Source organism: Telmatherina bonti, assembly GCF_933228915.1.
Source record: "Telmatherina bonti genome assembly, chromosome: 21".
Taxonomy (NCBI): domain Eukaryota; kingdom Metazoa; phylum Chordata; class Actinopteri; order Atheriniformes; family Telmatherinidae; genus Telmatherina; species Telmatherina bonti.
In genome coordinates, this window is record NC_136630.1 from 10,805,965 (window position 1) to 10,950,143 (window position 144,179).

Below are 144,179 nucleotides of genomic sequence, written 5' to 3' on the forward strand. Positions count from 1 at the left end.
TGTTGTTAGTTTTACAAAATGGCATAAATACTGATGTCATAAGATGCTCTTTTATCCCAGTTTTTGACTAAGTCATTATTATTATTATTATTTTTTAAGTTGATAAATATGAAAATTTGGCTAAACATGTTGTGAAATCTGTTATGGATGTCTGATCTGTCAACCCAGATGTATTTGGGACTATACTCTGGGTTGTGTATGGCTCTTATGACTCAGATATGGCACAGCTTTATGGGTTTTACAGCCGATGTGGCCCAGAAGACATTAACCAGCTTTAAGGTGAGTTAAAGGTTGTCAAGGTGTGGTCCTAAAGCCCAAAGCATATCTCTATTCAGACCTTGTGTATTATGTGGCAGAGTTTTGACTGCTACATCACCCTGAATCAGTGTTGTCATGCAAAACAAATGAAAGTCAAAGAAAACTGCATTTCATGTTGAGGTTTAGGTAAAATCTTTTTTTTTCTTCTTTTTTTCTTGTATCTGGGAAACGAAGTGAACTACAATCGACAGTTATCTCACTCACCTTATTGCTATGACGACTGTATGAGGTGATTTTACTGATCTTGCTATTGAGTATTTGTGCCAAACTGTCCAATAAAGCAAGAGCAGAAGTGACATAGGTTGCCTGCAGAAACCAAGGTGTGTGTATGCGTGTGTAAGAGAGAGAGAGAGAGAGAAAGAGAGCAAGAGAGAGAGAGATAGACGGACAAATGGGGAGAGTGGCATAAGGTTTTTGCAGAGCTCAACACAATCAAATCGGCGTGTGTGTGTGTGTGTGTGTGTGTTTTCCATCCCGTTCACACTGCCGCACCCTGTCTTTTCTGCGCGTACAACCTCCCACCTACATCATCACGCACGTTTCTTGCACGGGCGCGCAGAAGATAACGGTTCACCTCGCGGACAGGTTGGACTCAGAGATGGGAGAGGAGAGGCGCTTGTTCCGGCTATGACACCGACACACCGGGCGGGAAGGATGGCTCTCACCAGCCGGGGAATGTTGCACTTGCTCGGCATCGCCTGCCTCTGGCTACCGCTGCTGGCGGAGGTAAGAACTCTGTCCTGTCTCATAAGAAGAATGATAAGCTGATTTTTCCCCCCTTTCTTCTTTTTCAAATTGGCCTGATTTTTCTTGCTTTTTTCCCCCCAGGTCTCGTGACAGTCACGCTTTAATGACCTGCCCCACATTTTGGGATACTAAAACCAAACCCTAATTAGGTCGATATTTACTCTTATAATAAGATTTATAATCATATAGCTGCAAGAATTTAAATCTGTATGTGTCTTAGTTTAAGGTCTGGCTCATGCAAGGTGCTTTCAAGCCTCACAATAAACCCAGAGCTGATTAATCCAGGAGGCATCTCTCCAACAAAGCAGGTGCAGGTCGGGGCGTCACCGGACCCCAATCCGCATCTGAAACCAGTTAATGATGCCATGTTCGCGGCACATTTGCCAATTAAGCAGAGCCTTTATTGATTTACGCGCACAGACACATGCACACGCATAGTCTCGACCCGCCAACTACATCTCCCTCCTCCTCCCTTTACCCTCTAGCTGGATATCATGAGAGGAGCCCCTCGGTGGCTCCTGTGCGCGCGCGGAGTTGTGGGGATGAACCCTGCACGCACGGTTGAAGCTTGCCACAGCGATTTGGTCAAACTTAGACAGGTTGAAACAGCAAACCAGGGGAGCAGGTGGTGTTGTCAGGTGTAGGTCAGAGCATGCTGAGTGACCCCTGAAAGTCATGTTTAGTAATTTAGTGCAACATCTGGTGCGCAAAGCGGTCAGTTCATGAAACAATAATCAATGTAGCCTATTTACTCATTTACATTTAATCTTCTGTGCTTAAGTTGCAACAGAAAGAGTGCGTTGTGTTAATATGTGAGAAGCCATTAGGGTCTGCTGGAAGGAATTAGACCCTTAAAGCAGTCGTGCGTGCAGAAATGCACACTGCTGATGACTTTTCAGCCTCAATAAGTCTTTTAGTCACTCCAGTCTTCTTATTCTGCAGCACTTTCTTTTGTGGCCATTGTCATCCTAAAAAAACTAGCAATGTCCACATGTAAACGAGCCTGTTAAATTAAATCATCAATTTTCTGAAATCTGCAAACTTTTACTTTTGTTTCTGGTCTCCAAGCGGCAGAAGGCAGAAAGCAATGAACAATAGCAAAATGAATGGTGTTTGCCTTCAAATTGCATGATGGGATGCAGAAGCGTAGCACAAAAAGTGAGGAAATGTATTCTTTGTTGACATAAAAGAGATTTTTGGCACTGGAGGCACCTTTAGCTGTGTTTTTTTAGGGTCCGAACTATACAAAGTATAGCCGGAGCCTATTGTTGTTTAAATGTTTATTCTATATTATTCTAAGCACAACACGCTGAATTTTTTAAATTTTTTTTATTTTTTATTCTTCACATGGACGTCCTTTGCTGTAAAGGTGACTGATCAGACTTTCAAATGATGTTTTATACAGCACCAGTTGTATTAAAGGAAAGTAATCAACCAAACACACATTTCTTTACTTTTCAGGAGCTCAGAGACAGTTTTCTCTGAACTTAAATAGCCAACATGCACACTGAAGGCAGACATCCAGTCTTATGCATAAACTGTATTTTATCTTAATCCATTTTATATAACTAGAAGTTAATTTCAGGATGATCTTTGAATGCAGGTAAAAAATGTTTTTGTCAGCTTTTACAGCTGGAATCCTTATTTAATATTATCTTTGACCATCATACAGTTGTTTTTTATATGCAGTTTCTTCTTATAAAATGTGACATAGTAGTTGTTTTAGGGGTTATTTAACCGAGTTAGAGCTGTAAACGTTGTGGCACGAAGTGTAAGAACGAGGCTCTTGTTTTGCAGACACGACCGCATTTCACCCACATGTTTCTGTTTCTGCTTCACTCTACTTGAACAGCTCATGAATGGTTCTAATGAACAAGATAATGTGGTCAGGAACAAAATGTATTTATACATTTTCAATATGAATTCTGTGACTGGTGGAATTGAAAGCTTTTACTAGTGAAGCCTCCTGCAGGTGTTGTAGGCTCATTAAAGGTCATAATATGAACAAAGTTGAGCAATTAGGCCCGTAAGAATGGCTTGCTCTGGCTTTTTATTGCACTTTGTGCTGAACTGAAACTGACAGCTTGGATATGACACTCTGAACGCAATGAAAAGAAAATCAATGTTGCTGCTGTATTAACGATGATGGCATGTCTTTCAGTATTGATGCAGATAGTGATGATTTCCATTCATTCTAACAGAATCAGCAAAAATCCTTGGTCTGCTTGTGCCGTTTCAGAGAGCAATTTTTAAAGTCTGATGTTCTATTGGAAGCAGCAAACCTCCCCAAAACGCAGTCTGTGTGGCATATGTACATGCAGGGATGAAGTGCAAAGAAGGATTTTAAACCTCCCATATCATGGAAAACAGTCATATGTCCCCATAGTCTGTAATGTCTGTATGAGGCCAAAAAATGATGTCATTCTGTCACCTCTCCCAGTTGTTTGCTTCACATTTTTTGCTTAATGTGTGCTTTAATGGGTGAGTTTAACATATTTCCCTTTGTAACCTCACAAAGGGAAACTCATACTCCACCCAGTAATGGCTACTCCACTGCCCTCCAACTAGCCCATATAAAAAAAAACCCTCGATCGGTCACCAGTGAAAGCCGCATCGTCTTCCTGAGATGGGCGCGGAGTTGATGTGGACCGGCAGTCATGAACATTTAAAACAGGGATCCTCAGTCCTGGTCCTCGAGGGCCTCACTAGTTTTATAATTAAGTAACCCAGCTGGAAAACGTCTGTCTCAGACTTAGACAAGCTCTGCACATGTCTGCTAAATACACGTTGATTTGAATCACGTGTGTTGCAGCTGGGAAAAACCTGCAGCTTATCAGGCCTCAGGGACCAGGATTGAGGATCACTGATTTAAAGGTTCAGACACAGAAACCTGAACTCAGTAAAGGCACTTTAGGAATGGCTGAAATTAAGGACGAAGGCTAAACTAGCGGTAATACTATTTTAAAACAATGTTGCTAGAGCTCTGACATCCAGATGAAATTGTTGAAAAAATATATATTATGGGACCTTTAAGGCATTGGCTACTTTCAAGTCTGTAGGTGCAACATAAATGCAGCCTGACAAAAAAATGTAACTTTAAAGCCCCTCAAAAAAAAGGTATCTATAAAAGAGCGATCTCAAGGTGTGTCAATGTAAATGGTCACAAACACACAGTTGTTGCTTATAAGTTGTACAGACCAGTCTGGAGGATTTATAATTAAGTTGGAGCTACGGGTATTCATGCACCTGCACTGACCATATGGGGAGTAATGCTTCACCATCTGGGGACTGGAGCTTCAGCTATTTGGAAGTTTTCATATACTATTGTGACTTTTAATAGACTAAAAAGCAATTTGACAAACTTTTTCTTTATCTTATTGATTGTATCTAAACTTTACATTCACACAGCCTTTGGCTACAAAAACTGCCACTTTAAAATGTGCTGCAATTTTAATGGAAGACAGTACTGGACCATTGGCAAGGCTGTGATGGTACACAAAATTAAAATAATCACCAGGAGGTCCACTACAAACTGGCTATGACTCACAAACGTGATGGAAAACTGTAGCTTTGCCATACTGTTCATTTGCATTTGCTAATTCATGCTGTTTGTTTCAAACACAACAGGTAATCAATCACACAATGATCAACACTAAACGATCAGAGAATACTCATCATGATAATTATTTACACTAGTTCCAGGATGTTTTTCTCTCAGATGTTTATACATGGGATTCGTGCTGCAGTTTAGGCCATTTCTAGTTTTGTAAAAGATGTAGAGGATTTTCTCCAAACTTCTTCTTATCAACATTTATTTACTTGCAAATGGTTGCTGTTATGATTGTGCGTGGATGTCAATGATGCATCAACATTTCTCGTACAAGATGTTTTGGCACTAAAAACATCCAAAAATATGTTGAAGAGCAATGACAAAATAAAGAAAATAGATCAAACATGTCCTCCAAGTGGACACCATTATTAAGAATAGAGATGATTACAAGAAAATGCAGAAAAATTCATGGAGGTGCAAAGAAGTGATGAAAAGGAGTTACACCTTTTTAATGAGTTAATTATAAAACAAAACAAACATTAGATTAATCTTTTGGTTTGAGCCTTGCTGCTCTGATGAAACAGTCCCCCCACAAAAAGGCTGGTTCACAATCAAGTCTGATAAATGTGAAGCACAGTTTCTGTGTGACAAGGATTCAATAACTGCATGATTAGTTTTTTGTGCTTATATTGAACTTTTTCCACTTCAAAACCAACAGAAGCAAAAAAAAAAAAACAAAAAACAAAAAACGGCATTTCCCATCTACACAATAAAAAATGGCTTGCACTGGAGCCAAAACAAATGGTGCATATCAATGGGAAAATTCAATCTGCAGCAGAACTGAAAATACAAATATGCCAGAACCATCCCAAACCCTCAACCATTCCTGATGACAGGATAAGATCCTAATCGGTCTCAATGTGAGCAACAATAGAAAAGAAGAAAGGCAACGTCAGCCGTTTCATTAAGCCGGGCTTCTACTCCGAGGATTTTTCTATAATTATTGTATATTACAACAAGCAGAGTGAAGGGAATTACTGCACCACAGAGTTTCACAGTTTAAACACTAAATTGCTTCATTAGGGGAGGGAAGTTTCTCCCTCTTATTGACACAGGTAATCTCCGTAACCAAATATTTAAACGATAATCCTGACTCATAAAAGTGAGCGATAATAAGCACTGGAGAAGCCCTGCAGATTCTCCAGATTCTCTGCTCAAAACAGACTTTAGATTCACCTGAAACCATGAATTTCCTCAGCTCTAATGGTCTTGCTTTATTTCTGGGTACAGTATCTCCTTCCCTGTGGCATGTGTGTGTTTGTGTGTGTGTGTGTGTAGCTATGCAGTGGACGCAGCTGTGAGAGCGTCTCAGCAGATTACCACTGTAATCAAACCGTGTGATTGACATGAATGAAGATATCAGCACCCATGTTCATGAGTGCAGGTCACCTGTTCCTGCTCTAACATCATTAGACTGTGCGGCTCCCCTGGGAGGTTGTGTACATGTCAGTGTTGTACTGTATGCGTGTATATCTGTGTGTTTGTGTAGTGGGTTGCTGGGTTGAGTCATCTCTCCTCCATGACACGAAGCATTAAATTTGTGAGAGCAGTATGAGTTGAAACGTGCCTATTTCATCAAAATTTGATGGCAGTTACACAACGCTTTTAAGAAAAGCAGAGTAGAAAAGGGAAACAATATCTGAAGATCGCACAAGGAGACCAGGCTTAAGTAGCAGGTCAATGTCACAGCGCTCCGTTCTATGTAATAATGGTGTCACAGAAAAAACGTATGAACAAAAATAAAGGAATAAATGTGGAATTCTAAAGAAAAATGACAAAACATGAAAGGTAAGTCTTTAAAAATGACCACAAGCAATGCCAAGTTTAAAGATGTCTAAATGTCAGATGGCCATAACACTCCCCGTTACAACGAAGAAGCGTTAAAATGACCTTACAGATGGTGGATGGGGGGCTGGTGCAACAAGCCACCAGAATAATTCTAGATCCTTAACACACTGATTTGTAAATTAATAAAAATTAATTTAAAAAAAAACAACAAAAAAACAAAAACCAAAGCAATGCCACATTACCTACAGACATGTACAGAGACATTTACCATTGTATTTAATTTTATTTTATTTGATTAAGTTTATTTATTTTATATATTCAAATATTTGTAAAATAAAATATTGTCATATTTATTTAATAGACATATTCTCTAAAAATGAACATGTATCATTTTCTTGTCCTTCTTATCACTGAGGTGAACTTAGTAAACTTAGTAAATATGTATATATGAAATTTTGTACTCTATATTATGAGTGAGTGAGTGATATGAATACTAGAAAACAGCTTTTAAATGGGTGTACACTGTAGTGGAAATGATGCATCAAAGGGTTAAATTAAAGTAGATTAATGTTTTCTCTGTTTCATTTTAACAATTTAAAGTATGTTTATGCACTAAATCTAAAGTATTTGTCTGGAAAAGATAATTATTTAGCTTTAAATACTCGCTTCTACAACAATGATCCTAAAGTAGGAGGCTGCTTCCTGCAGCACGGTATGACGCTGAATGGTTCTGACAATGTGTTGATTCATGTTGGTTTGTGTCATTGAGACTGTGATCAGTGATTGCATGAGGCAGAATTAGACATGTGGAGGTTAAATTAGATCTCCCGTGCTTTGAAGTATGACACCATGTCCAGAAATATGTTTCTTGTAACACTTACTTGGTATTTCTCCTCATGAGCCATGTGTAGATGGTTTATCGATAGACATTCTCGAAGCTGTGTTTTTTATACCACACACAATAGGAGATTGTTTTTGCTAAATCTGTTCTCACTAATAGATATACTCTAAAATATGGGAGGAATTCCTGAACTTGCTGAAAGGGAACAGTTAGGTTTTTTCAACATAACTCATGTTTGACTGTGAGGGTGTGTTCAGCAAACTTTGTCTTTCTCAAACACGTTTTATCGGTTGGGTCAGCTCTGAGAAATTCAACCTCCTCGTTACATCTTTAAACGGGTTAAACAGGACTATGATGTGCGACAAAACTGCATCAGTCTGAGTTAAAAGCAAATGAAGATTAGTCTGTGATAAAGTGAATTAATTTAAGAAGTATCATGTAGCTACTTTTTCATTTGGTCATAAAAAACTGGCTGAACTAACAAATTCTTGTGCTGTTATTTGAGTTTGACAAGTGTGCTGCTACATTTCCAGTCAAGCAGCTCTTGTTTGTGAAAATGCCCCTTTACTCTCCTCCAGTTTGACGTGACAAGTAGGCAGGAAATGGAATTTTAAAGAACAGACTTTGTATGCATGTGAGGCTGATTTAAGACATCTGTATTTCAGTTTTTTATGGATTCTTACTGAATTTTAAGTAAGCTTCATTAAAGCATTCCCACTATGTGCAAATATAAAAAGTATTTTATGTATTTCCTCATTTCTATATTTACAACCGACACACATCTTTCCTGAATTCACAACACCTCTTCCTTAGTGTGTAAGGGAGAGGTGTGCAAACCACCAACAGCTACACCAATGGCAGATTACAGGGTGGCGTTTGTACTGTGAAAGCTACTGAACATGATGCGACATGGTTTGCATGGTTTTGTTGGAGCTTTTTAAAACGATTCCAAATTTACAGAAACTTTTGAAACCAAATTGTACCATTTCCATGTGTACATGGCCTTATTAGAAATGCCTCTGTATATTTATAACGGTTCACAAAAAATGTGACTGTCATGGTTCTGGGTTTTGGTTTGCGTCTTTGTAGACTATCTATCTATCTATCTATCTATCTATCTATCTATCTATCTATCTATCTATCTATTTATACAACTTGATTTCAGTTACTTGTTGCTGAATCGTCCGTTGTGTTTCCACGTTTTCTGCATTTTGTTTTATTATTGTTGATTAAACCTTGGATTCCTGCATGCACACCGCTTTCCTGCAGTTGGGTCTGCATTCTCCACATCTTAACACTCTACTGACTGTAACTGTGAAACACAATCAAAGTTCTCATACTAGTCACATGTTATAGTTTTTTGACATAAAAATTCAGCTTCCACAGTGAAATTTCTACCTTTTGCATTTTGGACGTGTAGCTATTACATATTCTGATGTGACACTGATAATGGAAATGATTACTGAAGCATGAAGAAACAGCTCTGTGTAAAGAGAAGCTCCATCTACATGAACCTCTGGAATTTTCATACAAATACAACATTATGAGTTGTTTTCTAATGGACAGTTGTCACGTTATTTACTAAATGTAACTCAAAATGAATAAACGGTTGTACATGTCAGCCTACAACGCTGTGCGTAAGTGTGCCATCTGACCCCTATTCCTCCCTCCTTTATGACAATTTTATTTTTAATTTATGACCATTTCTTTGATGTAGAACTCATATGAGTCATACTTCTCTCCTGCTGATTCTACATGTGGATACAGGATGCATGTTGCTGCATCTCCCACACTGTCTGTAAATGTGACAAACGTGCACACCAGGTTAACACAGTTTATGGTTAAGAATCAGTGAACATACTGGAACCTGAAGCTGCACTTTTACTTTTAGGGCCTTGGTGCTTTCTTTTGTGTCTTACTAATACCAGCAGTCAAACTTAACTTTTTTTTCTTTTTAATCTAAGGACAAGATTCTGTTTGATGTTTGTTGTAACATTTTAATACCCCACTGTTTTCCACCAGGGGCTTTGCCTGTTTGGTCTTCAGAATTGTTGAAACAGGTGGCTGGGGGTCCTGCACTGCAGCCGTATGGCTGTAGTGTGGACCGCAGCTTGCCATGATCTTGGCTGCTCCTGTAGTGATGCCATCCATGGCAGAGGCTGGGCTTGTTCCTGATGTGAATGGATCCCCAATATATTGTTTCCTCACAGCGATTTCAAGACAGATGTTTGTTTCTATTTAAAATTTCATGTCTATATTCAGTTAAGAGACAGTGACTAAGGATAGGAATTCATGTCTGTTCAGAACAGAAATGGTGGAGTGGTGGGGGGTGCTTTCATGGCATGTGTAAAGGATATTACTATGTAATACTTTGGTGTGTGAAGGCTTTGTTATTTTTTTTGTAATTGTTATTATTTTATAAAGCAGTGTGTTTTGCTGGTTGCATGAAAAGTGCTTTATAAATAAAGTTTAATGTGATTTAATACAAATAAGCATTAGAAAGCTTGTTTTATTGGGATTTATCTGTTTTATCCAAGTAAAACCGTAGTTAAATAGTCAAATTCAGGTCATCTATTTTACTTTTTGCATCTTTTCTCTTCTGTCTGAAGGTGGTGGCTGAGGACAGCTACTTAAATGAAGTGCAGAATTCAGGTAGGAGGGATGTTTCGTTTACTTTTTTCCTTCATCCATCCATGCATCCTTTCCTCCTACACCAAATCTCCCTTCTGGTCTTTTTGTTTCCCCTCAGTTTAACCCACATACTGACTCAAACACTCATAAATCCCCTCTCCTTCTGCCTGTTCTTATCCTCTCACTTCAACTCTCAATCCTCCTCTCCCCTCCTGTTTTCTCAATCTGCACCCTTCTGCTTTTCATTTCCCTCCTCATTTTTTCTCTCCTTCCTATACATCCCTGAGATGAGTGGAGGCCATGATGATGGTGATGATGATGGGGGTGGGGTGAGAAACTCCTCCCACTCTGGTTCGCTCCCAGCATTGAAATATCCCCGCTTCAACACCCGCACATGCGTTGACAAATGAATGAAAATTTAGGTGCAATGCCGTAAAAAACACACCATCCATCAATGGCACCAGCTCGTCTTATCATGTGAAAATCAACTCAAAGCTTTTCAGCACATCTGAGACCCTGAAAACATGGAAATAGAGTAAATAAAAATGTCCTTGTTTACCAAAAAAAACCATACGAAAAAAACCCCCCAACTATGCCTAATCAGGTTAAATTACGAAAATAATATTCAGCCTTCTCTTATTATTATCATAATGTGTTTTGTGAAGAATATACTGTTACAACCTCCCTACCCCCCAAACCCCATCATACAGCCATCCTGTGAGTGTAAACCGTGTCAAATACTCATTGTGGCTGGGAAATGGATTATAGGAGCAGGGAGGCTGAGCGTTCCCATGGCGATGGGCAGAGTGTGGTTGTCGTGGCAATGAGGAGGGTGTGAGCGCTGCGGGTGTTGAGATGAATTAAAAAGCCTGAGTGAGACATACAGGCTGAGAGAGGAAGTAAAATGCAGTAGTAGTGGGGAGAAAAAGGGAATCTGGAGATGAGACATGCATAGTGGTGATGAAATAGAAAGAGAAATGGAAAGAAAGAAGGTACACAGTGATAATGCTGCTCTTTGGATTATGTAATACTTGTTTTTACTTTAATAAAAAAAATAATCAAGATGAATATAAAAGTATTATTACATTACAGAACAATATACTTGCACAGCCATTTAATATTTTAGTTACAATCAAACATCAACACATTATACACAGAATAAATATTCTACATGGTTTAGATGATATAAATAAAGCATTATTGTCTAGAATTACATAAATATTAACATGCCTTTATGTTTGTTTCATATATCAGAACAACTGATCAAATAAAACTTCGAAAGGAACAATTTCCTGTTCTTCTTACATCAAAGAATCATGTTTTGCAAAAATAAATGGCTTTCTTCTGTTCTCTGCATAATCCGAGTAGATCTACTGAGTCCAGCTCTGATTTGTTTCTTCTCTTATCCCACTGACATGTCAAGATGACTTGTGTGAAAAATGAGTTCCTGCAGCTACAAGCCACAAACCGACATCCCAGAAACCCTTCAGCTTGACATTTCATCGCTTTGTTTTAGCTACCTGCCGGTCAGAGTCCTGAAATGACCATCCTGCCATTATAAAACAGCAATAGCATGAAGCTGAAGCAAGTACAGAAAATAGTTTATAATAGTTAATCAATCATTTAATACAAAAAATGTGATGCAGATCAAACACAGATGGAAACAATTCCTGGCTTCACTCTCTCAGATGAGAGAATTTGCATTTGTTACCTCATTAACAAAGATATTAGTAATAAATACAACCTTGTTGTATAAACTGAATAATTTGACACAACTTTATCACTTATTTAGCTTGAGTTTAGCTAGTTAATATTTAACGCTTTGTTAACACGACCATTTACGCTCTCTTAATGATGAATAATGAATGGAGGCGACAATGTTTGCAAACACTGGTATCATTCCGTCATTTTTCTGTGAAAGTCTCAGGGTTTATGTTAGACACCTTATTTAAATTCAGAGGGATATTGTAGTGCGAAGCAAAGGTTTGGAGTCACCCCTCATTTCTTCATTTATACTCAGGAAAATAGGAAGTAAATGCAGAAAAGGCAACGCAGTTGTTGCAGTTCTAACAAGCTTTAACACAGTCAGAGCCCGATGACTTTTCTTGATGTTGCAGTTTCATCTGTTCCTGGTGTCAAAGATAAATTTCATTTGCTACTAGTCTGAAATAAATGTTTAATGAATCTACATGCCCATCTTAGCTTTGTAATTGTGCCGGTGGAGGGGGCACTGAGTAAAATATATATTCATTTGTCATGTTGCGCCCACGAGACGTCTCGTATCGACGGGTTAAGAATGGCTTCTTGGCAGCCACCCTTACGTGGAGACCATTTCTCACAAAGCTTCAGTGAACAATATACAGATCAGCTGAAGGTCTAAATTGGTGTTGCCTACTCTGGTCTTGAGAGCATCAGTCCTACAAGTGTTTCCCTGCGGAAACACACCTGACACACTCCAGACTTAATTAGCAGACTTAGACAAACATTTCACATCAAACTCTGCACACGTCTGGTAGTTACATAATGATTTGAGTCAGGTGTGTTGCTGCAGGGAAACACCCAACACTTAGTCACTACTGGCTAGTTAGATGCATCTTTTTAGTCCTCCGTATGGTCTTCACTGGATTTCTTTTTTTCCCACTTATTTATGTAGAATACCACTCTCAGATGCTAATCAGCTATAGATTGTTTTTAGGTCCATCGCTTCTTTTGTCCCATATTCTCAACTGCATGTAGGCAACACAGCACACTATGCAGACAAATGCCCAAAATTTCCACTAACAAGTCTTTATACTTTTTAAGTTAAAATGCTATTTACTTTCTAAAATTTTTCATAGATGCAACTAAAAAAATGAGAAAAAAATTATATGTTTTTGTGAATGAACGCTAGTAACAAAGTACCTAGTAACTGGTGTAAAACTAGTTCTATATAATGGGTGTGAAGTAGCTTATCCCTTGTGTTAGGTGCCTTTTGTCCATCCATCCATCCATCCATCTGCTTAACTGCTTAGTTCATTTAAGAGTTGCATAGAAGCTGGAGCCTATCCCAGCAATCACTGGGCGAGAGGCAGGGTACACCCTGGACAGGTTGCCACTTGTGTCTTTTGTACTTTAGTGATTCATAAATCAGTTTTGAAACACATTCCTCTGGAAAAGGTCAGATACAAGGACTGGAGATCAAATGAGTTAAAAAAAATAATGTCTAAAAAACTTTGGACAGGTCTGCAAAACTTTTGCTTAAGACTGTTTTAACTGATTAAAGGAAAGTTTGACTCCCGAAAACAAAATACGAAGAAATGAGGGGTGCCTCGAGACTTTGTCACAGTATTATGTTGACTTTTAGTTGTCGATGCTTGTAAACAGTATTTCAAATGACATTTCTTCAATTTAACTACTGAGCAAAGGTACTTCTGAAGTATAGAAAGTTGAGTATCGACACTTGAAATGGAGAAATTTTTTGTTCAAGACAAACAATAACAAAAAATCTATTTTATGTTTTGTGCAAAGTGCCTTTTGTTTTGATGACACTTGAACTTTTTCTTTGATTTTCCCAAGTCAGAAACATAGTCTCCAGTAGCCACCGAATGCAGCAGCCGAATTTTTAGGAAGTCAGACAGAAAACCCCTCTGTTGTCACGGTGGTGGTGGAGGTGAGCATCCAAATGCAGAAACGGGAGCTATAGATGCAGGGAAGGAGGCGTTTTTAATCCCCAAAAACAAAAACTGATGGTATGCAGTAAGAGTGGGAAAATTGAATTGAAAAATTGAATATCGTGATTTTTTGCTTCACAATTTTAAAATAGATATTTTTTTTTTGTTAAATAATAGATTTTTTTTTTCAAATAAATAAAAATAATTTGCTATAGAATTTATGTCATTTTAATGTTTTTATTGATCTTTTTACTTGTCTTCTTGGGCATTATAGCAGCAAAATGATGGTCCGGCTACTGTGTTGTTTTTTTTCCAAATTGAAATCAAGAAAAATGAGGTGGAAAAAAAAAAAGTTTTGTACATTTTTTTTGTTTTTAATCTTCAAAAATCAACAATATTGAAGAATTGTGAGAATCGCGATTCAAACCGAATTGGCACCCAAAAAAATAGTAATCGATTAAAATTGGGACAAATGCATATCGTCACAGCCCTGGTACGCAGACACAGGAGGACAGGACTAAACACAGGCACACACAAACAATGGACCAGCAACTGGGAACAGAAACCAAAGAGTATAAATACTGAAACAGAACAAGACACTGGTGAAATGGATAAAACTAATGAGATGAGGTGAATCTAATGAACAGGAACAAAGGCTAAACCAGAAACAAGACACAAGTAAACTAAACAGAGAAGACTGCAACAGAAACAGAAAATGAGAACTAGGATACCAAACACACATCATGACTTCTGTAGATTATAAAAATAAAACATGGTCCATTGATTGTGTCACAGGAGTATGTTATAAAACATAAACACATCCACACCTCCACACAACCCTTTAGGGAAGCTGCTCCATCAACAGAGTTTATGTAAAAGTCCAAGAGACCACATGCATGTGTGTTTGTGCTTTTTTAATGTTATTTTTACGGAAAGCTGTGCTTTTTAAGTTCCCATAGCCGCATTCTGTCATTGGCTGGTGGGTACACATTTTCTGGCCAAATGCTGGAAGTAAAAAGCAGCAAAATGAGAAAAGAGAACGACCATCAGAGGGTTTAACAGACAGGCGTTACTTCAGTGTGAGACCAGATGCTCAATAAATTCTTTCCAACTTTTCCATCAGAATATTTGAATCATCTGCTCACTCTGTACGACAAGCAGGAACAATTATCATTGGATCCAAGTTTGAACCATATTCATTATCACAGGGATTGAAGTACGGATAGAGCTCCTCAGTGAAGAAACACTCAGTAAAGCAGTAAATCTGTACGGCACTGACCACATCCCAGAAAGAAATCTTGCCTTCATCATAATCCACAAACACCCCAACTTTCTCTACTTTCCCCACATGCACAGGTACGTCTGGAGAACAGAAGGTTTCAAACTTGTCCTCCAGGAACCAGATAGCCCAAAGCCCACAATGAGAAGTCCGCACAATCGCCCCCCTCCTCTGGAGGGACGCCGTGGCCACGCCCAGACACCACTCTGTCTTTTCACCCACATAAACCTCAAAGTAAAACTTGCGGAACGAGAAGCCTCTCTGTCCCACAACGGCGAGATGTTCGGTGAACGTGTTGGGTTTCAGGATCTGGTTGTTCACCCACAATCCGGCTCCCATGTTGTATTTCACTTGTTTCCCGTTGGCAGATAAACTGAGCAGGGGGTGAGCTGTGTCGGGATCAAGCACGATATTCACCTCAAACTGCTGCATGTATCTGAGCGCAGTATCGTTTGACACCTCCGTGCTGTCGGAGAACTTATTTATCTCCGTGTTTATTTCATTCAGTAACATGTGCAGCTGAGAAAATGATCTTGTCAAAGATTTCCGCATCTGTTGTATCTCCAGGTTGGTAAAACTGAACGTGGACAGGTCCATTGTGTGTGGCAAGAGACGTGGGTTTGGGTAACTCTGGAGAAAGTGAAGCTGGTTTTTCATCCCCTTTAGCTCATTTATCTTTGCAGCAGCCACCTGCAGATCAGAAATCTCTCGCTTTATGTTGCTGATGTGCCTCTCTGCTTGTTCCTCTGAGGTTTTTTGCTTCTCTTTAGCCACCTTGATGAGCATCTCCCGACTCTTCTTGAGCTCAAACTCCAGTGCTATTAAGTCTTGAATGCTGTTTTCTATCTCTTCTTCTGCTTCTTTTGTGCTTTCAGTCACAGACTGACTCATGCTTTGCACTATCTGGAACCTTTCCTGGATCATTCGCTGCACCTTGCCCTCATCTTTCCCTAGCTGGTCCTTCAGTGTGTCGTACGCCTGCTGCACAGGAACCACATCATGTGTTATGTTGTGTGATCTGATGCAGACTGTGCACAGCACAGACTTGTCGTCTCTGCAGAAGAGCTCCAGGAACCTGTTATGCTTTTTGCAGACCCTGTCTTTTAAGCTTGCCCTCGGTTCAACCAGAGTGTGTCTCTTCAGTCCAAATGCTTGGCAGTGATGCTCTAGATGAACATCGCAGAATGAACCCAGACACTCCAAGCAGGATTTGACGGCCTCTGTGATACCGTCAGTGCAGATGTCACATAAAACCCCACTGCCAGAGCAGGTCGGCTGTTGATTTGTACTATTGATGTCAACATTTGTCACATGAAGTAAACTGAAGTGTGATGCCAGCTCTGAAATGAAAGTATTGACCTTAAGATCAGGTCTAATATGAAAACATTCCTTACAGATGGGACACTGGGTGACTCTTTCAATGTCCCAGTAGTAAGAGATGCAGGACATGCAGAAATTGTGTCCACATGGAGTGGAAACTGGTCGCTTGAACACTTCCAGACAAATGGGGCAAAGAAGCTGCTCCTCGGATACCAGGCTGCTGCTGGACGCCATTTCTAAAGACAAACAAACAAAAAGAAATTACATCTAGAGCTAGTATTTGAAAAAATGAAACCATAAAGTTGATTTATTTGTTGCTCTGGAGCTTTATGAGAATCACTCTGGTTCAGACATTTAAAACTAAATGGTCTAAACATCAAGGGCTGGGCTATATATGAAAAGAAAATCCATATATTTCTTATGGATCCTTTGCAATTATGTGAACAAAGGCTGCATCACTTTTGCACATGAGCACTGTAGTTGGTTGTAGAGCATGCATAAAAGCATAGCTTACTCTAACTTGAATGCATATTTTATTTTCCTAAAACAACCCACTGCTGTGAAGCTTCATATTATAATAAAGGAAAATATAAAGTGTCAGTTCATCTCCATTCACATTTGCCAAAGATCAAATGGCTTAAAATAATGGGTGACTGGCATTATGTGAGACAGAAGCTGCTCAGAAAGAAAGACACACAGTCATGGGACTTCCATTTCCTACAACCTCCCTGAAGCAGATAATACTGTGGTGGAGGACCATGATGCTCCAGAGCTGCGTTAGTTCAGGAGCTCCTCAGGCTGAAGCAATGCCAGCATAAAAAAACAAAGTGGTTTCTGTCTGATAAGTTCAGGGGGCGAAAAGCTTTATTTTCAACTTCTCAACGCTGTAAAAGAGATTTATCAGGATCTATATGTGACGTGTTGCCACTCTTCCGGCTCTGATCTAAAATAATTTTTAAAAATAAATAAATGCGTTACGTGAAAAAAATGTTCTCAGAAACTGTAAAATTGCAACATTCAAAAAATGGTGAAAACAATCCAAAACTTCACTAAAAAATAAACAATTATTTGCTGATGCATTTTTTCACTATATTGATTCACCGATATTTTCTTTTTATTCTTTGCCAAAATAATTCACAAGTGAAGAGGCATCTCTTGTCCGGAACCATCTTAAAGTCACCTCACAGGCTGGACACTCCTGCATCAATCCACAATGTACTTTACATGAGGATAGATTTCTCTTCATTTTCAGCTTGCTAGCAAACTGCTGAAGATTTTCTGACAATTTTCACAGGTGTTTGCAGCTTTTGTAAACACGCGTCACTATAAATAAAGCTCCAGATCCAGCTGAGGATAAACAACCCAAAGAGCTTGTTGCTGCCATGACTTCCTCTTTTTGATCTGGTGTTTAGATAATGCTGCAGTTTTGATTTCTTATCTACATTTTTGTGTGTGTATATTTACATGTATGTGTGTGTGTCTGTTTATATAAGTGTGTGAACTTTTAAAGATATGGCCTACAAATCAGCCAATATCTGATCAATTCTATTGGGTTTTGATCAGCTATATTTATCCCTTTGCCAAATTTAGCCAGGTTTTTATGTCACTCATAGGAAAAAACATGATCTCATTCCCTACTCCTTTAACCAACGTAACTCAAGATATAAAAAAAAAGAAAAAGAAACAAAAGATTTTTTGCCTGTGATCAGCTGTTGCTAGAAATCTTGCTCGACCAGATTCCTCCTTGTTCTCTCATTGATCTAGAAAATGTCCCGTTCATAACGGGACATTTACACTTGAAGATCCATAATGGTAAATCCTGTAATCCTTCTAATTCCTTGAACATTTATTTTCCAAACTTCAACATTTCCACCGTGATCTCCTTTTCTTTGCTTTTCACAGCTCTTTGCAAGCCAGAAATATGATGAGAACATAACTACATTAAACTACCAGTATCATTTTACTAAAGGCTTACATAAAACTGCTTATGATTACAGTTAATGATTTTCTAATGGGGCCATTTCCTTTACATTTTCACACAGTTTTTTTTTCCTTCCAAAGACTGGTTTTAGTCAGTTTTTAATTTGCAGTTTAATAGTTTATACATTTTGTTCCTTTAAATATGTCAAATTATAAATTAAATTCTTGAAAAGAAATATTAATAATTAATATATTAATAATATTAATATGTCTACAATTAGCCACAAAACCCATGGTTTAAATGTAACTAAATATATTTGGCTTTTTAAGTATTTTCATGTATATCAGTTTAAAGTTAAATGATATATTTTACCAATTCCCTTTTATTTACTTTTGTATAATTTAAGAATTTTATATGGCCTTTAAATAAACCCCTAATAAATAAACCCCTAATATTTATGGGTTTTTTTTTTCATAAAGAACCATTATTTTATTAAAAAAAAAAAAAAATAGCTGCATGTGTAACAGTAAAACACATGACAAACAAATCATTTAAGTAGCTCTCGATGCAGTCATGCATCAGTATTAAGCAATACTTTGGCAAATGGTTGCCAGATCATGTGGACAAAGATCCACCATTGTCACACACTTTGTTACCACCAACTGCTAACAGGAAACACACAAACCTGGCATCTTACACAAACCTCCCGAGTTAATGTTTACATGTTTGACTGCAGGAGGGTGAAAAAGAAAGCCAGAAGATTAGGATACTTATACAAACACCCTCAAGTTTGGCTTTAGTTTCATGCAGCCAAAAACTCTGATGTTGTTTTTCCCTTTTGTCCACATTTCCTTAAACGCTAAAGTTCAAAGTTCCTTCTTGAAAAAAAAAAAAAATGCTGTAGAAGCAGGAATTCTTTTGTCTCAGTAACAATTTGTCTGCTTCAGATGACATATCAGTTCACCAACAGGATCGTGCAGTTGCATTGTGAGAGCAATAAAACAATGTACTTATCCCAGTGCAACTAGCAGCCTCTCTAATCAGAGCAAGTTTAAACCACAGCTCCAGACAACCTGGACTTCTTTTGGTTATGATTCACTGGGTGAGTTTTACTCAGTTATTCCTACTTACGTGCTTCTGTGGGTTGAGGTGGAGAGCAGAGAAAAATGAGGACAGACGTTTAGCCGTTTCCCAGGAAGGCAATTTACTTTCAGTATGCTCCTGTGTCATGACTCTTAAAGACACAGTCACCCGTTTTGTGCATAGTCAGGAGCTTACTCATGCTCGGATTCCACATAGTGAAAGCTGCTCTTAGATTCGGTATGAACAAAGTCTCAGAGTGCTCTTTATTATTTATACTTTGATGATAGAGTGCTGTTTTAGATCAGGAATTTCCTCACACACTCTTGTGGGTTAACTGCTGTCTTATCTCTTATCTTCCTCTAAACCAGACCCAGTGTGTCTGCATTTGTGGCTCTGTGTTGGTCACACTGAAGCAAAATCTTTCAATATGTATGTGTGTGTGAGAGAGTGTGAGCTCAGCACAAGGTTTTGCAGTGAGTAGATAATGTTTCCGGATAGCCGAGCTGTGTGTGTTGCAGAGATAAGGCTGTTGCTCTGTTGCTAAAACACCTCCACCATTAATCATAGGCTTGTAGCAGCTTGCCCTCGAAAAGCACCAGAAGCTCCAGAGTGGAAGAAGTTATGTAGTAAAACACCACGAAAAGAAGAAAATACGTCTGAGCGATGGGGGATTCTTCAGACCTTATAATTTCATAAGAAATAAAAAAAATGAAGGCAGATTAAAGGGAAAATATAATAAAATCTAGACGTCACCTCTCATTTCTTCATATACTAACAGGAACATGAGAAATTGGTGCAGCAATTTCTTCAAAATGAGAAAATATAAATGAAAATACAGTATATAAAGAGAGCTCATACAGTTCTACCATTTTTAAAATTTAATGTTAAGTATGATCTAGTACAGTCTGAGCCGCCTTAGACAGCCTTTGCCACTCCTTTAGGTAATCTTCAGGAATAGCAGTATGGGCTTCTAGACAGGTCATTTCTAAGCTTTTCTTAGAAATGACCTGTCTTTATCAACTTTGTTGTTGATAAAGATGATCCCTGACTTTGTCAGTAATGTTGAGGTCTGTATTGAGCAGAAAGAACAATATTGAGATCCTGTTTTTTCTATATTTTTACTGTGAATGCCCATTGGATGTCAAAGTTTTCCAAAGTTTGGCAACTGTGCAGAAATAACAGTTCAATATTAATTTTTCTTTGGGTGGAGCTTCCCAGCTCATTCTTTTGCTGGTTTGGCAGAGTTTCACAACAGTCATGTACACATAGCTCTGTGCTACTTATGAAGTACTAAGTCTTACATAAATTCATAGTGGAACTTTACTTTTATTGAAGCTGCTTCCATTCACAAAGTGTCAAGTTAGATGATTGCTACCAGCTTCAAACAGCAACGTCTGTTTGTTACTATCTAAAACTGCATAGTTAGTATCCATAGTTAGTGAAGTAACCTTGTCAACTCATTACTTCTATTTTGTCATTTTGCCACTTTATCCATTCAAATATCAAACTAGTAGCCTCATTCAGGAGCTTTGTGTGGCTTTTTTCACTTTTAAACCTTTTCAGTCATTCAGGTTTTTCTCAATTTTTCCAATTCCGTCTTGTGATTGGAGAGATTCAGAGGCTTCTGGCTGGTGCTCTTGATCAATTGCATCCAGCTGTGTGCTCCACAGACTGCAAGTTGTAGTCTAAAAGGAGGCTAAATGTAACATTTTACTGTTCCAAATTCCAACAATTTTACTGTTATAATGTTATTATTCAATTAAATCGCAATAATTTGCTAAAAAAAAATTATTCTGAATATGTTTGTGAAAACAAACAGAAAGGGGCAGAATTCTTTTCCTGCCTTTAACTTACTGTGAACATTAAAGGGTTAAAAACAGTTTTTGACTACATTAAATCTGATTTGTCAGTGTTGTGCCACGTGGTCCTCTCTGCCAACGTCTGTGTTGAAGTGTGCAAATCCTCATGCAAAAGCATTCAAACCATCTGATGTAACATCTAATGAGCTGTTAACTAAAAAGTTTCACTCCAACTTTGTAGGTTACATGTTAAAGATAGACATACTGAAGCTGCTGATGTTGCACACTTAGGTGTTACATGCCCAGCAGGTAAATTTAGGCATAGAAGAGGGGTGTGTTTACGCCTAGAACAGAGGTGGGTTTATGCATTTAGCTCTCTGGGATGGCAAAATTCCTGTGGCAAATAAAAAAAAACCCCACATTTGTGAGACTTCAGCCTTGTGGACAGTTTTGTTGCGAACAAAGCGCCCAGATGGAAAAACTTGACAGTCTTCAAAAGAAAAGCTTTCGGGGATGTTAACAACACCAACACACACGTTTTAACTTGAAAAAGCGCAATTTCCAGGTGATGACCCATTTAAAAGTGCTTTTTGCTTAGTAGGCTTATCTGCAGATACAAGACTGGACCATCCCTTTGAGTTAGATGTCTTCTCCCACTTTAATGATAAACTGGTGAGTGTTTAAATGGCCTGTCAACAGAAAACCACATTTTTCTCAAAATAGACATGATCAGGTGAAGGACAAAATGAACATGAGTAAATAAGCAGCTAATGTCTTAAAAAAGGAAACAGCAACAAACAAAACTGCAGAAATGTTGCTCTAAACCACTTTAACACATCGGAAGAAACAAAACAAACATGAAGATGTGAGGACTGGCTGAAGATTTCTGGACAGTACTGTAGGTGCAATAAAAGACTGGAAGTGCTTATAAAGATTGGAGTAAAAGAAGAATGAAAAAAATAGAATCCCTTGAGAGCCCCAAAGGTTTAAATACAGATACAGAGCTACTCAGGCAGAGTACCACTGCATCTTTATGTCATTCATCCTTATAGTAAAAATCTATAAAAATGCACTGAGACTCGGTACCTTCCTTCTTCTCAGCTAAAGTTTTCAGTCTGACAGTGTTTGGCTTGTTTGGTTCTTTCCATTAAAGCACATATTGGCTTTTTAATAAGCTGCAGCGCATAACCTGCTTTACATTTCGTGGCCTAATTTGTCTACACTTTGATGTCAGCAGTTTCTCTCAGTCTTTCTAAGCTTTAGTCTGTTTTTCTCCTTGTTGGACTACCACGGGTTTACCAGTTAGATGTCATGCTCAGCGCCAGCATCAGTGAGGACGACTGCATCATTTGGGATCCTGCTGCGTTACTGGACAGTTTATGAGAGCCCTCCATGTTGGCTTTTATGTTGAGATGAATTGCAGACATGGGGATAATGTGATTTCAAGGCTTGTTCCACTCCTCTTTCTTCTCCTCCCAAACTGTCCTTCTTATCCTCACTGTCCTCTCTGACCCAAATCCTTCTCACTTCATCCAAAACATCTTATTCTCTCATCTTCATCACCACTTACTCCCCCCCCCCCCTTCTCTCTTCTTCCTCTATGTGCAGTGCCTCTGTCCTGCTCTGAGGGCTTCACAGAGCTGGGATACTACAACGGCACCGTGTCTCAGACAGACTCTGGCGCCCCCTGTCTGAAGTGGACTGAGTTTCCAGACTATGTCATGCAGTATCCGGGCCGTGGACTGGGGGACCACAGCTTCTGCAGGAACCCAGACCGTGAATCCAACCCATGGTGCTTCTTCAGACAAAACTCAGGCGCCATCGGCTGGGCGTACTGCGACTGTCATCAGGGTACGTTCGCACATGTCCGCAGAACTGGATGACTTACAGCGCTCGTAACACAGACGTTTAACAAAACTGAATTTTCAGGTGCGACTCGTCTGGTTGGCAGTTCCTCCACTGGGAGCGGGCGGGTTGAGGTTTACCTGAATGGCCAGTGGGGGGCAGTGTGTAACTCTCACTGGACAGACAGAGATGCCAGCGTGATCTGCAGGCAGCTGGGTTTGGGGTAAGAGAGGAACAAACGTATGACTTCTGCTAGAGATCCACTCTGCTTGGTGATTTATTTTTCATCGTTTGTTCCAGCGATATCGGCACCGCTCTGCAGCAGTCCCAGTTTGGCTCTGGCTCCGGCCTCTTCCACTATGAGCGTCTGGGTTGCCGCGGTGATGAGGACACCTTGAGCAAGTGCCGGAGCAGGACGTTCGTCACAGGTGACTGCAGCCATGGCAACGAGGCAGCAGTGGTGTGCGCGGCACCAGAAGGTAAGTGTAACATCCCCATCATCATGGCAACCAGACCTGATTACTTCCATCATACAGCTTTATTTATTTTGTATCTATCCAAATCAGTTCTTTCATTTATGACATGATGCTTTCCCACTTTGTTGAGTTACAGTCAGGCATATAGAGGACATCTAACTGCATGTATCTGTCCCCTCTCAGGCAGCGGTCCTCCCCTGCGATTGGTTGGAGGTGAGGAAGACTTTGAAGGTCGCGTGGAGGTTTTTCATGCAGGACGGTGGGGCTCCGTCTGCGATGACCAGTGGGACGACAGAGATGCTGACGTGGTGTGCCGACAGCTGGGTTTTGGGTACGTTCACAGCTTCTTCGGCGATGATATTTTCATCTGAAGGGGACTCAAACTTCACAATAAGGATTTTTTAATGGGAAAAGACGCTGGCATTATTTCACCGACCATTTTTTGCTCCACTTGTGTTGCTTCCTGGATTTAATTGGGTTAAAACGATCATGACAGTTTGTGCAGTCTCGTTCAGAAACAGTTTTCTTTTGAAACTACTTCAGGAGGAAAAAATGCCCCACATGTTTTCTTTGAAATGAAAGAGCACAACTTGTGGCAACAGTCATGCTCGCTGCTGCAACTTTAACAGTTTTTAGAGGGCACTGTGGTGAGATATTATTAAGGAATTTGATTTTTTATGTTGCCACAAAATACTTGCTAGTTAAAGTAATATCATCAGCTTTAACCATCAGTTGTTGGAAGTGATGAACTACAGAGCGAGCCCAGCTGCTCTTCTATGTCTATTTCACTGGAATATTAAGGTTAATACAACACCGACGGTGCTGAAAGGCTAAATATGGAGAGACCTGACAGGACTGGAACTGGAACAATGTAGTTTTATTGATTATCTCTAGAGCTTTCAGTCTAATTCAGAGTAAATTTAGTCATTTATAAGATGCCTTTGATGATGATCTGGAGATGTTCAGTGTCACAGCTAACCAGGACAGCACAGCGTAGTTGTTTTTGCTGAGGACGCATCCAGAGTAAACACCTGTATTTGTGTCGATCAGGTTTAAATCTGTGCAGGTGTTACCCCCTCACACTCCTTATGGAAACATCTCAGACAGCTCAGAGTGTCAAACCGTGATAAAGCTGGAACTGTGAAGTCAACAAACTCTTCCTCATGCTCAACACAAGGTTTCATTTCATCTGAATCATCAGGAGACGCCTCACCATCTGTGTTTGTGGTTGTAAATGATACATGACCTGACAGTGATGTGCAGGTTTTCCACACAGATCCACATCCATGACTGTCATGTTTGAACTTTTGGATACAAAATGAAGCTAAAATGATTTGTTTTTCCCTTACATTGTTTAGTTTTTGTTGTTTTATCTGCAGAGAGTTATGCTGTTTTTCAAGCATTGACACGGTTCATGTTGGCAGATTATTGTAACCTCCCAGTGGACCTGCATCAACAGCAGTGGAGGAAGCGCTCACATTTTTATGTAACAAAAACACTGTGGAAAAATTCTTTTGCAAGTCATTTGCAATGCTTTCATTTAGACAGAAGCATGCAAATGAAATGAGAAAAAATACTTTTGTCACTAAAAGGTATTTGGTATTCATGAGCACTTTGCAGATGTGTCTTCCTGGTAACTGATGTATTATTCATTGTAATTTGATTGGACTAAGAACTTGTTCTTTTACATGTCTTTCCTGCTTAAATGAAGATTAAAAGTAAAGCTAAAAATTTAATTTATGAGTTACATTTCAATGTAAAAACAGGGATTTATAACTGTAGCTTCTCAAATACACAACAAATACCTCTGATTATTTGAGACAATCCTCCCAGAGGCTGTGCAAGTTATGACGAGTAAAGCAAAATGTCCATTACGATGAAAGCTGCATTGTAAAAAGAATGTATTTTAGTTCAAACTATAGTAATTATCTAACTCATGATGCTGAATGAATGTTTTTGACCATTTTCAGACGACTAGTTTTATCACCATTTAATCAACTTATAGACACAAATTTACCTGTTTTTTCAATATTTAATATTTAAACAAAAATCACATTTAATTTGTTATTTATGTGTTTTAATGTAACTGAAGCTGTGCATGTTTGTTTGTGTTGGTTCCATGATGGACGATGTACACTCACTCTTCAGCGATTCTGAAATATCCCATCCATTCATTTTCTTAACCGCTTGTTCCAGTCAATGGGGAGTGTCATGGGGAAGCTGGAGACTATCCCAGAGCCTATCACTGGGCGAGAAGCAGGGTACACTCTGGACGGGTCGTCAGTCCTTCACAGGGTGAAAGAGTTTTTTACTTAGTATTCCATAGAAACCCTTTTGCCTGTAATGGCCGCCTCAAGGCTTTTTGGAAAAGATCCTACAAGCCCAGTCCACCTTCTGTCTAGACCAGTGGGGTCCAGGTCTGGTCCTCGAGGGGCTACAATCCTGCAGGTTTTCCATATATCTCTGCTTCAAAACACCCGACTCAGATGAATCTGTCATCGTGCAGAACTTCACTGGCTGGTGGATCCGTTTAACGTAAGCCAGGTGAGTTGGAACGGGGATACATCAGAAACCTGCAGGACAGCGACCCTCCAGGACAGACTTGGAACACCCATAGTCTGGACCTTTCTGAAAGTCCTCTTCTCAGTCCTTCAAAGTCAAGGTCATGGTCTAGATCAAGGGTGGGCAACTCCGGTCCTCGAGGGCCGCGGTCCCACAAATGTTTGGAGTTTCCCTGCTGCAACACAGCTGACTCACATCAGACTTACTGAGCAGACTGCTGCAGAGCTTGACTTCCAACTGCACTCGTCTGCTAATTACCCACTGATTTGGAGCAGCTGAGCTGCAGCAGGGTAACTCTCAACATCTCGAGGACCTGAGTTGCCCACCCTTGGTCTAGATTCTATGTCAGTCACTACACGAACTTCTGTAGTTTCAATTTATTTTATTCAGTCTTTTTTTTTTTTTTAACAAAACAACCCTTTAAATCATCCATATTTTGCTGCATCCATCTTATAAGGACCAGTTTCCCCATCTCTGCCAACGAGAAACACCCCCAGAATATGATGTTGCCTTCTCTGCATTTGACGATGGGGTGGTATTAATGAAGTGCTGATGAAAAATGTCTCCAGATGGTTTCATTTTTGTTTCATTAGCCTGAGTAATTAAGCTCAATTCTTTTCTTTTCTTTCACTTCCAGCTTGTCCAGTGTCATTTTGCAAAGAATGAGGTCTTTCTGAGAACTGTAGTACTTTTTAATAAAATAAAGAACAGACAAGCATGCATGCAGAGACCATCGTGTACCATTTTAGATGCATAAAATTAAAGTCTTATGGTGAATATAAACCTTACAATAGATGCAAGATTAATCTTTGATAATAAATCCTCTGAATATTTTTAAAAACAAAATGTTCTAGTCGGATTTTCCCAAATTATTTTTTTTTATTTTGACATGTGTGGTGAGAAACATTCACCAAAAGATCTGGTTAATGACAGTCGCTCGTTCATCTTTAACACCCTCTTATTCCTGTGAACACAAGTCCTCGTCCTGAGATTTGCCCTACTTTGGATTTTCTCCTCCTCCTTCCCTTCCAGCTTTGTCCCTTGCTCAAAGTGTCGCCACAACGAAACAAAAGTTCCTTCCTAACAATCTGGTCCGTATCCACACTTTTTCACTGGCACGTTTTACCGCGGATGCCATTCCTGATGCAACCCCTGCATTTATCCAGGCTCAGGATCAACCCTCAGAAAGCACCAAACTTTGGATTTTCTCATAGTTTTCTTCCCAGATGGTTGAAGAGCATGAACAAATTCAAGATCAAAATGATCTTTTTACAAAATATGTGTGTGTGTGCGTGTGTGTGTTGCAGGGGTGTAGCGAAGGCCTGGTCATGGGCTCATTTCGGTCAGGGTTCCGGTCCCATCCTGCTGGATGCTGTGAAGTGCACCGGAAACGAGCTGTTCCTGGATCAGTGTCCCCACGGTGAATGGGAGCAACACAACTGTGACCACATGGAGGACGCTGGGGTCTCCTGCAGTCCTTATACAGGTACGGCCCACACAAACACCCATACGCACACACACACACACACACACTCCTCTGTGCACACTGCTAAGGTTAAAGCTCCTATTTATATCTACCGTACATCAATAAATCATTACCGCATGACGCAGCAGCATCCTGTTTGAGACAAGCAGGAGCTGGATTTATGGGGGCTGAAAGGAAACAAATAAATTCCTGGAACTGAGATCAATAATTGATCTGAAAATTATACTTTCAAATTAGAGACAGTTGGAGCAGTGATGGAAACTGTGAAACTGTTTCAGATGGTGTGGTGCGTCTGGTTGGCGGAGACAGTCCCTGGGAGGGCAGAGTGGAGGTGCTTCACAACGGAGACTGGGGCACGGTGTGTGACGACCACTGGACCCAGCAGCATGCAGAAGTGGTCTGCAGACAGCTGGGCTACAGGTAGGAATACTAAAGTATCCTGCATCTGCTCAGGACCACGGGAGAGTGAGTGATGAGGGGAGGAAGATGAGCTGGGGAGAACGAGGGATATTAATCCTCACACTCCTAAATCTGAAAAAGCAATTACTGGAGTTTTATTACCAAGAGATTAATAAACAAGTGATAAATAACATCAGTCCAATATCTTTATTTAGTCCAAAACAGTCCTCAGGCAATAATCCAGAAAACACTCAAGGTCAAGAGAAACAAGAGAAAAACCCGGTGAAACTTTCAACAAATCAGGTCAGAAACACAACTGTAAGGATTTGCAAAAGGTTTTAGCTTCTTTTGTCTTCATTTTTATTTCTTTTATTTATTTAATCTTTTTTTTTTTTACTTTGTACTTTCCCTCATAATGCTTTAATATTTAATGTAAAGCCTTTTTAATGGTCTTGCTTATGAAATGTGCTACGCATGTAAACTTGCCTTGTGTTGCCTTGGAAACAGGGAAAACTGTCATGATTCGTCACTGGAGAGATAGAGGGATACTGCTAAAGTAAAGCAAGACAGGTGGAAGAAAAAAAAGAACTGAACAGGATCTAGAGGCCATCAATGGCAGCTTGGAAAACACAAGTGTCAGTGAAAGTCTTAGGCCACATGTAGCCATGGTTTGTGTAAAACCAAGTACCCCCCTCCCTCAAAAAAACACAAGTCCACACTGTAGCATCCCCGATCGATAAGATGGTCTCTCAAACTGATGGTTCGCAACCTTTGAGCAGCCATGTATGTAAACACACTGTAAGAGCTACAAAAAAGTAAATAAAATACAATTAGCAACCTTATTTGTATGTTTTTACCTTATTTGTTACAACTTATGAATTTCTTTCCTTAAATCCACTTTAACAATCTCTGTTCTGAGTGCTGTTCCCATTTATATTTATTAAACATTTTAACATCGTTTTAATCTGTTTTATAACAGAAAATTACCCACATGTTGCAACCGTGTCCTTTATGCACACAACCTCATCTTTTAACACACCTAACTACATGAGCACATTGTAAAATACATGTAGAGGGCATCCATGCCATTTCTGAGGCTAAACACTGGTTGCACATGTGACATTAGGCATTTTTTGTGACAAACAGTGACAAAACCTACGTATGTTCGGCTACGTATGTCCACATGCAGATGCACAAACGTAGTATTGGTGAATCTTCACTTTGGTCAGAGGTTTCTGAAAACCTGTTGTAAATCTGCGCTTTTGTGCATATAAGGGACCCCCAACCCTGGGCCTCGAGGACCGGTGTCCTGCAGTTTTGCAAGTGTTCCTGCTCTAACACACCAGACACAGACTCTGCACATGTCTGCTAAATGCACATTGATTTGAATCAGGTGTGTTGAAGCAGGGATACTTGGAAAACCTGCAGGACACCGGTCATCGAGGACCAGGGTTGGGGATCCCTGAAAAATATCTTCATTTTGTGAGATACCGTGTTACGTGTGGTCAAGGTCTGAGGTCGTGACAAACACAACCTCCTATCAGCTATAAAGACACCATAAAACAGTAAACACTACTGTCTGGGTTATAAAATAGTAGTTACATGCCTACTTTTTAAAAGGTATGAAGCTATCACTTGTAAATTTACCTAATTTTTATGGCTTGAAAAGCTTTAAATGGCTGTGTTTTCTTTTGCAAACTAACATATTTACTGTTGTTTGAAGATAAAAGTATGTCCTTTATATGTTATGAGGTCTAAAATGAAAAAATCTGGTCTGTACCAGGTCTTCAGACCACGGTACCTTTGTCACAACAGCATGTGTAACATTACTCCACGTCATTTAACAAACAAAATAATCGATGATGTGGCCCACTCTCTTCACGGTACTGTTTAAGTTATTTAGTGTATCAGTTACTTTTCTATGTAGACAATAAACTCCTCTTTCTTTACCTTCAGGGGTCACGCTGAGGTCGTGCCGGATGGGACGTTTGGCGAGGGGGTCGGTCTGATTCTATTGGACGACGTCCAGTGTGAAGGATCTGAGACGTCGCTGCTGGACTGCCAACATGGCATCTGGGGACGGACCGACTGCTCCCACAGCGAGGATGTCGGTGTTCGCTGCAGAGGAGGACCCAGCGAGGAGACCAATGAGGTGCCGGTTATTGCACCTTCAACAGGTGAGACAAAATCATGATGAGCAGATTGAAATGAGGATAAATTAACCTTTGTTTTCTTTCTTCTCTTTTACCTGAGATAAAAACAGCTTTAGTGCTTTGCTTAGGAAATATTACTAAAACCTTTAGATCTTCGTCGGTCGCAGCCTTGCTGGATAAAAATAAACATCTGATCTAGACAACAGTGATACACAAGAGAAAATGTTGGGAAATATGTGCATCTAATTTTGGGCTGCACATTTGTTTGCTCATATATTTCTTCATGACATATTTTTTCTAAGTGGGAGCGCTAGAGTCTGACTGTTTCAATGTGAAATGTTGACTGCACTGAAAATGAAGCGTTGTTTACTGTCTGGCCACTCCAGGGGTCCTGCTTCTCCTGTCAACATGTTCAGACTATCAGAATGAGAATAGAGGCTGCATAAAGACAGGGCAGATGACATTTAACATTGTCAGAGGACACATAACCTACTCTGTCACTGGAGACGAGGCTGTGCGGATGTTCAGACATGAATATGAATGAGTTTTCTTCCTGCCAGGTCCCCTGGTGCGTCTCGTGGGTGGCAGCAGCAGGAAGGAAGGTCGAGTTGAGGTGTATCTCCATGGCGACTGGGGGAGCATTTGCGACTCGGGTTGGAACGACCTGAATGCAGCCGTGGTGTGCAGACAGCTTGGACACAGGTTCATGTTTGCATTTGTCTGCATAACAATTTAAACTGGAAAAAAAAGTGCAGAAATGTTTTTATTTTTCATTCTGTTTCTCCTCATTAGTGGTGCAGCGGTAGCAGCTGGAGGGTTCGGACAAGGGAAAGGACCCATCCACCTGGACCAGGTGAGGTGCACGGGAAAGGAGGAGTTCCTGGGAGAGTGTCCCTCCCTGGGTCAGAGCCTTCAGGGCTGCAGGCGCATGGAGGACGCAGGTGTGAGGTGCGACGTCACGCCGCAGGAATCAGCGGCTAAGGCCAAGCCTCAGGAGCTGAGCTGCGGGTTGAGAAAGCTGGTGGAGGAGGAAGACAAGATGAGGGACCAAGGAGAGGGAACCACGCTCAGGTAGGAGGAAGCAGACTGAAACACCAAAGACTCAAAATAGTAGATGGTGTGATTATTTAATATTTGAATAAAACCTGAGGCTAGATATGAAATTGAAATTCTGACAAAGATGATGATAAACCCTCTAAACTCAAGTCTGCAATGTTTCTCAGGACTTCATGGCCATGGCAGGTGTCAGTGTGGCTTCAGTCCCAAGACAAAGCCGGCGGCCCCCTCTGCAGCGGCACGTTGATCAGCCCCTGCTGGGCCCTGACGTCTGCGTTCTGCCTCAGCAGGTACAAACCAGAGCTACACTCTAAATCCCTTCCTGTGCGCAGGACGGACCACTCCACACGACACGGACGCGTTTTCCTTACCGTCAGCTCCTTCTGTCTTCCTGCTGCAGGTTTGGCAGTGACCCGTCCCAGTATGCGGTGCGCGTTGGGGCGTCGGAGCAGGTGCTCACCCCGGAGCGGGTGGTTGTTCACAGGAAGTTCAAGGGGCAGAGTGGAGGCCACGATGTTGCTTTGCTGAAGCTGCCAAGCACCAAAGGTCACTGCCTGACTTTTGACCCCGACACTAACGCCGCATGTCTCCCTGCTGCCGACACCACAACAGAGAAGACTCCATCTTCATGTGTTGTTATGGTTACTACAGGCTGGACAGGACCAGGTTTGTGTGTCTTCCTGCTGTTTTAATGATAGTTTGTGTTGTGTGAAGACTTTAAAGGGGGTAGCAAGCTGCCAACAGTAAAGTTCACAATAAAGCAACAGCTGGTTGACCACAGCGCTTCACAACAGCATCAGACAGGCAGATAGAAAGTTTGCAATGACAAAAAAGAAAAAAAAACCACAACCAATTTGTTCCAAAATACATACATTCAGAGGCATACAATTTGTTTAAAACCATAATATACTCTGGACCAAATCTAGGAGTTATAATCCAAAGAAAAGAAATGAGTTTTAAGTGTGATTTAAACTGGATTACAGAGAAGACCTCACAGATCAGGATAAACTGTTTCACTGTTTAGGAGCTGCAACAGAAAACCACTGATTAGCTGATTTCAGGGTGTTAGGTTGTAGCATTACTACTAGGTATTGTTTAGTCTTACATATTGAATGTGTTTACAGTTTTTAATAATGTGTAAGTTGATAAAAGACAAGAATTAATATGAATTTTATAATATTAGCATTTAACTTCAATATAAAAACTAAAGGAAGGCAACAGCAAACACCATCAGTGTGAATCTTTTGGATTTGCTCATGTTTTTGGTAAAATTATGCATTTCTAGTTCTCTTAATTATGTATTTATATTAATTATGTTGTTTAAACAGCAAAGAAAACCCCCAAATCTTAAAAAATGTTGCATATCTTTAAGAATCAGCAGGAAAAACCCATCCAGCAGTTCTCCTCGCTGTGACTCTGGTGCCATCATGTGGCCGACGGTGAAAGCTTCCTATAAAATGTTTGACCAGCTGCTTCAATAGTTTTCATCTCTCAAAATAGATTTTTATCACTGTAATAGTTTTAAATAGCAGCAAAGATTGGACCAAAAGCTTGGTCTCTGTGTTGAATGTTGAAAAACTCGCAAAACATCGGTTTGTGCCGCCTCATTTAGCAGCTGGTGTACCAGAAGATTTCTGATATAAAGAAGATATTTTGTACAATATTAAGAGGGATTCTTTACGGCAGCCCATTTTTATTACAATAATTCACTTCAGTCTTCAAGTGGAACATTATAAGGGTCTCTATAAGGGTTTCTTTTGAGATTTTACTACTTAGTAACATTTTGAGCTTGTTATTATGGAATAAAAAAAAGCAGTACAGTACAACCAGAAGGCTCAGACCACATGCTAAACTGAGAGAAAAATACTGAACTGTCAATTTTTTTTCTCAAATATTTACATTTCTCTTGTCTGTATTTGGGCTATGGACATATTGAGCATCTAAAAAAAAAACAACATATTTCAGTCCCAGTCTTGATGTAAGACACATGTTGAACTGGTCCAAACTGTTAAAACACCTTCAGCAGAATGTAGCAGCTGCTGGTTAAATAACACCACTGAGAACTTGTATCTAACTTCCTGCAACACAAATCGTCTCCTTTAAACGTCTGCACTACAGTGTGTAGCTCCACCTGTCTTTTCTCTCCTGGTTTGTCCACCAAGCATGGTATGAATTACATAAAATGTAGTGTAAAAAATTTTATTATTCCAGCTTTAATTGATAAACAAGTTTCAATGAAAGAGTCATTGTATGGTCTCTCTAGCTAAGAGATTCTTTATTCACTTCATTTTGATAAATTGGAATTATATGAACACAGTTATTATGAACGGGACTAATAATCAGGTTTCACGGATTACAATTAGATTGGTGCGAATCTTTAGAAGTGCCTTTAGATGAGTTTGGATTGGTGCTGAACAAGTAAAGCTGGTTTGATTATTTTCATTTGAGATATTTTAACTTATAAAAACCTAAAAAGCCTGTTCTTATATGGCAAGTATGTATACAGAGTTATGATTCCATTCAGTAATGAATCAGCAATCTGAAACTACTTTGAGGCTATTAACAGGTTTACTAATGTAAACTCAGATGTCCATGTTAGAGGTAAACACTTTAAAGCGGTGGTAGAGCATCATTTTCTCATTTATGTCTTTCATTAACTGTAAAAAATAATATTAAAATGAAGAGTTATTAGGAAAAAGGAGGTACAGTCTATGCAGCTTAAGTTTGCAGGAGACACAAAGGGAGGAAGCTGGATAGTTGTAGAGTGATGCAACATTATCCTGGGAAAAACCGGAATTCCACATTTTTAGTCACAAAGGATTCTGGGATTCAACATTCTGGGATTGTGACTATTAAATCTTATTGATTTGTGATCTGAAGTGTTAGATTATCAGCTACACAACTGATCTTTTCTAGATTTCTGACATGTCACCTTTTAATTTCTCCCAGACTCTGTCATTGCTTCCTGGGTCCCCGTGATGTCGTCATGGCAATGTAAGAAACGCTATGGCAACAGCTTCTCCACTCATGGCACCCTATGTGCTGGGAGTCCTCCAGACACTAGCCTTCTCCACGGCGACAGTTGCCAGGGCAACTCCGGAGGCGGGCTGGTGTGTCAGGAAGAGACTGGCCGATGGGTCCTTACAGGGGTTGTTGCCGGGGGTTACGACTGCGCTGACCCTTCCTCTCCCGCTCTGTACACGAGAGTCAGCCGCTTCAAGAGCTGGATTGACGAGGTCATCGACACACAAGGGCGTCCAGCGGAGGCGCACACACACGTGAAAACACAAAACAATCCGACGCACACACAAGAGGAGCACGCAAACACCGAAGGCAACGACGAGCACGTCCACGTGCAAAGCAAGCTCACACACATTCACAATGACATCAGTGAGATTAAACAGAAACACACACACACTCATTCACACACCAAAAGCACACACACCTTCTACACAGAAGATGCCAACGCAAACAAACAAACCGAGGTCTGATTGAAGCCGCGCCATTGGTTACCGCCTGTGCCATGTGACCACCTGAGTAAGGAAGAAGGATGACAAACGCTCCCAGCTTTACGTCTCATTCAGATCTGAGCTCGGTGTGTGTTTGGTAGCTAATGATGAGTCCAGCAGTGTGTGACAGAGAGATGACGATGCTTTATTGTACACGTGTGGCGTAACGGAGGCTGATGGGAAGTTTAGGATAAAGGACGAGCCTGGCAGATTTATCAGCATGCTGATTGGGACCTTTTACTGATACTAAACAGCCCCCCAAAAAAATAAAAAAGTAAAAAAAAAAAAGAAGAAAGCAAATAAGCACAGCATGCATTTAAAGGACAAAAGTATTTGCATTAAATATCTGAGGGACATTTTGAAGAAGGTCACCTAAAAATCTATGCTAATTCCAACTATTTATGTGTCCTTTGTGTGAGTTATAAGAAAACTGCAAAAAAAAAAACAAAAAACAAACAACTAACCTACAGAACATCTAGTATTCGGCTGGCTGTGTATCATCTGCCCCCTCAACATGACTGAAGTAGATAAAATCCTGCAGCAGATAAGAGTCGTCCTACTTTTTTTTTTAACAATTCATGTAGTTTCTTTTTACAAACAGGGCTGTTGTCTTCTAACTTTTCTGGTAAAAGGATCTATAAGTCAGCTTCTTTATACAGGACCACACCACTCAATTTGCTTGTCACACAGACCACAAAAATTAGGAATAAATCCAAACATAAATAGAAATCCACCAGATATATATAAAAAAGGGCACTTAAATGAATAGCAAGTGTCAAACTTCTGCTCCTAATGAGTGGATATCCCAGTTTTCCAGTGAAATCTGCAGCCACTTCCAGCAGTCCATGACAGATGAGAGTTAAATCTACAATCCTCACATCATTTAAATTGCATCACCGCACGAGAACAACAGAAAGAAGACCTGCGGCTCGTGTAATGGAAGCTGATGCAAAAACACCAGCTGGAGCGCAGTGTGATGTCTGCTTTCATAGACTCTTTAAATGTTCTCTGCTTTTCAAGTCACAATGCAAAAACATTGGTTTGGTCCTTTAAAGTTGTGCAGGATAATTTCCTCCTCCTGAAGCCATTGGATGCTGACTATCAGGTCATGAATATCTTTTTGTACTACTCTGGATAGATACAGTAGATAGTTGCTCAGATAGATGCTTAGATAGCTGCGACACCTCAGTTTAGATCGTACGTGTTTTAGATAACTGACCCGGTGGAGTTTAATTTCATCTGTTCTGTTGTTGTCTGAGCAAAGATGGGACAAAACCAGAAGATGGCGACATTGCTCTATTTTCACAGGGCGCATTGTCAAGCGACAGGCCCTTGTTGCTTCCTTTTTATACCGTTGCTGTAAGTGTATGGACTTGTGCTCGTTGTGCGGTGAACCATTGTGTTGTGAAGCATCTTGTAACCTGTTACTGCCTGTTGTGCTGATCCTGTACATAAAGCCAAGTCCGTCCTTCCTCAGGCTCAATGTTCGACCATGTGAACCCCCCTGGTTAAGATGTTGCAATCTTCTTTATCAGAGGATTTTCACTCAGTTGTTTTATTCTGTTCAAGTAATCACAGATGTGATACAGAAGTCATATCTATATTCCCTAAAAAATAAATAGATAATGCATCATATAACTTTTCTGATCAAATGGAGGGAAAAAAAACATTAAATCATTCAATTATGAGGAAGAATGATAGGATAAGGAACTAAAATGAATCTCTGTATGATTTGTTGCATTTTGCTTTAATATCAGCTCTAATGGTTTCTAAACTTCTCATATATTAGTCAGCAGGGCAGATTCTTTCTTACATCTAGCATTCATTTTCTAAACTCTTCTCCAAAGTGCATTAAAATCCTGAAAAAAAAAAAAACATCAGCATCTTCAGACCTCCTTTCTATGGTCTAAGTGAGATAAATAAAAGAAAAAGTACACACAAACCTGTGCAGTTGCTGTTAAAGTAAAGTTATCTTCCCTTGTCAACTTGACATCAACATCCTTCTGACAGTATTTATGAAGATCCAGCAGTCATGTTTATGTTTTACTGAATCTGCACCAATTAAAAGTTTTATCAGCATCTTATAGATTTTTTTTTTTTAAAATTCTGTATCACTTTCTTAATATAAATTTCTCCCAGTCATCCACACCCTCTGACTGCTGCACTGCAGTCGTTTCTTCTCTTATTGATGCTTTGGTTTGGTTTCATTTCCATCAGCTGGTTTCTAACAGTCCATACCTGACCTGTATGTTTCCCCGTGACAACTCTCCCATTTTATGCAGATTCTAGACCAAGCTGATTGGAAACATCCAACTTTTTTTTTTTTTTTTTTTTGTCACGCTCGTCTTTAATTACCTTCTTGTCGGAGTGTCGTTCTCCTTTCCATTGCTGTAACTGAGAGCTCTCATGTTAGGGTCATGTTTCCTGTCCATGAGCCAAATTCAACAGCTGATTAACTCTGCAAGGACTTTCTTAGAGCTACAGAGTAATACACATATAAAACTGTGCAGGACTTTGGTTAAAAAGTGGAAAAACATGGTGATTTCACTATTTTCCCTCCATTTAATCTTAAAAAAAAGTACATGTTATAGGAAGGTTTTGTGCAATTTATGTGATTTTTATTTATTTATTCACTAATTAAAACGTATAATGAAGTCCTCTGAGGAAGGATGAGTCCAGCATCTTTGGGAAGGGATTTTAGAGGTTCTTGTAAATACTGTATGTTTCCAGGAGGGCGGTGTGAGGTTGCAGAGCAAATATCCTTTACCTGTGTTGGACATGTCCACTTTTCCTCTTCCTCTGTGTACTCTGTGTAAATCATGGTTGAGTATTAAAGCATATACCTGCTGAAAACAACTGTGCTGCTGTTTGTTTTGGGTTTTTGTTTATTCGATCCCCATTAGTTATTGTCATTTCACTGCAGCTAGTCTTCCCGAGGTCTCCACAAAATGATGAACTTAATACATCCATTCATTAGACTGGAAACACAACAACACAGACACTTGCTCAAAGTACAAAACACCATCTACAACACAGCAGGCAGCACAGTGGCATTGTAACTTTACATTCAAGCTCTCCAAACTCCAAGGGTATTAGTGTGGTGAGATTTATCCGCTTGAGATGTCCAGGTTTATCGGCATCCCGATATTATCGGCCAAAATCGACATTAAAATGTAAAAATCGGAAATGGTCGGTTTTTACTTTTTTAATGTCAAGTTTCACACAAAATGCACATATTATGTCAAACTCTTCAACTCGGTGTCATCTAACTCAAAATGACAAAACAGATATCATGTATAGCATTCCAATATATTTGTTTGTTTGGCACAACTCGCTATCGGTTGATATCGGTGGAGGAAATTAAGGGTTGGACAAAATCGAAATTGTTAAAAAAAAACAAAAAAAAAAGAAACAAAAAAAACCTCAGCCAATATCAAACATCTCTCCTCCTCACATCTAAAATAATGTTGAGAAAAATCTCAAAAAGCTCAGTTGTAAACTGATGAAAGAAATAATTTGAGCTTCTTATTGAAGCTTACTGTCATTTTCTAAAACCAAATAATCTGGTAACCCATTCCAGGCCACCATCGCTCTCTAATTCATCGTCTTTAAATCAGTTCTACAAAAAGGCGACAGAAAACAATTTGGAAATGTCTGTCATGCAAAATGATTGGGTGCCTGAGAAGAAAGACAATCTCCTGTAAAATAATTCTGGTGTTTTGGTCATAACTAGTTCTTTTTTTTTATTAAACATATCAGTGAACATCCCATCCACAGTTCAGCTGATGATTAAGTGCAGCGACACTGGTCTGGAAAGGACATTAAAGAACCAGTTGAGCAGCTTTTTTTTCTGCTACCTGCAGCCTGGCCAGGTTGTACTGGACTGTGGTCTCTTTCCAGCTTCAGTTTTGTTTTGTTTTTTTTTCAATAAAGAAATGAATTAAATCAATTCTCATTTAGTCCAATTGCAAACATCTCTTAAACAGAAAGGATAGGACAAACTGAAAGTCCATTAGTGGACGAGCCATGGAAATAATTAGTGGAAAAATGTCCCTTTATGTTTATTCCAACAGAAACCTACCCAAATCACATGGATTGTAAATGTTGGGGGGGGAAAAAAAAACCCCAAACTGCTTCCAAGCCTTTTATTGCCTTCAAAGTAATTGAAAAGTAAATCTGCTTAGCCGCTGCTGTTGGCCGCCCATGAGCACTGTTAATCGCTTCTTTTGTTCCTCTCTGAAAACAGCAGCATCACAGGACACCCTCAGAGCGCATCGGCCAGCGTTTACTGAAAACCGCAGAAATGTTTATTCATAATGAGTTGGCCTTTTGGGATTCAGCTGAATAAATGTTTGTGATTCATATAAAACAGACTGCGGTTGCAGACGTAAAATATTAATGATGGGGTGTGATTTTATTACAAATGCATCCGCATGAAAAAGCATCTGTTGCTTCTTCTGTCGGTGAGTGGTCTCCTCACGTTGGATGAAATGGTGTTCTTAAAAATGAATTATTGATTAAGGAAACATTGATGGGTGCCATTAGAACCACTCCTCTTAAAGGACCTTTATGGTTTTTCCCTCTTATTTCACACAGTAAATGATGTAACTGCTCTCTTGTCCCCAGTTTTCCACATTTCCAAAGCAGATCAAGTAGAAACAACTACACACAGTATAGCGTTATATTGTACATCAGTAGCTGTACAACCAAAAATACTTACAATAGTGTTAATAGTATTATGACCTATTAGGTAAATCCAGTTACTGATAGAGTATGGCACTTAACCAAGTGCAGCCAAATGTATCGTATCGTATACTGACACTTTGAGACGTTTTGAATCACTTTATGATAGAAATTTACTTAAAATCCCGATACTTGTCTTCTGCCTTCTTATGGATCCCAGGAAGCAGAAGATTACACTGTAATCATTTTGACATATCACATGGTAATACATAGTACAAATACAAAACAAAAAAAAGATGAATTTTTTCCTAATTCAGTTAAATGGCCCCCCCAAAAAAAGACTTCAGATTCATAAAATGTGACTTTTTGAACCAGTTTTTATTTGGCTTGGCTTCAGATGCATAAAGTAAAAAAAACAGTGCAAGCTGCACCTTTGCAAATGCACATTTTAAAATTCCCATGTCTGATCATATTCTACAGGTAATAAACCTGTCTTAATTGAAAACAAATTAACTTTTGACAAATAAGTACAAGAACAGATTAAAGCCTCGACTCTGTTTAGTGCATTTTATTATTAGTATTATAAAGCAACTTGTATGATTGATTGTATGACACATCGCCAGACACAAACTTGTGTTGGCCTCCCGTTGAGCCTCTGAGGTTTAGATCTCCGATACAAGAGGACAGAAATGCCCAGATTACTTTGTAATATTGTTGAGACACCCTCATTTCCTTAGACGTTGCCAAGGATAAAAAAGAAAAATGCAGAAATTTCAATAAATATGCAAACACAAATGGAAATACTACAAACAGGAGCAAAATGGTGCTTGCACAAATCTAACAAGCCTGAAAGTCAACAGTTGTCATGGTGACGTTTATTCTTCAACACAGCCTGAACCGTCTTAGATGAGCTTTAACTGGTCTTTACAAATATTGCTCCAAGATTTTCACAAGACTTTCCAAATTTCTTCTTCGGATATTCATTTTGTTCCATTCTCACTCAGGATGTTCCCGTCTTGACAAGTGAGGAAGGGATCATCTCACATTACAGAAGGCGCTTCAGTAACGGACTCTGTGGTGGATTCATCCCTTCATTAGACCACTGAAATGTGTTATTTAGCATATCTCTTCCTTTTCTCCTTGTTTCCTTATGAACAGCAGCCTGATGAAAACCATGGAGACCGATTCTGATGAAGCTTCGGTGAAAAGTTAGTGGATTAACTGCAGGTTCAGATGCATCTCTCAGGTTTTGCTGGATTTTTCTTCAAGACATCATTTTCAGATTCTCTTCAATTACTGCAGATCATTTTTTTCCAGAGTACAAGTGGTTGGTTGTTTCTCTGTGTTGGCTATGTGATGGACAAACTTAATCTTTGTCCAGATACTTTACAAACTCAGTTTGTATCCATGCTAATCCTGTTCAAGCTGCCAACACAGGGACAACAGCCATGCATTCACAAGTGCACCCAGTTTACCGTCACTGCTTAACATAAGACATCAGATTTTTGGACTGCTGGATGAACGCAGAGCACTCCGAAAACTCCGGGGGAACCCTGCAAACTCTGTATGGAAAGGCCCAATTATAAATAGTGAAAATAAATTATGTATGACACAGAGATTAATCACTGAAATATTAAATTTGCTGCCTCATTTGCATCCTTTTACAAGATAAAAACCTTTTTATCTTGCACTAGCGTGGGTCATCATATATAAGCCCTCTACAAAAAAAAAAAAACAGCAAAAAACCCATAAAACTTGTGAATTTGTGTGAGGTTTAGTGGCATTTATCTAAAACTGGATTTACAACAGAGCAGCTGGAGAGGTGGTAGACTGACATTTAAACAAGAGACAGATGTTCACAGCAAAAATGATGGACGACAGGCGTTTCAGCATGATTAACTGCTGAGTCATGTCAGAAAATCGCTTTGCAAAAAAAAAAAAAAAGTGCACTCTTTATCTGTATTCAAACCCTCAGGTGTGCAAGCATCTGTGTGGGGATGTACTGACTGTGGAGTCTGTATAATAACATGCAGTTAATCTGGTTTATTTAACATGTTTTCCCATCAGAGGGAAAAAAATATGGTCACATATCTCTCTTAGGGATTAAAAATGACATAATTTCCAGGAAGTAACACTGGTTTATGCAATGCCACAGGCTTGGCTTCCTGCAGCAGGGGTGGAGAGCAGCTTTAATGCTCAATCTTTCTGGAGGTCTTCAAAGTCCAGAGTCCCCTGCATGTGGCTACAACTTCTGCAAGGCCTGAACCACATAAACAACCATCAGAACGGCTCCGTCTCTGCTGTGCAGTTAGATCCTGCAGAGCAGCACAGATCAAGATTGCATTTGCCGCAAGATTCATTTACATTACCACTGACGTTGAAGTGTGACTGATGCTCCAGAAGAAGCTGCAACCCCCCCCCCCGCTCTCTCCTCCCAGCAGCTCAAGGAGAGGTTGCAAGAAAGGCATATTGGACAGCACGCAGGTGTTCGCTGCTCTCATTGCACTGACTGAATCAGAGCTCTTTTGGATCATTAAGAAAGAAGCGGGGGGGGGGGGGGGCAATCAAGATGAGAGCCGAGGGCATCATTAAAGCTCTTGAGCAAGAAATTGGTGCACTGCAGGGGAAGGTGCATGGAGCTGGAGCAGCTCTCGCGCGACCATTCTTTCTGTATGTTCTTCACTCTGTGCAGCCTTCAGCACGTGAATGATGAGTCGTGGCTCCGAGGCAACAAGGACGGGCAGGGCATCAGGGTTTTTCTTTTTTTTTTTTTTTTTTAAATAGAGTTCAGTATGGAAACTTGAGAACTTTCTAACTCTGAATACAAGTTTAACACAGAAATGAGAGGTTGAGGGGATAGATGCAAGTCTGGACTAACACTGCACACGCTGCTCGAACTGCAACGACAGGAAGAAGGGAAAAAGAAGCAACAGGCCTTGTAATTACAAGATTCACAGGGTTACTTGTAGCAAAGAGAGGCTACTCCTGAGGGAGGTTTGACTTGAGGTGATGGTGGGAGAAAGAAGGAGAAATGGGTCATTGGAGCTGTTAACAAGACTGCAGACAGGAAAAATGGTATCAACTGAACATCAGAGCTCAGTGGTGGTTATAAGGCACTGCTTCGCCTGTCTTCCTCCCTTTGCGCCACCTTAAGAAGGCCAGGATGTTTATGGACTAATAACAACGGGAGGGTTTCCTTTAATGATGCAGATGACAAGTCAAACATCTCCTTCTTCAGTGGATACACTTAAATTATATTTTTTTAAAAAATGTGTCCATGCACACGCCGTTACAATGATAAGACAGCACTGTTATTCTCACACCTGCACATCCCAAAGCCTGAGATTTGCTGGTGTCATCGAATCCCATTACGAGTGCTCCGGACTTTCTAAACCTGGCTCTAAGAGTCAAGCTGATTAGTTGAAGTCATTAGTATAAAAGACAGGGGCCTTTATAAACACTTCAGGCTGCAGACGCATGTCTAGAAACAGGTCTTCTGTTTGGATTATTCTCAGCTTTACAAAGATGTATTTTGCAGTTCCGTCTGCGTGCATCACTCAAACGCCTAATATTTGTCTTCAAATCAACAAAACAATGAAGAGAAAATTGAGTGCCGGCAAGTGTTTAGCTGTGGAAAACGTGGGCTAATCAGCTGTTATTTATATCAGGGCGAAAAGCTGACTTTGTTTTGTTTTGCTTTTACCCCGGTGGGATGGCGGTGAAGCCCCTCAGTCTCCAGAGATGATGGCTGCTAATGAATGGATTACTTGCAGACACATGGGCTTCCGTCTCAGCGCTGACTGAGGACATCACAGCACCAATTAGCCACTAGATGGAATAAAAGTAATGATAATCTTTGGGTTTGGGTTGAAATGTGATGGTGTAGCTGTAGAGAACAACAGGAAAGGCTTAACTGGTACAGATCACGTGCATTCTGCTCAGAATGATCATGCACAGCTAAAATCATGTAAGATAATATTTCTTAACAGCATCTGAAGCACAAATCAATCTGGTTTTAGAGAAAAGCTCAGCCTGGTTACTGCTGACAGATCAATTTAACTATCATTTATCAGCTAAACTGCAAGGGAAAACAGAATGTGACGATTATACAATAAACATTTCCAGTGAGATGTGGCGTCAGTGTTTAAGGAAGATTTCCTTCCTTAAACACTGGCTGGAGCCTGAATGTTCTCTCGGTGCCCCGGCTTTCTCCTATAGGCCAAAAACATGTGTGTAAAGCTAAACCCCCTGTCTAGATGTGAACGTGAGTGGCCCTTGAGTGTCTTTAGCTTTAAAAACAAACAAGGCGGGTTTATTTGTATGGCACTTTTCCTGTACAAGACGATTCAAAGTGCTTCCCGTGAAACATTAAAACCATTACAGAAAAAAGTATAAAAGAAAATAGAAATAGCAAATTCACAATAATATATTATTATATATAATATATATATATATATATATATATAAATGATGATAAATTATATTAAAATAATTAAAAGCAGACTTAATTAAAAGTTACTGCGCAGATGTCATGCGTAGGTGCATGAGGAGAGACATGTTTTTAACCTGGATTTATAAGCATTTACATTTGGTCTAAGTTTAATCTCCACTGAGAGTTTGTTCCACTTGTTTACAGCTAAATGCTGCTCTCTCCGCACAAAATGCAGCTGTCACATGATCCTCTGGGCGGGAATATACACACGTAAACCATCAGAACAAGTCAGAAGCAGGAGTTGCTTTAAAACTGAGAACACAAAATATGACAAAGGTGACTCATGACCGTAGAGCTACTACATTCCAGCTTCAGAGAATGAGATGATGATCTGTCTGAGATCCAACCACTGGTTTGCTCAGTTGCCACATATCTCTACGCTGCTCTAAGAGAAGGGGGGTGCTGCACTGAGGCAAACATGGTCCAAAGTGTTTCTGCCATCACATTTAAAATGAGCTCATGCTTTTATTTTAATACTATGTTCATTAAATGCCTCCTTATTAACATTTGATGTGTTCTCACTTGCATTCTGCTTTAATGAACTTTTTCTTTTTCTTCTGTAATGGGGGTTGTGTGTTGTCATGGACTTATTGTACAAGAGAAAGTACACACTAGCTGCAAAATGAGGACAGATCTGGAACAGCCTGCATGCTTTCGTTCCTGTGGTTGCAGCAGAAATAAAACCACTTATAAGATTAAATATAACAACAGAATTAAATTATATTTAAGGACAACACTGGAGAATAGGAGGACGAGGCGCAGCTTTGCACAGATGCAAACGTTTGCAGAACTCTGATGACTGACGGAGAAGTTTCCTTACAAGACCTCTCCAAAGTCAAAAGTAATTTAGATTCAGGAGGCTCGTTCTGGCTTTTCTCCTAATTTCTTTGACACTGAAGAGTCAGAGGTCAGAGAGAGCTAACAAGACACATTCCCCTGCGACTTTCTCCCTTTCTGTGTCTTTGATAAAGTAAGTGCAAGTGTCAAAGTTAACCAACTGCTGAGCTCTCCTCATTACTCACACAGAAAGCAGAGGAACCGGGGGGAGCTGTCCTACATCCAAGACACACACACATACAAAACCCTGAAAATAACTAGGGCCGTCATAAATAACAGCACAAAACCTTTTCAAACAAGGCAGAAGGATTACTTAACACGTCGCTGTGCCTGGTGCAGCTAAAACAGGCACAGCGGAGGACGGAGGAGGAGACGGGATGATGTCAGAGCTGTCGGACGGACAGCTCTGATTGTTTCATCCTGCATGTATGTTCTCGGCCTGAAGGCTATGCAGCGTTATTCAGAGCTTAATCTGACTTTGTTATGTGATGACAGACGAGCGTGGAGGGCAAAAACTGTGCCAGCTGTTGATGTTTAGAGCAGCCGGCCAATCACAGACCCACAATCAAGAGGTGGTTTGTTCAAAGCCGGGGTCTCCGTGCCGAAAGCGGGATGGAACAAACTTCCTGAAATTGGACATGAGCAGACATTCAGCAAGACTAATCAATGCTGTGGTGTTCAAATGAGTTGACTTTCTGTTTTAGATTCCTAACTGGGTGATTTCAGAATGAAATAAATACTGGTAGAGATCATTCCTGTCAAAAACACAGTCTGCATCTGATTGCATCAGAGATAACCAACACAATGTGGAGACATGCTTGGTGTGGAGACGCCGTGACAAACACGAGGAAATAAACAAGTCCAGAGAAGCAAAGCAGTGTTGAAATAGTATTTTTATTAAATACTTTCAAGATCCAAGTTCGAAGAATAACAAAGCTATGATGAAGACCAACTAACACTCAGACAAACACTTGATAGTCGTCAATTCATGGTTGTATTTCATTGTACATCATGATCATGCAAAAAAAATCCAGCATCCATGGGAAGGCTGGGGGAGAAAGCGCAGCCCAATAGTATATCATTACAACGCGGGGAGAAATGCGAACATCGAGGGCCTCATACCAAGCTACGGCTCCTGAATCTTTTTTTTTTTTTTTTTTAATTTTCTTTTTTTAAATATATTTTCATGTCACCTATTCAACATTCTGGATGGAGGAAATTCATATTTCAAAAGATGCAAATATCATATATTAACACTAACTCCATCCCATCAGGTAGGTACATGGTAGAAATGTGTAACTGAAACATGCATATAACTAAGTGTCCCGCTCAGGTCGCGCAAACCTGCACACGCACACACCAAGTCTTACTCCTGTCTGCCTTTCAAACTCCCCTCAACTGAGCAGGCACGATTTAAAACCACCAAGGGTAGATTACATTGATAAATAATTTAGTCCTGATCAATATATTTAATTTTGTGTCGTCTTTGCTTCCTTCCTCCCTCCTTTCCCTTTTATCTTTTTTTTTTTTGTGTACGAGGGAGAGTGCAGAACTCCAGCTTGGCAGATCGGCAAATTACCAAAACGACAAAAGTTAACAGCAACAGCAACACCAGCAAAAAAAACCTCAGAAAACCAGTAACACAGGAACAACAGAGAAGAGGTACAAACATCTCAGGAGCAGGGACGCGCTGGAACACGGAAAGGGAAGGGCGGAGATAGTGGAGGGAGGAGGGGGGTGAAGACACGACTGTCTGCTGATGGATGGAGAGTATTTTAAAGCAGCACGACGGAGGAGGGAGGGGGGTGTCACACAGCAGCGATGCAGATATGTTACAAAGCTTAAAACACACTGCCAGGCGTGTGTGGATGCATATGATATGAAAAGGCGGCTCACAGCATTGTGGGATCAAGAGTTAAGGACACTATTATGAAGGCTGTTGGGGAGTGTGTGTGAGTGTGTGTGTCTGTGTGTGTGGGGGGGTTAAACTACTTCCATCTTGTTTTTTTTCTTCTTTTTAATTCCCCATCTTTATAAACAGTCATACGGCCATGGGACTGGAGTGGGTTGCCTAGTGGAGTGTGTATTCATGTCAGCCATGAATGATTCAGAGCTAGCAATATCTTAAGAAGTATTTTTATAGCGGGGAATTGAAACTACTCAAGAGTCACAGAGGCCATGGGAGGGGGGGGGGGGGGGGGTGGACCCCCAAAATGCACAGGATGAGTGTCTCTTAGATACATGTACATATATTACACTTTTCTACATATATCTATACATACACTGTATTTACACAGTGATTCTAAACAAACCAGGCCCTTGCAGAAAGCAGAGAAACGGAGTTGGAGGAAAAGTTCCAAGAGAAGATGCCTAAAGAGAGGGTGGGGGGGGGGGGGGGGGGTTTAATGAGGGAGAGGCAGCGGGCAAACATGCAAAACGCAGACTCCTTTCCCGACCCACCGTCTCCCTCCACTGCATACACACACATACAACAGGCAAGTATATCTTGTCATTTCTACAATAAAGTCCCTCTTTTTAAAATGTTTCAATCTAAATGTAAAACGACTCAGCTGCTTTATAAAGGAGCCTCCATCATAGAATGAGAGCAAAGACAAAATTATGTTTTTTTTTATTTAATAAAAAAAAAAAAGGAGGAAAATAAAGAGATAAAAAGGCTCCGGTTATTCACAGAAACGCAAACAGATCAGGACGCTAAAAACACAACAAACTCATTGCGTTGTGACCTCAATGAGACGCAACGCAGCAACCTCCTCCCCCCCTCGACACACTGCCCTAGTCCCACAACAATACGGTTTCCGTTCTGTCGGAAAACAAGCACACAAACGAAAACACAAACACGTAAAAAGCCTAAAGTTCTACACTTTGGTGCTTCATGGTTTGTTTTTTCTTTGTTTTTGTCTTTTTTATATCAAGTTTCTCTCGTCGCCGCGTTCTCTGACCGAGCAAACCTGATTATTTTTCCCTCTTAAATTCAGTTGAGGAAAAAAGTCTCCCTTCATCTCCCTTCAAAGTGCAACACTTTCTACCCGGTAATCCCTAAATGTGTCCAAAATCTCAGCTGCTAACTTCACACTCCTCTCTGCTCCTCCCTTATTAGATAGTGATAAATGCTTGGTTGGGTTTTGGTGGTTTCTGGTACATCTAGTCATAATTTACACAGTATATTCATAACTCATACTCATAAACTGTCACAAGTTCAACTGTAAATCCTCTCCTCCCCCCAGGGCGTCTCATCTCGCGCGGGCAGAAAAAAGATGGCTGCCAGGGGAGGGACAGAGGGCAAAGATACGCCCTCCAATCAGGCGCCAGATGCATGCATCATCCTATGGGGGCGGGTTCTTGTGTTCAGCCGGCCCCCGGCAGGTCAAAGGAGAGACAGGATTGGTTGGTAACGTGGAGAGGGATGCGATCTCGCCCGGCCGGGCTCCTGGCACTAGCCAATCCACGCAGAGGACGCACCTCTTAAAACACGCTCGCTGAAAAAAACTGCCCCCCAAAACACACACTCCAGTTGACTGGAGGCTCAGGACCACTGGGGGAGGAGAGACAAGAGAGGTTTTTAGTTACAGAGGGTGAAATAGTCTCACATCAGGCAACTGCAGTTGTTTTCATTCTCAACTTTTATTCGCAGCGTTCCTGAACTCATCAATTCTCAAATCAGAGCATGGCATTTTCTACGGTCGCCATGGTTACTAATGAAAAACAGCCTCTACTGAAAGGAGCGCAGTGCTGAAGCACAGCAGAGAGAGATTGGCTCAACTCACCTCACTTTGTTCTAATTTAAAATGTGTTTGTTTGCATTGTGGACATTTTGTACAATACAAAATTTTGTACAAATTTTGATAAAACAGCTGATTGAAGTGGTGAGAAAGTACGAACATTTCTACATGTGGCATTAAAACACTCGGACCCAGCCGCGTGCACGACCCGCCCTGCTGCGGATGAAGCTGGTCGTTAAATATGAAACTAGAAAAGCACTCGGAGAGCAGAAACCTCTGCCAAGCACAATGTTAAAGAATCCTTTTAAAACATTCCTGGATCCAAACGGTGATCCTGATCACCACCAAAATTTAATTAGTTCTTTATTTTCACATTTCCAACAACTCTTGAAATTTTTTATAAAAATCCGTCCGTAACCTTTTGAGTTATCTTGAACACAAAGACGCCGGGAACAACATAACCTCCTTGGTGGAGGTAACAACCGGGTTCATTGCACATAAAGCAGACATCGCCCCCCGCAGTGATCCCTCCCTGCTGCAGACGTGCTTCTCGTGGGGTATGTATAGACCTGCTGAAAAAGAAGCTTTTTTCTTGTTCTTACAGCCTCAAAGACAAGAACTCAGTTCTTGTGTCTTGTGGAGTAGGTAACAAGCTTAAAGACGACCCCTGCTAGATGTAACCTTGAGCTGCAATGTCATCTTCATATTTCTAAAATCTATTTTGGGTAAAAGTTAAAAGATGAACTGTCTGCCGTGCACATCTGTCACACTAAGAAGGTGAATCTCTGTTCAAATATTTTTCTCATGACAACAAACAGAATTTCCTTCTGGGTAATGAAAGTTAAACCCAAAGTGGTGACGGACTATGTTTTATCTTCCCAAAACATCAACAAATAATCAAAAACTACAAATTAAAATGATGGTTTTTAAACTGAAAGGTAAAATGTTTACTATTCAGGTCTAAGACTGAATATTTCCATAAAATCAGAGCAATCCGGCCTGAATAATGTCTGCTCACAAACACTAAAACTATTCCAACTAAAACTAGTAGGAATAAGTACCTGATCACTGTAGTGGCGCAGCAGGCGCTCCTGAGCAGTGGAAGTGAACGTTGAGCCACTTTCCATCACGACGATGCCACACCCGAGTCTCCTCTGATTGGCTGGAACGAGGGCGGCCTGTGGAGTCCACGAACTGTGTGAGGCGGATGTAGGCGATGCATGCGGCGTCCTCGCCAATCAGGTGCACGTGTGGGTTGAGCAGGGTGGTGTGCACAGGTTTGCTGTTCTTGCTCAGCACTGAACAAACAAATAAGCTCATCGTTACCATCTGACAGCAGACAGACTGAAGGATCCTCACACTTCTGACTTGCAGTTTGGTGTCACTTTCAGTGCTGGATGTGAAGCCGGAATACTCTTAAGAAAGTTTACATGCAAGGTTTCATAATACTAAAATCTGATGTGTGTAGGACCGTTCCTGTACTGGTGCACCAGTAGAGATGCATTTCATGTTTACCACAACTAAGAAAAGTAAGAAATAAGCCTTAAAGATGCAGTTTTGTAAAATTAAATTAAGTTTGGCATCTCCTGAGGAAAGTTTAACGTCTGAAAAATGAGAGCGAGATCATCGATAGACATATGTTGGAAGGTTTTTAGCTTAAGGGAAAAAAAACAAAAAACAGCAACTGTAAACTGTTTAAAACTTGTGTAAGAAATTTTTCAACAGAGTTATTACCTGATGATAAGGTTTTTCTTGCAGCCTTTCAAATGTTATTTGTTGAAAGTAAACTAAATGTCTGGTAACCAAATGTCATCATTTGCAGTCAGAAGTAACTATGGCAACATAGTTTACTCATAGTGACAAATATTCCTGATATTTCCCTAAAGGTTGAACTGTTCTTTGTAATCTACATAAAACCAGATAAACACTTTTAATGAGGAGGACGCTCACGGTTTTCAAAGTAGAACTTGTGGAAGTCCATCCCCTCCACCAGGTTTCCCAGAGCCTCCGGCTCAAAAGAGGTGAGTCCAGGATCACAAATCCTCCTGAGGAGGATCATCACCAGGAAAAGGAGAAAATAAGTCAATTCAAAGATGACTCTGATGGATTCAGTCTGGATATGAGCATCGGTTCAGATCTTGTGTAAAGTATCTGGAGCTTTCTTATGAACATCTGCAGACCGACTCACGTGTAAGCATCAAAATCTCCATTGTTGATGGCCTCAATCAGCTGCTCCGTTATCTTTATGATCTCCTGTTTACGAGCTACAGAAAACAGAGAAAAAGACAAACAGATGGAAGTTGGTGAGTAGCCAGATGAGAAAACTATTAAACATTTTCTCTCATCAGCTCAGCTCCCGTCTTGCTTCACACACTCACACTCACTCTTTTTCCACCTCACTCGGTCCAAAGCAGCTGTCGCTGCAGCTTGACCTCATCTTCTCACCTTCTGTGTGACAACAACTGTCTGGATGCGAACACACGCTGCCACTAAACCACTAACTGTCTGAACAGCACACTTGCTAACAGACTCCCATCACTAAGCAAGAAAGTGAGGTTTGAAATGTGCACCAAGATAACATGAGATCACAGCTCAAGTCACAGTTACAAACCAAACATGAGGCTAAAAGCTCAGATAAACAGATATATATGTACATATCTGTGCAAGAAAACTTCCTAATATTGTCAAAAGCATTTTTAAAATGACATATTTTCATGTTTTGCCTCCCTAAATACATAAATACATCAACAATCTTCTATCGTGTCTAAATATGACGCCCTAGATAAAAAAATAAACAAACACACAACAATTAAGCAAAGTCTAACTGGAGAAAAATGTTTAGAGCGCTATGTGTTCGTCTCTTCGCTAAATGATACACATCCAGTATCTGAAAGAACCTTAAAATGGCATTTCCTCAGTCTGTCACGGTGATAACATCTGGCCAGTAATCGGTCATGTTCCTCACCGTTTCACTCAGATGATTCACGGTAACCACTAACGTTACCACTGACCAAAAACCCAATACATTAACCACAAAATATCAGCTTTATTTTTTATCAAAATGTCATCTTGTTACAACAGTCTGACCAGCAAGTTGAAGCAAGAACAGCTGAAGTGGGAAGAAAAACTTTGCTTGTTCAGGTTGTGGGAGAAAAAACTGACCCATTTCTCTTAAAGGTTTTCCAGTACGCTGACAGTTTTTGTCATTTCTTGGAAGAAAGTCTGAACAATAAAATCTATTTTCTCTGATATGCAGATATGCTAAACAGACCCCCAGTTACTTATTTTTCCTGAAAGAGGGGGACATTGTGGAAAGAGGCCAGGGTGCTCGCTCAGACAGGAAGTTGACCAATTTAGATTGTCATCAGCTCAAAATGGGACCAATCAGTCAAGATTGCGACTGTGTCTCAGGGACAATACCTTCAGGCTTATAGAGCATTTGGATAAAAGATGGCCCATATTTAGACCCACACTTCCTGTTCTGTGGACCCGTCAGCATCTAAACTCAAACTTAATAAAAATCTGAGCTGTGATGGAAGCTGATGATTTTGACGTTCCGTTCTGACCAGTGTCCTTGCCTGCAAATGTGCACAAATCCAGATCCAGTTGAAGAGTGATTTGTCTAAAGTACTTTTGCTATCAAAATAAACAGATGGCAAGCAGAGCAGCTCCAACACAAAAAGGAACCACAACGGTGAGGAAGTCAAGATTTGGTTCAACATGGTTGGATTTCCACCACCATTTTGGGTAATGGCCAACACGAATGTATAAAATATGACCAGAGCTTACCGTGAACATCTCACTGTGCTGTAAATCTGCAGCATGAACGCCAACTGGTAATATGAAAACATGAGAGGAACAATGACCCCAAGGGGACCACACTGCCCCCAACTTTACATTCATGTTCAAGCTTTTCATTCATCTTTGGACAACGACTTCTTGGAAGGTAAAACTTGGGTTTGTATGATTGGTCACCATGATGCCCCCTCCAGCCTCTGACACAAGCAGAGATGCTCTACACTAGTAAAGATTTGGATTGACTATAGCACCAGTTTCCCTGCTTGAGGCAGGCAGGCAAACGTAAAGAAATGGTTTCAAGTTAAGCACTTGTTCTAAACCAATAATGAAACAAACATGGTTGAAAAGCAGCAAGCCCCCTACAAGGTCACCAGCATGACAAAATCCTTCTCACTATGCTCCAGTCTTTGTATTTGTAACCAAAAGGCTTAACGGATCAATCTGTGTCCCTTACTGACAGATTTCAGCTTCTTTTCTTCAACTTGTTTTAATGCGTTGATGGGACTGGCTGGACTCTTATACTGAAGGGTGAAAGATTGTTCATCTAATCACCTCCGTAGGTTTTAGGAGCAGATTGAGTGAAATGTTTGGCTCAAGATGGCGTAAAGTAACGAACTGGTTGACGTGAAGAACACAGCTTAAGGTGAGCATCTGCAACTTGTGACAAAACTCTTCAGAGATGAAGGGTTTATGGAGCTTTAGGGAGTAGAAGGCAGGGACAGCAGGGTTAGTCAGTTAGTGCGGATGTGCTCTTACTCGGCTTAGTGTTGCTTTTAGCAGCGACAATGTTGCTCCCTAGTGGAGCGGCAGGAATGGAGGACTGTGAGTGGTCAGAGTCGGGGCAGGAGCTGTTGCCCGTGCTGTTCCATGCCATGCGCTTTGCGTCATGCGGTGGAACTGAAACACACAATGAATGGTCAACAGACATGTGGACGGACAACAGAAGATGGCAGACGAGTCACACACAACATGCACACAGTTCATGCAGTAAAAAAAAAAGAAAAAGTGGATGTTTGTGAGTGTTTAGCAGGAATTAGTAGGTAAACAGACCAAGAGATGGGAGGTGATGTAAGTTCACAAACACACATGCAGATGGGAAACATGAGGACGTGACGGTAGCTGGAAGCGAGATCGGTGCAGCGCTCATCGCGATGATGTGAGATGTAAAACTCGTTTCCCTGTCTGTTCTGCTCGGATCTCCTCTTAATGCTCGTATAGTTTAACAAAGCGTTCTCTGATGTACTGTAGCAGCAAGCAAAGGATCGAACACGTTGCTCATCATTAGCTCATCTTATGACAGTGGGAGAACTTAGCGTGATCAGGAAGGGAGAGAGGAGTGGACAACAGGGGAGGAACGAAGAGATGGAGGAGAGCTGACCGACTAGTGCAGGTGTGTCTGTCGACAGCAGGAAGATGACGATTAAGGAAAAGACTTAAAGTCCAGAAGAGGGAAAGAATGGTCTACTGGAGAGAATTAGAGGAGAGAGGAGGACAAGGAGAGACAGGAAGTTCTGTGGTGTGCATTGCTCCAGGAGAGTCAGACGGGCGAGCGGGACCTGCCAGATCAGGAAACCTGTGTGGGACGCTCAGCTGCAAGGTAAGCAAGGCTTCCTCCAGCTGGAGCTGTCGCATCAGGACGGCAGGTGGTTGTATGCAGTGTGGTCACCAAGATAAACACACACAAACACACACACACACAAGTTTCAGGGTTCCCACAGTGGTGCAGATGAAAAGTTCTACAACTTTTCTTTTTTGCTTTCTATAAGTAGGTCTGAGCTCTGGGAGCTCCACGCTGCTTTGAACACATCTGATGAAGGACAGAAAAGCTGGCGTGTCTTCAGCAGCTAACGGCCATCTGAGGTTAACATGACGAACAACAAAAAATTATTTTGATAAAGCATCTCGATTAACCCTTTTAATGCATAGTGGCCCTATAGAGGACACCTATTTACAAGCTTTTTCTTTTTTTTTTTTTTTGCATATTCATGAATGAGGATGGTATTTTTATAAATAAACCACTTCAGTGGATGTTAGTGATTTGTCCAATATGTTTCCACTCACTGGAGAATAAATATATATATATATATATATATATATATATATATATATATATATATATATATATGATATAATAGAACATGATGTAATTACACCTCTGTGATAAATAGGAAAAGAAAATGATTGATACATTTTAAATGAAGATTTACATAACATAATTATGATTATTAGTTTATAAATATCTTATAGAATATATTCAAATAAATCATTAATCATGATAAATTCTAAATATTACTAATGAACAAAAAAGTATCATTGCATATGTCTGCAGAGGTAAATAACAAAAAAAATGTTGCATTGTTTTTTATTAATTCATGCATGAAAGGGTTAAAAGATGTGGCCTTTTGCGGTCTCATCTTAACCCACTAGATGCAAAATGTCTGCATCTCTTTTCCACATGTGGAGCAGCATGTCTGTGTGATCCATCTTCATGTGCTTGTGGCAGAACCACATGCATGCCGTGTTACTATGGTGTCACTGAATAAAACTACAGCTGTGTGAGTTGAGAAACTTGAGCTTTGAAACTGCATGACTAGCTTTGTTTAGTAGGGGTTAGATTATCTTTTAGAATAGGCAACACCTTGAAAAGTCACATGGAATAAGATGGTACATGTACACAACTGTGACATATTTGTTTGTAGTTTAGTTATCACTGCACCTGAGGCTGTTGCAGGAATTTTGGCCACTGATTGCCACAGTCTATTCACAACTGTACTTTGCATTTGAAGACATTTTTATGCCTACATTTAAAGCAGTCAGTCATTTTTACACACTTTTCCCTTGACTGACTTTATTGTACTGTTATAAAAATGCTGTGTCATGGTACGACAGGGCAGGATAGAGAGACCAAACAGGTTGGACAGGTTGTTGAAACCCACTGCTGTGATGTCTGCTGTTAAACATCCTGCCACTGGTGAGTAGTCACATAAATACCACTGATTTCCAAGTAAAAGGAAAAGTCAGAGGTGAAACAGCTGTGTTCTCTGTGATGTCAGCTGTTTTGTTGGTATGCTAATACCTTTAAAACCGCTAATTATGAGGATTATTCCACTACCTATCACCAATAATCCCTTAGCAAACCAAGCAAGCTGGAAAAAGCTTGGTTTGGACTGTTTTCATTGTCCTTTAGAACCACCATAATTCACATGTTTCCAAATCTCACTAGAGCAGCGAATAAGTTGTAATAAACTGTGATTATCATTTAAACGGATTTTGATTAAACTCTGAGTTTATGAATTTCTCTGAATCAGGTGTAGACAACAGGAAAAAGACACAACACACAAAAACTAAACAAATCCAAACCAGTGGGAACCCTCAAAAAACAGCTTGGTGGATCAGAGTGAAGGGGGGGCTCAGAGATGTAACAAGTCATTTGCAGTGACTCTAAGAAGCCAAGGTGGGAGTGGGGGGGGATGGGTGTGGGGAGAGGGGTGTTAGGTCCTTGCCAGGGGCGACCGGACAATTTCTGGTTGCCATGGATAAACTTACTGGCAGGCGAGCTTTGAGGTGAGGGCAGAAGTGGGGGCATCTCCTCAGTGGCGCTGCTCTGACTCAGCGCCGAACTGTCCGCTAGAAACACACACACACACACACACACACACACACACACACACACAAAATGCAGCCAGACACACAATAAATACAAACACACATACATACACACGACAGGCACACGGTCAAAAAAATGGGAGAGACACGTGTTGCATCTCAGCACGCCTGCCAATCACAACAGTCAAATACACACACTTCACTGATGGGAGACAGAAAGAGAGAGCGGATAAGAGCAGGAAAAAGGGAATAAAACCCTTGAGTACCTTTCCTACCTTTCATTTCCTCCTCGTCATTGGTGGCATTGCTCTCCGTTGATCCCTAATGTGCAGAGGGACAGAACAGAAACATACTGAGACTGACACAGACAAGATCCAGGACTCTGTTTGACAGAGTTGCCCAATATTGTAGGTAAGGATGCACCGACACCAGTATCGGTATCGGCTCAATACCAAGAGTGTGTACTTGTACTTGGTATTAATAAAAGTGTACCGATACCACCACCAATACCCGATACCCCACTAGTCAAGCTAGCGGAGGTGTGTATGATGACATGCTTCAGATGTGTTTTAAAAGAAATAAAAGCCTTGAATGTTAAAATGTGACATTTTTTGTTTCACTAAAAGCGAGATCTTTATATCAAAACCACACATTTATAGTTGCATTTGGGTAAAATGTGCCAAATCAATACAAAACTTGTTAAAATTGTTACATCTGTATGTCATTATATTTGTATTGGTGAAGTAACTTCAGAAAGGATGGGTAATTTATTACAACCTAATAAAATCTGACACAGTCATAACAGCAATAATAACCAGTCACAATAATGTTCACATAAGCGGATTTGGTATCGGCAAATATCGGTATCTGCAGATATTGAAATTTCAGATATCGGTATTGGAACTCGTGTATCGGTGCATCCCTAATTCTAGGTCTGAGGACTTCAGATTAAATAAAACCCAAAATCTCACCTTGACTCCATCTGGAGGGTTGTGCACCACTGTGCTCTGAGACTCCTGCAATGCAGAACAGAAGAGTCAGTCTGAGACCCTTCAGTCCTGAAACAGCACCTCTCAACTGGATTTTAACCAGGCCCACAGCATCTTAGCAGCATTTGTGTCCCTTTAACAGCCCAAAGTGTGTCTGGGGTTTGGGCTGACACATTAATCCAGGCTTAATTCTGATTTTCATTCACCAACAGTGTGATTTTCTTAATGAATATATTTAGTTTATTTGACTAAAAACATCAGAAAATGTTTAAAAAAGCTCATAATTTCTCAAAGCCCAGGTCATTAAAAAAGAAAAAAAAAAAACAACCCAGCAGCCACATAAAAAAAAAATCTATTTCACTGTGCACAGGAGGAACATGGCTGTAATTGTGTTTTTGAGAGAAAAAAAATAGTCTGGTTTTTGGGGCCTGCAGCACCAGCTGAGAAGCACTTCTATAGCAAACTGCAATCCAACCACAGCACTACAGAATGTAATCCAATGCATGCTAGAAAACACCATGAAACCAAAACATGCTAAATTGGATGAAAGCGCGTGATTAAGTTTGGCAGTGTGGTGAGGATGTCAGTGGGAAAGCTAATGAAGATAAACAGGTTAGAGCAAGAAAAAATGATGGATGAGCTAAAAACTTCAGATAACAAAAAAAAAAGAAAAGATGTTAAGATGGTAAAGGGATTAAAGCAGAGCTGGAGAGGTGTGGGGTGTTAAGCACGGTGTGCAGATATGAAAACAGGGGTCATTACACCAGAAGACTAAGTACCGCTTCATATCAACAGTCTTAGTTGTCCAAAGAACTTTATAGCTGTCTGTGCAACTTTAGAGGGATGTAGTACAACCAACAAGTTCATGCTTCTTAAAAATCTACACAGGTGCACATGTACAGCCTGAGACACAACATTATTTAAATAATTTTTTAAAAGTGTCTAAAGTGCTAGATGCACAACTCAGGGACACATGTGCACCTTAAGGGAGGGGTGGGGGGTAAAACTGCCAGCGGATGGAAGTGCTGGTAGAGGGAATGATACAGTGCAACACCTCCTGGATGGTAGATGAAAGATGAACAGCAGCTATGATGATGGAGGATGAGGCATATCGGGCTACTATGCAACAATTTGGAGGTGTGGGGGAGCTAAGAGGCGGGAATTGGCACTGCGGCGGCCTACTGTACCATCTGGGCGTTGGTTGCCATGTTGGTGTCTTTCAGGGCATTGATGGCGCTCACTATACTGTTCTTACTGTTGTTGGTAGAAGGCTGGGACGAGAACGCAAACACTCAAAGTGAACACAAAAAAGCTACACAAACGTACACACAAATGCATTCGAATTATACGCCTTTTCGGAAATGGGGCTAATGTTGGTCGAGGCTCCCGGGCTGTTGAAAGCTAACAGGATAAATGAGAGGGTGAGTGCCACAGAATGGCCTCTAGATCATCCTTTTTACTGCCTCACTAACTCTCTATGCCTGTGCCACTTAACTGCAAAGAGACACCCCTGGGGCAGAGAAGACAGACAGGGAGGCGGGAGGAGGAGGAGGAGAGAGCAGAGGCTGATGGGAGGCTGCTCGGAAAGTGAGCAGCAGACGTCTGACTGACACGGACTAAAGGTGAAGGGATGAAACCAGCAAAAAGGAGAAGAACTGACTGCAACCGGAAGAAAAGGGAGTTAGAAAGGGTTTCTCCAACTTGTGGAGGGACTACAAGAATTCTGGGGTCTAAAAACATGCCAGAAAGTTGAGAAACGCTTTAGGTAAGGCACAGGATTAAACAGGTAGCCTGACCAAAGGACACCTGAAAAAAAAGTTAAGAGTATTGCTTGAAAAAGAAGAGAAAACGGTGATGTCAGTGAGGTAAACAAAGTAAGAAAAAGGGAGACAAAATGGAAAAAGTGAGGCCGGTGATGAGACAACCTTACCTTAGCAGAATCCGACTTCTTGTTGAGTAAACTTTTGCATGCTGTGAAAATAGAGGATAGAAAAGAAGAAAAACGGGTAGAAAAACTGAGTTTTTACTTTGCAGAAACGCGGCAGCAACCAGCCCAAACTTTAGATTTTCCTGAAGCCTGGATCTACAACTTGTTCTATCTATGAAACCACATTAATTCTGCCTTTGTGACAAAGTAAGCATAGATGTTTCCACATAGTAACATGCATTTAATGGATTTTCTTGTGCAATTTTCTCCTGGCTGAACTCTGCAAACCCCATTCACATCTTAATCCATTCACTGCCTTCAGGGGATTAAAGAGAAACCTGAGAGCAAAGTAAACTTCCTTAGTCCATTTCCTGTCTGGAAGACCCCAGCAGATCTAGAAAGAGAGTTATGGTCAGACTTAAACTGCCGCCAGGACTGACGGTGATGAGCTAGGTTAATGTAAATCATTGATTTCCTTTAAGGGCTCCAGTCAGTTTCCCCTCAGTCTAAAGCTCTCAACTCTCTGATTCCTTTTTCCTCTGTTTTTACAGACAAACACAGCTTCCAAACGTCTTATCTTGTGTTCCTTACCTTCCAATGAGAAATAGGAGAGGGAAAGAGGGGTAGAGGGGAGGAGGGTTGTAAGAAGAGAGGGCTTAGAATTTCACTACGAGAGAGTAGAGATAAGGGGCACAGCATTTACAGCAGCAAATAATATCAAGTGACAAGTCATGCTCCTTAATCTTGGCTGATTTGCAGCTTCTGTCTTGTCCTGGTCATGCAGCATCCAAAGGAAAAAATATGTATAAAAAATGTAAGTTTTCATTCCAAAAACCAGGAAAAGGACAGCTGATTGGCCAGCTCTTCATCTGACTGTAATTTCTAGCAAACAGTCTGCGACAGCCTTCTTCATATGCTCTCCAAACATGGCCTCCAGGTTAGTAAAGTCAATACGACCGACTGCAGGAAGGCTGCGCTACTCGAGCAAAATTCTGACTCTGCAATGAGCATGGAAGGTAGTTTTAGAGAGTATCTGAGAAGCATCTTCAGAGAGCATTTTGTAGGATTTTAAAATCACACAGGACACACATGCGAAAGACAAAAACAGGAAGAAAAAAAAAAAGCAAGGCAAGAAAAAGAAAAAAAAAATCTAGGAACACAATGAAATGCTTCAAACGCACACACCTGTCAGATTTACTACAATGCCATTCAAGGAAACATCATGAGCAAACTGCCAAACCTTGCCTCGGCCGTACTTTACAAAAAAATGCAAGGAAGCAGTTTCAGAATGGAGTGCTTGGATTTTGCAGTAATGAGTGACATCACCAGAGGGTCACCCCCCCTCCCCCCCCCCAGCCCCACCCCAAAGAAAACAAAACAAAAAACACATTAAAACAAAAAGGCCCAAATGAATAAAAGGAAGCAGAGATGAGTCTGATCTGAAGTGTTGATGTCACACATGTTAATAACAGAAACTTACAAACAGGCAACTTGGTCCAGTCTCAGTGAGGAAGCCCACATTCAGAGGGCTTTAGCTGACAATCAAAGCATCGCAAACACCCTGAATCTCAGCACACCAATCACACATTCTAGGAGTAAAACCTGCCTCCCTGTTGAGTGTCTTCATGCTAATATTTGACCTTTTTTTTTTTTCCCTGTCTAGCCTCTGATCCTGTGGAGAAACGTACACGCACTGCAGAGCAAAGAAGATTTTCTTGTCAAGAAATGTGACGGAGAATCCAGTCTGCTCTACACCATCTTTTTTTCTTTTTTTCTACTGTACTCAATCCATGGAGCCACCATTGGAATCGCCGACCTTCAACCTTTGTCTCCACTCGGCAGGATGAGAGATGAGCCAAGTTTTAGTACTTTCAAAACAGAAACCATCATGCCGTCTTGTGGCATCCCTGCCTACAGTGGGAACTTTTCTGAAAGTACTGAAACAAGGCCCCAAGAGGGGAGGGAGATGAGACGTGGGATGCTTGTAATCTCACAAGTGTCGTCGGGAGAGGCTGTGTAACCGTGAAGCCTAGCGCAGCATCACTGAAAGCAGCCATTGCATCCTTCGCCTCAGTCCAAGTTTCTCCCCTAGCTCCCCAGCATCCGCCTCTTATCCGTTGCCCCACCAGATCCAGGTCTGACGATGGCAGCACGCCAACCCAGCTCTTGCCGGTCCCCTGCAGTGTCAGTTCCCGCCCCCAGGATACATGCCCCTCCTCATCCCCTGCCCCGGTCCACCCTATGCACAGCCTCGAAAGCTGGCTGGGGGAGAATGCAGGGGCGTAAGGGGTCAGCTGAAAGTCAGGATGGAGCTTACTAGAAGTGACAATGTACCTAATTTGGAGGATGTAATGGGGTGTTATGAGGTCACGGCTGAGTGGCTGTGAGGTGTGAATGTAAAAAGGACTGAGGTGCTAGTTGAACTACATCGATCGCCATTTACCGATGCTGATGTACATGATTGTGCTTACAAACATATGTTGTCTTTGCTTTATAGCAAAATTACATCCAAGTTACCCTTAAAGAGCAGAACCTGTGTGAGTATACATGCATAAATGTGTGTGAATGTTAATGAGGATGCTGGCAGAGGCTGCATGCTGGTGGTTGGGGATGGGGATGATGTCCCACTCTGCACTATGGACCAATGATGTAGCTGTGTGTGTAGAGAGGAAGTGGATGGGCGTGTCTCTGGGACGTACCTTCCTGAGCCAGTGAGGCCGTGGAGGAGGCGGCAGCAGCAGAGTTGGTATGCTGCCGGCCCACTATTGGACAGAAACGCTACAGTTGGGAGGGGCTATACAAAACAGGCAGGTCTAATCTCACGATGTTCAGTCGCGGGCCTAGAAAGCTACCGGGGATGCTGGCAGCAGCCCACACACATCCCACACACTGATAGAAATGGGCTAGAGCAAAGATGTGCACCCCCTGTGGATCCCTAGGCCCAGGGTTGAAATCGTTAGCCATCGACTGACCTATTACTTTGAGGCTGAGAACAAGGCCTCTGCGAAAACAAGTCACTCTCAGCAGACTGAGAGAGAGAGGAAAAAAAAACCAAAACATATAATCTTAGTGGTCACCTGAATGGAACACCACACTTGCCCAAAACATTAAAAAAAAAAAATCTAATAGAAATCTAAGCTCCCATTTCTCAAAGATGCAAATGCTCCATAGGCAGCAGAGAAAGGGACACATACACACACAGACACACAGAGACACACACACAAAAGGAGAGATACATTAGCATTGGACAAGGACGTAACTGGCACTCACATTTAATGTTCTGGCCTGCTAACATACATCAGGATGTAATGCTCTCATAATAATCAATCAATACATTATATTCACTGTTTCACAGAAGAACTTCAAGATCTGTTTAATGTTGAAAGCAAGCAAACCTCTGTGCGCACACAAAGACATGTTGTTATTTTGAGGACGAGTGGGTGAGTGTGCATGTAGTGAGGGGGTTAAAAGAGGTGCAGAGGACTCTATCCACTCTCCCTCCTCTCACTCTGCATGTGCTGCGTGGGAGGGCTGAGGGCGAAGGGCACACCCACCTGAGAAGTTTCTGGACACCAGCATGGTGGTGAGAATGGCTCCCTGGAGGAGGAGAGGAAGGAGGATAGAGAAGTGAGGGAGGTACAAGAAGTACATGGAGTTCTTATTTAGCAGGATTACAAGTTATCTTTATTTCTACTGGAACAATACAGTTTAATTTCTGGGTTTTCTTAAACAAACAAAACAAACCAAACAGGAATTTAGTCTTTTTCACTTGTTAAACCCAAACATTAGTATCGAGAACCAAACATAGTGACAGCAGGTTTTCACACAGTCTTCTATGTAAATTAATTTAAATGATGTGAAAAAACAGAATGGCTGCTACCTATTAGTTTGCATGTATAGCTGGGAATGCAAACTACAGCTGATTTTCACTCCAAAGTAGGACCAAATACAACTTTTAGTGCTCGACAGCTTCCCATTCTTAAAGCTACATTGTTTTATCTTAGGTCTGACATACAGACCAATGAAGAAGAAGAAAAAAAGAAAAGAATTAAAGCCTGGTATTTTTTATTACTTCAGGACAATATAAAGACATAAGAGGGGGCAGCTGGTCACCTAATGGTGTTACACTCCCAATAAACTGAGTGATTATTTGCTTCACTGCAGCTGCACAGAGGCAGTGTGTTAGTGTTCTTAAAACGGATGTATAGTGGATCTGTAGGGATGCAAATTTGATCTGATACAGTATTGAACAGAAGTAGGGAAAGTCATCTAAACGTCACATCATTCTAAACTTAGCTGTAAGTAAAAGTGTAAACCATTTCTTCTCATTACAGCCCTGCAGCAGCCTTGACTTTATGTTGCTTCTTTTCCACAACAAAAACTATTACAGTCAAGTCTGAGCAAAGCGTTTGCTCCCAGTGATCAAACATCAAAAGCTTTGTGTCAAACAAACAGGAACGTCTGAGCTGTCAGCTGAGGTAGTCATAGATGAACCAAATTCAGATCAGTCATTTCAGATCCCCGATTAAAACTGGGTCAGCAGGTTTGTGATATTTAAGAAGAATTATTTCTATGTTCACAAGAAAAATTCTGCTTGTTAACTTAGAAATAATGTCATTAAGCTATAATACAGTAGGAAATGATACAGCATTTACACGTTGCTGCAAAGTGAAATAATCAGGTCTGTTTTATAGCATAAATCATAAATATTGACCACATTTGCTTAGTTTGGACATCAACCAGGGAGAATGAAAAAAAGAAAGGTTGTACATTAAAATACAGGATGGGGGCTACCTTGAGTTTTCGGCGAGCGTTGAACTTGCGGAGACATTCAACAGTTTCCTGTCTGTGCATCATGGACGCCACTGTAGAACGGTGCTGTAAGAGGCCAGAACCAAAAAGACGGTAAAACAATATTTAATAATTCATCGTTACTTGCATGCTGTATTAAAGTCATTTTATCAGTGCTGCTGTGTGAAGGTTTAATGCCCAGCCGTACTTCCCCGTAAGGTTTGAATCCATATGTTCTTGTCGTTTGGGTTTGGGTGAATACTTACACAGACCCATGGATGTTTGAGGGCTTGTTCAGCAGTGATTCTCTTGGCTGGGTTGATGGTCAGCATCTGGTTGATCAGGTTCTTTGCTTCTGGAGTTACTGTGTCCCACTCCGGGGAGGGGAACTGAGGAAATTGACAAATAAACAACATAATGGGTGGAAGGAAAGCATTAGCATAAACACTTATTTCATGAAGCACTTGGAGTCTTTAATGTTTCTTCCCAGTAAATAGCTTCTGATCGCCACAATTTGTGTGACTTTGTCAGCATCAGCCACAATGGAGAGCAAAACTGACATTTTACACACGCTACAGAGCACATTTATGTTCCAGGTGCAGTAGAAATTAAACTCCCTGCTAACAGGCTGCAATGTGACTTGATTAACCAGCGACAGAGAGGAGTATCCACCTTCTCATTCTCTCTTCCTTAGACACACACACACACACACACACACACACACACACACACACACACACACACACACACACACACACACACACACACACACACACACACACACACACACACACACACACACACACACACACACACACACACACACCTCTGCAATGCGTCAGGAAGGCCCTGATAGGATCAATAGCTTTGGACCAGTTCTCAATTGGACACTATTTAACATTCAAAAACTGCTTAGCAAACCCCTGCACTGCACCCGTCACCAATATGCACCAAACGCACACACACACACAGCGATCACACTTACATCGTAAGCCCCAGCTTTGATCTGCTGATAGAGTTTGTGTTGATCTTCATCCCAGAAAGGAGGATATCCAACTAACAAGATATAGAGAATAACACCTGACAGAAAATAAAGTGGGGAAGAGAGAGATCATGTTACAAAACCGTCTGATGTGCTTCACGATGAAGTGAACTCAGCAACAAGTCATGTGAAACAATGCAGAGTACACTGGGAAACAATACGAGGTGGATTAGTTTAATTACTCAGCCACTTTAAATTCATGATAATGTTCATTTTAGGCTTACGTCAATCCACTGAATTTGAATTTTAAGGCTGCAAATGCGTTAATTTGCCTAAAGATAAACAGACACTGGGTATGGTGACATGATGTTTTGTAATTTGTAATAAATAGTTAGGAATTAACGTATTCTCCTACGAGTTTACATAAAATACTAATTTCGAATGAGGGTTTACATGAAACACGTCCTTAGTTAATTCCTCTTTCGAGCGGCAGGTTGGGAAGTGCTCTGATTGGACACAGGGTGCACGTGATGTATGACATATACTGGAAATAAACAAAGTCGGCTCCCTGCTTCTCCTCTTTTCAGTCTTAACTTGTAAAAACTACATTATAAGTACCAGTTTCATCGGTATTTTTATTATAAATGTGAAGTACCTGCTCAACACGAGCATACTACGTTACTTTTTGCAGCAACTGAGAAGGAGAAGACAGATAGACCACCGAACACGGGAGGCAAAACAACGCGCGTCATCGGGACAGGACAAGGTAATGAGCATGTGCAGAACGACCAGAATAAACTTACGAGTGAATGAAGGTTTACATGACAGAGGAATGAAATAATTTGGAATTAAAATGCGAATAAACCAGACACTTGCATCAGAATTAAGTTTAATTCCAAATAGAAATTCGCATTAGGAATTAAGTGTTGAAACAGTCGTTTTTTTTATCTGTTTAAAGCAGAATTAACTTTTATTCGGAATTAAAACTCCCATGTAAATACACAGAGTTTCCGTTATTCATTTTCCAAAGAAATATCAACATAACCCAGTTGCTTCCAACTGGTCAGCTGCCCTGATGTAAAGCTCAAACTCACCACAAGCCCATATGTCCACCGGCTTGCCGTACGGATCCTTCCTCAAGACCTCAGGTGAGAGATAACCAGGAGTGCCAGCGAAACCTGTCCAACACATCATTTAGAGAACAAAATTAACTGCTGGACTTAAACAAATTTCTGATATGGGCTAGTTTTGTTTTGCACATCTGTATGAATGCTTCAAATGATCTGGATTTGTTGGAACATTATGCAAGACCAGGTTAGGATAGAGTAGATCTAAGAGTAAATGTCCATTAATCGTCTCTTCCTTGTTAGATAGTTGGCAAAATACTGGCAGCTTGGCTGCTAGCCAGGGAAAATGACCTAAGCATGAACTAGAAAAAGGCAGAAAGTCTTTTAAGCAATGCTCTCCACAAATATTATTTTGCCTTTTGAGAAGCACTGGATGTGTTTTTCTGCAGACTCTCCATATGAAAGAGGCGCATTCAACACCCATATAGCATAACAGATCAAGTAAATGGTCCCGCACATTTAATATGAGTGTGTTACTGAGTTATGTTTTCTCACCAAACCAAGCCTGCTGGTCCCCCTGCACCTCAATAGCAAGGCCAAAGTCGGCCAGCTTCACTGCAGCTCCCTTCATCTTACTGGCCAACAACAGGTTCTCAGGCTGGCAGGGACAGACAAACATTGTGAGAAAGCATGTAGGACAAGAGATCAAGCCGGTGAGAGACCGATAATCATTGCCGTTTTCTGTAAAGCTCTTCTTCACAAATGTATTTATATTTACGTATTCCACACAGCTTGTGTGGGGGTGCCGTAAAGGTGTGCGAAAGCCATGGGAGAGAGAGGAGGTAGGGAAAGGATGGGTAGTTGAGAATCTCCACAACGCCTTATATAGACATAAATTGGTAGCCATGGAAACCACTCGGGAGTCATTTGGGCTGTGCTGCAGACTGCATGCTAAATGGAAAGTGTACTTAGTGAGAGGCAGCATGTGTGGTAGTGTTCTAAATGGCAGTTGTTTGGGCAGTGGGACATAAAGGGACGCAGTAAAAAGCCCACTCAGGATAAAAGGCCAACAAATCAGATGCGCAGCGCTCGGCGTAATAGCGTTACTCTGCAACACACAGTGCGTGCACACATACAAAAGCCGCCCACACTTGTTTCCAACATCCAACGAAATTCTCCCCCCACGCCATGCAGTTTCTGCATGAAAAGGAGCAATTTAACACATATCGTCATCGTCCATGCCCTTAAAGAACTGGGGGGGTTACACTGAAGCCCTCTTGAGCCAATCAGCAATTTAGGACCCCTGAAGCTCCTCCCATGTTACATGACGGGCGGTGTGATGTCACCCTGGTAGTCCTGGCAACTCCCATGGCTATGCCCTCACAACAGTCCCCATCACATTGGTACAAAGTGTCCGTGTGTGTTAAACCATGTATATGTTGTTGGAGTCCTTGCCTTATCCTTGCCATAGGTGAGACAAACCCTGTTCCACGTGATCATGACTCACCATCTCTGTGCTCAGCATGAACACACATGCATGCACATACACACTCGCATACAGAGCTCTGGTCAAGGACAGACAGGATGACAGATGTGACAACAGACAGAGGAACAGAGGGGGGAAAAAAGAAAAAAAAAAGGTAAACGAGAGAGGGGACGCATGGGAGGATGAAAAAAAATTAAATGGAAGCAAAGCAAAACTGCAGAGAGGAAGAGAAACGGAGACAAAGCAACTGAGAGCCATCTGTGTGTTGCCATGGCCACAAGCAGAGGTGTGTGAGTGTGTGTGGTTGTCACGGAAACGGGCAGCCACTCACCTTGAGGTCTCTGTGCACAATATCATGCTGGTGGATATGATTGACACTCTCCAAGATCTGACTAATGCAGTGACTACAGAGAGAGAGAGAGAAAAAGAGGACAAACAGAGAGATGTGTCAGCCACTGCCCTTCGTTACAAAAACATCACACACACACACACACACACACACACACACACACACACACACACACACACACACACACACACACACACACACACACACACACACACACACACACACACACACACACACACACACACACACACACACTCTCCACACGATTTGTCCATCAAGCGTTTCATAAAGCCTGCTGGATTATGGTGTGGCTACAAAACTGATGCATATCATTGCATCAATATTTAGAAATCAAAAGTAAAAGTGCTGTAGATTTTTGAGAAGTTAAACGGCTACATATTCATGAGAAACAAACAGGAAGTAAAGATAAGTTAGGAAACAAAAGGGTGCACAGTTTAGACATGATCTGAATGATGAATAGCGTTTTTCAATCCTGTCATCTCATTGAATGCACATGCACGTCTTTTTCTAAGGATATAAAGACAGACAGCAGATGTTTAAGCCAAAACGTGACACACAGGGTCGCCTGTGCACAACACAAGAATAGTTGCACAAAATTAAACCAAACAATAAAATAAAATTAAAAAAAGTGGTTTCTTAAAAACCTTGAGCTTAAGGCTAAACATTTGTGTGTTTAAGTTGTTTTCTGATGAGAATTCAGCAAGTCTTTCAATACAAATGTTATAGTAGCCCACATTTATCCCAAAGTAGAGCAAGAAGGCCCCTGCTCGTTTTTTTTTTTTTTGTCAAATGAGCCACAAAAGTGTGACTAAGTGTGAAAATGTTGATGCAACCCCTTCGCGTGAATGACCCTTCAAAAAGCTATGGACGAATATGTGATGAGCTGTTGCAGTAAAGATTTTACTCAGCTCTGATTTTGGGAGGCTCAACATCATAGTTGTGGGGTATTATTGCTTTGTTCGCAACGGCCTGCATCACACCTCGCCAAGCCACAGGCAAACGCCTGCTGCGACTCGTGGAGAAGATGACGACAAGTCAAAGCAGCAGACATGGTTACACTTTGAAATATATTACACTAAATCAATGGAGAGCAATGGAGCAGGGTTGGTTGGAACCAGAAAGCCACTGATACACACCATCGGTAAAGTTCAGCGAGGTACATTAAGGGTCCAGCAAGCGAGCCCTGCCACTGATGTCCAACATCAAGGCTTAGTACTGTTGTTTTTATTGAAAAATGTATGGAATAGTCTGTGTATGCACATTGAATCATGAGAAAATTATGCTTGCTGGCTTGTTGGAAAAATATTGTGATGCCATTAATTCTGTAATATTAAAAGACTAAATCAAGTTAAACTTTTGGGAACACAGACAAACAACCTACTTTTTGGTGCCGTTTTTAAACTGGGAACATAAACATGGCAAATTCTAATCATGATCTTTTTTCTGAGATCAGTATTCATAACAAACGTATGAAAAAGGTTGCAGTGGTTTGGTCCAGCTGAAGAAAGTGTTTCCGGCACTTTGTTTAAATGGGTTTCTGTGAATTCCTAAATTTCTGATGTTCCCCTCATGTGTGTTACTTGCACTCATAAGCACTGAGTACTTACAGGAGAGCAAACAATGATGAACCAGACCCTTATAGATACTTATAAATGTTGGTAAATTAGGTGATTTCCTCTGTCCCCTTCTCTCTTTCTTTTCCTCTATACTTTTGTTATTATCCTCTTGTGTTCTGTTGATAAATCAGAAATGGAGCAGGTTCTATTTCAATATTGATGTCCAGTTACTAGTGTGTGGTGCATAAAGTAACACTCAGCTGTAAAGCGAAAGCATCCTGGAAGCAAATATTGGGAAGGGCAATTTCTCAGACCCAGGACGTTACAGGAATGTACATACCAAATGTTAATGCACAATCAAACAGGTGAAATACGTCAATTTTAAAGGTCAGAAAGTGCTGCTTTAAATTCATGAACTCCATTAAGATGTCTGATTCACTGTATGACAAAATAAATTATAATTTGTGACAACTGGTTCAGTAAGGAAGCTCATAATCAGCCTATCAGTGTCATATTTGTGATCAATGCTGTTTCAAAGTGTTCTCAATCATTAAATTGGCAGTGGACACTTATTCCCAGGACTCTACAAAGCAACAAAGGGAGCACTTGACCATTTTTGTAACTTTTCCCCACTCCAATAAAACTGACAAAACAGGTAAGTTGACGACATTACACATCTACTCTGAGTTAAATTTAAAAAAAAAAAAAAAAAAAAAAAGATTACAGTGGAAGAGCTATCAGACAGGAGCTTGAAATACAGCGTAACAACTCGACAATGCTGTTTAATGTTAGTTTAGATCCCACAGATGCCTAATTTACCACAGTCAAAACCAAATAAAAACAGCAAATCTTAAAACAGAAATTTGCATTTTTGGCTTTTTGTGATTTGAGACATGAAAACTCAGTAATCAAAACTGTTGTAGATAATTTCCCTTCAGTTAAAATGTATCTTTTTGCAGTATAATAAGGAGGACAGAGTGTTCTAAATGAGATCTGGGAAACAACTATATCGCCGGACTTGTTGACAGCAGGAAGCATTCCCTGACGAGAATACAAGCAAATCAATTATGAGCTTCACCACACAAGGACACAGCGGTGCATATAACATGAGGCGGAAAGAGGAGAACTCTTGAACATATACCCATACTACGTTTGTGGTAGTGTGTCCGTGCGCATTTATGTCAGGACAGCTCTACAATAGGTGCTTACCTGGCATCGGCCTCACTGTAGTACTCCCTGGCTACAATGTCTTCAAAAAGCTCTCCTCCTGTCACGCTGGGAGGAGGAGGGACAGAAGGAGCAGAGGGAGGAGACGGGGAGGCCAGAGAGACAGAAGCTGTTAGCATATACAAACAAACCACAGTCACATGCATGGATAAAATGTCACTTAGTGCGCGTGTACGGAATATACTCACAGGTCAAAGACTAGGTAATGAAAGCCTTCCTCTGAAATGCTGTCATGCAGTCTCACTGAAACAGAGAGGTTTGGAAGTGAGAATGAGACATAAAGAAAGCAGCAGCAGAGTCTGACAGTTAAATCTTTAAAAAAGCTGAAGACATGAAAAAGCATTAAAATGTCAGCTAAAACTTATGATGTATCTTACATTCATTATGAAAAAAAATGAAAATAAAAAAATATCAGCAACATTTCCTTCATTTACCAAGCTTTCATGTTTACTGCTCTGGACACAGAATGTGATCAGTACATTTTTTACTGCTTCCCCTTGCAGAACATGTAAAGTGTCAACGAAACTTTCGTTTTGAGGTCGTGTTGTACGTGATTGTGAACTGAGAACAGTGCTATGAAACTTCCAAGTCTGTGTGGTATGGGGGGTAAATTAGCACCTACAGTCAGGACCCGCAGTTAAATGATGGCACAGTACTGGTAAACAACAGACTGACAAGTTGTTTCCTGTACACTGGTAGCTTCACTTTCAAAATTGTACCGTACATGGACACTCAACGACCCATTTGAGTGTGAAGGCAGCACATACCTATAGTAAAAATAGAAAACTGGCCTATCTTTATGTTCCCTGCACTCATGCTCACTGTAGCCCGTTTTACTGATTATTGTGCAACAGTCCAAATGCAAAACACATTCACAATATCTTACGTGAAGCCTGAATTACCTAGAATCTTTGCAATGAACACATATTTCTACAAAGCAGAGGTCGAGGTGCTGCAGCTTCTATTACCAAACACAAAAGTACCATGTGGCATATTGGCTGGATGTAAGAGCCTGTCAGATTCATACATTCATCGCGTTGGATTGGCTGTTTTTCCGTGTTTGCAGGTCACACAGAAACCATCACTGTCCGTCATGATTCACTTCTCACCTGATGCCTCCTTATACGGGTATTTTCACTTCAACAGACAGTAGCGGGATGCACCTGTCCTGCTGGCGTACTTTACGTACAATCATCTATAGAATTCAATACTAATGTTTCTGCTATCTTGTTACTTGCAGATGATGTTGCTTCAAAAACACTAGAGGCACAAGAATTAGAATCTGATCCATTATCAGTATCGGGCTCCCATATCAATTTGGTTCTCAGATCTGATATCAGGCTCAATTTCCTGATCCACCTTCATGGATCCACAGAGAAACCTTTCATGGTACTGTGATAAAGAATGATGCACCTTTGCTAAATAATATGTCATGAATTTGATATATTTTTGTGTTGAAACAAAAAACAACAATACAGGAACTTCAAACATGTATATGGCCAAAGGTTTCCAGGGTTAAAAGTTGTTTATGTTGGAAGGGAGGAGAAAACTGTGCAGCATTGCACACACTTGCTGGAATGCTCCAAGGAGAGATAAATCTCCAGCAGCACGTGTGAAAACTAAAGAGATTAATCTTCAATTTATCATTCTGGTCAATCAGTTTATGTCAAGAAAAGAGTGACTAAACATGTGGGGCATTTTTTACATTTTTATTCCAAATAAAAGTTAAATCTGCTTTAAACCGGTGGAAAATGACCATTTAAACACCTAATGCTGAATGAAACTTTTAATTTTGAATGGAACTGATTTCTGAAGTAAGTGGCTGGTTTCTTCCCATTTTAAATCCGGACTGATTAATTCCTCTATCGTGTTCTTTCTGCTCCGAGTTAATTCTGGTTTTTCTGCGCTTGATGCACATATTCCATGCGGTCTCCTGCTTCCTGTCTCCGGTACTCCACCTTTGTGCTGAGCTGATGCTCAAGATTCTAATAAAAATCCAAGTAAAAACGGTTTCTATTATGTCATATTTCATGGTGTTTAAGTGAAAAAAGAAAGAAGTAGGAAATGGAGTTTGTTAATTTCTGGTACATCTAAGTACATCACGTCCGCCTCCTGTCCAATCAGAACCCTTCCCAAACCCCAGATCTTACTGAAACTAAGTAAAGACAAATAAATGTGTTAAAACCTCAATTCAGAATTAATATTTCTTTCTAAACCCAGGAAAACATTTTAATTTAGAATTATTTAATTCAGAATAATTACTTCAGAATTAAAACATCATGTAGACGTGGCCACTTGCACCGAGCACAGTCCCATTTGCAGGATCTCCAGCCTAAACTACAAGCTCTAGTAGCTTCTACGATCAGTTCCGTTAAGCAGAAACGACCCCTCGGTGCCGATACTGCAGACCACCACATTGTGTCTGCAACACACTCAGCTTATCTGGCATTCCCAGCTTATTCACATACATCCTGGTGTCATTTTAGCACATTTTCTTGGTGCTTAATGATGTCATTTTCTATTCAGTAATTGTTTCTGGAACAATGCAGACTGACTTTATATGTCCCGATGTGATGGAAAAATCTCCCAAGCAAAATGTTGTTCAAGCTCATTTCATTTGGCTGATTTGAAATGTTCATTTTGAAGATACTCATATCTTTGCAGGCTTCTTTTACTTTTATTTGTATAAATATAAGAGCATTGTCAACCTATCCACACGAGGTTACAGCGAAATTATAAATGCCTTTTGTTAAGATTATGAAGAAGCTATTTAATTATTTTAGAATATATTAAATTGGACATATTTTTGTTTATTGGTTGCGTTCTTTTGGGAGGTAATGTTTACTGCATCCTAACGAAATTTTACATGACAACAATAGTAATGATAATCAAAACAATATTCATGTAAATCAATTTGGTATCGGAAAATGTCAGAAATTATTATAAGGTTTGAACCCCCCAAATAGTGCATCGGTGCATGTCTAATGAGAATATCTGAAGAAACACATACCCAGAAGCAATTTTTGAAAGAATTTTCCTTGATTACAGAGACAGAGCGACCAAGAGCTTGGCAAAGAGTCGAAGTGATGAATACAGATGGGCTCACACTGCCTCGATACTGCAGTAGCCACCAAAGCCCTCCTGTCAACTTAACTGAACAGCAGCAGAATGACAAAGCAAGATGCAGGTAGAAGGAGCCAGATGCTGGGGAACGGGTCTGAGATCCACTCTACATTTAGTGTCAGCACAGAAACAGTTATCGTTATGTAAAGTGAATATCTTCTTGTATAATAAGATGAAGTAGGAAGGCCCTGCAGCAAGAAACAAGAGCGACTGCTCTTTCCTCCTCCTCCCATCTTTTCACTCTTTCTCCATCTGTCTCCCACTCCTCCTGCTTTCGTCTCTCCATCTGTCTCTTTTTTTTTGTGCCCTCTTTTGTCCAAAAGTTTGAATGCAGCCAATGCCAAGATATGTCAAAAAGAGCAGAAAGGACAAGAGAAGGAGGAAAACCTCTATAGGGGAAGATAACAGGAAGATTAGGCGAGGGGGCGAATGGGAGCCTGGGGGGAGCCACAAGAAAACTAGGACACAAGGAAAAGATAATAAGGAGAGCAGTGGGAAAGGTATCATTGATTTTGTCATTTTCTGCCCCTTTGAGGTCATCTTCCTGGGACATCTTTATTAAAGCTGCATACCAACTTGAACTTTTGTCCAATTCCCACTGTACTATAAAAAAAACCCATTACCAATCAGAAAACCAAAAAGTTTTAAACACTTTTCTCCTCCCTGTAATATTTTATCATGTTTGTGTTCCTGCAGTCACAGCAACAACTACACAACAGATGTAAATGAGTCTAATAATATTAATTTAAAAAAATCTCTTGCCTACAACTCTGCACAATCAGAGTTTTGTTTCCTCATTGTCAGGTTTAGAGTTGCTCAAAGGTCACTTTCACATCTGAATGAATGTGACCCAATGGATTATGGGAACATGGCATGACAACACTATATCTGGCAGTGCGTGAAAGTGGATACAATTTCACTTCCTATTCCATTTCTACTGAATAGTAAAAGTAGTAATAAAACAATAAACAGGTATTTCATACAAAGCCAACACAACACATAATCCACATGGTCTTTGCCTCAGTAAACTTCTAAAATACTCACTTTAACCTACTGATAATGAAAAAATAATGGCCAGTGTCTTTTTTGCAGAATCTTTAATTATATATATTAAAAAAACTTGCTACAAGTGCTACACCTAACATCTTTTGTGTGATTGGACAGTGTGTCCATCACCATCGCTCCTTTATAGGTATGAAAGCAAAAATGAAAAAGTAAGTCTGTTTATTAACAGGACATACAATAATTACAACCATGACAAATAAAAAACAATCCCAGACTTATGATGTTATCAAACACAGAGAGCGATGAGGGAGGGGATGGTGACACACTGATAATTTAATACAGTCAACTGACTTTGTGAATGTTAATCATTTTTAAATTCAATAACTGAATAACAAACTATTTTGTTATAATACCACGGAAAACTACCAGAATCTTTTTGGTGGCACCTACATGCCAGATAACGCCCAAGTTGGATTTTTTACATGGCATGTGTACTAACTCAGTTGTGTATGTGTTCATGTGTTAAAAAAAAAGGTGCAAATTTCACAGTTTGTCCATTTTCTTTTTGTTGAATTGTGACGGTGTGCATTTACAAATCACAAAAAAATATTAATGGTGAAGGGATGTGATACATTATACTAACAAAGAAGAGGCAGAAGAGGAAACAAAACATAAAGTGCAGGTAAGGAAATGATTGAGAGAAAAATGACTCAGAAAAAAACCATACACATATAAAATAAATAACAATATAAGAATAAATGAATGGGAAAAGAAAAAAAAATCCAAAGGCTAAATAATTATAATGATTTAAACATTGTTAATAACGTAACAGTTTTATCTCTGCATTAAAAGTTAATTTTGACGGTTCCTGTTGAAACTCCAGATATATTTGATAAATGTAGGTTATATATGGGTCCCAACCCCCAGTGTGAGAACCACTGCCCTATTGCACATAACCAATTGAAGGGTAGCATGGCCCACACAACACTTTTTGATCCAAAGAGAGAAACTCACCAATGTTAGGATGCTTCAGCAGACGGCAGATTCGAGCCTCTCTTTCAAGCTTCTGATGGTCTGAGGAGAAAACACAAGGAGAAAATCCCAGATGAGATGTGCTGAGAGACGACACAGCAGGGTGTTTGGAGATTTAGGCAACAAAAATATAATATGATGCATTGTTTACTGACATATTCAAGTGATGGTAACCTTTATGCTTTTCATTTGGGGGGTGTGAAAAAGTGAGGTAGAGAAAAATATGAGGAACAATAACATCCCTGTTTCAGAGAGACTATAGTAACAATATAGTGTTTTCTTTCCCCCAAAGAAATATCAAATCCGTTAATCAATAACAACAGCAGATCTCTAACTGATATAGGCATTTCCAGAGAAACTGGTTTTAATACCTTTGTTTTTTTCAATTTTCAAATAGGTTTATTAAAAGGGAGACAATGCTCAATCATATTAAAAGTCTGGGTGACATTTCCCACAAAGGTCAATAAAATTCTTGTGAAATAAGTATGTGCATCTGTTGCACAGTAGACTATTCCTTGTAATGCATAGCATAACCAGCCAGACAAAGCTGCGGCCAATACAAATTACACAGCCACAAATTTGTAATTATACAGAAGCTGTTTAGAAACATGAACACCAGAGAATGTTTGGAATGGGTCTCCAGTCACGCCCGCTGACACATCCGTTGCACAGGACGAGATTCTCTATCTGGAATGTGTTCCCACAACTTGAAATACTTTCAATGGGTGGCTGCTAGAGCAGAGGAAGCAGGACATAATGCACACAGCTGCAAGAACTTAGAGATCGTTATAGATGGTAGACGAGACTCCTTACTTATCCATAACCATGATTCTTTCTGTGGTAATATCAATAATGCATTGGTGTCTGCCCACATTATTGATGAACAAGTGGAAAGTTACATACAGGCAGGAAAATGTATGAAGCTCTGATGCGATTCACACAAACTCTCCAGGGTTAAACATGAAGATATATGGTTTTGTGTTTAAGATTAGGGGTGGGAAAATTGAATAGAAAAATTGGAAATTGGGATTTTTTTGCTTCACAATTTTAAAATCGATTTTTTTCTTTTAAACAAAACATCGATTTTTTTTTCAAACAAATAAAAATAATCCATAGTAAAATTTTTGTCATTTTTACTGTTTTTATTGATCTTTTTGCATGTCTTCATGGGCATTATAGCAGCAGAATGATGATCTGGCTACTGTGTTGTTTTTTCCTAATTGAAATCAAGAAAAATGACAAGCCAAAAAAAAAAAAAAAAAAAAAGCGTTTTGTACATTTATTTTGTTTTTAATCTACAAAAGTCAGCAATATCGAAGAATTGTGAGAATCGCAATTTAAAATCAAACTGGCACCCAAAAAGATCAGAATTGAATCGGGACAAAAGCACATCGTCACAGCCCTATTTAAGATTAATAAAAAGCTATAGTTGAAACATCAGAGAAAAACACCCTGGTTAGTACAATCCCATTGCCAGACTGTCTACAGTGTTGTAAGTAGTAATTGTGCAGGTATTTTCAAGTGGATGCTTGCACGTGCTTGTATTTCTGTGCAAATGGGTTTGTGTGAAGCCCAGAAACACAACATTGCAGTGTTTACACTTAAGGCTGGGAGGGATGCTCACAAGAACACACGCCTCACAGTCAAAACAACATCCTTTTGTGAGGATTTTTACTGAACAAAGTAGTAACACTCCAACTATTACTGTGTGATAATTTGGTATGAAAACCCCTTTGCAGTTTGCAACTATTCAAATTGGTAAGAAATGCAGAAGCCACAAAAAGATCCCAGAGTCATGCACCTGAGGTCAGAGGTCAGGTGGCGCAACTGTAAAGAGGATCCACTATGACTTGGTGTTTAGACATGTGTTATCACTGTGGTTAAGCCAACTAACTCCACAGCTCCATGGTGATTATATGACACAGATGCAAGCTGGCTAAGATTTGCATTCATTTCCCCAGAGCAGCAACAACCTCAGATAAAATTCACATGCTGCTGCGTAGCCATCAACTATCACCTTATCCTCCTGCTCTTTTACAGCATGTACAGGCGGAATACAAGAGCACATTATTCTAACTAGTAGCACTTCTGTCTGCATGTTACAAGACTGTCCCTTACTGTCATGTCAACACTCCTGACCACAGTTCCTTTCACCTGTTGCTAATTTGGAGGAGTTTTGAAGCTACTTCAGATGTTTTGAAAGCATCGCCTGTCTACTGTAAGCTAGCATCTCTGCCATGTCCCTTCAGGTGTAGTTCTCCCTCATTTGAGAGAAAGCCAGTGAATACGAGAAAGACCTGAACCTCCTTCTAATTACACGAGTGACGCAGGATGGAGACACACACAGAGAGACTGTGGGAGGATTACATGGAACGTCCATTTGCTAGAAGAGGATCACAGCTCCCGTGTCTGAGTGTGTGTGCGCGCTTTGTACAACTGTCTACCCTGGTGCAGTGTCACTGCAGTACTCCCTAATTCATTCAATCTCCTTATTTGTTGGTGTGAGAGTGTGTAGAAGTGGAAGACAGGAAAGAGAAGGCTGGAGGGTAATTACTGGCACTTCCTGCTGCTCTCTAATTGGCCATCTGCTTTGCCATGGGGCGGGCCCACAGCCATCTTACATCAGCTGAGAAGGATGGCGAGAACCACACACACACACACACACACACACACACACACACACACTCATCTATGTGCCACACAAAGCTGACAATCTGACTGAAGGCTTGAGGTTTCACTTCAATCTGTTTCAGGCAAGTTTCCATCCAAACTGTTAGAACAGAGAAGTACTGATCAAATCGGAAACTACGTGTAAATACTGACTAACAGAACAGCATTTTAAGGATGACTCGTTAGGTTACCTATGAAGAAAAACATTCAACACCACTTGTTTATGTAGAACTATCAAAATACTTTTTAGAACAATCAAAGAATGATGAGTGTTCAAGTAATTTAAGCGTTCTTTTAGCTTTCCATTGCGGGTAATACTACTTAACTACTTAGCTGATAATGGCTGATTCTTTATGGTACTACCTCAGTAGAGGTTCCAAGCAAGCCAAGCAGACCCATTACTGTGACATGGAAACACTGTAAACTGCTGACCGGACAAAGAGAATCATTATTACCTGTAGGCATAAACCACAATTCTGCCGCAGCCATGCCGAAGTTCTGTTTAAACCAATAAAGAGAACAACAGAAGACTAATTTGTGCATACAGACTGCATATGACTACCTGCATGACTACAGAAGCGCATTTGTTTTGGATTTGCAGGTCACCTGCGTTTATTACAACTGAGTTCCGTGGTGCGCAAATATAATGAATCCTAAAAGATATCCAGGAAAAAGATTCAAATCTTTTAGTATTTAAAGCCTTTCACAACTCTGAAGTTGTACCTACTCTATTCTCAATTTTAAGGATCTTCTGAGTTAATGTCATGTAATGAACACAGGCGTGGGCGGGATCAGTTGTTTGTCATCGCAGCTGATAAACAGCTGATCCTGTCTGCAGCTGAAAATTAAGCAGGAAACAGCCGTGCCAAGTAGAACCATGCTTTGTTACGTAATGAGAAAAATGGCAAAAGTGTGTGACTACAGACGAATTAACACACTACTGTAGGGTTGTCAACCTCAAGAGTTTATGCTGTAATCTGAACCCTGACAACATCAAATTAATTTCAGAAATGTGACAGATATGACTGCAGTCTCCTTCATATTTGCAGTGGAAAATTACAGAAAAATGTCACATTTTGGATTATTAGGTTGTGAGAACTTCTTCTATAATCAGATAAACTGTTACTGAGTAAAAGCAGGGGATGTTTTGATGTACCAGTACAGGTCAAACACTGTGCTTTTACTCACTCGGTATTCATAAAAGTATTCTGATTCAATTAAACCTGATACCAAGGATGTCAAAATGACATGTTAATGCAGATTCAATTGGATTAAGATTAATCTCTAGGACGGATGTATACTTCTTTTTAATAATTTATCGCAAGCATGTCCAAAGTTGCTCTTGGAGAGGTGCAGTCTTGCAGGTTTTCAATTTATCCCTGCTCCAACACACCTGACTAATTAAATGGACACAAAAACTTATAAAGTTCTGCACAATAACTCATTAATTTGATTCAGGTGTGTTGCAGCAGGGAAAATATGCAGCCCTCAAGGACTGGATCAACACACAAACAGCCATATTAAAAATCCAAATTTGACCTGATCTGAGCAAGAAAAGCTCATTTTTGGGTGAAAGCTCACATTAGGTGCCTTGTCACAGCATTGACCAAATTAACCACAAACCACTTTATCCTCCTTATTTATGAGGATTCTGACATTTCAAGTTTCATATTAATGGAATGACCGCAAGATGACCCATTTGATTTATCACACAATTAACCACTCAGCCATCATATCTGACATTCTGGTCTAAACTCTCCACCAGTAAGCTGGAATGAGATTTATTAGCACTCATATTGTCACTGGGCATTGGAAAGTACTCAAATATAAAGACTTGTACTCTGAAAAAAATGTGGTATTGGTGCATTCCCAGTAAAAACTAAAGAAAAGACCCAATAACTGATCGTATGAAGCGACGTTACTGTAATTCACTGATCTGCATCTTTAAAATAAGAACTGAAACTTTTGACAATGATGCAAATACACAATTAGTGGCCAATTTAATTGCCACATTAACTACTACACAGTATCAACAGACACTAAGTGATCAGTTTTCCTTTTTTAGAAACATTTATTCTGTCACAGCTTTTGTTTCTGCAGTTTGCTGGTGGAGAACAAAAGAAAATGTTAACCTCAAGAGTAGTTAAGAGAAACAGGAAGAAGTTTCTATTTTAAATTTTGCCGACATCACTGATTGGTCTTTTGACCAGAAGAAAAATTACAAAAAGCAGCACAACACCAGCTCTGTCCACATCGCCGAACACATCCGGCATATGCTCACAGATTCACAGGCCTGGAAATAGGCTGCACGCATCGGCAACAACAGCTGAACTCAGTGCTTTGCTGTTAATATTAATAACAGTAATAAAAAAAATTTTGCTTAAGGAGGCTAACTAACAGGATTGAGGCGTAAATGTAAGAAATTGCTGAGCAATAAATACAACAGAAATGATTTTCAATGAGACGATTATACAACCCAAGAGCAGTAACTGTAGGACAGCAAAAAAAATATTGAAGTAGTGCATTAAAGTGGATGGTCTACCTCTCCCAGACTCTCTTTCTCTCTCTCTCATACTCACACACAAACACACACGCACACACACATAATTTTGCAGCAGACAATGCAGCAGCCCTCCAGTTTCCAGTGTCACTTCAACAACTAAATGTAGCATTCATTCTGCACAGATAAACTCACATTACACCTACGCAGCATCTTCTCCACCACCATGTAATGCTAGTATGTGAACGCATGTATGCCACACATTTAAAGAGACACATCACCCACTGATGATGATGATGATGATGATGATAATGAAGAGCTGAGGTGGGCAGAAATGTGCAAAATCTGCCTGCAACTCACAACCCTCAGTCTTAAGACCCTCCCACTTGATAAACTCAGTGATAGAGACAAGCTACACCCATGAGGCTTTTTTCACTTTTAACAGCAGAGTTAATAACTATCAAGACATCCAAAGACACATCTGCTTTCATGTAACCTTCCTACACCAGCTAACAAAACACTCAGGTTGCCATATTTACCATTTACCCTGTTTGAAACTTTGGTATGTGATGGTTAATAGTACTTTTGTATGGAAAAAAACACTGATGAGAAAAAAAAAGAAAAATCAGCAATTTTTTGGAGAAAATTAGCACATTTTTTCTCAGAGTGCACAGCCTTGCTTTCTGAAACTGGCACTGTGCATGTGCAAACAGCTCGCTCATTGTGTCATTGGCTGCACAGAGAAAAGGTAAAGGAAAGCATAATGTCCACTTTGCAGTTAAATATTGCTGATTGGTAATCCAAAAATTTGCAAGATGTCTGAATCCTGTACCCCAATCCTAACCTGAACTGGCAAATATTTTGGATCAGCATAACAAACAACCGTAATACTTAGATAAGACAGTAAAATGCAGTCAACAGCTTTTTGGTCCACAATAACAGTAAGTTGGGATGTTTAGAGTTTACTGGATACAGGACCAGTTCTATGAGCATATTTTGCTGATTTTTTTTCACATTTTTTAAAAATTAATTTCTAGCCAGAATCTAAAGACAGTCTTTTTTAAACATCTATGCATATTTTGCGGCCTGAGCAGTAACTAAGCAAGAAAGTCTTCCTACATAATCTAAAAAAGACTCTTCAGTATCTTAAAGGTTTAGTATAGCCATCCACATTTGCTTAGGTTGATGGTTCTCCATTAATATGATGCAGAACCTTTAAAAAAAAGTTTTGTTTTTTTTTGTTTTTTTTTTTTTAACAATTTCATCTGGGTGTCAGAGGTCCAACAACATTGTTTTCAAAGTGTTATCTCCAAATGCAGCCGCATTCCTTAATATAAGCCATTCTAAAAGTGCCCCATGTAAGCTCTAATAGGAACGGCCTGTTTCTGAGTCAACCTTTAAATGTATACGAGTGACACTTGTCCTCTAGGGTAGAGGATGCCATGTTTGCTGGTGCCTGCTCAGTGATTTTAAAGGGTATGCTCAACTAGTGGGATGGTGGATCAATGATAGTATCCACTACTGGGGAGAGTGGGTTGTTTCCCTTCCTGAGGTCACAAAGAGAAAGATCTCAGAGTCACCCATTTGGGCACACATTTACTAAAAAGTGGAACAAGCAAGTGAGAGAGATGACAGAATTTTCCTCATTTGTGGGCCTCGTATATATGCTCTAAGGACACATGACTAGTAAAAAAAACAAAACAAACTTGGTCCTTTAAGTGGAGCCATCTTAGGTGAACATTTCTATGTGCTGTCTGTTGGCTTACACCTAATGTTAGAACCCCAAGGAGCTATTTGGTCTTCAAACTATACTGACCCCCCAAAAAAGTGACTGCATTCAGTTCTGCTCAGTGAGTTCATGTATCTCATAAATGTTTAGAAACCACAGCATTTACTAAAATTATTGCTACACAGAAAAACAGGAAGCTGTTAGAAGAGGTGGTGCATAAGGATTTGCAGAGCCTAGATACAGCAGACAACATCAGGCAGAATATTTGTTAAAAAGTTGGCATTGAAGAGCCAAGATGGAGGAATTCCATCCTGGAATATATTAGATGGCCTGTTCTAATCAAAACGTTATTCCCAAAACTGGTTCAAATCATTAAAGAAGAAAAAAAAAACTATTTCTGATTGACTTATCAGAAAGTGATACTTAACAGCACAAAAAGTGCGTAAAATTACATTTCTGTTGCTAAAAAGCTATTTTTGACTAAATTATTACATAAACATTAATATAAATAAAAACGGCTTCAGAACATTGTCAGCGACTGCAGGATGAGCAGTAGTCTTCCAACCAGAAAGTTGGAGGATCGATTCCGGGCTTCACCTGACTACACACCTAAGTGTCCTCGGGCAAGAACTGAACCTTGCATCTCAAAAGAACCTCCCTGAAATAAGAATATGATGCAAGAGGGTAATTATTTCATAATGACAGTGAATGCGGCACATTAGGCTTGCTGTGCTCATCTCCCTTTGTTACAGTTTATATTGGTTAATTTCAGTCCTTTTCATCTATGTGAGGAAATTACATGATACAGGTATGGTATATTATTAATAACATATTGAGAGATAGCTGTGGTAATTTGAGTACATGATTCATGCTTCATAATTGTGTGATAATTACCTTGTACACTGTTGTCACAGATTACATAAAAAGTAACTTATCAGGAAGTAAGGTAAACTAAAAATAATTTTAAAAAAACCCTCCAAGACCCTGATCTGATCCTGAGATTAGGCTTTCAAGTTCAGATCAGATCTCCGCTTTCTTATCTCTTGCCAAACAAGTCCCTCTTTTTGTGTGTATGTTTCTGTCCACTACACGACAGCAAAACCCCATCATCCATCTGACACTTTGTCTTCCCTCACATCCTTTTCATTGGTTTCCTAACTTCTTTCCTTCCTTCCTTTCTTTCTTTCCCCTCCCCCCCTCAGATTACTGCAGTGTTTACCAGAGCTTTGAGAGACTTACCCACCAGGGCACGCGTGAGACCGCGCTCACCCCGTCAGGCTTTTTAAAAAAAAAAAAAAAAAAACCCTACCCAAATCCTAGCGGGCAGGATGCCTGCTCACGCAGTGGCTGCCTAGTGTAGATGTTGTGTTTCTGTTTGCTTGTAGGAGCACAGCACATCAGAAAAGTAGCCTATTGCAATTTTTCCTCTAAGCTCCATACCCCCTCCTCCTTCCTTCCTTCCTTCCATCCCATCATCTTCTGTCTCATTGCATCATTTCACCTTACATCCCCGGGTGTCACTGTGCTCCTTGCAAGACTACACTGTTCAAAAACCACCCCCATGCAATGGCAGACACACATCTATACACAGGCCCACAGTGTACTTCCTGCCTCTGCAAAGGGCCCACCACTTTCTGCTGAGCACTTACTTTTCCTTGGTGGGACATTAATACTAGAAGCTACCCTTGGTGGACGCTTGATGGCAGGGATAGAACAATAACAGCATTACAACACACTCACACACAAAACAGACATGCTCTATTAGTATTACTCCCAGCTCCCTCTGTCTCTCTTTCACACACACAAATACCATCAGACAGACAACAACAGGGCAAACAGGGAGGCGCCTATGGAATCTGTGGGGTCTTAGTGGTTGATGAGATACATTTAGCATAAGTGGATTAGCCTCAATACGAACCAATCCCCCTTCACAGAAAGACAAGAGACAGGCAATGAGTAAGAGAGGTGCAAAGGTAACAGAAGGGTTCAGGTAAAGGAAAAAAAAAAAAGAAGCCAGGTGAGTTGGTGCGTGTAATTTCCCAGATACAGTAAGGAGAAAGCGAGAAGATATCCCAGTCTGAAATCAGGGGTGGTGCTGACACAGCGACATGGGCTCTAGTCACTGCTACAAGATGCTACAACAGGAACGTACAGATTAATGCTAACCTCTACATACAGCTATACAAGTAAAACAACAACAAAAAAATTCTAGTGTGGACATTTTCACATAATGAAACATCCACTAAATGATTGAAAAAAAAAAATCCTCCATGCCTGCATACCCTTTTACTTCTTGAGACACAATCTCAAAGGTTTCATTCCTCCATGTTATTTGGGATGACGATGCAAAAATAAAACCTAAAATTGGTTATGGAGAAGGAAATGGTTCAAACATGAAATATGTCCTCATGTGGGGGCTGTAGGTGTATGTTACAAAACCCTGCATCCTCGTATGCTGAATCTCAGGAGGTAAACTAAGACACTGAATAAATTAACTGCACAGAGCCTGTCTGATCACATAACAATGCAGTGACTGATTTATCAGGAGCATCATTTGATGATAAATAACTCTCAGGCAGAAAAACTGTGAAGATTTCTTCTAATATTGGATTTATAGGAATTCTCGTGTGCACAATTTCCAATAAAGCTTCCTAATAACAAGATACATGCAGTATAACAATGTAGACCAGTGAATATTTTATTATACAATATAACACCATTATCTCAAGTAGGGAAAGTTAAAAATCAATAATTTAAACTGCTTGGCAGCAATATTGATCTTACAGGATTTGGTCATCGATTGCACAAAAGACTTTGCTTTTTAAAGTATTAAAATCTCTAGATTAACTAAAAGAAAGACTAATACACTTCCTATTTTATCAATGAACCTATTCTCAGAATATCATCCAGAATTTGTATTGTGTACAGAAATAAATAGCTTCATATTTCAACTTTCCTGTCGTTATCATAAAAACCAATCCAGCATGCACATGTCAGCTTCTGAGTCAGTGTGGATTAGTGTTACCATACCTCTTGCAGACAGCTTCTTAGTGTTGATGATTTTTGCAGCATATTCCTGTCCTGATGATTTCTTTACACACCTACGCACCACAGAAAAAGCTCCCCTAAGAAAAAAAAAGAAAAAAAAGAGCATAAACAACCAAAAATTAGTTGCATTTCACATGCTCTCTTTCACACATACACAAAGTGTGACATTTGAAACTGCAAACCACTCATGTGGCAGTGGCTTGTTTGTGTATGTATGCCAACAACGCAGCTCTGACTCCCCCCCCCCACCCCCCCCTCCTCAGTCTCATTCACACTTTTTTTTGGGGGGGTGGAGGCTACAACAGCGTCACTGCAGACAATATGAAAAGGTAAGAACATCAAGTGGCAGCGATATAGCATCAGTTAATATCTTGGATTAGAAATGAAGGCTTTTCTTTGATGCAAACACAACAGATTACATTCAAATGCACTTTGGGAAAAAAACCAGCAGAAAGACTGGAATACAGCGCTCACATTAGGCAACATTTAATACATTCAGTGTTATACGTGTGCTCAAACACAAAAGGAAACAACTGCTACTCTGAAGTCTTACTCATTGACCTAGATGAAGACTCTCCATGCTGCTATGATAATTGTTCAACTGGGAGCACTGCAAATGTAGTAATTATACTTTTGTCTTTTGCAGTAGCAGGTAAACCCAACAACTTTCTAGTATTCCAGTTTTCCTAGCAGAGAAAAGTTGCTTTTATTTCTCTCTCTCTTACTTTTTTTTTTTTTGTTTGTTTTAACTACTCCCGCTGATATATGAAGCGCTGCTACTTTCTGCTGCACTCTGCTCCTGCGACTCTGCTCTTAGTTTCAATTATTTAGCAGCAAATGAGAGGTGACAGGTGACACAAGTACAAGGCAGTGCCTAGACGTTAATAACCTAAGACAGAGCAAAATGCATTAACAAACGCGTGTGGAAACAAAAGCAAAGGCAAGTGGTAAGACTGGAGAAGAATCAGGGGCAGTGGAGGCCAGATCCACTTTGGAGGATGTATAGGTGTGTACATGTGTGTGGGCACACTGGCTGTGCAATCAGTGCCATTGATTACTGTCAATTATAAAGGGACAAAGTGGAAACGGCAGCTGAAAATTAAGGCCACTGTGTCTTTATAGGACTGATGTCGCCCTGCTGCTACTGAAAAGCATACAAGACACGGAGGAAAAAATCTTCTTTAAGACTAAAGAAGAAGAGGTGAAGGAGATAAAGTTTGCTTGTGGTTGATTTTGAGGACTGATTGGGATTGTTTTTTAGGCCATTACTAGAACTTTTTTTTTTTTTTTTTAGCATTTTCCTTATGTGTTGACAGTATAATATTATTCATAAGATATTTATCTGTGTGGCACCTTTGGTAAGAAGATTTTACATAAATTATGTAAAAACAAGGCTGGTGCTTTTCAAATGTAACCAGGTTTCATAGACAAAGTTTGTTATACTAAATAGAATGTATTATACCAAAATATTTAGACCATGGTGACATCATTTTAGTTGAAAAACTATCCCATTTTCCTCTGGTAAGAACCAGTCCCCATGTTTGTCACAAGATATGATCATACATATAAATGCTTTAAGTATTAGGTCACAGAAATGGGAGTTGCAGTGATCACATTTCGAGGAAACACACCCATTATTCCTACACAGAAAACGCTCTAGTGCCGTAATAACTCCCGACCACCATCGTGCGAGATCCATAACCAGAAAACATTTATTGATAACTTGGTGTGTTGGAGACAGCTGCTGAGCCGGGCATATTGGCATTACAGTGCAAGCATAAATCAGAATAACTTCCTCATTAAAGGATCCAGGGGTACGTAGCGTTACTCAACATGGTTACACAAATCATCTGCAGCTGCTAGGGGGAGGGAGAAAAAAAAGTGATCGGCCTTGTTTAGCTAGCGACCACAGCTGCAGGTACACCGAGCCCGCACGGAGCTGTCAGAGCCGCGGGCCGGTGAAATGTGACAGGGCTGCGTCTGCGGCGTCTCTCGGGGCCCCGCTGATGGGTCCAACACACCAGAAACTATCGTCTGGTGAACACGGAAGAGCGAACAGCTGTTCTATGCTATTTATTTCTCATCACTTGCGACTAAAAGGCGCGAGCAAGCGGAGATGGCGGGCTAAACTCAGCTAGTTTATCAATACCAGCATGGTAGCTCGTCGGCTAGTAGCGTTTAGTGCGCCGTCTCCGTTCCTGCAGCTAGTTAGCCAATAGCAGCAGCTATTTAGCCTGAGAGCACCGCGCCTGTAAAGACTCTGCTTAATACGTGCTAACAAATCCTTAAAGTTGTCAAAAAGGGTCTAGTCAGTGAGCAAAATTAAGCTAAATAACACATACTGGCTGGCTAAAGAGAAATAATGTAAGGCGAGGTTGCGGGGGTGGTGGGGGACAAAAACGACAAGACAAACACGATGCACATTGCCGCTTACTTCCCGAGCTCCTCGTATAGCTGGTACTCGTCGGTGAACCGGGTGGAAGTAGCGGTGGTTGCCATGGTAGGGAGCCGAGAGAGGGGAGCCCGAGCCTTGGGGTACGACGGCGGCTGGCTCTCTTACGGGGTCCAGAAGGGGAGGGGGGGGAATAGCCTAGCCTCCAACACTAGAGTACCTTTTTGACAGGCAAGCAAGACTGAAGAGGAGAGAGTCGAGCAGAGACGGAAAGGGAGGGGCTGGGGAGAAGAGGAGGAGGAGGAGTGATGATGATGATGATAGTGCGTGTATCTTTAGTGTACGTATGTATGTGTGTGTAGTAAACAGGAGAAACCTCGCGAGAAGAAGCTCGTGCAGCATGATGAGACCGTTCCTCGTGGTTCAGTGAAGTCAATGAAAATGTGGGCAGGTGAAAGCTGTCAGTCATCTTTCGGAGAGCATTGGATTACTGTCAAGTACTAAATTGATCCACTACTTTCATACAATTAATGGGGTAAAGTAGGAACAAGATGATGCTAATCAAATATACTTTAGTAAATGATCACCAGACAACAGTACCGCCTCTGTAAAAGACAAATACTTCAGCAGTTTCCTGGTCTGGAGTGTTCAGATGTATTAAAAACACTACAGAACTTTTGCTGTTTTCTCATCGATGTGCCCCCAGATAATTCAGCACCCATCCTGCATCCTACCCAGGGCTGGATAAAAAGTGCACAGGCCCCTGGGCCCAGAATGTTCCAGGGGCCCCCTTCCCCACCCCAACATTGTAAAACATTTGTGAACGATACACTGTGAAATGACATTTCTAACATCTCTCAGCCAATGGTACCATTAGCAATACACTGGAGACTGTGGTGTAACTATCTGGCTTTTATGTACATTTTGTTTCATGTCCAAAATGCTGGTGTTTGCCCTGCATGGGCCCCAAGTGGAAGTGGGCCCATAATGCCCATTGGATAATCCGGCCTTGATTCAACCTCTACTCTGAGATCTCCAGCCAGTGAAATACAGTCATACAGTATGTTGACTGCTGTGTTGTCTCTTGTTCTGTGTCCTTTCTCTCTTTTGTTAACTCTGTTCCTCTGATAACATTTTCTTTTATTTCTTAGCTGAATCAGCCATAGTCCCTCCTTAGAAAGGCCAGTGTTTGACACGGTGGGTAAAGTGAAACTTGGCCATAGCGTCATGAAAAAGTAGTATAGTGCAGTTTCTTAGATTCTGCTATACTGGGACAACTCCATAAATGCACATAAAAGATGTAACTTTCTGTCAAACAAGTCTGCAACACTGAGTTTTGAGGTTGGATTATTACGTAATGCCAAGGAAGAAAGACTTCAGCAATGATAAGCAATTGATGCCGAGTAAAATATGATGTAGTTCCACAGATTTTACTTTGAGTCATTTTTTTCCCCCTCATTTTTACTTTATCTAAAATAAATTTACAAAATTAATAATTTTTTTTAAAAAAACTTGCACATTAATAATACATTATGACCACCAATTCTCATTCCTTAAACCCCCCCACCCCCCGGCCCCCTGGGTGAAAGATTTCTACAACCACCACTGTAAACAAAGTGCAAGACATTCAGAGCAATGTCCTTTGACATGGACGCTTTTCAGCCAGAGACTACAAACTTATCTGAATATTGCATTTTATCTTTAAATACGAAGCTGTTCATCTAATAGTTAAAACCTGGCTGAAACTTGGTGATAAAACAGGACAGTTTTCTCCAAAACACCAGCAGATCTTCAGCAGAATGGCTTAAACGAAAAGCATCCAGGCGTTTCGGTGGTTGAGACCATAACCTGACTGCAACACTGGTGTGACATTTAGAAAGCAGTGTATTAATGAATGCCTGCAAACCTCAGTGAACGAAAGCAATGCTGCATAGAAAAGTCAACCAATATTCCTCCACAGCAATGTGAGAGGCTGATGACATCATGCAGAAAAGGATTACTTCAAGTTACTGCTGATGAAGATTTTTCCACAAGCTTTTAAATCGTGGATTGCACTTTGTTTCTCAGGACTGCATCTTCATTTTGGCTTGTAATTTCTAAATGAATAATAACAGTGTTGTTGTTTCTCTGAAGTTGGTTGTTATTTTATCTCATTCAAGCCTTTTTTTGGTTTGATTTTTATATCCTGTTAAGTAAAACCTGACAATAAGTTTCTTTTTCTAATGACAACATCTTAAAAATATTGCTAGGAACATCCCAGAAGCATTTTACTGCACTGGTGGGGATACACCCAACCCCTGGGTCACACCTCACTGCAGCAGAGGCAAACTCATGGACTGATTATGAAACAACAGGCTTCTGGGCAGAGAGGAGCCCTTGTTCTCCACATAACCAGGAGACTAAACAGAAAGAGACAGCAAAGCAACCACAGACCGAGAAGAAATAATTTGCCACTGTTTTTATTTTGATCATCCATGGATCATGTTGGCAAACGTGTTTCTTTGTGATGATTTTTGTTATTTCATTCCAAGTTTGTTTCTTAAATGTAATCTTTTTTGTCATTTTTTAAAAGAAATGTTTGTTTTATGTTTTGTTTCTTGCGAGTAACTTTCATTTGAACTGTATTGTACACATCTTGTTTTGATTTTTTTTTTTTTTGCAATCATTTTCTGCATTTTGTCTTTAATTTCGGTCATTCGATTCATTGCTGCTGTTTTGCCCCCTTTAAAATGGCCCCCTGGGGACAAATAAAGTGCTTTGAAATGTGAAATTGAAATGGATTTTTAGCAATATTGTGTCATTATGGTCAATTTGCATGTCTTAATGACTGTCTTCTGTTTTATTTAGTTGATTTGTATCTCTTCTTTTATTATCATGATTTCTCTGCTCTTTTATAGCCATATTTTATTTTATGTTATGTTATTTTAATCTCATTGTTTCTGACATCTATTGTATGTTTCTTGTTTTATGGGTGTCGTGGTGCTATTTTGTATAATTTTCTGTCTCATTCTATGGTAATAGTCCATTTAATGTTGATTATTCTATGTTTTGATTTAGTCACCTTACATCTAATGAGTGGCCTTGTTGGGTAGCAACCACAGCTGCAAGTATACTGAACCTGCATGCAGCTGTCAGAGTTCTTGTCTTCTTCTTTTGTCAAATCTGAATTATTTTCCTTTTTAAATGCAATTCCAAAAAATGAGTTTGCAGCTATTCTGTCTGTCTTTTTCATTGTCTCCATCTTCTGATTGTAATTTTGTCTTTAACTGTAGATTCTTTACATCTCGTGTGGTTGTTTTGTTTCACTTATGGATAATAAGTAATATCATCTTTCTCTGAAGTCACTTTTCTCATTACATCTCCTAATTTAAGTATTTCATTTGTTCATTTAATGTTTCTTCCAGAGATAAATTGCATCTGATTGATGGATCATTCAATATTTTGTTCATGCACTAACTATAACACATAAATTGCACTCTTACAAGGCATAACTAAATACATACCCAAATATACTCTTGTTGATCAATGCTGGGCTCACTTTTCACAGGAGGTTTCTTTAAACCTCTGATTTTGGCTTGTAATTGAGAGCATGCACTAGTATGCGAATAGGAGGGATGAGGATGGGTGGTGGGAATAGTGTGACTGCTGCATCGGGTTTCCACTGACGAGCATGCACCTATGTTTTTCCACAGTGTGAAGGCTGTTAGCTTGGTGGCGTTAAAAGATGGTGTCACACAGATCCAGAGTGCCTCACTAAATGTTTAATGTGGCATGAGTGGGAGGCCATCAGAGGACAGGCTGGTGGGGCTGCAGGGAGCTACAGAGCTTACAGTTAAAGGCCCAATGCTTGTGTTTGTGTGTGTGTGTGTGTGTGTGTGTGTGTGTGTGTGTGTTTGGCTGCCTGCTCAGCACTCCAGCTCAGAGGTGGGACAGCAAACAGAAACTGACTGGAAAAAAAAAAAAAAAAAGAAAAGAATAAAATTGTGATTTCGCTTGAAAATCCTTCTGCGTGGTCGTCGGCGTGGGAGGACAAAACACTGAAAAGTTCAGATATTACGAGGCCATATCTGCACGAGCAGCCTGCTGAATCTGTGACGGCGAGCAAGGAAAGGAGGCCAGCATGTGCCTGTCTGTGTGTGCGTGTGTGAGTGTGTGTTTGTGTGCAATGTTCAAGACAAATGAGTGCTGCAACACAGGCTACTGGCCCTCTCCTGCCCTCCTTTTCCTACGTGCTAACCCTGCTGCCTCTCCTCCTCTTCCTCCACCTCCTCAGCCTCCACAGGACTTACATAATGGTGAACTCCTCAGCCTTAGTTATCTCACACCAACCACACACTTTGCCTTGCCCACTTCATAACAGACAGAGGAGCAGAGGAGGGTGAGAAAGTAGGATGATTGGTTGAATTGACGACGAGGAGAAGAAAGTCACAGTGAATTTTCACATTGCGATGTTTATATTGTCGCATTATTGCTCAGATGTATTTGCCACCTTCATCATCATCATCAGCAACTTTCTGGTCATTATGCTGCGTGCTATCACACTGCAATACTAAACCATCAGCTGATCAAGCCTTCTTTTCTTGGATTTTGTTGCAAAGAAGTTGGCAGATATTTGTGTTTCCACCACTTACTGTTCCGATACCACCCTGCAATCACTAAGAAACATTTGGCATCTGTGAAATGACTTCATGTCTTTGATGCTCTGATATTTTATGAAATACCTAGCTCAGAGTAAATGATAGTATAATTGGTAGGTAATTATTCACAGACATTTTTCTGTTGTGTTTGATGCAAGCTGTGATTAAGAGTGAAGCTGTGATTGAATAGAGATGCTGCACCTCACAGACTTCTCAGACTTAATCTGCAGCAGATGTTTCTGTCTGCAGATGCAAAATGCCATATTTTCTGACTGTAGCAGATTCTCAGGAATAGATTAATTGTGCAATCACAGCTTCACTGGCTTTGATGCATTTAGGCCAGACTTATTAGGGTGTATACGCCATTGGTTACATCATCAAAACTCAGAGGGCGAACGGGGCCAAGAGCTGAGTCATGAGACGCTCATTCTCCAGCTCTTTGGAGAAATGATCGGACTTGGGGAAGTTGACTGAGTAACACTGTTTTTTTCCTACAGCTCATGCTGTCATGATGCCCAGGAGCAACAAGCCACTGACCCCAAGCATGTCGCTGACAGTCGCGGCTTTGCTGGGCAGCACGTGGGCGTCAGTGTGTCTACATAGGCAAAAAAAAGGAGTGTGTCACTGATTAAATGTCAGGTTGCTCAACCTGCCTGGACATGATAAATAAATGATGGTAAGTTTTTGAACATCACAGCAGAAATCAGACATTTGCTCAGCACTCACTCAGAGAGTTCCTCCACATTAGGAGAGCAGCTAAAAATTTAACATGGTCTCCATCAAGGGGTGGTTGCTGATGCCTTCGTCTAATTATTTTAATTTAATCAAACCTAAACTGCTTAAACTTAATTGATGAGAAATACCATATGTTTCCAAATAGAAAATAAAAGAGGATATATTTTGGTTGTGTTTTTTGTCTTTTAGCACTAGTTTATAGTGTTAGCGATGAAAAATGTCTGCAGAGTTGCAAAACCCACACACAAGACAAAGCTCCTGATTAGGCTGAAATGCCTAGTGTAAGCTTTCTGTTGTTTACCACTGGACTTTGAGTGATTTTTTAACTTTGGCACCCCTAAAAGGCTAATTCAACATGCCCACCCCTGTCTGTTAGGGCTCGCCAAATCAGCCAATTAGCCTAAGGAGGGCTAAGTGGCATTTTTCATGCATACTGTCTCTTCTCTGACCTCTCTCCAGTGAATAAAAGCAAGTCTGATGTTGATTTTTTTTTTTTTTTTATCTAATCTCCTGTTCTATCACTTTTCTCTCCTCTTTTCTTTGCTTGATGTCCACTAGGGCTTCTTTGGTGAGCCAACCTTGGTGGACATTCAAAACAGCCGGGCTGGAAGACAAAGTTACGAGATGTCTCAGCCTCTGGATGCTGATGGGCAACACCAGCTCAACAAGCACCCATAATGCATTTCAGTGTGCCATCAAAATAATTAAATCCAAGTTCTTGGTCTTCCACATATCAAATTTGCTGCCTCAGGTTGTGTTAACAGACATTTATGAGACTAAGAATGAATGAATGAAACAGGATTAGGAAGGAAGAGGAAACTTTGAAATTTGCATCTGTTCTTTTCTATTGATGACTGTGTAATGATTATTGATCTAACCAGCTAAAGTCTGAAAAGATGGTTCTACATATGTATCTACATATATTTGGCGTGCCCAAACTTTGGTGTCATGTTCTCTTAATTTTTTTTTTTTTTTTGACAATGGCATCTTATAAACAAGGAGATGGTATACAATTCGCAGCCGACTGGAGTGCCAAATACTCTATTCTGTCACTGTGTATTCTTCTTTTTTCTTGAGTATTTCATGAGCATTCATGAACAATCCTGTTTAATCTACGTATTAAACAGGATTGTTCACCCATAAGACAAAACTTTGTGGTGGAAATAGATTAAATTGAAAATAAAGAATAAATCATTTTGATTGAAATAAATAAGTTAATAAAGATGGATCTGTCAAAATGTAAATAAAATATATATGTTTAAATAGTTGAATTTATGTTCACATTGAAATTAATGATGAAAAATGGCAATGTCAACTGTTGATACAAACAATAAATAATATGGAAGTATTAAAATATACATTTGTGTATATAAATGAATGAATGAATGAATGAATGAATGAATGAATTGTACTTTTTGTTTTCCATCATGAACATGCGGTAAAACCTGAAAAGTAAAACTTGGTCTTTGCTTCCACCATGTGTTTAACTTACACAACTGCAGGTCACATCGACAATCAAGAATTAAAAAAGCACTCGGGGCGTCCACACCTCCACCAATCATCTCATTTCCACCCATATTGGGATTTCAACCCAATGTACACTATTGGATTACCATGTCCACTGATAGTGAATCCACAGTGTCTTGGCTATATTGTGGTGTTTGTTGAATGTTTATATCTAAATTTGTTCTCTTGCACTGATTAAAATTCCAAAAATCCCCAATATTTTCCTGTTCTGGAACATATAAACTAGACTTTGATGTAGAACTCTCTTGTGGTGGGCATAAGAGTAAAGCGAACTGAGGCCTGATTCCATCTTTCAAAATAAAGTTCACCACAAACTTCAGGTTATTATTTTGTTTAATTCTCTTTGTTACAACTAGACGTGAGAACAACCTCTGAACTTAATGTGGCAGTAGGAGATGGGTATTGTGTTGCCAGCCAATCAGTTGATGGTGGTGCTGTATTTAAGCAGGAACAGAGCCAGATTCTGACAGCAAGCACTCACCTGGTTGGCTGGTTGTGAAACTTCCGACTGTCATAGACATCCCTCGCTGCTTTCTAGCTGAGCTGGCCTGCATACCTGCGTTGCTGTGGTATGCAGCCTTTGTTTAGTTTTCCTACAGTGTGTTAATCAGCTGTAGACATATTAAATTCTGGCGTTGGTGCATAAGGCTTTCTGCCACTGCAGAAAGATCTGTGCGCACTTCAGCAGGCCAACACAATCATGGAAGAAGTGCTGCTATTCTGAAAAAATGGACAGCGTCCAAATTCTGCACAGTGACCCGCATTGTAACCTCTGACATTGTAACCACTGCTGCTTTCTCCATCAGGCGGCTCCACTGAGAAGGATGGTGTGTTGTTATGTAAAGTGTTTACCAACCTGGTGTCCCGAAGGAGGATGTGCTGACCCAAGTGTACCAAAAGCATGGGCAACAAGGGGTGGAAAGGACCCTTGCCTCACCATTGGCACGTTTTTTATTGGTCAGATTTGTCCTCTGATGTGGCTCACTCGTGTCAAGCCTGTGAAAGGTGCCAAATAGCCAAGGAGATTGGTCCAGCTGCCACATGGAGCATTTGCTGGCTGTATGACTGAATGAGATCTTGCTGCACTGTTGTGCTGGAACCAGCCTGTAAGGGAATGCAACTATCTTGGTGTTAATCGATGTTTTCAGGACTTACACTCTAACAGTTCGTGATCAAGGGGCCCCTAATGTGGCAGAGAGGATTGGTGCAGAAGTGGTTTTTCAAGTTTGGAGTTCCCTCCCGCATACACTCCGATCAGAGACGTAGTTTTGAGGGTTTACCTATTCAGTAGCTCTGTGGTTTGCACAATGGTACAAACTCCTGTTCATGAGTCCTCTGTGAGCTTGGCAGGTGTTGGGATCCCCCTCTCCTCTGAACACTAACTCCTCTTCCTGCATGCTGATTGCTCCACCATGTGTGTCCGTGCCTAATGTAACAGTGATTGGGCTTGTGTGACCTGCACATGTATTAGAGGTAGTTCTTGCTGGGATCTTTCACCATCTGGCTGGCCATCTGTCCACTGGTAAGGCTCGGCTCCATTTTTAAATTGTTTTATTGAGTTTTAAAATATTGTTATAAAGCTCTTTTGTACTAGAACCTTGTCTCGTACCTATAAAGTATAGTGAACCTGCATGCCTTTTGTCTCCTGGGTTAACGTTAATCTGTTATGGAAAGTCCCAGAGAGGTGTTGCTGCTGGAACTCTGCAGGGTTGAAGTCCACCGACTATTCCTGTCCCGCCACATAATATTCATACCTGTGACAAACAAGCCACACCTGGATTTGAACACCCAGAAGACAGAGGTTCAGCTCCTGACAGGTAGGACTTAGCTATTGTTGCATCAACTATACCAAAAATGAGTTGCAACTTAGGCTGAATAGTTAGCCATTTAATGTTCACATTAACAAAAAAAACCAAACAAACAAACAAAAAAAAAAAACTCGAGAAAAAATGTTTCTCTGTGTTTTTGTCTTTATTTTGGACAAAAATTAAACAGAAAAATGTTTTTAGCAAATGGTTGAGATGTTAAAAATAGAAGTTTATATTAATATAACAACAGTGAAATGATTGAAATTTGAAACAGCTCTGTGATTTAAAAAAAAAACCAAAAAAACAACACTTAATTTGGGTTTTACATACCCAAAGTAGAGCTTATTGCCACATTTAAAAAAAAAAAAAAAAGAAATTAATCAAAGTCACTTCAAATTTACCTCTTCCAAATGGTAGACCAGAAACTTGAAGGGTTAAAGAGTTTTCTTGGTTTTTCTTTACTTTTATTAACATTTTATTCTAAATTGGCATTTGTTACTTGTTAAACCCTCTGTTTTTCTTGTGATCTTATCTTGTTATCTTGTTGAATTTCCCTCTGGGGTGAAAAATAAAGTATTTTTCATGTAACTTAATTCAGTTCATTTCTTTATTTAATTCTATTTCATTTTAGCTCAATAACAGTCAGTTGGGTTGGAAGAAAGTTGATACCTAAAAGTATTTTGCTTTCCATATCACCAAAACTTTACGGGAAATCTGATCAGTTCCTTTGTTATAGGAAATTTGTTGGGCTGGTTAAAAAAATCAATGTGAAGTGTGACATGCTTCATATTAAAAGGCAAACAACAAATGTTTTACAGTGCTTCTACATGATCTGTCATCTCGTTCCTTTAACAAAAACAAAAAAGAGGCATAATTGTATGTGTAACTTTTAAAATAACTTGGATGAAATTCAGCAATCAATAGATGGTATATTTAACATTCCTGATATTTAGGAAAATAAATTCCATTTGTATGGTTGGAACACATCGTCTGATCCATTAATACAAGTAATTTTCTTCTGGTCTATGCCTAACGCCTCCCCCAGCTGCTAAAAATATATTCAAGTTTTCCTTTGCGCCTTTCCCCATCCTTTGCACACTAATTTTTAAATCACTTTATTATGCACTTTGTTTTTAGATGATTGTCGTCTAAACACTTGATGTGTCTTGTAATTTAAACATCCTATAACTTGAACGTTTGATGTTTTGTATGTCCAATGTATGTGACATGACTGCCAAACATGTCTGTCTGCTACAAACCAAAATGCCCATTTAAAGGACAAATCAATACTTTAGTTAAGACACAGCACACAGTGCCAGTCAAATGTTTTGACACACCTGTTTAGTCATTTAATTAATTTGCTGCATTCACACTTCAGACAAGAGTCAGTCAGAAACAAACAAACGTCTGGTCTGCATCATTAATTTAATAAATATATCAAAAAGGTAATATAGAAAGACAAAACATGTATTTTATGGGTGGGACTCCATTAAAGAAATATTCTATTTACTTAAAGGTGTTGTAATTAATTAATCTCAAATAATTGCATCTAAATGTTTGCCAACAAAAGCAATAAAAAAAAAAAATCAAATTAATTTTAGTGGATGACTAAATCAAGTAACGGACACAGAAAAATAATGTAAAGTCAAGCTGCATTACTCTCTGGAAACTGTATTTAATTTCAAAACAGTAAAAAAAAAAAGTTAAAATGTTATTTTAGGTGTCATTAGTCTCATTATTCATTATTTATGTTGACCGGACGTAATGTTTCATGCGTCAGGTGCAATATTTACTTGAACACTAGAGTTGCTATTGCATACTGGAGCATAAACACGAGATCAGAGGTAAACACAAGGGTTGGGGGAGCTTATGCAGAAACACACATATACAGTATGGGTGGGGGATCGGAACGAAAAAAAAAAAAAGAATATTGGGATTTTTGCTTCACAATTTTAAAATAGATATATTTTTTTTTAAAAATATATCAAATGAATAAATTCAAATGAATAAAAATAATCCATTTTTGTCATTTTTATTGTTTTTATTGATAATTTGACTTATCTTCTTGGGCATTATCACAGCAGAATGGCTACTGTTTTGTTTTTTTCCTAATTGAAATTAAGAAAAATTATGAGCAAAAAAAAAAAAAAAAGAATTGAAATGGAATATATATATATATATATATATATATATATATATATATATATATATATATATATATATATATATATATATATATATATACTAGTATACTAGTATATATATATATATATATATATATAGATATACACTACTCACAAAAAGTTAGGGATATTTGGCTTTCAGGTGAAATTTATGGAAAATGCAATATGTTCATGCTACAGTGATATAATATCATAAAAGTAAGACATTTAAGTAGAAGGATGCACTACTGATTTCCTCATCTCAAAAAATTCATTCAACACAAAAGGTAACAACAATGGTAGTTAGACCACAACAAAAAATTTGAACGTCTCAATATCTCGTCATGTGCCCTTGAGCATCAATTACAGCTTGACAACAACGTCTCATGCTGTTCACAAGGCAACTTATTGCCTGCTGAGGCATGGCATCCCACTCTTCTTGAAGGGCAGCCCTCAGGTCATTGAGGTTCTGGGGTGCAGGGTCCCGAGCCTCTACACGACGGCTCAGCTGATCCCACAGGTTTTCAATGGGATTCAGGTCTGGAGAGAGTGCAGGCCATTCCATTTGAGGTACACCAGTCTCCAACAGCCGTTCCCTGATGATGCGGCCTCGATGAGCAGGAGCATTGTCGTCCATGAAGATGGAATTAGGCCTGTGCTGTTCATGTAGGGGCACAATCACTGGATTAATGATGTTATTCAGGTAGTATGGGCTTGTCACTGTACCATTCACAAAGGGTAGGGCAGTTCTGTACCAAGTGGACACCCCTGCCCACACTGTAACACCGCCACCACCAAAAGCTCGCCTGGTGACAACAGTGGCTGATGCATAGCGCTCTCCCTGACGTCTCCAACATCGTTGCCGGCCATCATTTCTGCTCAGTGTGAATCGACTTTCATCAGAGAACAGCACTGAGGCCCACTGGTTCCTCGTCCAGCGTAAATGCTCCCTGGCCCATGCAAGACGATGATGCCTGTGCCTGGTGGTGTGGTCAGGTACCCGTGCAGATCGTCTAGCACGCAGACCACGCTGATGGAAACGGTTTCGAATGGTCTGACGTGACACTTGGGTGCCTCTCACCTCTCTTAAACGTGCCTGGAGTTGAGTGGCATTCATCATCCGGTTTCTCAGGGCAGTGTTCACAATGTAGCGGTCATCAGCACGGGATGTGGCCAAAGGACGTCCACTTCTAGGCCTTTCTGTGACTCTTCCAGTCTCTCAATATCTCTGTTGCAACCTGCTGATGACACTCTGTGACACTCCAAGCTCAGTGGCCACTTCTGTCTGAGAACGTCCTGTTTGAAGCATCGCAATGGCAAGGGACTGTTGTTCCATTGTTAGGTGTCGTCTTGGTCTCATGATGTCAAAATGTGAACAGCATGATGAGGACAACTGTTTAAACACCAGCTCTAATTGAACCAGGACATTTATTGGTCAATTCAAGGATCACACACCTGCCGTGATTTTTGCCGTTAAGCTCCTTGTTAGAGAACAGCAACTTGTGCAAAATTTATTGAAACATTTAACAGTTGGACATGTGCATTTAAAAGCTTAGAGAAGATCACATTAAGTTCACCTGTACAGGTTTGAATGCATTTTAGGCTTGTTGTGAAATTTCACCCAAAAGCTGAATATCCCCAACTTTTTGTGAATAGTGTATATATGTATATATATATATATATATATATATGATTTCTATGGTGGCCCCCCCCATGTCTTTGCTCCTCCTCCTCTGGTTTTGCTCCGTGCGTGACCCAAGGTTTTTTTTTATTCGCAGCTGTTTCCACCAAACGATTTGACTCTTTCTCAGCTGTTTAGCAGGAGGAGGGAAATAAACCGAGCCGGGTCGGGGAAATCCTTCCAGCATTTTCACAGCCATGTTTGCCTTCCGAGTTTCTTCTTCACTACTTTGTATTTTCATCCCAATACTCTATTTATATGCTGGGTGTGGCTATCAGGTATGCGCTGCAGGAGAAGCTTACAAAATATAGGAATGAACAACTTTAATTCGGCCTGAACGCTTGGATTGTTCAGAGTTTTTACAGATTTACAGTAAACTGGGATGGTCTAACTAGATTTCTTATTGTTCATGATTACAAAATGTATAGACTACTATCAGGACAAGGAACCACTTTACCCAGAGTAAAAAAGAAAATATCTGTGAGCAAGATTACTAACCCAGCTTTAAATGTGAATGAACTCTGGACCAGTTGTTGGGTGTGTCAGATGCCTCTTTTCCATTCGTATCAGCTTGTCTCAACGTAACTCACCTCAACTCGTCTTAGCTTGGTCCTACTTCTTTTCCATTACAATTTAGTACCAGGTCTAAAATGGGCAGCTTTGTGTAAAATTGCTGTGACGTCAGTGTTGTCATGACAAGCTCTATTACAACACAGGACCTAGAGATAATCTGCTACTTGGTCCGCGGCTCGCCGGCTGTTGACCATAAATCTTATCCATTTGTTGGAACCACTTTCAGTCTTGTCTGTTTGATCCACTCCGACTGTTGCGGTCCTTGACCTGCCGAAAGTCACTTTTGAGCTTTTTCAGCTTCTCTTGACACAGTTGAAAACTCCTTTGGTACCTGTAGCCATTGAGTCAGAAAGCTCTTGATAGATTTTTTCCTTTCGTGTTGCTCCATCTAGTTCCCTCTGTATCCTTTCCTCAGCAACCAAGCAAAGAAATGTCTCCACGTCACTGTTGGACCATGGAACGGACTTTTGTTGCGGCATTGCTTGTCACGTAATGTAAACAACTTGCAAGCTGGGAGTCGCTCTTCCATTGATTTCACTCCCTGACCCCTGATTGGCCACGCCCCTGACTAATAGCGGCATGCAGTATGGCAACGTCACACACAACCCAACTCAGCTTGCTTAGAACCTGGGCTGAGCAGTTACAAAAAAAGTACTGGTAAACGGGTACAAAAGCAGAGTGGAAACCCTACAAACCGAGCTGAGGCGAGTTAAGTTGAGACAAGCTGATCCTAATGGAAAAGGGCCAATAGAGACTGAAAGGTACAGGTTTTGTCCTCTTTTCACATTACTGTATATGTTCTCACCACTTGGAGTAAAACAATGTGGATCCTGATCACCGTTGCTGCTGTGAAGCTGAATAAGATGTCCATTTCCAGCATTGGTATGGAAATAGTTGTGACCCCTGATGGCATTTCATTGTTTGAGTCACTTCAAGCTGTGTTCAATGTAAATACGTTCAACATTTATATTATCATATAACATACAAGTAATTAATCTAATTAGAAGCAATAATTACAAATCCTTTAATCACATTTATTTCAGAATGCTGAAGTTGTAGCAGTAACCTAATGGAGGGTCTGATGCTTGTCTGGAAGCAGGTGATGTGATTCTGGACTGTCACCTTCATATCCAGACATTTCTGAAGGAGGCTGACATCCTTCATGAATGTGATGTTCGGCAAAGTGAAACAGGAGTTCATGTCTTGATGATGTAATTGGAGAGGTTTAGCTTGATGTATACATGCATTATATTGTTTAATCATCTAACAATGTTTTCTTAATTTTGAAATGCGGCTTTAAAACTGATGTGGGTGGATTTTAGTTAAAACTAAAAGAATTCAAAAAAGTGACTTTGTTCCTGAATGAAAATTTTATTCTAACTTTGTGTGAAGATCTCACAAAGCAAGGGATGTAAAAAAACTGATATTTGTTTCTGTACAGGTTTGCTCTCTACAAGATGGACAAAGTGATGATGATGATGAGCGATGTGGACCAGCTGAACCACATCCAGCATCCTTCTCCTCTTTGTACCAAACAATGTTGTTTCCGTTTATACAGTCATAACTAAATTTCACTGTAGCATGTCCATAATTTGTACTATTAAACAAATTAATTCTGCTTTTTATTTTTATTTTATGATATAGTTTCCAGGCAGACTCTATCTAGCTCTTCTGTCTGCAAGAAGCAACATCATCTGCAGACCTGCTTCACACCAGCAAAAGCAAAGAAAGAAAAAAACAGTCAACATGAAGCCAAACTTTAGTATGCTAGTATTAACATACAGAACATGAATTTTTTAAGATTTAAACAGTTTCATCATTAAACACAAGAAACAAACAACTATTCTAAATTGCCTTTCAGGCAGCTATTGCCTTCTTGTTAATCCTGTCAGCTGATAGATCTGCTTTCTGATGTCTTCTATGATCCAACACCATGTGGAGGAGCTGCTTTCCATCCACATGACCTGACGGCACAGTTTCTTCTGTTTTTCAGTTTCATATTATTTTTGATTATACATGTTTATACATCACCCTTGTTGTGCATGTTTTGCAAATAAAACAAGTTTGACTATGCAGTTGTGCATTTTCTAACTTTTAGAAATGAAAGATAAACGAATAAACTACCATGTAATTATAATAATACCTTAACTTTTTCTACTGGAGTGATAATCTACAGAAACTGGAGAGAAGGAGAGCAGAGGAGTGGCTGCACAAATTATAGACAGCATTTACCAAAGCAGGACTCCAAAGTTTAAGTGATAGATCAGAAAATGTATCAGATTGAGTATAAAGTGCGTGCAACTTCCCCTTTAAGAAAAAAGAGAGAATATACATGATAAAACGAGAGTGATGTCAGGAAAAAGAAGACAAAGATACTTAGGCAGAAAAGAACTACAAACAAAAGACGAGACTAACAGCCATTAGACCGTTAAAGAAACAAACATCTTATGATCTTTGTTAAAAAAAAAACAGCAGACAATCATCGGGAGCACCTGTAGGAAGACAAATTGTTAAACTTGTGAACATAAAAACAACCATGACAGCAAGAATATTAGTGTGTGTGTGTGTGTGTGAGTAAATGATCATGCAAATACAAACATGTCTCAAGAAACAGACCAGCAGTCAGCCCAGTTAGGCCACAGTCAGAACTCCACAGTCATGGAGTACAGGTCCCAGGGGACAAAAGACAGGCTTTAAGTGATATATATGATGCATCAAACTATTCCACCAGGACCTGCTTTGAAGAAGCAGTGCAAAAAGGGCTCCTGTAGAGATCAGGAAATAAATTCAGCATAGCAACCCCTGGCTCTTTGAGTACATATATTTCATCAATAGTTTTAATACTGATTTCAAATTTCTTCTAGTCTACAGAACAGAGTGTCAAATCCAGAACTACTTCCTCGGGCATCAGTAGATGTTAACAGACATGTGGAAAACCTCAAGTTCAAATTGTGGGGGAAGATGTTTGACGTTATCAAAGATGGTGAGTTTCAGTGCAGCTTTGAATTCCTTCCTTCTGCTCTGGAAGATTTTATTTACTCCATCTTTCTTTCTCTGTCTGTAGATCTGATCAGGGGGTCTGTCGGAGAGACAATCCAAACCGTGTTTTTCTAAAACATGGAGGGGCAGTGTTCAGTTTTTATGCACCTCACATGCAGAAAAAACTCCCATACAACTGCAGGTCTTTTAAATGCCTGCCCCTTTTTTTCAGTCAAACTGTTAGTCCCTCAGACTGAAACTTTTATTTCTTGCATTTTATTTTATTTTACGTACATCCTTTTTACGTTTTATGTAAACCACTTTGAATTATTATACACATGAAATGTGCTAAACAAATAAGCTTGCCTTCCTTTGCCTCACATAGACCCAAGAGGATCTTATACATTATTTTGCTTTGTACAATGATTGTAAGAATTATTTTCTAAAAAATGACATGGATCAATTTTGACAATGGCCAAGTGGTAAAATTTTGAAAAATAATGAGATAAACACTTGCTTTTGACATTACCTACCCAGAGATGGGTAGAGATGGCTCAGGCAGGCTTATTTAAACATTTTTAGAAAAAATAAAATTAATTAGTTAACTATCAACAGTAGAACAGGCTGTTAAAGGGTTAAATGCACATTATGTATCTGTTAGGGGATGAAAGAGGAGATGTACCCACATTTAACTTTTCTTGAGACTAATGACCTACTCATCATTCTTCATGATGACGATGAAGAAGATTATAACACTGGAAGTTTTGGTGGTTGGGTTACAGTTCATCTTCACATCTCTGACTTTCCATCTACAAGCACCATAAATTTTAAATTTTAATTATTTATGAAATGTGTTTTATTAAAAAAACAAAACAAAACAGGAACAGATTTAAGTTTCCCTTCTGTATAATTTGTTTTAAACTTTAATCTGAATGTTGATGTAACTGAATGAAAGCGTACCAGTCTTGAATGTTGTAGCTAATGAATTCTGTGCCATAAGAATATAACAACAGCATTGACTGTAAGCCCGAGACTGTGTGGTCCGCAAAGTGAGGAGAAAAAAACAACTTTTGAAGTAGTGAAAATAAGGAATTAGATGCTCCATCATTGTTAATGTCAGGGACTTTCCATGAGATGTCAAGCTAATGTTCAAGACTAGAGCAAGAGGTGTGTGAATCTGTAACCCTAGCAACTGCAAAGAAATTATGTCAAGGCTAGCAGAGGTTATATAAATGATTAATCTATGAATATAACATTTTTCCAGTCAGTCCTGGAAGCAGGAAGCAACACTGCTGCTGCAGATGGACAGAAATCCAGATGTAGTTAGAGCTAAAATCATTCCGATCAAACACAGAAATGTCTTCAGATGAACCATCTTGGAGCCCAAACAGCTGTTAACTGAAACTCTTAACTTCTGAGTTTCCTGTTTTACTTGTGTCAAGATGGAGTACAGCGACTTGTGGACTTTATAAGAGTTCTGAGTAGGATCACCACTAGAGAGGGACTTGGACTCTGATGTCACTAAAGGATGGAGAGTTTTAGCCCAACTGTTCCTTGAGCTCTCACCTACAAGATGTTTGGGGTTCGGGACTGATTTCGGAGGGTTTCAGGGTCTCAGCTGAAATGTGATTTGACACAGAGATGATGGGGGTGTTCTTCTTTCCAGAACCAACAGATTCACAGCCTCAACAGATGATTGGATTTAGGAGTAAGTTAGCCAAAGTTTTATGATTTAATATTCTAGTTTTGATCAAAGGGAACTGATTTATATATGATCATTTCTTTATCTGTTATTTGTTAATGGATTTGATTTTTTTAAATTATTTTACATATATTCAAGTTGAAATGATTTAACTTTTTCCTTTGTTTTCTTTGCTTCAATAAAAACCACCTGCAGTTTAAGCAAAGTTGTGATTATTGTTCCCATTTCCTTAAATCTGGTGCGGTATATAACATTAGGAGTTGTTATTGGTTAACTTTTACAGAGAAACAGATCCCAGGAGTTTCTGTCAATCTTGCTAGTTTCTAATTAATTGTGGCATTAGCGAGTGTTCAGATCACGAGAAGGTAGTCATGAGATAACTAGTGTGACCAGTAATGTAAACCTGGATTGTAGAGGTTACTTGTCTGCGTTACATCCTGGACGAAGCTCGGTAGACACCAGGATGGAAGATGTAGAAGCCAGAGGAATATATTTACACCCTGCATAAACAAGCCTTAGCTGTTCATGTTAAGCTCAACATAAAGGATGGAAAGCTGGCCAAACCACAATGAGCAAAGGTGCAATTTTGGGAGATTTAACATAAACTCTTAAAACCTTTGATTTTTTAAGTTTCTTTTAAAAATCTTTTAGATTTATGTGTTTGGAAAGTCTACATTGTGATCATTTTTATATACATTTATATTAGTATTAATGGAATGATCATTAAAGCTAAGGTTAAAGCATATTTAATCCAACGTTTTTTATTGAACATTTTGAACATATCAACATAGACAGCATATTTAAGATTATACAAATAAAAATTGTAAGCATTGATAGGGCTGTGTCTACCCCTCATCCCACCCAACCCAAACAGACCCCCATCCAGGTCAAATACATCTCACACACACACACACACACACACACACACACACACACACACACACACACACACACACACACACACACACACACACACACACCCCTACAAGACAGAACAGGGAGCCAGTCCCTGCTCATACACACATAAAAAGAAGTGATACTAAGAGAAGCAAATAAGCAAACACATAAAAAAAAGAGAAAAAAAAAGGGGGGGTGGGTGATAATATTGACAAAGGATAAATAAATAAAACATAATGATAATAATTTTTAAAAATATTATTAACAATAATAATAATAATAATAATAATAATAATAATAATAATAATAATAAATTAACTAATCAGTTAACTAATTAACTATTCAACCAATCAACCAATTAACCGATTGATCAGTCAATCACCCATCAGACAGTCAGTCTCCATCAGGGAGCAATGTAAGGGTGTCTACCAGTGACAGAAAAAGGTGCCATGTCTCTTTAAACTTGCTTAAAGATCCTTTAAGTGAAAACTGGAGTTTTTCAAGCTTCAAATTATAAAGGACATCCTTCACCCAATAGTCATGGGTTGGGGGCTCGGAAAGCTTCCATTTTAACAAGATCAAACGCCTGGCCAACAAGGTAGTAAACGTCAAAGCACGCTTAAAAGGGCCAGAGAGGGTTAGGTAATAGCATGTCAAAAATGGTTGAGCGTGTCAAAAATCTGTGCCCAAAAACTGGTTAATTTTGAACAGGTCCAAAACATATGTTAAAGCATATTCAAAAGTCATGTAAGATGTCCAACAGTCAGAGAGTAGCTCATATCATCCTTTAAGACTTAGCAGTTCACAGTCGGACCACAGCTGAATTTTAGCTTTGGCTTCAGTCAGGTTAGACTGAAAATTAATGTAATTAAATTTCTTCTAACTATCTCAGTGCACGCACTGTCCATGTATGCCATGCCCTCAACAACTAGCTAAGAGGTGGCATGGGAGGGTTTTAGATAAATTAAAACACTTGTGGAGGAATAATAAACTTAATACAACTTCTGCAAACTCTGTTGAACATGTTTCCTGACAACAGAATAATAAAGACATGAAAGAAAATTGGAGCTTTATGTATTAATTACTCATCGATGGTTTGATGAAGAATTCCCACAACAGATGATTTAAATATGTTAAACCACTGTCTATGTTGTTAAACATCGACAGTACTTTTGAACTCTTTTGAAGTACTTTTTCACCTCTGCACCCTTCATTAAAGTTCATCTCATTCCATATATTTTGCATTCAGTCACACACACTCTAACACACACCGACGCACACACACACTTAATATGCAGTTGCTTGGTTGTAATGTTTTTAGTAGCAATGCTTTTTATTAATTAAACTTACATATTTGTTACTCACGAGCAGCAATTTACTCATACTTGCTACTTCTTTACTTCTTCTTGGATGTAATTGTTGTGGTTCCTGCTCTGACCTGTGCTGCAGTGGGTGTGCCTGTTTCCCTGGCAATCAAGTCCACACCAGGTTCTCATCGGGTAATCAGCAGCAGCAGCAAGATAAAAGGCCAGCTCAGTTCACCAGTCATCGCCTGATTGTTGTTTCATCTGTGGTAACAGCTCTCGGCCATTGCAGCATTTCTGCTTAAGAATTTAAACTGCTTGTTTCACAACTGTCTGTTCTGTCACCAGTGCATGATTCTTGCCTGCCTGCCCGTCAACCTGCCTGCCTGCCCGTCAACCTGCCTGCCTGCCCGTCAACCTGCCTGCCTGCCCGTCAGCCTGCCTGCCTGCCCGTCAGCCTGCCTGCCTGCCCGTCAGCCTGCCTGCCTGCCCGTCAGCCTGCCTGCCTGCCCGTCAGCCTGCCTGCCTGCCCGTCAGCCTGCCTGCCTGCCCGTCAGCCTGCCCGCCCGCCTGCCTGCCTGCCTGCCCGCCCGCCTGCCTGCCTGCCTGCCCGCCCGCCTGCCTGCCTGCCTGCCCGCCAGCCCGCCAGCCTGCCCGCCAGCCTGCCCGCCAGCCTGCCCGCCAGCCTGCCCGGCCACCTACCATTCTGCCCAGGAGAACAATAAACCTGTCCTAGTATCCACATCCAATCTGCACTTGGGTCCTTGTTTGTCCTACACTACAACAGAACAATCAGGCCATTTGGTATGGATCCAGCAGATTCTAACCCAGAAGGCGCCGCCGGACAACTTCAGCAAGCCCTATCCGGTCAGAATGCTCACTTAGCTCGACATGAGCAGATGCTTCTAACTTTGGACCAGAATTACCACACCATCCTTACGCAGTTGTCTCAACTCACCAGTCATGTGGCTGGTCTGGTACAGCCTGCTCCCGATCAGCAACAGGTTCCTGACTCATCCAGGCATCCTACCGCTTCTGCCACCCCGGTAAGAGACACACATCCCAGACCCCAAACCTTATGCTGGGGATCTGGGTAAATGTAGAGGGTTCTTACGCCAATGCTCACTTGTGTTTGACCAGAAGCCCATCACTTATGCCAGTGACAAATCCAAGATCTCCTACGTCATCGGACTTCTGGAGGGCAAGGCTTTGTCATGGGCAGAAGCAGCGTTTGAACGGCAGGGTTTCAGGCACATGTCTTATCCAGCTTTTATGGATGAGATGAAGAAGGTGTTTGACCATCCAGTGAGAGGGGGCGATGCCGTTAAGCGGCTGATTAATCTCCGACAAGGAAAAATGAGTGTTGCTGAGTTTGCTGTGGATTTCAGGGCTGCGGATTCGGGCTGGAATGATCAGGCTGTTTGTGGAATCTTCACAAATGGTTTAAGCAGCCGGCTTAAGGATGAGCTTGCCACCCGTGATGCATCAGATTCCCTGGACGACCTGGCTTCCCTCTCAATAAGGCTGGACAACCGCTTACGGGAGAGACAGAGCGGCAGACTCGTTCTGAGCTGTATTTTCCCGGCTCCACCATCGGAGCGGTCCGCCCTTCCCTTCCTAGCACAACACAGTCCGAGGAGCCCATGCAGCTGGGCCGAGCTCATCTGTCCACGGAGGAACGACAGAGGAGGAGGGACACCGGCGTTTGTTTTTATTGTGGAAGACCAGGACACCAGAGAGCTGTCTGCACAGAACGGCCAAAAGATCTGGGTCGTCAGTAGCTGTGGGAGTACTGACGACCACCACTCCAAACGTAATTCCCCACACAAAGACACTCATTCCAGCGGTGCTATATGTCAAGGGTTTCTCTCATCCAGTACAGGCTTTAGTGGATTCTGGAGCTGAAGCAAACTTTATTGACAAGGAATGGGCTGCAAGGATTAATCTAGACCTGGAGTCTCTCTTCCCTCCTGTTTCTGCCCGGGCTCTGGATGGTAGCATTCTTTACTCCATCACCCAAGAGTCTGTTCCGGTTAAACAAATTGTTTCGGGAAATCACCAGGAGTTTATCAGTTTCTTAACTCACCAAATTCACCCCTGGTTTTAGGACACCCCTGGTTATCGTTACACAATCCCCATCTGGATTGGACTACTGGGAGGATTATTAACTGGAGTTCTTATTGTCATGCAACTTGTCTTCACTCTGCCGTCCCATCTGGTATAACCACTACCAGTCATTGTCCCACTTCTAAGGATTTGTCAGACATTCCTCTAGCCTACCATGACCTCGCTGAGGTGTTCAGTAAAGAGAGGGCCCTTTCTCTTCCTCCTCACCGACCATATGACTGCGCCATAGACTTGTTACCTGGGGCTCCGTTGCCAGCCAGTCGTCTGTACAATCTTTCTAAGCCAGAGACTGAGGCCATGGAGAAATATATTTCGGATTCGCTGGCTGCTGGTTTAATTAGACCTTCTTCCCCTGTTGGCGCAGGTTTTTTCTTTGTCTCTAAGAAGGATGGTTCTCTTCGGCCTTGTATTGACTACCGGAGATTAAATGCTATAACCATAAAGAATAAGTATCCTCTGCCACTTCTTGAGTCTGCCTTCAACTCTCTCCATGGCTCAACAATCTTCACAAAGCTAGATCTCTGCAACGCATATCATCTGGTCAGGATAAAAGAGGGAGATGAGTGGAAGACAGCCTTCAAGACCCCACTTGGCCATTTTGAGTATCGAGTCATGCCTTTTGGACTTTGTAATGCCCCTGCTGTTTTCCAAGCCTTAGTTAATGATGTGCTGAGAGACTTCCTGAACCGTTTTGTTTTCGTCTATTTAGACGATATCCTCATTTCCCACAACCTCACCGAACATATACAACATGTCCGACAAGTCCTGCAGAGACTTCTGGAGAATCGCCTATTCGTTAAGGCCGAGAAGTGATTTTCATAAGAACACTGTTTCTTTTCTCGGATACATTTTTGAGAGTGGGCAGGTCCGAGCAGATCCTGAGAAGGTCAAAGCTGTTACCGAATGGCCAGTCCCAACTTCTGTCAAGCAGCTGCAACGTTTCTTGGGTTTTGCTAATTTTTATCGCAGATTCATTCGCAATTATAGCCGCATCGCAGCTCCCCTGACAAGACTTACATCGCCTACAGTCCCATTTGTCTGGTCTGAGCCGGCGGCTCAGGCTTTTGTCAAGTTAAAGGATCTATTCACCACTGCTCCTGTCCTCCTCCACCCTGATCTCAACCATCAATTTGTGGTGGAGGTTGATGCTTCAGATGTTGGAGCTGTCTTGTCCCAATGATCCCCAGAGTCTCAGAAGTTACATCCTTGTGCCTTTTTCTCTTGACGTCTAACACCAGCTGAGCAGAACTACCATGTCGTGATAGGGAACTCTTAGCCATCAAACTCGCCCTGGAGCAGTGGCGTCATTGGTTAGAGGGATCCAAAGTGCCATTCCTCATCTGGACTGACCATAAGAACCTGGAATACCTACAGTCTGCTAGACAAATGAATCCCCGACAGGCCCGTTGGTCTCTTTTCTTCAATCGATTCCACTTCACGCTGTCATACAGACCTGGGTCCAAAAACTGGACTCTCTCTCTCTCTCGCCAATTTCCACCCAAGACTGCAGTTTCACCTGATACCATCTTACCTGCAACCTGTGTTGTAGCCGCTGTTTCCTGGGAGGTGGAGGACAGGGTTAGAGGCCCAACAGCAACAGCCTGACCCTGGCACAGGTCCCCGTAACCGCCTTTATGTCCCCAATTCTGTACGTTCCCAAGTCCTCCAGTGGGGACATTCCTCCCGCCTAGCATGCCACCCTGGTTCTGTGCAAACACTTTCTTTTCTTAGACGCAGATTCTGGTGGCCCACAATGGATAAAGATGTCCGGGAGTTTGTTGCAGCCTGTACGACGTGTGCACGCAGTAAGTCATCGCATCAGCCACCTGCGGGATTTCTTCGTCCATTACCTGTTCCAAGCAGACCCTGGTCGCACATTGCTCTGGACTTTGTCACTGGTCTTCCAGCCTCAAGAGGTAACGCCACCATCCTCACAGTTGTTGATCGCTTTTCCAAAGCTGTTCACTTTATTGCCCTTCCCAAACTTCCTACTGCCAAGGAGACAGCCAACTTACTTGTTCATCTCTTTCAGCTCCATGGTCTGCCCACAGACATAGTATCAGACAGAGGACCCCAATTTACATCCCAGGTATGGAAGTCGTTTTGTCACTCACTCTGGGCCACTGTGAGCCTGTCGTCTGGTTTCCATCCCCAGACCAATGGCCAGGCTGAGAGGTCTAATCAGGATCTGGAAACTGCCCTGAGATGTGTGGCTGAGTCCAACCCCTCCTCCTGGTGTGACCATCTGGACTGGGTAGAGTATGCTCACAACTCCCTTACCTCTTCTGCTTCAGGCTTATCACCTTTCGAATGCTCCCTGGGATATCAGCCGCCCCTGTTTCCAGCACAGGAGGTGGAGGTTTCTGTGCCGTCGGTCCAGCTACACATCCGCCGCTGCCGACGGATTTGGAGGAAGGCTCGAACTGCGCTCCTTCATGCCTCCGTACGTACCCGCCGCATGGCGGATCGTCATCGGACTCCTGGACCCCATTACGCACCTGGCCAAAAGGTTTGGTTTTCAGCAAAGAACATTCCATTGCGTACTGATGCCAAGAAGTTGGCCCCCCGCTTTTTGGGTCCTTTTGAGGTTGAGCGGATCATTAATCCCACCGTGGTCAAACTGAAACTCCCCAGTTCCATGAGAGTCCACCCTTCTTTCCATGTCTCCCAACTCAAGCCTGTTTCCTCTAGTCCTCTCGTCCCTCCTTCCAGACCCCCTCCTCCCGCCCGGCTTGTGGCGGGTCGCCCTGCCTATTCTGTCCGGCGTCTCCTGGATGTGCGGCGTCGGGGTTGTGGCTTCCAGTTTCTGGTGGACTGGGAGGGGTATGGTCCTGAGGAGCGTGCCTGGGTTCCACGCTCATTTATTCTGGATGCCTCCCTGGTCCGGGATTTTCGTCGTGCTCATCCGGAGAAGTTTCGGTCGCCCGGTGGCTCCCGTGGAGGGGGGGGGTACTGTTGTGGTTCCTGCTCTGACCTGTGCTGCAGTGGGTGTGCCTGTTTCCCTGGCAATCAAGTCCACACCAGGTTCTCATCGGGTAATCAGCAGCAGCAGCAGCAAGATAAAAGGCCAGCTCAGTTCACCAGTCATCGCCTGATTGTTGTTTCATCTGTGGTAACAGCTCTCGGCCATTGCAGCATTTCTGCTTAAGAATTTAAACTGCTTGTTTCACAACTGTCTGTTCTGTCACCAGTGCATGATTCTTGCCTGCCTGCCCGTCAGCCTGCCTGCCTGCCCGTCAGCCTGCCTGCCTGCCCGTCAGCCTGCCTGCCTGCCCGTCAGCCTGCCTGCCTGCCCGTCAGCCTGCCTGCCTGCCCGTCAGCCTGCCTGCCTGCCCGTCAGCCTGCCTGCCTGCCCGTCAGCCTGCCTGCCTGCCCGTCAGCCTGCCTGCCTGCCCGTCAGCCTGCCTGCCTGCCCGTCAGCCTGCCTGCCTGGCCACCTACCATTCTGCCCAGGAGAACAATAAACCTGTCCTAGTATCCACATCCAATCTGCACTTGGGTCCTTGTTTGTCCTACACTACAACAGTAATACTCAGTTTTGTTGGGTCCAGATATTCACTCATTCTTATAAATTGTGTAATACACACACACACACGTCCTGTCTCATACAGCCACCTTGTGTCACCATTGTGGCTCCTACATACAGTGTGTCTTCCCGTTGGTACTCTTGATGCATTTCTGATTAGTTGTAATCTAGTCTTACGGTGACAGTAGAGCAGCTTTTTTTTGTTTCATTTTTCAGTTTGCTTGTTGGCTTTTGGTCTCTTTTCTGTTTTGCTCTTTCTTCCCCTTTTTTTTTTTTTTTTATGCCTTTGTCAGCATTGGTATAAAATTCAACTATATACAAAAATGGATAAGGGCAAGAATAAGGAAGTATCAATGAGAGCCTTGTATGCTCATGTCTCCTTGGGGTTAGGGTTTAGGGTTAGGGTTAACCCTAACCATTCTTGTCAAAGAAAAGATGTTTGGCACAACAGCGGCAAGGGCATCGTTCTGTTTGCCGTGATGCTGGACAGGACAAGTTCAAATAAAATAATTGCAGGGTGTTAACTTGTAATAAATGGTTTTATTTCCACTTTCAGTTCCGTAAAAGATTATTCAATAAGTGATCATTTTCCATCAAAAGGGAAAAAAAACCAGCGGTTGTCCGTTGAGTTCCTCATCTTGGACATGAAACTGCTGTGGTTTGTGCAGTCAGCGTTTAAGTAAGAGACAGCTTGGAGATAAGAAACACTGCTTCCTTATTTCTTCATCATTGCTGTGAAGGGGAACAAGGACTTCACATCCAACTGCAAGCATGAAACTGTCGAACCAGTCGGGTTACAGACGCTGTTCTTGTTTAATAAGGTAATTGTTTCCTTTATCTTTAATGTCCAATCCCTGTTATATTGCTTCAATGACTGAGCAGTTTGGGCATCTGTGTGTTAAGAGTGAAATAATGAAAACACACAGGCTGAGATTAAAACAGGTGAAAAAGTGAACAGAATCTACGACAGAGCTGGAAAACATGCAGCAGGTCTTCACTAATGGAGCAGATGATCCTTCTCGGGGTGAGTATGACATTTATCGAAAGCAAAGGAATGGACTCAGATCATTTAAAAAAAAAAAAAAAAAAAGGGTCAATAGAAAGTTTTCTATGTGATTAACTTCCAAAATCTTTAATGAAGGTTTTAGATGAACACAAGACTTAAAGCACTGACCCTGATTTAAAAAGCAAAACCAAACAAGCAAATAATAAATAGAATAAACTTAATAGAAATCTGTGTCTGTGTTTGATTTTTGTAACAAACCCTGAACTTGTTTGTTCTTTCAGCGTCAGTTCCCCCGCTTCAGGTTCACCATTTTCAGCCGAACTTCACTGCTCAGAGCGACAGCAGCGTGGTTGCTCCCTCCATCATTAGTTCCATCATCAACGGCAGCATCAACATCACTCTCCTATCAGGCAGCAAAGGTAGATAGAAACAAGCAAAAGATATACAACAGAAGTGACTACATCCCAATTTGATCCACTTTATTTATGAAGCACATTTTATAAACGTAAAAAGTGCTGCACAGAATAAAATAAAAACAATGTTACAATACTAAAATACCAATAAATACAAAGTAATAAACTTAAAATCAATCACAATAAACAGATAAAAACCAATAAATAATTTAATAATAAAAATAAAATAATCCCAGTGCATGAATAATTATTCCAAATCGTAACTTTCAGCCAATGGAAAAAAACTCTATTGGCTGAAATGTTATACAGTGTTTAGTTTGATTACATAATCAATCCTTCTCCACAGAGTAGATATCCGTGCTGGAGCAGTTTTAATATTCATTCTGAGAAAATTTGGTTTTTATCTGCTTTTGCAGCAGATTTGCAGATTTGTAGCTTTAAATTTGTCTGGTGAATATCTGCAAATTGTTCTGTTGCAAGGTAAACTAACACATTGCCAGACCTTTGTGTTGCTTTTTTATTTGTATTTTTTTTAGACACTTGTGTGCTTTCTTCGCTAAGGTAAGTGGTAAGATTTAGTGGGCTAATAGTCATTTTTGTATTTTGTAATCTTCTTGGTTTTGTCTGCGTTTCAACAAAAAGCCTGATTGATGTTGAGGCTGATTGGAAGTCACTAATATATTTTGCAACAACTGTGAGTGTACTTATTTCTAGTCAACATAGGTTCAAGTATATATATTTTCTTTTTTTCTATTGCAGGGTCAGATGATCAGTCCCAAAAAGAAATCCCAAAACAAGACAATACAGTCAACTGTGATAGAGTGCAGCCCCAAAGTGAGTGCTTCTTACTTTAATGCAAAATAATCTTGTATTTAACACACTTACAGAATAAGAATGAAGTGTTTAATACCAAAGAAACCAAAATACAAATACAAAAAAAAACAAAATCAAAGAAACCTTCATAATGTTTCAATGTGATGTTTCCCTCAGATGACAAGTCGGCAGAATGTCAACAGAAACTGAAAGCTGTTCTAAAGAGGAAGTTCAGTCACTGGCAAGAAGAGATGGCGACAGATCCTAATAAAATATCTCTCAATCAGATCTACACGGAGCTCTACATCACAGAGGAAGGACGTGGCGAAGTCAGTAAAGAGCATGAAGTGAGGCAGATTGAGATGGCATCTAAAAGAGATTTGAAGCAGGAGAAATCCATCCACTGCAACGACCTCTTTGCTCCTCTACCTGGACAAGAACGCCGCATCAGAACTGTGCTGACAAGAGGAATCGCTGGAATAGGAAAAACTGTATCGGTCAGTAAATTCACTCTAGACTGGGCGGAGGAGAAGGCAAACACACATCTGGAGTTCGTATTTCCTCTGTCTTTTCGGGAGCTGAATACAATGAAGGAGAAAACTCACAGCCTGGTGGAGCTTCTCTGTGTCTTTTTCCCTGAAATAAAAGGCGCAGAAATCTTTAAGAATGATGAGAAGAAAATGCTTTTCATTCTGGATGGCCTAGACGAGAGTCGCCTCTCTTTGGACTTCCAGGAAACTGAAATAATGTCAGATGTGACGGAGCGAACAGGGATCCGTGTACTTCTGACCAACCTCATCAAGGGAAGATTGCTTCCTTCGGCTCTTGTTTGGATCACATCTCGGCCCGTTGCCTCCAGTCAGATCCCTTTTACAGACGTTGACCTGATTACAGAGGTGCGAGGGTTCAACAACCCTCAGAAAGAAGAATACTTCATGAAGAAAATTGCTGATAAGAGCTTAGCAAAGCGAGTTATCGCCCACGTGAAATCTTGCAGAACTCTGCACATCATGTGCCACATACCAGTCTTCTGCTGGATTGCAGCGAGTGTTCTTGAGAAGAAGCTGAAACTGAAGGACAGTAAGGACATTCCAAAGACTCTCACCCAAATGTACATCCAGTTTTTGTGTTTCTATGTGGAGAAACTGAACAAGAGTCAGCCAGGAAGAAGAGAGTCAAACGCTAACTGTGTGAGAGAAAACCTCCTGGCGCTTGGCAAGCTGGCTTTCAAGGAACTTGAGAAAGGCCACTTTAACTTCTATGAGAGAGATCTCATCTTAAACGGTATAGATGTTACACAGGCATCCATGTTTTCTGGAGTCTACACCCAGATCTTCAGTGAAGAGATGATCCTGTGTGAGGAGAAGATGTTCTGCTTTGTGCATCTGACCGTTCACGAGTTCTTTGCTGCCTTGTACGTCTTCCTCACTTTCAACAATGAAAACATCAACGTCCTGATTAAGAAGTCGTCCGCTTCGTTGCGCTTCTTGTCCAGAGAATCATCAGAGCTCAACCTCTACAAGGCAGCAGTGGAAAAGGCTATGGGAAGTGAAAATGGGCATTTTGACATCTTTCTGCGCTTCCTTTTGGGCCTGTCTCTGGAATCCAATCAGTCGCTGCTGAAAAACCTCATGACCAGAAACAGAACACACCAAAGGACAAGAGATGAAATCATCAAACATATTAAGGAGAAAATCAGATCCAGCCAGTCTCCAGACCGGTGCCTCAACCTCTTTCACTGTCTGAATGAGCTACATGACGACTCTCTTGTAGAGGAGATTCAGAGCTTCTTACACTCAGAAAACCGAAGCAAAGCCAGCCTTTCACCGAGCCAGTGGGCCACTCTGGTCTTTGTGTTACTGACCTCAGAAGAGGAGCTGACTGTGTTCGAACTGAGCGACTACGCCAGGTCAGAGGAGGGTCTTCTACGGCTGCTGCCTGTTGTGAAAACAGCTCGTGTGGCAAAGTAAGTGATCATTCTGGGTACAATCATCATCAAATCAAATGAAGATTTATTTGTATAGAACTTTTTGTGCTTAAAAACAATACAAAGTACTTTACATAATAAAACAATTTACATCAAAATAGATAAAACACACACACATATACACCCATAGTCCCCTTTCACCCACCCACAACCACCTTCACCCATGTGCCATATTAGCCCAATAACCGTTAAAAGATGATGAATGGCCAGGTACATTTGTACCAGATGTGCACCAGATAAGGAAATGATATCCTCAGGATGCATCTACACAAAGGGTTACCCCCACCCACGACCACCCAGGCCGTCACCATGGGAGCCACCCGGTGTCCGGGCAGACAGGACCCACACCACAACTGTTACGCTGCAGCGCTGGATCCCGACTCACCAGACAGGGACAGCCCCCACAGCAACACCCAGTGACCCAACTCCTTATAATTGTTTTTAACTTATAACAAAAATAAAGACAACTTTAAAGATCACGTCAGAAACAATGAACAAAACTTTTAGTTTGATTGAAACTAAGAAATATTAATTTTCAATTCAATTCAACTTTATTTATATAGCGTCAAATAATGGCAATGCCATCTCAAGACGCTTTACAGACAGAGGGGAAAACATAATGAAGGCCAATTCATAATAGCCTATGTAAGGAAACCAACAGATTGAGTTGAGTCCAACTCAATCTCCCATCCTGAGCAAGCACACTGGCAACAGTGGGAAGGAAAAAACTCCCTTTTAACAGGAAGGAAACCTCCGGCAGAACCCAGCTCAGGACAGGCAGCCATCTGCCTCTGCTGTGTGGGGGGAAGAGGACAGAAAGACAACAGACAACAGGAACTGCTACTCCCGACCAGGGAGACCTGCTGAGACAGGAGACATACATGTTAATGATGCAACACTGTTATGGGGGGGATAAAAGAGAGAGATAAAGAGAAAAAGAAAGAAGCTCAGTGTATCAGGAAATGTCCCTCAGCAGTCTAAACCTATAGCAGCATAACTAAGGGATGCTAACCATCCCTAGCTATAGGAAATACTATTTAACTTTAGTCAGTCTTTTGTAAAGCAACTAGTGTGCCAAAACTCACTGATGTGTCTCAGAATTCACCATCCCATCACTGATAGCAAGCTTTTCTGCAGGGAAACAGGCCCACAGCATGATTCTGCCACCAGTTACAGAATCTGAGTCACAAAGACTACAGCTAAACTAGTAGGGCTGAGATGATGTGCTTTTGTCCTGATTCAATTCCAATTTTTTTGGGTGCAGATTCGATTTAAATTGCGTGTCTCACAATTCTTTGATATTGCTGATTTTTGTAAATTAGAAACAAAAATTATGGATGAAACTTTTCCTTGATTTCGATGAGGAAAACAGAACACAGTAGCCAGACCATCATTCTGCTGCTATAATGCCCAAGAAGACAAGTTAAAAGATAAAAAAAAAGATTAAAAAAAAAACAAACAATCTAAATGACAACATTTTTTATTGGATTATTTATTTATTTATTTGTTTGGATTATTTTTATTTATTTGAAAAAAAAACAATTTTTTTGACAAAAAAAATCGATTTTAAAATTGTGAAGCAAAAAAAAAAAAATCCAGATTTTTATTTTTCGATTCGATTTTCCAACCCCTATAAATTAGCCTGTAAAATGTTTAAAAACACAACAAAAGATGTAGTTATTTTTCTTAAAACAAGACAGAAAAACATCTTTTTGTATTTATTTATGTTCAGCAACATGATTGCATTGGTGCTAGGGCTGTGACGATACACTTTTGTCCCGATTTGATTCGATTCAGATTTTTTGGGTGCCGACTCGATTTAAATTGCAATTCTCACAATTCTTCAATATTGCTGATTTTTGTAGATTAAAAAACTAAATGTATGAAACTTTTTCTTTCCACGTCATTTTTCTTGATTTCAGTGAGGAAAAAAACAACACAGCAGTCAGACCATCATTCTGCTGCTATTATGCCCAAGAAGACAAGTTAAAGAATCGATAAAAACAATAAAAATGACAAAAATAATCCATTATAATTTTTTTATTTAGTTTGAAAAAGAAAATAGTTTTTTTTTTGTTTAAAATTCGATTTTAAAATCGTGAAGCAAAAAAAAAAATCCAGTTTTTTCAATACGATTTTCCCGCCCCTAATTGGTACATATATGGTCTTTAAAAAACCAAAAAAACACAAAAATGACATCACACCAGTCCTTAAATCACACCAGTGGCCCCATGTGTGCTAAAAACTGAAATCCTGTTATAGGATTCAGTGCATATCAGATCTATTTGTTGGTTATAAAGCAGACACGTCAGCTCAGAAGGAAAAGGTTCACTCAGTAGTGAGTCAGAGCCAAACTAGTTGAAGCAGGATTTAGTGTACATGACTCCCACTGGTGGAACAAACCTTCTGCACAACTGGGGTCTCCACACACAGTGGAATCATTTCCATCAGAGCTAAAAACATGGTTCACTGCAGCTTTCCCATTGGAATCTTTGTTTTATCTGGTTTATTGCTGCTACTAAAAAATGCTCTTTAGCAGAATCTATCCAGTCATTTTATCTATTCCTAAAATTTATATCAGTTTTATTATGTCTTTGCCCATGGAAATAATTTTGGAGTAGTGTCATGGACTGGTGAGCTGTCCAGGGTGTACACCGCCTCTCACCCAAAGACTGCTGGGATAAGCTCCAGCTTCCCCACGGCCCTTATTCGGACTTCGCAGTTTGGATAATGAGCGAATGCATGAATGAAATAATTTTGGATTGTTTTCTTCGTGACTTGTTTTACACAAATAACTTTGCATTGCCTACTTAAAAACAAGCTGAATCAGGATGAAGCGCTTTACTTGAGAGATTAGTTTTCTTGATCTGATCTACGTCTCATTCTCCAAGCAGAGAGGATTTTGTTGTCTCATTGCATTCAGTGCTTGTCTCATGTTGCCTTTCCTGCTGCAGGTTAAATGCATGCAACCTCACCGCGGCCTGCTGTAAAATACTGTCAAAGGGCATCAGCTCATCCCAACTTAGAGAACTGGATCTGAGCAACAACAACCTGACAGATGCAGGACTGAAGGACCTCTCTGCTGGACTTAACAGCGCATTGAAGACACTAAGGTGAAGATTCATCCTGTTTCTCTGTCCAAAACCAAACCATAAGTAACCAGTTTGTGTTTTTAAATGTTGTGTTTTTCTGTTTAGACTGAAAAGCTGCAGCCTGACGGAGCACAGCTCTGACATCCTGGCATCAGTCATCAGTACAGCTTCTGGCCAGCTGACGTTCCTGGATCTCTCAGACAATGACCTTCAGGATGCTGGCGTCAGAATGTTGTCCTCCGGTCTTCAGAGTCCTCACTGCAAACTGGGGATACTCATGTAAGTCCTCTTCGGTTCCTTTCGGTTCTCCAAATATGCAAGCTCAGTTATTTCCGTTCCTTTTTAAAAACATCTGTTAATTTTAGTGTTTCTGTTCCTTTTCTTGAAGCCTGTCTGGATGCAGAGTCACAGAGGAGGGCTGCATCTTCTTAGCTTCTGCGCTGAACACGTCCGGCTTGAAAGACCTTGACCTGAGCTACAACTATCCAGGAAACTCGGGGATGATGCTTCTGTCGGTCCTGCTGGAGGATCCACTCTGCAGTCTGGAGAAACTCAGGTCAGCCTGGTGATGGACCAGTCAACCATGAAACCATCACAGCTCACACAGCTTGCTTATGATCACTGGACCAAACTTAGAACCAAAGCTGCATTTATATTCAGCATTTATATTTTTATAATTTAAAAAAAAAAAATCCTCTAATTCTAAACAAGAATACTAGATACTTTAGCAAGTTTTCAAAATGATCTGTTAAATATATAATAAAAACCCCAAAATCTCCAAACCAGCTGTCAGATGTCAAGTTGAACTGAATAAAAACTATTTTTCTTTTGACTGCAGCAAACTAGATAACTTCTAAACTTCCTCTTTGTTTTTAGTGTGGATCAGTGTGATCATTCCAGGCTCCAGTCTGGACCAAAGAAATGTGAGTAAACCATCTTATTGGAGTTCATTTAGCAGCTTCTATTATTCATTTTTAACAATTTATTGTTATCTATTATCATCTTAATTCATCAGACGCTACCAAGCTGACCCTGGACCCAAACACAGCACAGAGAGATATTTCTCTGTCAGGGGGAAACAGGAAAGCAACACTATGGACCAAGCAGTCATATCCTGATCACCCAGACAGGTTTAACTATAGGACGCAGGTGCTGTGTGAGGAGGGACTGGTAGGGCGCTGCTACTGGGAGACAGAGTGGAGTGGAAGAGTGGGCATAGGAGTGGCCTACAGAGGGATGTGCAGGAAGGGAGAAGGCGACGAGTGCTGGATGGGCAGGAATGAGTCCTCCTGGGTTCTGAGCTGCACTAAAACTAACTACAGGATTTTACACAAAGGTGTGAGCACAGCATTAAACGCTACACCCAGTTCCAGTACAGTAGGGGTTTACCTGGACTGGCAAGCAGGGGTACTGTCCTTTTACAGCATCTCCTCTGGCCTACTCACACCCCTCCACACTATCCATACAACCTTCACTGAGCCTCTGTATCCAGGGTTTTACCTTGGTTGGATGGACTCCACAGTGAAATTGTTTCCTTAATTCCCTAGACGTTGGATTCTGTTATTTTACTCGAATGCAAGGTGTCTGATGTGTGAGACAAGTCTGCAGCAATTCATCTAATCCCAAAATGACACAAAGCACATCTAAGAGGAGAAGAAAAATAGAAAACTGATCTTAAAAGTGTTTAATTTATTCATAAAGGCCTTGTGAGAGATGCATGAAATCAAAATGAGTTATTGGATTATTTATCCTCTTTCTCATTTTTAATTCCAGATTAAATCAGCCTTGATGACAGTGACAGTTGTATAAGGCAGTACGGTGCTTTATAGACATGAACATGACCGAAAACCAAACACCAGTGGTTCTAATATTCATAATAAATCATTTTGATGTTTTCATACATAGGCAAAGACTTATTTTGATTTGTTGTTCATGAAAAACGTACAAACAAACAACTAGCTAGAAACATGCTGTAAATGTGTGGAAACATGGCTGGACTTGCCGTGTCAGGACTCTGTCTCGTGTTTTGTTTTGATGTATTGGACATTTTTTTTATTATGACTATTCTGTTTTCAGTGAGATTCAGCTTCAGTAGTCTGTTTTTCTGTGAATTAATTTCACTTTAATGTTTTGAAAAGTTTTTAAGCGAGTAATTTTGGACACCTACCTCAGTAAAAAGGTTCATTCTTAGACCTCCACAGATTTTTTTTAAGCTGTTGTAACCAAATTTCTGCCCAAGTAGTGAATGTAAATACTGTTGACAACTCTGATTATTTTCATCCTCTGGCTAACAATTATTGTGTAAATTGAAAATGTTTTATAAATAAAGTTTAATTTAACTTTTCATTTTCACCCGCTACTCCGTTAATCTTATCCCAAGACCCAACCCATGGAAAAGTTATCAGATAAGTCCATTTTTTTAATATGAGGTCTTTATTTGCCCCCTTTAACAAAATGGAAATAAAAAAAAAAAAAAAACACCTGCATTTTTTTAGGGCTATCAACCATTTATCATCATATCACATTTTTTATAGAGTAGAGTAGTTCTGCTTTCTGGTGTCCACCATTAAGGGACAGAAGGCAAATATATTGTATTATATTGAGTTTGTACTGTAAAAGATGAGAAATATCTCAGTATCATATATGTCACACTTATTCAGTGTAAATGTGATTCATTGCATTCACGCTATCGGGTTTCTGTATCTCTTTCTTCTTTATAATTATTAATCTACCAAATTGTGGCACTTCAACTCCTCTTTAACCATTTGGGTCACTTCGGCCATTTCAACTATTGATCTCTTCAGTACAGTAGGAAAATTATTCCATGACTTTCTTCATGGCAAAACTTTGTAGTTGTTGAGATATTTAGTGGTTTGTAAAAATAAATTGCAAAAGGATGAAAGGCCTTCAAACCAAATGGAGATTGGACAATGAAAAAAATCAGCTCAGCCATTGATCAGTTTTTGCATATTGAACTGCAAACTGCTTCAACAGGAGTTAGAGGTCTGCACCAGTTTCCAGTGTCCGGTACATTGCAGCCCTATTATTACTGACAACGTTCAGTCTGTTCCTCTCTGCAAGTGTCTCATGACAGCCATGTATGCATGGCGAAGTTTCTGCAGCTCACTTTGACTGTGCTGGTTTGAAACCAGTAAATATCCCATTAATTCAAGGTGGTAAATCAATTTTTTAAGCTGCTTCCATTCACACTGTGTCAGGTTGCATAATTGTGCTCATTGCTCCCAACTGGGAGCTGCAGCAGAGTTTGTTTGTTACTATGCTGATGTTTTTTTTTTCCCAAGTGTATTTATTAAGTTTTTCAATTTTACAACAACAACAAAAAAAAAAGTAATAGTCACAGTCAGTTATTACAAAAATTACTTAAATTATCACTTGACTTACATACAAACAGACAACAAAAAAAAAACCCCCCACCAAAATAAAACCCACAAGAGCAGCATAAAATGTAGTGCTTAAACTTATACAATTACAGTCCACATATTGTAGATCAAATGTTCATTAATTTCACCCCAGAGTATGGGGGAACGCTATAATTTCAATTTATCTAAAATTGGTTTCCATACATCAAAAAATTTTTGGGGGTTACCGGATATTTCAAATCTTAGCTTTTCAATGTGCAGTACTCCTACAAATTCTCTAAGCCAGGCTTCGAAATGAGGTGGGACATCTGCCTTCCATAATCTAAGAATGCACCTTTTAGCTATGACCATACCGTATGCAATCAGTGAAGTCACATCGTGACCCAATGATTGCAATACTTCTGAGAAGCCCAAAAGAGCCGTTTCAGGGTCAGGGATGATAGTGATTTTAAGCGCCTGGGAGAACCATTCAAATATTGAGACCCAAAAATTCCGAATCCTTGGGCAAAGCCAAAATTGATGTGCCAGTGTACTGTCCATTATCTTACACCTTTCACACAAAGGTGATGTTTGTGGAAAAAACTTATGTAGCTTCACTTTTGAATAATGCAATCTGAAAATTACTTTATACTGAATGGTCTGAAGTCTTGAGTTCACAGAACAATGATGAATGTCTCTCAGTGCTCTCTGCCAAACATCATCCCTGATTGAGATATTTAAATCTTCCTCCCATTTCTGTTTAATTGTCAGATTAGGAAGAGAATATTTTTTAAAAAAAAATTTTACCAATGAAGAAACTAATTTTTTGGAGTCTGGAGGCCCCAGTAATATTTTAAAGAGATCATTTTCCGTAGGAAGGGAGTCAAATGTTGGAATATTTTGCCTAACATAGTTTCTTAATTGTAAAAACCTAAAAAAATGACTTTTAGGCAAGTTATATTTTGTTTGCAATTGCTCAAATGAGCTAAATTTTTTGTTAATATACAAATTTTTAATTGTGTCAATACCCTTCTGACTCCATTCCCTGAAAACAACATCTGTAAATGAAGTGGGGAAAGCATGATTGCGCCATACCGGAGTGTGTACAGCCGTATTTGGGAGTTCACAAAATTTTCGGATTTGCAACCATATTTTTTGAGAGTGCAATATAGTAAAATGTTCTCCCCTTCGAGAAGCCAAAGGCCTAGGGGATGAGAAAAGAATTGCACGGAGAGAAGTCTTTGAAACCACCGTATGCTCTATTGTCAGCCAAGGGGGAATATTATATGATGGAGAATCTTGATTTATTTGCCAGTATACCATAACTCTAACATTGGCGGCCCAATAATAGTGCAAGAAACAAGGTAGGCCTAGGCCACCGTGTTCCTTGGGTTGTCGCAAATGTTGTTTTGATATTCTGTGAGCCTTATAGCCCCATATGAAAGGTAGAATAACCGAGTCAATCAGCTTAAAATAAGATTTTGGGATATATACTGGGATATTCTGAAACAAATAAAGAAATCTCGGTAAAGAAACCATCTTAATAGTGTTTATTCTACCAATCAATGATAGAGGTAACGTTCTCCACTTTTCAACGTTTTCTTTAAGAGAGTTTAATCTTTTAGTAAAATTTTGTTTGAATAGAGAATTTGGATTCTTTGTTATTGTAATTCCCAAATATTTAATTGTATCTGAAACTTTGAACTGAATTGAAGCTACAAATGCAGGATCCAACTCTGTTGTAAGTACCATAAGGTCACTCTTTTGCCAATTTATGGTATAACCGGACACCATCCCAAAATCATTTATCAATTTTAACAAAATGGGAATAGAATGCTCGGGGTCTGATATAAAAATGGCGACATCATCAGCATAGAGTGATATTTTGTGTTCAACTCTTCCGATTGTTATAGGTTTGATAAGTGGGTTTGCTCTGATGTTGATAGCCAGGGGCTCGATCGCCAGAGCAAATAATAACGGTGATAGTGGGCACCCTTGGCGGGTGCCTCTCTCCAGCGGAAACGGACGTGATCTGTCTTGATTAGTAACAACTGACGCAGATGGTTGTGCATAAACTAAGCGGACCCAGGACACAAAAGATTCTCCCAAACCATATTTTTCGAGCACCTTGAACAGATATCCCCACTCAACTTGATCAAATGCCTTTTCGGCGTCCAAATATAAAACTGCTTGCTTAGAACCTACTGGGAATTTGTAGTATGTGATATTTAGCACCCGTCTTGTATTGAAAAAAGAATACCTGTTAGGGATAAATCCAGTCTGATCCTCATGAACAATAGATTCAATACATACATTTAATCTAGTAGCAAGTATTTTAGTGAATATTTTACAGTCAAGATTTAGCATTGAAATTGGACGGTAAGATGCAGGATTGGAATCATCCCTATCTGGCTTTAGTAGTAAGGCTATGTTTGCATCATATAGCGTTTGAGGAAGAGATTTAGTTTCTATTGAATGTGTGAGCATTCTAAGTAGGAGTGGGGATATCTGTACAGCAAATTTCTTATAAAATTCCGCCCCATACCCGTCTGAGCCTGGGGCTTTCCCTGAAGAAAATGATTCAATGGAATTTAAAACCTCTTTTGTCGACAAAGGTTGGTTCAATTTGTCACGTGAGGAATCATCTAACCTTGGAATTGGAATGTCCCTCAGCCAAGAATCTACGTCTCCTTGTGCTTTTGACCTGTACAAATTTTTATAAAAATTGGCAAAACATTCATTTATGGACTTTGGCAAAGTAATATTTTCTCCAGTATTGGATTTAATTCTATGTATAGCCCTGCTATTTTGTTGATTTCTAAGTTGTCTAGCCAGAAGAGTGTGAGGCTTATCTCCAAGTTCAAAATAACGTACACGCAGACGTGACATTTGGGAACTTACTTGTTTTGTTAAAATTGTATTGTATTCATATTTAAGATTAGTAATTTCTTGTAGAATAAGATTACAATTATTTTGTCTATACCTAGTTTCTGATTCTGATATTTTATCATCAATATTCTTTAATCTAGTATCCCTCATTTTTTTCTGAGAAGCCTCATATGAAATTATATGTCCTCTCAAGACCACCTTGAATGTCTCCCATAAAACAGAGTCCGATGTGTCCATTGTGTCATTGGTCTGTAAAAATTCCTCAATTTTCTGTGATAGATATTTACAAAAGTTGGAGTCATTCAGTAAATATGGTTGTAATCTCCATGTTGAACTTTGTTTCGGAAGATTAAGATCGAAAATTACGCTAGTAGGTGCATGGTCCGAAATTAAAATATTGTGATATTTACTATCAATGACATTTGGTAAAAGCTTAGAGTCCAGTAAAAAAAAATCTATTCGAGAGTAAGAATTATGCAATTTTGAGAAAAAGGAGTAATCCCTATCTGTAGGATGCTGTAAGCGCCAGATATCCACTAAGTTGGTTGACGAAATAAGACTATTCAAGGTTATCGAGGCATTTGATGGTGCAGGTTGTCTTCTTGCTGATCTGTCCAAGTTCCAGTCCAAAACCAAATTATAATCCCCAGATACTATGCTGATGTTTACATCAGCAAAGTTAGCGTCAGATAAATCTTTTTGCAATTTATTCAATAAGAAAGGGCAGGTTAATCTTGTTAATTGACATATGAAAATATAAAATTCTGCATGCAATTACATGTCACATTAGTTCCTTTTTACATATCATGCAGTGGAAATCATTTCACGTCATTCCTTAGAGGGCATGGCAGTATCCAGTCCAGACCACATGCAGGCCTTCTGTATAACCCATTTAACAATACATCACATTGAGAAACAGGCAGAAAACATCTCAAGAGGAACCTCAAAAAGACATTTTTTTCTAAAAGCAGCACATATTTACCTTTTGTTTGTAGAGACAAACTTTATATAAAGGGCTAGTTTCTAAATTAGCAACCTCCTTTCATTGCCTCTTATAAAGTGCAGAAAAGGTTTCTACTGCTGGGACATTGCCATCTGGTGGCCAACATTTACAACATGGCATGCTTTTGCATCAATCAAAACAATGCAAACTGCAGCAGAGGAAACAGACAAACCATGAACGTCACAAAACACAACAAACAACAATCCCTGGTATTATAGACAGTGTGCTAAGGAAGATAGTGGAAGAGTATTCACCTCTCCTCCTGGCAGCTCTCTCCTTCAAGATAAGGAGCTGCATCGAGGCTTGATTTGTTTTATGATGTTTCAAGTGCCTAACACCATAACAGGGACTCTTTCTCAGCCTGAAAACAGATTCTCATTGTTCTCAAAAGGACTCTATGTATTTCACAATGTCGGACACCTGGCAGGAATTCTCCTTCTAACTTCTCAGCTTTGGCCTGAAGAAGGCGAGGAAGGAAGACCCTTATCTTATCTAACTTGGTTGATGGGCAACTCTGCATCACCCGGTCCAGAAGACATCTTAGCTCATTAAAAATAAAGTTCCTATGTGTGACTCTCTCTCCTCCTCTCTCCCGCTCTCTTGCTCTATCCCAAAAGTGTATCCTCCCTTGAAGGTGGAGTTTTCTGTGCGAAATCAAATCAAATTACAGTATCAGTCATAACCGGGTTGATGTATGTTACTAGAAGGTGGAGTTTAGTTTTTAGTATAAGAACACTAGACAAAGAACCAAAAGACGACTTTGCAGCTTAGCTGCAGCCAGAAGACACGGTTTTTCCAGCTCAGCTACGGCCCCAACGCATCCTTAGAAGAAATTGGACCGAATTGGAAACGACCGTGGAGAACTTTTCATTGTGTGGGATCTGTAACTCTTTGGAGCTTTTAGCCCTGCAGAAAAGATAGCTCTTTCCGGATGGAAAGAGCAATCTTTTTGAAAAGGAAGATAGTATTTTAGCCAAAAAATACTTTCTGGAGATTGTGGTCCTGCAGAAAATGTAGCTTTTTCTGAACAGAAAAAGCATTTTTTCTGAAAAGGAAGATATAATAGTATTGAGGGGAAAAAATACACTTTTGAGATTCAGCCCTGCAAAAAACAGATTTCTTCTAAAAGAAGGATTGTCTTTCTTGAAGAGGAAGTTTAGAATTTTATAGAAAAAAAGAAACCCATTTTGGATTCAGCCCTGCCAAAAAGAGAATTTTTTTAGAACGAAAAATTATTCTTTTCTGAAGAGGAAGACAGATTATATAAAAAAAAATATATCCTTCTAGGATTTAACCCTGCCAAGAAAGAGAATTTTGCTGAAAAGGAAAATTATTCTTTCTTGTAGAGTAAGATAGCATATAGAAAAAAAAACCCTTTTTGGAATTTCAGTCCAGGATGAGGAAAAATAGTTTTTTCTGTAAAGAGAAAACAGCTTTTCCTTAAAAGGAAGAATAGACTTTCACAAAAAATATTCTCATCTGAAACATATCCTACACTGGGTTTGTAACTCTATGGAGACTATTCTGAATAAAGAAATATAACATTTTAGAGTCTTTCACTGAATGAAGAAGATATTTTCTTACAGGTAAATGGAATAAAATGTAGTATGGGTTAAACCCTAAGGGAAATTTTCTTTATTATTCTTTGTTTGTATTAATCTCGTTGTTATAACCTGAAAAACTTCAATAAAAGGGGTAAGAGTTGAGTTGTAACCTCAACCTCACAATAAAAAGTTAGCTCCTTCATTCTTCCAGTTTAAGGACAAGAACGCAGGAAGGTGTCTTCAAACTCTTCAGGTAAGCACCTTTACCCAGATGCCAGCAGAGGCATAAGGTCTTGAACTATTATGCTGTTCCTATAACCTTCTGAGCCTTGGCAGCAAAAAACTAGACTAAGCTCAGAGGGTACAAAGAACTGTTTAGTTAGGCTAATAGTTGGGACCTTATTTATAGGGGATCAGTGTGACAGGTTATCCACACCCCTCTAAGTAAAAGATAGGCTTCGGCAAGATTCTCTGAAGGGGTTTTTGTGAAAATAACTAGTAAGAAATTAGCTTCAATAACAGTTTCTTACTAGGGTCTAGTAATGATTCAAAATAACTCCAGTGCAAAATTAGTTTCAGTAACAGTTTCTCACTACGGTCTAATAATATTATATAAAATAACTAATGGGAAAATAACGTCAGCAACAGTTTCTTATTGGATATTAAAAATAATTCAAAGAACTAGTCTTAGGGATAGGTTCTTGAGAGTTCAAACTTCATAACCAGTCTCTCGCTGGTTATAAAAAATATTAAATGAGAATTTCATAACCAGACTCTCAGTGGTTATAAAAAATATTAAAGGAGAACCCCCTCGACCGGCATCTCGCCGGTTGAAGAAAAGATCAAAGAGAGGAGCTCGAGAGGGAATTGTTTTGCAGTTACATTTTCTTCGAGGGTTCAACAACATCACAACATACTTTACATTCGATCCCTATGTTAGGTTTTTTTTTTTTTTTCCATTTTATCCATCACCCATGTACTTTTTCAAATATGTATTTTTTGTACCTCTTTTTGAATATATTTATGTTTATGCTTGGCTTTAACTCTTCATCCAGATTCTTCCACTAAGTCACCCCACTGATATGCACAAACTTTTCATATTTGTTATTACTTTTTTATTTCTAAATTGTAGCTTTCCCCTTAAATCATAACTCCCTTCTCTTTCTGTGAACCTTCTCTGGATGTCTTCAGATGGTAAATTATTTCTTGCTTTGTACATTGTTTGCACTGTTTTAAATTTAACCAAATCCATGAATTTTAATGCATGTGAGCTTATAAAAAGTGGCTTTGTGTATTTTTTAAATCCTGCCTGGTTAATGATCCTTATTGCTTTTTTATGAAATGTGCATATCGGCTGTAGAGTGCTTTTGTAGATCTAACCCCAGACCTCCACACAGTATGACAAATACGGTGAAATCAGTGAGGAATATAGAATATACAGTGATTTAGTGTCAACAATGTGAGTCATTTTGCCAATAATTGCAATGCTTTCTGCAAGTTTTTCTCTGACATGGCTTGTATGAGGTTTCTAGCAGATTTTATGATCCAGGATCACACCAAATAATTTTATTTAATTTACTATTTCTAGTTGTGTATCATCAATTAACAGTTCAATGTGTGTTTCTGTGTTCTGTTATTCCTTCCAAACAACATAACCTTTGTTTTGCTCAAGTTTAATGATAATTTATTTCTGTTAAACCAAATTTTAGTTTTGTTATTTATTCTGTAATCTTCTCCAAAACCTGCTGTAAATTTTCTTCTGCCTCTACTGTCCTTTGCTTTAGGAATTTTCTATATAATATATTTTTCTTATTACAGTTTTTTTTTTGTGCCCCCTTGAGTCTTTGTGTCCTGGTGACCCATTGACAATTTGCATATTTATGTATATTTTTTATCTTGCTTTATAAGAATTTTTATCATATAGCAGAATAAATATACACTGCTCAAAAAAATAAATGAGAACATTTAAACAACACAATGTAACTCCAAATCAACCACACTTCTGTGAAATGGAATTGTCTACTTAGGAAGCAACACTGATTGACAATCAGTTCCACATGCTGTTGTGCAAATGGAACAGACAGCAGGTGGAAATTATAGGCAATTGGGAAGACACACCCAATAAAAGAGTGGTTCTGCAGGTGGTGACCACAGACCACTTCTCAGTTCCGATGCTTTCTGGCTGATGTTTTGGTCACTTTTGAATGCTGGCAGTGCTTTCACTCTAGTGGTAGCATGAGACGGAGTCTACAACCCACACAAGTGGCTCAGGTAGTGCAGCTCATCCAGGATGGCACATCAATGCGAGCTGTGGCAAGAAGGTTTGTTGTGTCTGTCAGCGTAGTGTCCAGAGCATGGAGGGGCTACCAGGAGACAGGCCAGTACATCAGGAGATGTGGAGGAGGCCGTGGGAGGGCAATAACCCAGCAGCAGGACCGCTACCTCCTTCTTTGTGCAAGGAGGAACAGGAGGAGCACTGCCAGAGCCCTGCAAAATGAGCTCCGGCTGGCCACAAATGTGCATTTGTCTGCTCAAACAGTCAGAAACAGACTCCATGAGGGTGGTATGAGGGTCTGACGTCCACAGGTGGGGGTTGTACTTACAGCCCAACACCGTGCTGGATGTTTGGCATTTGCCAGAGAACACCAAGATTGGCAAATTCGCCAATGGCGCCCTGAGCTCTTCACAGATGAAAGCAGGCTCATGCTGAGCACATGTGACAGACGTGACAGAGTCTGGAGACGCCGTGGAGAACGTTCTGCTGGTTTGACAGTGGGTCAGTAATGGTGTGGGGTGGCATTTCTTTGGATGGCCGCACAGCCTTCCATGTGCTCGCCAGAGGCAGCCTGACTGCCATTAGGTACCAAGATGAGATGCTCAGACCCTTTGTGGGACCATATGTTGGTGCGGTTGGCCCTGGGTTCCTCCTAATGCGAGACCATGCGAGACTTCATGTGGCTGGAGTGTGTCAGCAGTTCCTGCAACATGAAGGCATTGATGTTATGGACTGGCCCGCCCGTTCCCCAGACCTGAATCCAATTGAGCTCATCTGGAACATCATGTCTCGCTCCATCCACCAACACCAAGCTGCACCACAGACTGTCCAGGAGTTGGCGGATGCTTTAGTCCAGGTCTGGGAGGAGATCCCCTAGGAGAACATCCGCCGCCTCATCAGGAGCATGCCCAGGTGTTGTAGGGAGGTCATATAGGCACGCGGAGGCCACACACACTACTGAGCCTCATTTTGACTTGTTTAAAGGACATTACATCAAAGTTGGATCAGGCTGTAGTGTGTTTTTCCACTTTCATTTTGAGTAGAACTCCAAATCCAGACCTCCATGGGTTGATACATTTGATTTTCATTGATAGTTTTTGTGTGATTTTGTTGTCTGCACATTCAACTATGGAAAGAACAAAGTATTTAAGAAAAATATTTAATTCATTCAGATCTACAACGTGTTACTTTATTGTTCCCTTTATTATTTTTTTTTTTAGCAATGTACGAAGACATTGCTCAACTGTGTGTACTAAAAAGAAAAAAATAGATGAAAAGGAAATCATAATGTGATTGTAATAGAGACGCTACCAGAAAGGTTCAGACATGGGGAAGTGAAAGCATTTCGAAGGGAAAGATTTGGATCAGACACAGTAAAATTAAATGTCACAGGAAACATATGTGAAAAAACTACCGGAAAGGTTTGAAATGCAGTGACTGTGGGCAAAGGCAGACTGCATGTGAGTCAAAACTTGAATATACAGAGAATGTTGACAAGTTGACAGATACAAGAAGGTACAGAGAGGAAGTGGGCAGTTTAATATACTTTCCCACTTGTGATTGAGCAGCTATAGGTTTCGTGGTCAGCAAAATATCTCAGCAGTTTGAGCCCACTGAACAACACGGTACACACAGTGAAACATGTTATAAGATACCTTAAAGGTACAGCACAACAATGACTTTGTTTAACACAAAATAAGACAGAAAGCACATCAGGATATTGTGTCAGTCTGAGCGATGGAATTCTTTCATTTCACGGAAGACAAGAAAACAACCAACGGTAGCATTGTCCACGTGTGAAGCTCAATACATAGCTTTAGCATCATCAGCTATATAAGAATGTGTTTGTATGGAGCACTTTCTCTGAGGTATAGACAGATACCAGTATCCTCAAACAAAAGTGTGTGATGATAACAGTGGGACCATTGTTTTCACCAGAAATCAATGCATTGCAAGCACATTGACGTCAAATACTACTTTATAAGGGAAACTATAAAAAGTGACAAGATAAATCTGGAATATTGTCCTACAGAACAAATGGTAGCTGATGTGATGACAAAGTCAACTACTGAGTCAAAGCTGAAAAGATTTACTTAAGATGTGTTTGGCACTTGAAAGTGTAAAATCTCTCTGTTGACAAGTTGTCTATGAAAAAAGGAAACTTTATTTTGTTGTGATCATGAGCAATTTGAAGAGCTAAGAACGAGTGGGGGTGTTAATTGTTATATGCTGAATGTTACTATTACACTCTTACCCTTAATTTGTAAGTTGTTGTAAATTGCATCTGTCACTTATTGATGTCACACTGTTGTGTCATGCGCAGATCTGGATAGTAATGGTGATAGACCGGATGGACAGAGCCAACGTAGACGAATGCAGTTCTGCTAAATATGCCAGGAGAAGGCTAAAGACAAAACTGCTGTCCTGATGCTTTGCTTATGATCCACCATGCAGCGAGAAGAGAAAGAAAGAAAAACCCTAACAATGACAAGTGGCTGTGTGGTTTATTTCAGTTCTTTATTTACAGTTTTTCAACTGTGTTATTCAAATGATTTGCTGTACTTGAAGGTCTGTGTATGATCAGGTAGAATGGTTAGACTACATGTGTGTCTGCTCTGTTGCTACATTTAAATTCTTTGCATGATTTTAATGTTATTACTTTATATGCTTCTCATTGAATCAGCTGCATATTGTAGTAGCAGAACGTTGTTGGTATTTACCCTGTATTTGATAGTATGCATTAATATATGCAGTGTGCTTGTGGATGGGTAGAACATGTGGTGCAAAATGTGGTGCAAAATGAGGCTTCCTCAAAAGCCCCTCTGTAAATCGACACCAAGATCTTGCAGCTTTTAAGATCTTTCTGAATTTGCTCTATATAAAATTGTTACCTTTAAATGCTTCTTCTTTACTTGTGTTGGAATATTTTTTACATGGTTGTATAAGTACTTTTACTTGAGTAAAAGATCAAGATCTCTCAGTATGTGGCAGTTTTCATAACAAGCATGTGACAGTGGTCTATTCATTCTTGAGTTTTTTGTTTTTGCAAATGAAAACAGTGTGGTTTGTTCAATCAACCTTCACGTAACGGAAATCTGCATAGAAAAGAATGAAGAACTTCCTGTTTTCATCACTGCATGATGAGACAGGCAACATGCACCGTGCGTAAGCCGTACAGCAGCTCCAGTTCCCGTTGAAGAAGGTGAGTGTTTCTTTACTCTGTTGAAGTGTTAATATTATAGTATTGTTTTATGTAGTTTGCATGACCATCTGTGTGATTATTTTACATAAAATACTCAAAACCCACAGGCTGAGATGTCAGATGCCTGTCATCTCAGCCATCAGATGACAGGAAAATGCAGCAGGCTGCTGCTGATGAAGCAGAAACAGAGTCTCCAGGTGAAGATGTTTCTATTTTGGGGGTCAAAATTGGTCTCAAAATATTGAGATAAAAATGTTTTAATATAAAGCTGCATATATAAGAATCAACTTTACATTTACACAATCACTCTAACAAACACATGGTTTTCTCTCCCAGGACAGGGTGTGGATCAACTGAACTTGTTTGCTCAGAGTAGAAGTATTTTGGTCGCAGTTGTCCCCAAGAACTCCACCGTTGGAAACATCAACATCAGTTTAACAAACAGGGAAGGTAAATAAAAGTGTAAAAGGGTGTTTTTTTTTTTTTTTTTTAACCATATTAATCAATAACTGCAATACCTTTAAGGCAATGATAATAAGCTTCTTTTTGGGTGCCTTGAAAGTTGAGCATTATGATAGTAAATTCTGGAAATAATCAAAGTGTGTATCTCTGCATCAACTTTGCATTGCTTTTTAAATAAAGCTTCCTGCAGCGTTTACTGTAATAATCTCACAAATAATCTGAACAATCTAAAGATGAGTGATTAAAAGTTATCAAAAACTATCTCAGAGGAGTTGATGCTCAGTGTTGTTGGCTCTTCCAAGTTTGACCTGAATGCCTTCCACACCCACTCTGCACACAGTGAATGTGCTTCATCTGCATGCCCACATGTTGTCAAACTACAGCACTACCCTCAGAAACAGGAAGCCTGAATAACCTTAGCACAAATTTTACTACATTGACACATTTCAAGCAAGAGGTGATAACACACTGCATTGAAGATGACGGAAGTGATTAGTATGTTATAAAGACTACATGTGGATGAGAGGACAGAGGCAAGGTGGTTGCTAACAGAAGCTGCATTTCCTGTATGAGCTGAAGTGGCACCGGAGGGACCTTGGCCTTTTATAGCTGCTTGCGGCTTTAATTTCCTATTAGGATGTATTGTGACAAAGCAAAAGTCCAAATGAGCTTCAGGATGTTTTGATTGTTTTGATTTTCTTCTTTTACAGAGTCAAATGATAAATCAAAAGAAATCCCAAATCAATACAAAACAGTCAACAGTGATAATGTGCAGCCCCAAAGTGAGTGCTTCTGACTTTCATGCAATCTAATCTTTTATTTAACCCACTTCTAGAACAAGAATGAAGTTGTTAAATACCAAAGAAACCTTCATAATGTTTCAATGTGATGTTTCCCTCAGATGACAAGTCGGCAGAATGTCAACAGAAACTGAAAGCTGCTCAAAAGAGGAAGCTCAGTCACTGGCAAGAAGAGACGGTGAAAGATGTCAATAAAATATCTCTCAATCAGATCTACACGGAGCTCTACATCATCGAGGGAGGACGTGGCGAAGTCAGTAAAGAGCATGAAGTGACACAGATTGAGATGGCATCTGAAATCCATTCGAAGCAGGAGAAATCCATCCACTGCAACGACCTCTTTGCTCCTCTACCTGGACAAGAACGCCGCATCAGAACTGTGCTGACAAGAGGAATCGCTGGAATAGGAAAAACTGTATCGGTCAGTAAATTCACTCTAGACTGGGCGGAGGAGAAGGCAAACACACATCTGGAGTTCGTATTTCCTCTGTCTTTTCGGGAGCTGAATACAATGAAGGAGAAAATTTGCAGCCTGGTGGAGCTTCTCTGTGTCTTTTTCCCTGAAATAAAAGGCGCAGAAATCTTTAAGAATGATGAGAAGAAAATGCTTTTCATTCTGGATGGCCTAGACGAGAGTCGCCTCTCTTTGGACTTCCAGGAAACTGAAATAATGTCAGATGTGACGGAGCGAACAGGGATCCGTGTACTTCTGACCAACCTCATCAAGGGAAGATTGCTTCCTTCGGCTCTTGTTTGGATCACATCTCGGCCCGTTGCCTCCAGTCAGATCCCTTTTACAGACGTTGACCTGATTACAGAGGTGCGAGGGTTCAACAACCCTCAGAAAGAAGAATACTTCATGAAGAAAATTGCTGATAAGAGCTTAGCAAAGCGAGTTATCGCCCACGTGAAATCTTGCAGAACTCTGCACATCATGTGCCACATACCAGTCTTCTGCTGGATTGCAGCAAGTGTTCTTGAGGAGAAGCTGAAACTGAAGGACAGTAAGGACATTCCAAAGACTCTCACCCAAATGTACATCCAGTTTTTGTGTTTGTATGTTGGGAAACTGAAAGAGAGGGAGCCAAGAAAAATGTCCAATGCTAACTATGTGAGAGAGAACCTCCTGGCGCTTGGCAAGATGGCTTTCAAAGGACTCAAAAACGGCCACTTGATTTTCTATGAGAAAGACCTCAAAGCTAATGGTCTTGATGTCCCTCAGGCATCCACGTTCACTGGAGTCTACACCCAGATCTTCAGTGAAGAGATGATCCTGTGTGAGGAGAAGATGTTCTGCTTTGTGCATCTGACCGTTCACGAGTTCTTTGCTGCCTTGTACGTCTTCCTCACTTTCAACAACGAAAACATCAACGTCCTGATTGAAAAGTGGTCCTCATGCTTCCCTTTTAGAGAATCATCAGAGCTCAACCTCTACAAAGCCGCAGTGAAAATGGCTTTGAGGTGTAAAAATGGGCAATTCGACATCTTTCTGCGCTTCCTTTTGGGCCTGTCTCTGGAGTCCAATCAGTCGCTGCTGAAAAACCTCATGACCAGAAACAGAACACACCAAAAGACAAAAGATGAAATCATCAAATACATAAAGAAGAAGATTAAATCCAGCAAATCTGTAGACCGGTGCCTCAACCTCTTTCACTGTCTGAATGAGCTACATGACGACTCTCTTGTAGAGGAGATTCAGAGCTTCTTACGCTCAGAAAACCGAAGCAAAGCCAGCCTTTCACCGAGCCAGTGGGCCACTCTGGTCTTTGTGTTACTGACCTCAGAAGAGGAGCTGACTGAGTTCGAACTGAGCGACTACGCCAGGTCAGAGGAGGGTCTTCTACGGCTGCTGCCTGTTGTGAAAACAGCTCGTGTGGCAAAGTAAGTGATCATTCTGGGTACAATCATCAGAGTGACAGCTTCAGATTCCTCCTGAGGAATCCTCGGGAAACTTATTTTCTCTGTAGCTGGTCAAAGTAGTTTGTAGAATTTCAAGGAGTCAATTGAAGGCAGGGCCTTTATTTAGTATTCAGGTAGTGTGGCTCGTACCTGTGTGTTTAAAGTGCTTAATAACTGCAGCTGTGTTATGGTTAGTTTTTCTGGCCACGTTTCCAAAACGCAGCTCTGTGACTAGTTTCTCTGAATAGACACAGCAGCTTTTCTATAACTTTGTTCCTTTGAGAGCTCCTTAGTCATTTTATTTTCATCTTGATGTTTCAGACTTTGGGTCCTTTCAGAACAGGTGTATGTACATTGAAATCATGTGCATGACCTAATTTGGTTTTCAGGGTTCTCCTTAGGTAGTAACACCCGTAACCAGATACTTCTGTAGCACTTGCTGACTTCTGTAAGTGGATGCACCAGAAATTTTAATATGTCCTATTTTACTTTTCTGGCCATTTTCTGGACTCTAAAATCCATCCCCAAACCAATTCAAATGATGGGAATTAAAGGGATGGATACTTTTGTGAAGTTCAGACACTAATCTTTAAATAAAACAGGAAGTACCTGATTCTAATTTTCCCTTCAAATGAAAAGATTTTGTACAGGAAAAAAAAAAAAAAAAACCTCACTAAGCTTTGTACCTTCCCTGCAGTATTGTGAAGTGTGCGCTGCAGTGCATAAAATCACATATATGTGCTCAATCCAGTGGCTGTACTTTGTGATGTTCATTGTAACACCTGTTACCAGCCTGCATTGTTACTTTCCAAAGTTTTGAAAGGGTTTGTTGACCCATGGGGACAAAATCAGTTAACCAGGTGCTTTACTTCAGAAATTATACACTTATTGCAGCAAATGCTCTGATCTACTTCTCATACTCCATGCAGAAGTGAGGAAACAGGAGAGGATTTTGTTGTCTCATTGCATTCAGTGCTTGTCTGATGCTGCCTTTCCTGCTGCAGGTTAAATGCATGCAACCTCACCGCGGCCTGCTGTAAAATACTGTCAAAGGGCATCAGCTCATCCCAACTTAGAGAACTGGATCTGAGCAACAACAACCTGACAGATGCAGGACTGAAGGACCTCTCTGCTGGACTTAACAGCACATTGAAGACACTAAGGTGAATATTCATCCTGTTTCTCCAAAACCAAACCATAGGAAACCAGTTTGTGTTAAGTGTACTATGAAAACGGCAAAAGCCATTAACTATGGGAACCACAAGTTCTAAGGATGCCACGGGTCTAGATGTTTTAAAAAAAAGTACAACTTTTATTTACCACAAAATGTTTAAAATAATTTTTAAAAAAAACAAAAAAACACACTTGATCCACAAGAACATTCATTTTACCACTGTAGCAAAGAAAGGGAAGGGAAAGGAATCACGCCAAGGTCGAGGCCTATTATGCAGTAATACCCTCTACTCAATCATAATAAAAGGGGTTTAGCACACCAATCACCGTGTCTCACTCACACATGCACGCACAAAATCACAGCAACTGAGGAGGGACTGTGACGACAACCATCACCACCCGAGTTGGGACTGCCACCGTGAGTCCCCGGCCCCTGACAAGAAGAAACAAAACATTCACAGGGCAACAAAGTGGACCCACACAATAAAATAGACATGCAAAAATATATACCATGCAAAGAAAAAAATACACAACACAGGCAATATTACGTCAAACACAGATTTTATTAAAAAGGAGCATGCTTTATGTTCTTTATGGGCCCAGAACAATTAAGCAACCTCTATCCACCCATGCAGTGACCTGTTTGACGGATGCGCCCAGACAGATTGGGAGCAAGTAGGTTATGGGCCCAACCAGCGGGACAAGAACACGTAAAGAGCCAGAATAGCAGTCCTCCAGCAAAGGTGGTGGCTGAGCCGCCGAGGTCAGATATTTCCACGTTGGCGTGGGCCCTAGAAAGCCTGCTGAGAAGAGTTGTAAAAGCAGTGGCTTACCCGTACTGTAATCTATAATCAGTTGGGGTCGAACAAACGGCAAAATAAAAGCAACCTGGACCGAAAAAGCAGTATACGCTGCATCCAACTGAGCAGCCAATGTGCACAACCCAATCAGCTGGTTTTAATGTGTGAAGGAAACAAGCATGTCAGTAATGTGCACAAAACGCACACAGAATGGATGATAGAGCACTTTACCTGCACAGGGATTTGGTGTCTCAGTATTACCACACCAAACAGACCCAGCTACACCAAACAGCCACCACAGGAGATGAGAGGAAAAAAGAGGGCGGCTGGCCAAATGCTCCTGCTTTTAAAGGGTGCACTGTACCGTCCACCAATCAGGACATTTGGTAAATCTGGCACATAGTGGCCAGGAGGAAGAATCTCCAGCTAAGCGTTGTGTTTTTCTGTTTAGACTGAAAAGCTGCAGCCTGACGGAGCACAGCTCTGACATCCTGGCATCAGTCATCAGTACAGCTTCTGGCCAGCTGACGTTCCTGGATCTCACCGACAATGACCTTCAGGATGCTGGAGTCAGAAAGTTGTCCTCCGGTCTTCAGAGTCCTCACTGTAAACTGGAGATACTCATGTAAGTCCTCTTCAGTTCAGTTCTCCAAATATGCAAACTTAATCATTGTCTTTTTTGTGAAGATCAACTGCTTGAAATACTTTTTTTTTTTTTTTAGTTTGTTGCTCTGCAGAGTGACAGAAGAAGGCTGCAATGTGTTAACTTCTGTGTTGAGGTCAGCTAGCCTGAAAGAGCTTGTCCTGAGCTACAATCACCCAGGAAACTCGGCTCTGACGGCCCTGCCAGAGGACCCACGCTGCAGTCTGGAAAAACTCTGGTCAGTTTGAGCTTTATTGCTGTATCAGTCAGTTATTAGACGATCAATGCTGTTTATTTAGATCTAAAAAATGTGTGTGCTCATGCAGAAAATTTAAATCATTGAGTATGGGCCATAACTCCAAAAAGACCATAAGTTACCACCTCCAAGTTGCCTCACTACCTGTGGGGATGAAAACTTAGGTCAGGAGCAATGTGAACTGGGTGGCAAGAGAAGATGAGATCTGGACATGTAGGTATTGTTGGTCGGGTTGGAAGTCCGATCTTCCAAGTTTGAGGCATTGGGTCTCAACCCATGGATGCTCGCTACAGCTTGAGAACCAGTTCATGCCTCGGGCAGAGGAATTTAAGTAACTTGGGATCTTGGTCATGAGTTATATTCTGACGGAGCGTGAGACGGACCGTCTAACTGGGGCTTCATTTGGAGGAATTAAGGCTGTTGTGATCAAGAAAAGCATCATTAGAAGGTAAATCTCTTGCTTTCAGATGTCTGAATCAGCTGAAGTGATCCAGACATCTGATTGAAATGCCTTTTGGCCAACTCTTACTGAGAGGAGACCCTCCATTCAGTCTCCTCTCAGTAAGAGGCGACCAGAGACCCTCGGGGCGGGCAGACCCAGGACTGATTAGAGACATCATAAATTCCTTCTGGTCTGGGGACAAACTGGATCCCCCAGGAGGTGCTGGGTTGTTTAGCTGGATAGAAGAGAAGAATGTCAAGTTTTAAAAATGATTGTTTATATTAAAAAATGATTGTTTATAAAGAAAACAAGCCCTAAGCTCCAAACCAGCTCTCAGAGTTCATTTGTTCTGCCACTAACATATTTCTTTTAACTTTACAAACTTCAGACACCTTCTCATCTCCCATTTGGTTTTAGGATGGAGCATTGTAATGAATTCTGGATCCAGCCTGGACCAAAGAAATGTGAGTAACCTGATTATTGAAGCTTCGACTGTTTACCAGCTTCTCCTATTCCTTCTAAAATCATACAACTATTGTTTTCTCTGAGGTATGATTCTGATTCGTATCTCATTGATCAGACACTACCAAGCTGACCCTGGACGCAAACACAGCACAGAGAGATATTTCTCTGTCTGAGGGAAACAGGAAAGCAAGACGATGGACTAAGCAGTCATATCCTGATCACCCAGACAGGTTTAACTACAGGACGCAGGTGCTGTGTGAGGAGGGACTGGTAGGGCGCTGCTACTGGGAGACAGAGTGGAGTGGAAGAGTGTGCATAGGAGTGGCCTACAGAGGGATGTGCAGGAAGGGAGAAGGCGATGAGTGCTGGATGGGCAGGAATGAGTCCTCCTGGGTTCTGAGCTGCACTAAAACTAACTACAGGATTTTACACAAAGGTGTGAGCAAAGCAGTAAACGCTAAACCCACTTCCAGTACAGTAGGGGTTTACCTGGACTGGCCAGCTGGTACGCTGTCCTTCTTCAGCGTCTCCTCTGGCAAACTCACACCCCTCCACACTATCCATACAACCTTCTCTGAGCCTCTGTATCCAGGGTTTCAGCTTGGTTGGGTGGACTCCACAGTGGTATTGTGTGATGCCGAGTTCTTTTACGATCCAGTACCAGTTTGGGATGGGATTGGGCGAAAATGAGCCGAGCCCAAACAATTAAAGGGGTGCTATTATGGTATTTGGAGTTTTCTGAGCTTTCTACAGTGCTACAGCGTTGAATCCTCATCAGACATGTGAACGGCACTGTTTATCACCTAAACACATGTTTGAGTTTGAGTTTGAGTTCCAGCCCGCTCTCCGTTCGGTTTCCATGGCGACGAAAAACGCGTCGTTTTAGAGAGTTTTTTCTACTTGGAAATCCTTGTGACGTCCCGGGGGATAAGGTTCGGTGACTGGTTACCTTCTACTGGTGAACAAGGGCATGTACAAATACATCAGGCGGGTGGAAAACGTCAGATAAAGTTATTTCCAATGATGGCTGGTGAGTTTACCAAAGAGAGACATCCTGCTGCATTCGTTGCTGTGGGTTGCTGTTTTCCACTTCGTTTTCAGGGTCTGATTCAGGTTTCAACATATAGGGCTGTATGCTATGTGTTGACATTGTATTTTTTTTTATTTTTTTTGAGTTCATATTAGCCTAATCCTTCTGTTTATGAGATGTTACAATGACGGCGAAAGCAGGTGCGGTGCGCGCTCCCGATGTAGCGCGGTGGCGGGAGGCGGGGCTTAATGCGGAAGAGTCTCGATCCACTCGTTTTGCCCACAGGCTGATCTGACAGCCTACGGAGAGGGTCGGTCTGAAGTAAATAAAGCGATTTGTGACAATAACTCGATCAATCCCAGCCCTTCTGGTCTCAGAAATAAAAATAAATTAGCCTGAAATGCACATAATAGTTCCACTTTAAAGAGTTTCAAATTAAATACTGTTACTCAAACTGAAATGGCAAGAGAAAACATGACATAAGTTATTACTTACAGTTTTACAGGCTGCACAGTGGCATGGTGGTTAGCACTGTGACCTCACAGCAAGAGGGTCACTGGTTTGATCCTCAGCTGGGGTGAGGTTTGGTCAGTGGAGTTTGCATGTTCTCCCTGTGTTCTCTCCAGGTACTCCAGGTTCCTTCTGCTGTCCAAAGATGTTAGGTTAATTGGTTCCTCTAAATTGCCCATAGGAATGAGTGTGAGTAGTTGTTTGTCTCTGTGTGGCCCTGCGATGGACTGGTGAGCTGTCCAGGGTGTACCCTGCCTTTTGCCCAGAGACTTCTGGGATAGGCTCCAGCTTCCCCGTGACCCTCCATTGGACTAAGTGGTTAGGATAATGAATGAATTACATTTTGACAAATCCAGTTCATGATTAATCAGATCAAATGAGAACAATGAATGTTGTCATATTTTTACTTTTTATTGCCGACAATTTCCGTTTTATTTCAAATACTTAAGTCTGTATACGACACCTACCCTGTGTAGACTTTAAAATTGCCACTTGGTCTGAGCCTAGGCCTGTTTATCTGATGTGAGGTGCTGGACACTACTCTACGGTCTTTTTTTTAATGCATATCATTTATTTATTAACATTTTTTTTTTTTTTTTACAGCATCATGTCAGATAAACAGATATTTATTATATTTTATATATTTATTTCCATCCGTGCTAAGTGCAATTGTTGAAATGGACAGATTGTTTTCATTTCTTTGTAATTCTTATTTTTAATGTTTCTTATGCACTTTGCTTTATTGCTTAATGTGAAGCACTTTGAGTTTGCTTGTACATAAAATGTTCTAAACAAATAAAATAGCTTTGCCTGAAGCTGGAATGTCGTTTGTGCACCTTTATCTGCTAAATGATTGAATGTTAACATAAACTCACACATTCATAAACTAATGACTCAGTTTAGTGTTGTGTTTCCTCTTTAACCACAGCAAGACA

General features: G+C 40.4%; 4 protein-coding genes across 15 annotated transcripts; 2 read left to right on the plus strand and 2 right to left on the minus strand.

Annotated features, from left to right (window-relative positions):
• Positions 1 to 945: 945 nt before the first annotated feature.
• LOC306771868 (neurotrypsin) lies at positions 946 to 47,972 on the plus strand (the record flags this gene model as incomplete). Its single annotated transcript, XM_079261190.1, has 15 exons — positions 946 to 1,044; positions 9,914 to 9,956; positions 22,596 to 22,838; positions 22,917 to 23,055; positions 23,133 to 23,315; positions 23,496 to 23,639; positions 27,178 to 27,356; positions 27,635 to 27,776; positions 29,712 to 29,932; positions 30,469 to 30,610; positions 30,701 to 30,979; positions 31,132 to 31,254; positions 31,365 to 31,630; positions 33,914 to 34,354; positions 47,731 to 47,972. 15 exons carry the CDS (start codon positions 946 to 948, stop codon positions 47,970 to 47,972), a joined length of 2,886 nt encoding a protein of 961 aa, XP_079117316.1.
• On the minus strand, positions 14,727 to 16,418 carry LOC306771283 (nuclear factor 7, ovary-like; the record flags this gene model as incomplete). Its single annotated transcript, XM_079260425.1, has 1 exon — positions 14,727 to 16,418. The coding sequence occupies one exon, from the start codon at positions 16,416 to 16,418 to the stop codon at positions 14,727 to 14,729; it is 1,692 nt and encodes a 563-aa protein (XP_079116551.1).
• Positions 45,361 to 87,744, minus strand: camk2g1 (calcium/calmodulin-dependent protein kinase (CaM kinase) II gamma 1). 12 transcript variants are annotated; one of them, XM_079260776.1, is made up of 22 exons: positions 87,566 to 87,744; positions 85,114 to 85,208; positions 75,167 to 75,226; positions 70,213 to 70,267; positions 70,007 to 70,072; positions 67,203 to 67,275; positions 65,941 to 66,043; positions 65,413 to 65,496; positions 64,322 to 64,416; positions 63,603 to 63,725; positions 63,340 to 63,423; positions 62,100 to 62,142; positions 61,245 to 61,307; positions 58,549 to 58,589; positions 57,806 to 57,889; positions 56,601 to 56,645; positions 55,905 to 55,950; positions 55,570 to 55,650; positions 50,414 to 50,489; positions 50,176 to 50,270; positions 49,287 to 49,523; positions 45,361 to 48,038 (listed from the first exon to the last, which is right to left on the minus strand). In XM_079260776.1, the coding sequence occupies exons 1-21, from the start codon at positions 87,628 to 87,630 to the stop codon at positions 49,291 to 49,293; spliced, it is 1,710 nt and encodes a 569-aa protein (XP_079116902.1). In that variant the 5' UTR covers positions 87,631 to 87,744; the 3' UTR covers positions 45,361 to 48,038; positions 49,287 to 49,290. The 12 variants fall into 12 exon arrangements, with proteins under 12 accessions (XP_079116902.1, XP_079116898.1, XP_079116903.1 ...); XM_079260772.1 differs by having other exon boundaries at positions 55,896 to 55,950; XM_079260777.1 differs by lacking the exon at positions 61,245 to 61,307 and having other exon boundaries at positions 55,896 to 55,950.
• Positions 87,745 to 114,162: 26,418 nt separating this feature from the next.
• Positions 114,163 to 142,394, plus strand: LOC306771869 (uncharacterized protein; the record flags this gene model as incomplete). The annotated part of the gene is made up of 18 exons (XM_079261191.1): positions 114,163 to 114,205; positions 114,469 to 114,606; positions 115,360 to 115,434; positions 115,591 to 117,379; positions 120,355 to 120,513; positions 120,598 to 120,771; positions 120,881 to 121,048; positions 121,369 to 121,415; positions 121,508 to 122,013; positions 134,901 to 134,961; positions 135,101 to 135,214; positions 135,937 to 136,008; positions 136,128 to 137,907; positions 138,930 to 139,088; positions 140,350 to 140,523; positions 140,621 to 140,779; positions 141,657 to 141,703; positions 141,820 to 142,394. 18 exons carry the CDS (start codon positions 114,163 to 114,165, stop codon positions 142,392 to 142,394), a joined length of 6,240 nt encoding a protein of 2,079 aa, XP_079117317.1.
• Positions 142,395 to 144,179: the final 1,785 nt, after the last annotated feature.

Bases quoted from the DNA above. Each gene is read 5' to 3' on its own strand.
- camk2g1 (XM_079260772.1), bottom strand. From the start codon at position 87,630: ATGGCAACCACCGCTACTTCCACCCGGTTCACCGACGAGTACCAGCTA. The intron at 63,726-64,321 runs GTAAGTGTGATC...CAATTTCCTCAG, and splicing joins TCAAAGCTGGGGCTTACGAT to TTCCCCTCCCCGGAGTGGGA. The intron at 61,308-62,099 runs GTGGGTGTGCCC...TCTGTCCAATAG, and splicing joins GGTGTCCAGAAACTTCTCAG to TGGGCCGGCAGCATACCAAC.